The following is a 144,179-nucleotide window of genomic DNA, read 5'->3' as shown; positions in this document are numbered from 1 at the left end:
ATATAATAAAAATTTCTCTTCTTATTTAGCATTAATAAGAAGCCTTTATATAATCAAATTCATATGTAAATAAAAAAAAAAATCAAATAGAAAATATATATAATGACAGATACAAATAAAAATGTAAAGCATAAAGTTAATAAGTCACCCCAGGTGACTAACAGCAATCTACAAACATCAAGTAACAATAGCAGTGATGCGACATCAGGTATGGTAATAAAAACTATAATTAAGTCACATGAAACAAGTATTCAGAAATAGAAAAGTAAATGTCAAGAGCATGTGTATAAATTCACAACATAATTATCATCATATGACACACATCACTTATATGTCACTTCAATAAAATATATATATATAGATTATGTTACATGAGAGATAAAAGTAATGTATATTAATAAAGATCCACAATTTCACTTAACATAGAATTATTATTATGTACAATGGTAGATTTTTATGTATAATAATAAAAAATACAAATATTAGTTCATAATTTTTATTTTATTTTTAATATTATCAATTTTAAATACTTCTTATTTTACATATATGTATGTCAACAGAAAGAATAATAATAAAAACAGTAGTATACTGTCACCCAGCAGTAGTTACCATTAGATAAAAATTAATAAACAAAAGCTCTGACCAGATTTCCTTTACATCAAAACTTTTGCATGACAATGATAGTTTGATTCCCAAATCGATTTTACCATACTGGTAAAATTTAATATTTTATAATGGAAATCGTTCATCATATCTGACAAGATATTAGTAATATTATTTGATAAATCATAATATCCAATCAAAACTAAAAGCAATTTTTCAATTCACTTAACAATAAATTTAAACATAAGTTAAAATCAATATTAAAATAGCAGGTTAGTTACCAAATCAAGCTTAACAAAAATTTCTCATAAAAAAAAACTTGTATCATTAAAATAAACTACTAAAAAATCAGTTCACCTGCATTAGCAGCAACATGGGAAACTTAAAAGTGTAAGAATAAGCAGATTAGAATCAAAATGTATAATATACTTCTATTTGATTAGGAAATAATAAAAAAATAAATATTTATTACGATTAAATTCAAATTAAGTTAAATAATTAATCAAAATATAATTTCCCTTTTTTGAAAAGGGCTAAAATTTAACTGCCTCGATTGATAATTGAGATACAATCAGTTTATTAATTTATTCTAAACATAAACAAAAATTTTATTAATGACAGGTTTTTGAGTCATGCATACAACTCTAAACTGTAATCTACACAACCCATGGTTGATCTTACATTGTCTGTAATTTCTTAGAGTAGAATTCTGGAAATGAAAGGGGTGTGCAATAATAATAAATGCCAACAGCTTAATCCATGTTTAATAAAACCAGTTTCCAAAAAAGTTAAGAATGCTAGCTCACCAAAGTTTACTGCTGTTAATATTATTCAGAGGCTAATAAACACAACAGTTAATATAAAAATCTCATCTCCAACAGACACTAAAGAAAGATATATACATACACAAGCACCCATGCTCACGCACATGCAGTGAGAGAGACAGAAGGGATGGATAGGGAGGGAGAAAGAGATAAAACAAATAATATTACAAATTTTTACAAAAATTACATTTTGTTATTAATAAATTGTTAACAACTTACAAATTAACAGAACCTGTCCATCGAAATCCATTTTGGATTTAACAAACAACCTAAGTTGTAATAATTAATATAGTTTCTATTAATGGTACCCATCTTAAAAATATTAGAAATTTTTTTTTTAAATGTAAAGTTATAAATCCATTCAATGTAAATTAAAGTAGTGAACTTTTAGTATTATAGGAAACATTACAGATAATATAAAAAATTAAACTTCTTAGCAATCCAGCCGAATATAGTTGTTTACAAAAATTTATTTTTTTATTTTTTATTAATTTTGCTTATCATTATTAACTGCCCCTCTTTTCTCTATCATGAGAACTTTTCACAAAAAATATATTTATTATTATAATATTTTATGAAAATACTGAGGAATGAGTCTTGTCTTTCTTTGTCTTCAAAATACTGAACAAGAAAGGAATGCTGCTGTAATGTTTCAACAAGATGGTACGCCCCAACACCATTAGATGGTTCCCTAATCGTTGAATTGGAAGGGCCAGTTCTGTGCTTTGGCCTCTGAGAAGTCCAGCTTTGACACGCCTAGACTTTTTACTATGGGGATATGTTAAAAGCATTGTCTACAGAGGTAAAATCAGGGATGTACAATTTAAAATAACGGATCACAGCTTCTATTCCCACAGTTACACTTGAGATGAACCAGCGGATTTGGACAGAAGTCGATTATCAGCTGGATGTTTGTAGAACGACAAACTGAGCACATGTTGAAACATTCTAAGGTACATAAAAAAATTTTTTGAATCGGTGAATTTAAAAAAAAAAATGCTCGTCTGATTATCTCTAGTAGTTTCTGAGATACGATTTTTTTAAACCGCTGCAACCTTTATCGGGCAGTGCTGTATACAGTGTGAAGGAGAGAATTTCAAACAATTACAAACATTAATTAATGTTTGTTATTCTGTTACCACTTAACATTTCATCTATTTCATTCTTGTTGTTTTGCTATAGTAAGAATAATATTTATTTGGTAACGAGAGAATAATATGATTTTATGTTTATTTTTCATCTGTTTTGCTTCAATAAAAAACCGATTCAAAGTTTTTATTTACTTTTTATTGCCTGTATTTACATTAATTTCTCAGAATTAAATTCCCTACAAGTTTTGTTACTAAATCTTCCGCATTTATTAGTCATTAAACAAAGCTACTGTACTACAAACCTAAAAAAAAAAAACTTATTTTTAGATACGAATTTTATGTTTTACATCGGATATCATAAAAACTACTGAAGTTACAATTCTTGGACTTGTTTTATCCTACTTCCCAGCTCAAATTAAAGCAAGAAACCACCAACTTTACAATTTAATTTGGGTCATTTTATTAGAAGAGCTGAAATCCAGATAAAATCTTTCGCTTGCTGTAACTCGAAAACAAAGTGTTTCCAGACCTATGTTAATATAAACTTTTTTCATTATTTTCACCAGTATAACATGTCCTGAAAGTTTCTCAGTTTTTTCATGGTACATGTAATATGATCGTGGATCATGTATTATTTCTTCTTACCTAACTGGTTTCTTATACTTAAATTACTTTTTCTTCTTAACAGTTACTCTTTCTCTTAAACAAGATATCATCCCTGTTAATTAAAATGTAATCTTTAATGAGTAAAATTAACAAGTAATATAACAATTTTAAAATGTATATATTTATAAAACGTTACATAGACTTTACTTTACATTCAACTTAAATTATTATGTAATGTAGAAAATTAAATAGTAATAAAACAGTAAGCTAAATATTAAAATAAACATTATCTAATTATGTAAACATATGAACATTTATTTAATGAATCTGACACATCTACGGTGCGATGAATTAGCCGCTCAATATATTGAGAGGCAAGATTGGCAGAACCACTATAAAAAAATTGCATCACTTAGCTAAATATAAAAATTGTTAAATAATAAAACATTTTACTTAATTTCTTATGTCTTAAGACAGCTTATTAGATTTTTATAAATTAAATATTAAAATTAAATTTAATATATTTAATCATTTTCAATCATGAGACTAAACAGCTTTCACCTACAAAAAGAAGAATGATTGATTCAGTAGGAAACTCAAAACATTTTTACATAAAACAAAGAGTTTGGTAAAATGAAAAGTACATGCTACCACTTTAAACCTTACTGCTTACCAAGTAATATGAAAGAAAGTTATATAGATTTATACCTAAATCCTTTTCAAAAAAGTTTAATAAATATAGTTGTAAACCTAGTAATAAATGCAATACTGACCTATACAGGTCAAATCAGAAAAATTTTAAGTGAACATTGGTGTACATAAACTTACAAACATTCTATATTTATTTCATTTTGATAATCAAATAAAAAATTGTTCTGTAGTATTACGTGAATTATTTGCTATTAAATTACGAAAATGCTTCAATAAATTTCAGATACAACTTCGTTACTAGTTCAAGGGTTAAATAAAAATTAGATCATTTTGAAAAACCATATTTTACCACCATTTTTGATGGGAAATGAATAACGCAACAGTTAACAAATTTATATAACCTATCTTACATCTTTCTCTTAGGTAGATTTCATAAGAAAGCTACCTACTGTGGATACCATGATTTGACATCTGGAAAATTTCCGCATATCTTCAGGTTTCACATCTCCCAGCCTCAAATCCACCGTCAGTTCAAAAATGTATATATATATACTTCACTTTCTTCTGGGCACTATAACTGCCGTAATTTTGCGCCAAATACTTTAAAATTGATACATAAAATATAACGACCCAAAATCTCGGTCGAGTTTGTTAATGGGAAAAATCAGACCATGGGGGTGGAGATTGGGTAGCTTTTTAGAAAAAACAAAATATCGCTATAACCTTCTTATCAAGTAAAATATGAATTCGTTTGAAGTTCCTACTATTCTTTGGATAAGGGCCTAAAACTTATCTAAGTAAAGTTTTTTGATATCACCAACCATTGGCCCAGGGGTGGAAAAAATGGGTTTTGAAGACAAAAAAAATCATACCTCCCTTAATAAGCACAATATCGAATCTCTTTAAAGTGGTCATTAGTCCTCTAAACATTACCTACAACTTTTGTCTGTAACAATTTTTGATATGAAAAAAACATTTTTTCCATCAACATTTTGGATGACCAAAATGTTGATGGATATGTTGTAAGAAGATGGGGCTTGTCGTATGCTAAACATGTGAAACTTTTTCAAATGAAACCACTGTCGTATTGAGTAAATTTGAAGTTTTTCTTAACTTTAAAGTGAACACTTTTTTATCCCCTACTTAGCACCGGTGAAATCTACCTCCGCCTTCCAGCGTGCCAAAAGGGATTTTTTATTAATGTTATTTTTAATTTTTATGTAATAATCATAATACACTTATTATTATTTTTAATTACATATTTTAACTTAGTATTTCTGTTCTCGTACTGCGTCGCTTCACTTATTACTTAGCCTCAGTAATTTAATACAGTATACATTCCATGCAACATAATAACCCTGGAAATTAAGTTACTCTCATGTCACCGCACTTAAATATCTAATAAAATTACTGATATAACTTTAAAACAGATTTCCTTTCATTAATAACTTCATCGAACTTCCAATATAATTTTACCGCTACAACTCTATATAACCAATATACATTTAGTAACATTACTAAAAGGTATAATTAATTCTAAAAGCCAATCTAATGGAGAATCTTATACAAATTATAACAGTATACCTAATTAAATTATTTTATGGAAATGGAACGCAACAATACTATAAAACAGAAAAATCTAAATGCGATATGACAAATCATTTCAAATATCGGTAAATCCCTTCAAAAATATTTTTTATTTAAATTCCGTTAAGCGTATTTCTTTAAAAAATACTTATAAAATCGGATTAAAATACTTATAAAAATACTACAAAGAATTTTTTTTTTTTTTAAATATTCACCCTTTGAAAAAATGCATTACAGCAGATTTCTACGACTGAAATCATATGTTGTCAGTCGATTGTCAAGATGACCGTCGACCAGGAAGACCTTTGAGTTCAACTGATAACACCCTCGTTCAGAAAATCAACGATCTGGCGCGTGCAAATCCTCGGCTGACTGTCAGAGAACTTGCAGAAGAGCTAAGAATCTCGATTGGATCGTGCCGTGATATTCTGACTGAAAGATTGAACATGCGTCAAGTCGCAGCAAAGTTTGTTCCTCGTTTGATGACCGAACAACAGAAAGAACATCGAGTAGACGTTTGTCGCCAACTTCTTGAAGAAGCCGATGACGATGAAACACTCACGCAAACGATCACAACGGAAGACGAAAACTGGATTTACGGCTACGACATCGAGACAAAAGTTCAATCATCTCCACGTCTCAACCAAAGTAGAAGTGATGCTCTCTGTTTTTCAGATTTTAATTGAACTGTGCATTTTTAATTCTTGCCTTAAGGTGAAACAGTGAACCGTGCGTACTATCAAAGCGTTTTACAACGGTTTCGTGAAAAAATCCGCAAAAAGAGACCAGAGTTGTGACAATGCAACTCATGATGTTCACCACGACAATGCGCTCGCACAGTCAGCTTTGTCAATTCGTCAGTTTTGTGCCAAAAATCAGATGACTGTCATCCCTCAGCCTCTCTACTCGCCAGACCTGGCTCCTTGCGAATTTTTCTTATTATCGAGATTAAAATCAGTAATGAAAGGACGCCGTTTTGAGACTATTCATGACATTAAAGCAAATTCGTTACCGAACTTAAAAGGCCAATTCAAATTAAGCCATCCAGGACTACTTCGCGAAGTGGAAACACCACTGGGAAAAGTATGTGAATTAGGGAGGGGGAGTATTTTGAAAGGGACAAGGACCAATAGTCTGTAAAATTTTAATAAAAATTAAAAAATAAAGTTCGGTTATTTTCTGAACAGACCTCATATATGAACTTTCAGGTTTTTTTGTTTTTCATCCCCATTTCCCATACTTCTAGCACAAGAATAATGTTAAAAAAATACTATTAATAAAAAAAATAAGTGGAAAGGAAAATAGGAAAAAAAGGAAAACATCGAAAGAGTAACTGTTGTACATGAAACATATTTTCTTTTTACTATAACAATGTTAATAAAATGAAGCTGTATGTTAACAGCCATTACAAATTCGATAACCCTGAATACCCGTACGGTGAATCACTCTAAGATCAACGTTACTTCTATTTATACAAAGACTACCTACTGTTTATATGAGTACTATAATTCTATTTTTGATATAATTTACATAATTTTTTATCAATTGAGAATAGTTTATTTACAACGTAAATACAACAGCATCTTAGTATTCCCTAAATAACAAGATTTTACAATCTGTGGTGCACTATATTCTCCTAACATAACTGTTAAATTCTCACTATCCTCCTTTCTACCGTATTCACATTTACCTTAGTCTTATTTATTTAAAACTGGTTAGAACCAGGCAACAAATTCACAGCTCTCATGTTTGTTTTATTTTTTCTTCAAATGAACAATGTTTACAAGATTACTTTTCTCTCCTTGGTTCTCTAATTGTATAATCACTGAACCTTGTTTTTAGATGCGTTAACATAGGAAGCATACTCAACTCCATAAGAATAGCGCAACTGGCAGAAAGTGAGAAGATATGGGTCAAAGAATTTTGTAATGTTAGAAGTAGAGTAATTAAAAGATGGCAGCACCTGGTGCTTTGTGAAAATTCTGTTTTCCATTACGTTTCAGTATACAATACCTTTCAGCTGCTCTTTTGCATATTCCTTCTGCTGGAGAAAAATTTTTTATGTAATTATCATAATTTATGGCCTAACTACACAGTAATAATGAATTATTATTAGGAGTATTCATGATATAAGTCAATATAATTACGGTACTAAATACTCATACATCTTCCTTTATAATTAATACCAGTTTAATTTACATCTAAGAAATTGTTCATCTTATTATGAAAAGATTTAATTTGTACAAATATATAGTTTTTATATTTTATAAGAACATCCTTAATTTGAATAATTTATATTTTTTTTAATAAATAACACATAAAAATACATTATCAATAATTTTTATGAATTACATAAAAATGGAAGATAACATTAACAAAATTATTCATAAAATATTCAAAAAAATAACTGCGAGGTTTTGATAACAATTCCTCACACTAATGAGAAATCCTTTATCTAATTTTCCGATTATCATGAACTGAACTAAATAATATTAGTCACAATAGTCGTTAATGTTTTAAAAAAAGTCGATCATGTAATGCACTATCGAGAATTAAAAAAAAAATTACAACCATTGATGGTTGAAGTGAAGTACTTTTACATACATACTTTATATTTGTTCAACTGTACGCAATATTTATATGACATTCTTTCGTTTATCCAGTGATGATTATACTACAAATATATTATATACTACAAGTAACAAAATTAATTTAGATTAATGAATTAAATTATTCATATTGAATAAAAACATAACAAAAAAAAAATTGATTGCAATTTGAATAAAATAAAAATCTGAAGTATATGATAAACAGTGATAAAAATAAAACCATAATTACCAAGATAGATTAAACAAAATAAAAAATATTATGATACATCTTTGAATTTAATAACAGGTTCTGATCAGGCAAACCATTTTTTCACATATCCTTCCTAATCTTTGTTACACAGATTAGGCAAGGCTGCCTATTTCTAATATTCTTTGTGGCCGACCTATATCTTTATAATTAGCAGGTCTACAACTGAAGCATGAGCTAATTTATAGTTATCCATTCTTTCCAAATATTGACACCAATTAATTTTAAATTTCATTTCCCAAACCAAAAATTTTCAAATTTTTACAGATATCTTCATTTGTTATTCTCTATTAATATACAGCCACTCACAGATCTTCATTCTGCCATTGTTAATTTTACTTTTGGTTAATTTTAATTTCTTTTTTGTCTCTTTTTTTAGAAAAGAACCCAAGTCTTACTGCCATATGTTAACACAAGTATTGCCATCATTTTACAAAATTTAAGTCTTGTTCTTTCCTCATTTTATTTTTAAAGTTCTATGAATTGTTTTGTAGATGTAACTTTATTTTATTTATCGCATCATTGTAAATTCCAGAATATATATGTTACAGCCCAAATATTTAATATTTATTCCACGATCTTTCTATTTAATCCAATTTTAGATCGCTTGTTATTTTCCTCTGAAAGCTATAAATTTATTTTTCTTGGCATATATCTTTATAATATTCTCAAAAGTTTGTATGGTATATTAACTTGCTACCTAATACTATCTATCCCGATCATTCTTATAGATATAATACATGTAAAATACCTGAGGTACAAAACGTACTAGCCAAAGTAACTTTCTGTGAGAAAAATGATGTTCATTATATATTTCAGTCCTTATAGTAATGTTTTGCTTGAAGTTGTGAAATCAATTGAATTTTAGTGGACTTGGCATGCTTATATGCAACAGGTACACATTAATATTTTCAATTAATTTCCTTGAAAAATTACACCACCTACATATGAAGTATAATAACAGAAACCTTATGATTTAGCTGTACTCCTGAATCGAACATTCATTCCATCTGAGCATTGCACCATTTAAATTTTTTTTTGTCTGATACAGCTCTCCAAGCTTCTGTATCTAGTGCTAGTTGTTTCATTTTGATATACCCCCACATCCTACAATCCTAAAAATTTATTTTCCATATTGCAAATATAGCCTGCTGGTACAATGTTTCCCATCTACCTGTACCTCCAATATCAAAGCGAATAGTCCAGGATTCCGCAAGATTTTATCATGTGCAACTATGATAAATACACCATTTAAACAGATACTTTAAACACAGTGTTGGAGAAATACAAAGCCCTTCCTTAAACCTTTATTTGTAACTAACTTTTCTGTAAACTAAATCTACCATGACTGATGCATTTTGATACAAACTTCTTAAAGCTTAACTAAATTTAGAGAGGTCCTTACAAACTAAAAATCCCATAACCTTTTTTTATCCACACTAACAAAGACTTTTTCAAAATCTACAAATCTTAAAATGAGTTTCTAAATTGAAATATCTTTGTTTTCATTGACTTGCTTTATTGTAAAAATAGCATCCACAATTGAACAGCAATTCCTAAAGGTTATCTGTCATCTCCCTAAATATGTCAAGCAGCTGCCTCAGTCTAATGAAAAAAAATTAAGGAATGAATTTTGTGTCTCCTGTCTTAACAAATTAATGGTTCTATAACTATCACAATTCAGTTATTTTTAATATTATGCATTTATTTATATGTTTACTCTATATAATAAGATAATAGCATCTATATAATAGCATCAATGCAATTTCAACTGGACTGTTTTGCCACAAGTTAATAAAACTGTCAACATCATATTAAAAAAATCCTTAATTTAACTAACTTCAAATTGTCACAATTTATTATTATTATCATAATCATTTGTAATGATGTTAGTTTGCCATTCATCACATTCATGCCAATAAATGCAACAGCAATAAATCATGTTCCTTGATTTATTTACATGTCAACCGAGTTTACTTCTATCTCAACAGACAGCATATTTCTAATAAAATACACTAAAAAATCTTATTTTATCTTTTCATAGAGTACATGATAGTTTAGGTTTATTTTCTATTGATCTTATAAATAAGAAAATCCATCATACAAAAGGTAAACTTCAATGTATTCCATTCATCATTTCGCACATATAAATTATGAACTTTTATGTGAAACTAAAATGTATAATAAAAGTTAGTTTTAGATTACTGTTGAAATGTAAATTAGAACAATTTAGTTAGTGCTTTATTTTAGTATTTTTTAATACATGGATATATAAATAACACTATCCACTGTTATAAATATAATTTCAAACATTACTGTTAAATTTACGCACATATATTAAAAATAATAAAACATATTTCAAAAGTAAACAATACTCTACATGCTCAAATAATAAAAACACACCAATTGCAAAAAGGCAGATTTATACCAACAAATGAAATAACCCTGCTACACAGCATTTAACAAGTGCTGGGTTCAATACTGTAGCATTTAAGTATTCTCAAACAGTATTGTAATAATATTATTATTTAGCAGTAGATATTGGAATGAAGTCAGATCAGTGTAACATGCTTTTGCTCAAAAATCCTTTTACAAAAATGATGAGTTTTAGACCACTCAGTGTGAATTTCTGTTTCAAAAAAATTCTCTTGCTTTGTCAATCTATGCTTCAAGGCAATTTCAACATTTTAAAGCTACTATAAAAACAGTATGTATATCCAAGAATGTAATAGCCGTGAAAAAATCACTGATCAGAGTCCATGCCGTTCTGTGTACTCAGACTACCTGAAGCCAGTATTCTGCAGATTTTACATACAGATATGTACTTCCACCATTAACAAAAAAAGATCCAGTTTACTCAGTAAACAGCCAAAATAACTAAATCACTCAATTTTTAATGCACTGTCCTAGATTTGGAAATCAAGAACTGGTAAACAACTAATTAACTATTTGAACAACTAAGTTTAAAATAGATTCTCTTACAGAAATCACAGTTCATAAAAGATCACTTTGTAATTTCACAGTTACTCCATCATTTACAGTTTCAACCTTTAGAATTATTTTACCTTAAGTTTTGGAAGGTCATAGAGGAAGGGTTGTGGCCGTCAGTTACATCCATTATTAGATAACTTTTTAATTCTTGAGCACAATACATCAGCCACATAATAAAAAAACATTTCCTTCAAGCTAAGAGCCACACCACAGAATTTTCTAAGGCAGTTTTACATAATTGTTTCTAAACCATGTTATCTCCTGAATGAAAATATCAAATAGACAGTCAGGTCACATGACTTTTCAGCATGTATTTTCTTCTGGAGGATATTACAAAACTCAATTATTCAGTGCATCAACAAACTAAACAATTCAGAGTTGAAATGTTAAATTCAACTACAAATTAATCAACAAATAATTGAGGTCCCTCAAAAAACATGAGTGAATTATCAACAGTTTAAGTCTATAATAAAACGGTGGTAATCTGAAAATATTTTTCAAAAATAGTATGTTAACATATATATATATATTGACAAAACTGTTAGCACATATAAATGAATAAATTTTTTCATTTGTTTAAAAGTTAATTAAAGAATTTACTGTTCATTATATGTTCTAAATATAAAAGAAATAATACAAAATTTAATGAATTTGAAAATTTGATTTAAAAAATAATACTTTTTTTAGTGCAAACTCTCAAATAATCAAAAATATATTTGTAAAATCACACTTGCTGTTAGTTTGTATTTAAAATTACTTTCAGATTTTTAAATAACGAATATCTACCGTAAAAACAATTTTACGGGTGGGGAAACTCATAGTTTAGTCCCTCCTGATCCCCAGTGTTTTATGAACTTTTGTTTAGTTCATAAACTAAACTTGTGTTTTTATCTTTTGTTTAGTTTATATTTCTGTACAGTTTTATATGTTTTTTGTACTCTTTCTTTCTTTGATTTAAATTCTGCCTGACATAAGGAACTTTTTCTTCTTTTTTTTTGTTCAAGAAATTTTCTCATGAAATTTGTTTTTGAAATTTAGCTTTTTGTTTTTACACTGTAAACATTTTGCTGATTCCTTTGTAGGTTTCTTTTTAACTTTTTTTGTTCATTTTAAAACTTAAGACTTTTTAAATTTAATTAATTTTTAATTTAAAATAAAATAAGAAAACATGATTAACGTATGTAATAAAAATAAATATAAAAAAGCATATAGATGAAACAATCACATTAAAAAATATTTAAAAAATAGTGATAAAAATAATAGAGAAGAATAAACAAAATTAAGTGTAATAAATAATATTTATATTGGTAAAACCATTAAATCTTTTAATAAAATATTTACAGAACATTATATAGCATACAGAAACAAAAAAAATAGATATATCTGATGTAGCTAATCATTTTTTAGAATGCAAACATAGTATTACTGATTGTAAAAATAATTTAAAGATTTTGGAAGTATGTAATAATGAAAAACAAATGAATATATTCGAGAAATATTACATTTATAAATGTAAACAAAAATATAAAATGATGAACTACCATCCATCCATTAATGATTTAATTAAAAACATAATAAAAATACAATCTAACTGTTGGCAATAATCACAATAAAACAAAGTAAAATACTACATTTTAAATTAATTAATTTTAAATTAAATCATTCGAGTACTAGACAGCAATATTTACATATACGTTCATAATACAACTCAAAACTTCAAAACGGACAACAATATAAAATAAACTGACAAATTAATAAAAGGATATAATTTAATGTAGTTATAGAATTCAACACTAACTGAAGTTGCAGTATACTGTGAAAATTGATTACTGGAAATTAATATGCTAAGTTTAACTTTGATATATATAAAGACCAAAGTATAACAGTTTTCCACCAACAATACAGAATTCAATAATGCCTCTTACCTTATGCTTAACGTTTTTCCATTTTAAGAGCGCTTTCAGAGGGTTTCCCTCATTATCAGTTAATACAAACCATTTAAAATCGCACATTAAACTCAAAAGCATTAAATTGTCACATATTATAAAAATATGTAGTCAAAAAATTAAATATTTCATGTGGGGCCAGCCACACATACAGTACTGTACTAACATTATTTAAAAATTTTATTTAATAAATTATACGAATGTGCTATCTATGGCAATTTTGATAAAAAAAAGTCATTATCAAACTCTGTCAGTACATTAATCTAGTTAAACTTTTGTCTATACTTGTATATATAATTTTTTTTTGTCTTCAGTCATTTGATTGGTTTGATGCAGCTCTCCAAGATTCCCTATCTAATGCTAGTCGTTTCATTTCAGTATATCCTCTATATCCCTAACAATTGTTTTATATATTCCAAACATTGCCTGCCTGCACAATTTTTTCCTTCTACCTGTCCCTCCAATATTAATGCGACTATTCCAGGATGCCTTAATATGTGGCCTATAAGTCTGTCTCTTCTCTTAACTATGTTTTTCCAACTATAACTAGATTTTTCTTTCTTTATCAATTTGCCGCAAGGCACCTCTTCATTTATCACTTTATTCACCCATCTGATTTTTAACATTCTCCTATAGCACCACATTTCAAAAGCTTCTAATCTTTTCTTCTCAGGTATTCCGATCATCCAAGTTTCACTTCCATATAAAGCTATGCTCCAAAAATATACTTTCAAAAACATTTTTCTGACAATTAATTAATTTTTGATGCATACAAATTATATTTCTGAATGAAGGTTCGTTTCACCTTTGCTATTTGGCATTTTTTATCACTTCTGCTTCACCCATCTTTAGTAATTCTACTTCCCAAATAACAAATTTCTTCTACCTCCATAATCTTTTCTCTTCCTATTTTTTCATTCAGCGGTCCATCATTATATATACGTGTAGAAATATTTTTCTAAAATATTTAATTCTTTATTATTATTATATCCTTTTACAATTTCGATTATTTTTAAATTTGTATCCATGTCGGTGATTGAACGTTTATTGATTATTAAATGGTCTGCAAGATTGGAGAAACCTAATTTATTGTTTTTATAAGATCTGAAGTGTTGTGCAAACCTTGCCCTAAATGATGTATTAGTTTTCCCAATATAAATTTTGTTGCAATCATTGCATGTTATTTTATAGATACCACACAAATTATTATGATAATTATTATTATTACAGATTTTCAAATGTTTTATTATATGAATGTATGGTCTATATGCTGGTCTATATTTTTTATCAATATAAACATTGACAAAGTTTTCAATAATGTTGTTAGTATAGGAGGAGTATTTTATAAAAATATTTTCATCACCACATTTATTATTTATAGGTATCATCAAACAGTTGTTGCATTATTAGATTTCAATTTCTGTTTTTTATAAATATTATCAATTAATGATGTTATATTCATTTTTACCACAATACATTTTATAATATCTACTTCTGCATCTAGTTTTTCTTTATTATTCTGTGTAATGTATCATTTTATTTAACATATTTGTAAATGTACTAATTTTGTGTGCCCAAGGATGATTTGATTTATTAAATAAAAAGTTTAAATAATGTTAGTACAGTACTGTATATGTGGCTGGTCACATGAAATTTTTTATTTTAATTTTTTGACTACATATTTTTGTAATATGCGACAGTTTTATTGTTTTTTAGTTTAATATGTGATTTTAAAAAGTTTTTATTAATTGATGATTAGGGAAATCCTCAAAAGCGCTCTTAAAATGGAAAAACAATAAGCATCAGATAAGAATAAAGAGGCATTGAATTCTGAACTGTTGGTGGAAAACTGTGTTATACATTTTTCTTTGACATCATTGGTATAGAGGGGAATATGGACAAATACAATAACAAAAAAGAACTGAATTGAATTGAACTGAATTGAATATATATACATATACATACACATACACAAATCTTCAAATTATTTATTTTTTAAAAGACTTTTTAAAGACCTACTGACATAATCTGAAAAAAATTTACCACTAAAAAAAATTTCTCTCTTTAATATTAGGTGAACCAGAAAAACAGAAAATTTTGAAATATCCGTCACAAAATGTTAAAAAATGTTTTTGCAAGTTCTATTGTTAAAAATTGCACTATGCTATGCCATTAAGGGTTCACATATCCAACAATTCCATTAACAATGAAATGCACTTTGAAATCCACAGGTTTTCGATGAAACCGAGGTAGTCATTGACCTTTTCGATCATTTTTTGACAGTATTGCCACCGCCGTTGGTTTTAACTGCTGTACAATTGTACTTTGTATAGCTTGAACTGTAAATCTTGCTGAGTATTCATCGAGCCGTTGTTAAGATGTCTGCTGTTAAGATGACAAAGCTGATTCTAATTATGAATAGAACATCTAGATGTCCTATTCACAAGAAGCTCTAGAGCTTCTTATGAACAAAGCTTGTACAGGTTCTCTGGGGTTCGCTGAGTTCGTAGAGTTTCTAATGGTTTTTTCTTTAGAGCTGAACCCATCTCCTCAAAATTCTCAACTGATGTTTTAAGCGCATGGAAAAATTGAATATGAATATGACGTCTTAAATTGCAGTGATGCTGAAATTCCCTGCAAGCAGCAGTCATACTGTTACTGTTTTTGTAATACACCTTTACAGCAAGCACACACTTTGAACAGGTCCACTGATACATTGTTATTAAATGGCAAGGTTGTTCCTGCCTTAACAGCATAGTCATGAAGTGTTGCCACTACACAATTCAAAATTTCCTGTTCCTGGTCTACCTTTATACATATTTTTATATAAATATATTTTAATTATATTAATATAAACCATCTAGTACAGAATATTGAGATGGCATATCTTACCTTAATTTTATTATGAAATTTGCAGTTTAATTAGTTCAATCTTGACTGAAGATGCAGGATCCCGCATAAGTACTTTCATGATAAATTTAAGGTAAGATATGTCTTATCTCAATATTCTGTGTTGTTGGTTTACGTTAATAAAATTGAAAATATAATTTAACAGTAAAGAAGAATAATACAAATCTTAAAAAGTTTATTTTCAGTAAAAAAAAAAATATATATATATATATATATATATAAAATTTTCTTTAAATTCAAATAATTCATCAGCATATTGATTGTACTAAAAAATTTAATATTAAATGAAAACTCAAACCACCAAAACACAATAAACACATTAAGTTAAACTTACAAAATAACACCAAGAATTAATTTTCACAGGATCCTGCATCTTCAGTTGGCATTTAAGTCTGTAATAACAGTAAAAACAAATGTTTTTTAAAAATTTAGAAATTGTACTGTTTAAGTTTGAATTTTTTTGTGTATAAATATGCAACTTTGCTGTCCAGCACTGAAATCTCAGCGACTTTGTGCCCAGCACAGTACAATTTCGGCATCTTTTATTTTAATATCAATTCAGTATTTAGTATCAATAATCAATTTGGATTATCAGAATTAATTTGGTAAGTTTTACTATCATTTACTGTGTTTTAATGGTTTATGGCTTCATTTATATATATATATATATATAGTATTATATTAAAAAGAGTTCGGTTCATTTTAAGAATAACTAACTTGTCTGAAATTAAAACAGAAATATATTCATACTACATTTTAATAAATAGTAAATCCTCTGTTATTTGAAACTGAGACAAACCTCAATTCAAAAATATTAAATTTTTGGATAATTCAGAAATCATAAAAAAAAATTCTTCTCATTTCTTTCTTCTTCTTCTGTTAGGTGTCTACCTCCTTCTACAATTTCTTAAATTTTATTCTACCTGGGCATCCTATTATCTTAATCTTATTCAAATTCTTTCCCCTTCTCTTTGCTATATTATCCCCACGATTTACCATTTAATCTTTCATTTAATTTTTCTTCCATTTAATCTTCCCCTATTTCACTTTCCTGCTGGTCTTGCTTCGTGACAAATCTTAGCCTTCTTCCCTGATTCTTACTTTTAACATGGCTGAATATACCTGGTACCTTTGTTTGAAGTATTTACCCCTCCTAATTTTACCTATAACTATTCTTAGGTACATCCGGATTTAAGATAACTTTCTTTTATATGTTTTCTAAAAGCATCATAAAAAATTCAGTGTAATGTACAGAAATATAACAATGAGATAATAAATGTATACAAGTAAAAAGTAAACATATTGAAATGTATTCAATAACAAAAATATTTAATATATTAATTTAAATAATAATTTATTTTTCAGATTAGTCAATTTTCATTTGAACTTTTCTTTTAAACTTCTAGTGAGTATTACTACTTGCTTTCTTCAACAAATCTTGAAAATAGAAACAAATTAATGATGAAGGTTGCTCACATAATGTAGACAAAATACTGTCCTTTTTATAAGAAAAACAATAAATAGTTATAATATTGTATTAAAAATAAGTTTCATTAATAAATATATTTAAAAAAAAAAAAAAATCAGCATTTACAAACAATTTCAATTCATTTCAAAATTTAAGAAAACTGTATTCCAAAAGATCTGTTTAAATGTAGGCCCTTCTTGAAAGGAGTTACCGATAGCACTATTATTAATAGCATCCATTTAAATCTGTTAGGAAACCTTTTTAATACAGTAAATAGTTGAATAATATATTTTGAGCTATTATTGATGTTTGTTCATTCAATATATTTTATTAGAAAAACTATGTGTTTGTAAATTTCATACACTACAACCTTGTTAATCTCATATGTAAAATTTTCATTCCTTTTTATTTGTACATTGTTTCTATGTAGTAATCTACGAGGGTTATTTTTTTTTTCAAGATCCGATCGGTTGCGAAATAAAAACCAGTGCAAAAATCGGATGAACCTTTGCACATATGTGTTGCACAGCGTCTATAGTATGGCCTTGAATCACGCCGCATCACTTCGTTTAATTCTGAACACGCAGCTAGCACATAAACATGTCTACAACAATAGCATCTTCTGCAAACTGTGAAGTGCGTGCGGTAATTCGATTTCTTCAGGCTGAGGGGTGTAATGCAGCTGAAATTCATCGACGAATAAGTAATGTGTACGGTAAAACTTTAATGAGTGACAGCAAAGTGCGACAATGGTGGAGGAACTTTAAAGCAGGACGTACAGATGTTCATGATGTAGGCGGTCAGGGAAGGAAGCTAGTGTCAACCGATGATCGCGTTGAGCGAGTGGATGAGGCAATTCCAGAAAATCGTCGGTTCACAATTTCTGTATCGAGTGATTCGTTTCCTGAAATTTCAAGGTCAGCTCTCTACACCATTGTGAGTGAGATACTTCAGTACCGCAAACTGTGTACGAAATGGGTTCCCAAGATGCTCTCCGACCATCACAAAACAATGAGAATGGATGCCTCCCTAACGTTTTTCCAGCGTTACCAAAATGAAGGAGAAGATTTTTTGAACAAAATTGTCACAGGGAACGAGACATGGGTCTATTTCGAAACTGAAGAAACAAAAGAACAATCCAAACAGTGGATGCATTCTCATTCTCCCAGTAAACCAAAGAAGTTCAAGCAAACCTTCTCCAACAGAAAGTGTATGGTTACTGTGTTCTGGGACCGGAATGGAGTTCTCTTGGTGGAATTCATAGAACGTGGCACGACCATCACTGCAGTCTCATACTGCATGACTCTTACGAAAGGCAATTCAGAATAAGCGGAGAGAAATGTTGTCATCAGGCATTGTTTTTCTCCATGACAATGCTCGGCCGCACACTGCAGCTGTAACAAAGAAGCTCCTGCAGCGTTTTCGTTGGGAAGTGTTTGATCACCCACCATACAGCCCGGACTTCGCTCCATCCGATTTTCACCTCTTTGCTCACATGAAATGCTGGCTAGGAGGACAACATTTTGGCACAGATATTGAGCTGCAGACCAGCGTAGAAACATGACTGAAAACACAGGCAGCTCCGTTCTATGACGAGAGTATTGGAAAGTTGGTACCACACTATGACAAATGTCTAAATTGGAGTGGCAACTTTGTAGAGAAATAGTGTAACTATGTATGACTTGTTACAAATAAAAAAATTTTTTTATTTTCACTGTGGTTTTAATTTTGTGACCGATCGAACCTTGAAAAAAGTAACCCTCGTACAAAAGTTGATTCAGTTATTACAAATAGGATGTCATCATAGTATGTCCGATGTAGTATTTAGGGAATTACTGCAGTTTAATTTATATGCTTCTGGTGTTCTGTCTTCATAAGCATATGTTTTGTTAGTTTTCTGTTTGACCTTGTTTATTTTGATTTGTTGAAGCACTGGACAAAACAGTAAAATATAACCCTTAAAACCTGATGGTTTTTTAACACTCAATTATTTCAGGAATTAGCTCCTAGTATTATAAGCATATACATAACAAATTAATACTTCTTTCTTACAACCACAGTCTTTCATCCAAAGCCTAAAAAGCAATGGAAAGAAAAAAGCACCTCTAGCAAAAAAAAAAGAGAAAATTAATATATTTCCACTATCTACTGACTAATTTATTAAGCAGTATACACTTAAAAAAGAAAAAGATAAGGTGCATAACAAAGTCCCATTTAATATACATTAGTTCTCCGATGTCAAATAATGTTAAATATAGCTTAAATATCTAGATAACTTCAAATTAGTGTCTTTCATGTTGTAACTAAATAGCGATGATCTCAAAAACCTTTAATAAATATTTCAAAAAACATGGGACTAAAAAAAAAATTTAAATAAAAGTACACATTGTAAAATGTTACTTTAGAATAAAATATTAATCTTAACATATATATATATATATATATAACTATAAATAAATATATATAATATAAATATATATAATAACTAAATTATTTTATTTAAAATAGATTAATGTAGTCAACATTTGTTTTATTAACATGACAGAATGCAGTTTTAATTTTTTTTAAATGACGCCTTTTCTAAATAAAGAAAAAAAGTGAAATAAAGTGTTTTAGAGGTCTTTTCAGAAATATTAAATGGATTCTTTTTAATTAATAGTGTACAGCACTAGTCAAAAATCAATACATTAAAAAACTAAACATAAAATAGATCAAATACACCATTCAATTACATATTAAACATCATTCTTCTAGTCACCTTCAAAATATTAATAAAAATACCACTACATCACCACTAAAAAAGAAACTTCATGTTATATCACAGAAAACATCCTTCTAGAGGTACAAATATTCACTCAATTACTGTACACAAAATATTAACATTTATTACTGGGCATTTCAATTGTTAATTAATCATCAGCACAGGGATGGTAATTTTTCACGTTATTTGAGTATAACATATTGCTCTCAAATAACAATAACATGAAGATTAAATCGAGATACCAAAAATCCAAGAACATGTAGTTACAGAGGAGGTTATGCAGAATACAATGCTGCCAACTACACGTCACTAAATATCTCCATTACCTCGTAATTAAAAATGTTTGGTTATTTTCTGAACAGACCTCATATATCTTTTTACACAGTAAGAATACAGTCCACTTTGATAAAGAGGTTGAAAACCTACACGGCAAAGTGGCAGCATCTCCATCCTTTTCATTCAGAAGGTTTTGGATTGAATCCTGGTCAGGCTTAGGAATTTCACAGTCTACAAAATTTAACTCAACCATCTTAATATAGATATAGATAGATAGATATATATATACGAATGTAGTTGGGCATAAGCCCATTATTAATAGTCACATAAATAACAGTTACATACTACCTATGACACCTAGCAGTCACTTTTAAATATAGTGTGATGTAATACAAAACTAAAACAGAAAGAACACAAATTACTGCAGTAGTTATAGATATTGGTTGTATATTATCAAATATTATTAGTTATTTGTTACATATATAACATAAAGTTATGTAAATAGAGTACTTGAATTTAAAATTTACTTACATAGTATCTGTGTTATATGTTATATTGTATAAAATTAACAATTTTTGCAACAAAAAACTGAACCAAACCTAACAAATGTTTTCAAAACGCATGCTATAATGCCTTCACTTTTGCAACCACCTTCAATGACTGGTGTTGCCATTATCATCGTCTTTTACTGGCGTAACTGCAGACAATTTTTTTCTTTTTTTTTTTTTTTTTAGTTAAAACCTATATTTTGAATGTGATCAAAAAGTGTGCTGAATCTGAATTGTCTGTTTATTTAGAATATCATTATTGTCTGTGTATTTATAATGTTCGAGTATGCTAAGAAGTGGTACTTTTTTTATGAATGTGTGATGAATCGATGTTATATTAATAATTTGATGGTTTTGTGATTTGCATCTATGAAAAATCCTCGGTTTCTGTTAAAAACATTTAACTTTCTAAAACACTATGGCTTATAAGCATTGAAAATGTTAAAAATCAATCAAATAAGAACTTACATCAAAATACAGTCCTTTAAACTTCTGAGTGTATGAAACACTACTGAAATGACACAGTCAATTTTACATAAACTGTGAGATCCAACAGGAAAATCAGAATCATCTAGCAAGTTCATGGAAGTCTTCACATATAAATTTATGCAAATCTATGTAATAAATAAATTTAGATAGGCTATTTTTTTTGTACTCTAGCAACTCTTTCCTTGTCTTCTAATACTACAAATATTGCAACCCTGTTTGGATAAGTATTAAAATATAGATGTTATAGATTTTATTAATCGGAAGTAAAATGGAAAATGTAAAAAGTAAAATCGGAAGTAATCATTAACATATGGTAACGAGGAAGTAGCAGCTCTGTAAATAGACAAGGAAAGATATGCTTCCTCATTAAGTTTATTTAAAAAATAATTAAAAAATTGTTTAATTCAAGAATACATCAGAATATATGAATAATTTATAAACTTTACAGTGACAGAATTCTACATGCTGTAATGAGAAATGACGACCAACTCAACTGAACATAGAAAATAAACTTAAAGCAAAATATATTAATACATGCATTCTTTAAAATAAAAAAAGTCTAGTTTTCATATTATTTTATATTCATGCCTTGTTAGTTATTTTTAAATTAAGTATTTTTCCAAGTGTTTTTCACTCTCACCATTTAAATGTATAGAATGGGAGAATCATATAACAGGAGCGTACGAACAGCATAGATGTATTAACAAGAAAACTCTGTATGAAATATTCAAACTCGATAAAATGTCACTATTACAGTTAAAAACTTAAATTAACAAGATTATTGCAAAATCAATAAATTTATAACACATTTGGATTGTTTCAAGTGATTTTTAACACTAATTACCAAAATTACGAACTTGCAGGACAGTGTATCGCACATATAAGTAATTTTAAAATTTTATGCATTTATAGCTAAAGAATTATCTAATTTTAATATATTGCATAACAAATAATGTTATTATACTTAAAAAAAACTTTTAGAACAATCTGACAGTCGAGTCAGAGATTAGTGAATGTCAACTGCCAGTAAATTTCGTAAACATTCCGTATCAATACTGCAATATTATCTGTATGTATATATAAATGCTGCAATATAGTGCAATAAGCATAACAGCTGTATATGAATTAACATTAATCACAAATCACTCTAAAAATATCATAGCGTTCTCAAAAATAACAAACATCCTACACCAAGCTTACTAAGGAATGTGATAAATTAAGTAGATTCTTGTTGTCTTCTTTACTGAATCAAACATACCGTGCATATCACCAAACCAAACCCACCAAGATACAAGTGATATTCTGCCATAAAAATGATTGGGTCACAAATTTTAAATTGTTCCCTCTATTCCCAAATTTTAACTCCCCCTCATAATGACAAATTCAAAGATTACTCTCTTATAATCTTCCTAATTAAGCAAATTCATCTAGCTGTTTTTCTGTCTTTTAATACTTATTTTTCCCAGTTTCTGAGGTCAGGCAAGCAGGATTTGCCAGAATTTTTATGGCTGGTTGCCATTCCAGTCCGCAACCAACAAATCAGGTGTAGTATAAAAATTTATAGAAAGCAATTCCTGACAGTATTCTGAATTTGAAACCCTAGATGAAAGATAAAGGTGATAAGTCTGATAATGGATCAGCTTTGCTAAACCATAAAAATTTCTTACAAATTCAATCATACCCTAAGGTACTCAGACCCAAAACATAAAATAAAACTGTGTTGTTATAAAAATTTTATATTTTTAATTTTTCTATAAAGGACTGTACAAAAAATAAAAAAAAGATTGTAAGAAAATTTTTTTAACGGTGGTTCTTGAGCAGGTTATGAAGAATTTCAAATTGCTGAGGGTTCTGATTATCATCACCACTCTGTATATCAAATTAAGATAATACAGGATGTCCAGGCTAAAGATATCCAAAAGTAATAGCCTATAATTAGAAAACCAGTAATAGTAATCTCTTAAATCTAGGCTCAATCAACAATAATATCTCAAAGATTTGTTCCGTATACTCTCAAGGTCAGCGGAATGTGCATTCACAGGCAAGCCTACTTACAATACAATTGTAGTCAGTCAAGATGTAGACCCCACAACAGATGGTTCAGTGCATGCTTTGGTTAGCAGTTTCAGTCAGTTACCGCTTGTTCAATGGCATATACAAACTGAATGGAATATCAATCTTCCTACATCCAAGTCTTTTCATCAGTGGGATACAACTTTAAGAGAAACTGGAAGCTTGGTATCACAAACTGGAAATCATCCAAAAGTTTCCGTTAATGACGAGACTATAGTTTGTGTATGCGATGTATTCACCGTCAGTCGTGGAAAGTCAATTAGGCAGGCTAGTTAAAAAATGCAAATTCCTTGTTCTACTATTCACAGCATTATTCATAAACGTCTTCGTTTGTGAGCGTACAAGTACAACTCTTTCATTACATTAAACCAAATGATCACCGCCTATGATATCAGTTTGCTGTTGAGGTAATACACAGAATCAAAAAAAATCCTAATTATTTTGATACTTGTTATTTAGTGGCGAGGCAACCTTTCATACATGCGGGAAAGTTAACAGACATAATTGTTGAATTTGGGGTTTGAAAACCCCCATACAGTAGTAACTGGAAATAAAAGGGACACACCAAAGTCAATGTCTGTTTAGGAGTGTACAAAAATGGCATCATTGGTTTTTTTCATGGAGCCCACTGTGATAGGATACACATACTTCAACATACTTGAGAACTTTGCTGTTCCTTAGATTCCTGCAGAGTTTAGTTTTCAACAAGATGGTGCACCACCACACTTTCATTGAGATGTTACAATATTCTTGAACAACACTTTTCCGGGAAGTTTAATCAGACAAGGAGGTCCAACTGCATATCCACCTAGATCTCCAGATATCAGTACTTTGGACTTTTTTTCTTGGGGATTTATTAAAAGTTACTGTACTAAAGAAAAGTTTGAGAATTGGAAGATTTAAAAAAAAGCACTGTAGTTGTTGGTCTAATAATGACACAGATGCTTCTAACCACCTGGCAAGCGTTAGATTATCATCTAGATGTGTGCCAACCTACAAAAGGTGCACACATTGAACTTGGCTAACCTACATTAAAACTTGGTGACTTAATGTGTTTATTAAAAAAAAAATTATTAAATTATATTAACTGGTTCTCTTAATATAAGCTTTTGGATACTTTTAGCCTGGACACCCTGTATATTTGTTATTATTATGAAAGGAAATTAAGTTAATTAAAAGAATATAAACATTGACAACAAAAATATTGAGAAGAAACTCTGTTACTTTTTATTATATTTTTATATATAACAGCTTTTATATAATAAAACTGTTTCATGACAATGACATAAATATGAAGGAAAATTATTAATTTTATTAATATAGAATTTTGGAACTTTTTCAATGCATAACAAAAATATTTTCCTTATATTTATAGTACAAAAGTCAAGTAAGTGACGTTAGACATCTGCACATATCAGTGCCAAGAAACACCTGCATAGACTTCTCCATGCACTTCATATACTTTTGGCTATGAAGTGCATACAAAGTTAAAAAATGAAAAGTATTTTTTGATTCCTTCATAAAAGAATAGAAAACAACTATTGAGAAAACTTCAATTTTCTTAAGAATAATTCCTTTTCTTTAAGTTCAGTAAAAAATTAGAAAAATTTTATTATGAGAATGTTTTTTGCATTAAATATGCACAAAGTATTTATCTTTAAAGTCTCAAAAATTTAGCCCCCTGTTCTATGGTGCTATAAGCATATTGGAAAAATTTGCTCCAGGATGTTACAGGACCTAGTTTCATTTCTTCCACTGACAAATAAAATTACTTAATTAGGTTGCAATGGCTGCGATATTTTAACCATGCTTGGATCTACTCAGAACTGTCTCCACACTCATCCTGAGGTTATTAACAAAATTAATCTATTAATTTTGTTAAAATTCAGAATTTATTCATTCATAATTTGTTGTTTTTGTTCATTTACAATGTTTAGTAAAGAAGTATAATCTTGAAATAAATTTAAGAAGTCATTAAAAATAAAAAATTAAAATCAATTTGATTCTAAACAAAAATATTAATAACATAAGTATTGTACCAGTAAACGTATTATACCCAGTATTTATTTAGTTATAATTCAAATCTGATGACATATGCAACACATCTGGTAATTTAAGAAATCTATAATAGAAGTACAGTGCAAGATAAATCCAATAAATAAAATAATAATAACAATATGGTTTTATCATCATATCATACCATATCAAAGAAATTATCAGATTTATTGAACTGTATCATCAAAAAGGTTATTCATGTGAAAAAATTAACAACCTGTAATACAAGCTGTATATTCCTTTATATCGATGTAATAAAACCAAAGTAGACTAAAAAAGAACACATCAGAAAATATAATATAAGAGTATATTATATGTGAACAGAAAACCTACCCACAAAGAAAAGTAATGTTTACGCCCACTGTTGACAACAATCTCATCTTTCTATACCATGGTGATTATTCAGATGGTTACAGTTATTGTAACATATTTTTTATAATATACAATGAGAGGAGTCAGTTTATTCTATAAAGAACAACATATTTTATTTTATTTTAAAAAAGATTTAGTTTTATGTGAGGATTATGCTTCAAGATTATACGAGGGTTATTTTTTTTTAAGGTCCGATTGGTCACGAAATTAAAATCACAGTGAAAATAAAAAATGTTTTATTTGTAACAAGTAGTTACACAGTTACACTATTTCTCTACATAGTCGTCACTCCGATTTAGACATTTGTCGCAGCGTGGTACCAACTTTCCAATCCCCTCGTTATAGAACGAAGCTGCCTGTGTTTTCAGTTATGTTTCTACACTGGTCTGCAGCTTGATGTCTGTGCCAAAATGTTGTCCTCCTAGCCAGAGTTTCATGTGAGCAAAGAGGTGAAAATCGGATGCAGGTAAGTTCGGACTGTATTGTGGGTGATCAAACACTTCCCAACAAAAACGCTGCAGGAGCTTCTTTGTTACAGCTGCAGTGTGCGGCTGAGCATTGTCATGGAGAAAGACAATGCCTGATGACAACATTCCTCTCCGCTTATTCTGAATTGCCCTTCGTAGACGTTGAAGAGTCATGCAGTATGAGGCTGCAGTGATGGTCATGCCACGTTCCATGAATTCCACCAAGAGCTGCAGACCAGCATAGAAACATGGCTGAAAACACAGGCGGCTCCGTTCTATGACGAGGGTATTGGAAAGTTGGTACCACACTACGACAAATGCCTAAATCGGAGTGGCGACTATGTAGAGAAATATCGTACCTATGTAAGTACTTGTTACAAATAAAAAATTTTTTATTTTCACTGTGGTTTTAATTTTGTGACCGATCAGACCTTGAAAAAAAATAATAACCCTCATAATAGACTTTCTAATTATTTTCTTTTTTATACTAGTATTGGAATAACATAATATTTGAAGGAAACAGCAACATCTTTATAGTTTACTGTCCAATATTACTTCCAAAAATGTACATCCTGGTTTAGTATTTACATAAATGTTATGGGTCAATGTGTATTTACTAACCCAATGTTTATTAAATTATTACTCTATATTTTTTGACTACTCATCAACTTGTGGATATTTTCACTCAATGACAGAGAAACTACAGAAATACAGAGCGAAATGTAAATGTAAAATGTAGGAAGAAGATATATAGTAAAAATAATTCGGTATTACCTAAGTAAAAATTACCATTTAAATAAGAATTGAAAACTATAATTTTTTATGCATTTTCAAAATTCTTTTACTATTTATAAAACATGCATAGTCTACAAAACGAAGCAAGGTCCTATTTTAAATTAATCTTTGGGGACTTCGACTGTTCATTTGTATATTTATGATGCAGTTACAGCCAAACAGATTTTCCAATTTCAAGAAACTTTATAATAGTAAGAATTAGGTGAAACTATGCATTTTTTTTTTCAAAAAATTTTCCATTTTGAAATGGCAGCTTTCTTTCTTAAATAGGGGTTAAAATGAGGACTACTAATGAAGACATTTCTGTTACTAAGTCATCATTAAATGTCATCATTAAGTGTGATCTACCTTCACTTTCTACATAACCTACTTTTTTTGCAGATGCATGCAAGATATTTCACTCTTTCACACTATTCTCCATTTTTAAATCGTTTACCTCAGACCATATTTTTATAGTCTGGTGTCACAGTCAGTACACCATTAAATTAATTAATCTTAATTAGTTTTAAAAATAATTATTAAGATACACAAATATGGGGGGTTGTAGTGTAGATGACTTACTGCTAAAAGTAATCTCTGGAAATATAATGTAACTTCCCCCTGGGGAAATAATCCTTGTAATAGTGCTAACAGTAAGTTTGTTTTTTCTACTCGCTAAACTTTCCACAATTAGTAATTCAGATTTCAACCTTATTTTAATTTTCTTTTTAGTAATTCAATTTTGTTGTAGGGCTAAAATTCAGTACAAAGTAAACAAGTTTTACTGGCCTAGAACTAATAGCGATTATTTTAAAACTTTTCTTTTGAATTATTTTTATTTATATTGACAAGCAATCATGTGCAATAATTACTATTACTTTTTTTATACCATGCCTTAGCAATTCAATACTAAGTATGACGGTCAGTGAAATATAAACCGGGCTTCTTTCTTCATGGCTCATGTACAAACCCAAGTGGGCTGTCATTGAAGGGATATTAACAATGGAGATGTGGTGAGGAGATGGATACTCCAGTTGCCAAGGCATACATGTCTTTGATGAACAGTGTCAAGTCAGAACAAGACATTCCTGCATCAGGTAGCACAAATTATTATCATTAAGTTTCTCAGGAATAAGGATGTCAAACTTTCCAAAATGTTTTACTAAAATACATACACAGTTTGGGAATGTGACGTCACATCCCCAACTCCATGACCGGGCCAGTAAATTTAGAGGAAGTGAACCTGCAGAAAATGAAAATCACAACAGGTATTTAAAGACAAGTGCGACAGAAATATTCGATCAATCTGTAACTTGAAGATAAATCAGCACCTTACAGTTGTTGAAATTGCTTCAAAAAGGTATCAGACATGGAAGTGACTGATTATACAAAGAATCTTATGTTCCATAAAATTTGCAGGGTCGGTTCCAAGAACTGACTGAAAAAATGCAAAGGCTCTTGAATCAATTTCAATAAGAAAAAAATAATCTTCTGCATCGAATAGTCATATGTGGGTCCATCACTATACTCGTGAATCAAAATCGGTGGATATGAAGTGTGTAGGGTGGAGAACCTTAGCCAGTAAAGGCAAAAACACATCTTTAAGCTGGAAAAGTCCTTGCAACCATCTTTTGAGACAGGAAAGGTGTATTTCTTATAGATATTTTTCACAAACATTGCATTGTGAATCCTGCATACTACTGACAGCAAAGTGAAAGCTGCCTGCAGGAAAAAAAGGCAGTCAGCACTTTGGTTAAATGGATTTACTAGCAAACCTTAGAACATCCCTTTGTCCAGATTTATCCCCCTGCAATTTCTTTGGGCCAATAAAAATGGTTATCAATGGGAGGATATCAATTCCAGCGAGACAACAAAATAGAGGAGGAGTTTGTGTGCAATTGGTTCATGATACATCCTCAAACGTTTTATGAAAAAGGGATCCAAAGTTCTCCACATGTTGGAAAAATTGTGTAAAACTTCAGCAGGCCTACATAGAAAAACAATAAATATGTTCTGTATTTTATTCTGTATTAATAATAGTTAAAAACAAAAACCTGGTTTATATTTGACTGATGTAAGTATAAGATTAGTTAGAAATTTAACTTAATTAAAATCTAGCCTTAAACTTTTTGAAACTAATCCTACATCTATAACTGCAAAATATTTATTCTTAGGTGGGAATGGAATTCTTCAAGGGAGTCAAAACATTATTCAATTAAAAATTGCTCTGGCCTTGTTATAAACACAACCAAAGACCTTGTTTATAGAAGTAATCTATACCTATAATAATGTTACATCATAATTTCTCCATGGATTTCAGCTCTTAATAAGCCAATATAGTTCAGTGGATCTTCACAAAACTAGCTTTTCCAATTAAATTCACCAATTATTTCTTTTAATGTATTCTAATTTATGTTTTCCTTAATGGTTTTTAATCTTTACGCTTTTGTAATAAACCAAATTCAATGACCTTATGTGTAATAATACAAGCCCCATCAATAAGCAAATCCTTCTTTTTGTAAGATTGTCGCAGATTTCTCTCTTCCATAATTGTGATTGGTGGCAAGATAAGGGTCCTGAATTCAAGCATTAATCGTACTAGGTCAAAAAAATTCTTACTCAACTTTTTGTTTCTCCTTTCATCCTACAGAAAGATTTCTAGGATAAAAATAGTTCAATATTTTTATATTAGACGGCAAAACAACAATTTTTTTGAATTTATACATCATGCTACAAAAAGAACCTAAAATCAGCTTTAGAAACTTAACAACGCCAAGTTTACTTTCTTACAAAGAATAAATTTTAAATAAAACAAACAAGTATGTATAAGATTTTTTCTGATTAAACAGAGAAAAATATGTTATACTATATTTTACAATATAATTATTTATTTATTAATTAATCATTAATATTTTCAGTTGCTGGTTAACTAGTTTTGTGTAAGAGTTAAGAGCTGTATATTTCCCAAACAAATTTTAGTTTTTCTTTTTTTTAATTTTTAATTTATTTTATTTAATAAAATGAACACAGTGCTCTGCAGATATCATATTTAATAAAAAAATTACTGTTTCACATATTTAGGCAGTAGGCAAATGATGTAATTTTTCACAGCAAATAGCACCTATAAATAATTAGAAAGTTATACTTAAATTATATTAAGTAAACCATATAGTACAAAATATTGAGATAAAACCTTAATTTTTCACTAAAATAGTTTTGCAAAAAATATTTTCAGGATCCCTCGAAAATATTTTCATGAAAAATTAAGAAATATCTTACCTTTATATTCTGTACGAAGTGGTTTAACAGTACAGAGGAATAATATGAATCTTAAAAAGATTAATTTCAGTAAAATAAAAAGAAAATTATATCTGTGAATTTGTAAAATTTGTGTTATTTTCTTATTATATTTATGTTTTATACAAAACTAACTCAAGAGCCCATTATTTCAATTTGTGTCTTCTGTTCGTACAGGATTACATATTTTACAAGAAGTGGTTTAAATGAAACAAAAAAAAAATCTTAGTATCTTTTCTTGAAATATTTACCAATGAGCTACCTATTCATGATAAAAGATAATAGATAATAAATTATTAGTGTCTACTGTCTAGGACACACTTCACAAAAAAAAGAAATCTAGCAAAAAAAAAATTAGTCAAACCACCTCCCCATCTGACGAAACCCTTTTTTTAAATATACATGTTCTGAATGCATTTTAGACAAATTGTTATCCAATGAAAAAAAAATTGAAATGACTCAGATGTTTTATTTTTAATAAATAATTTACTTATTACTCCATTTGACAAAACTATTTCTTATATTTATATTAGAATGTATTTTAGCAAAATTTTCAAGCTATAAAAATTACAACAGATTTCAATCTTTTTAAAATTTTAAATCGAGGTTCCTTTTTCCAACAGTAGTTTTTTTTTATGATTTACTCATAGGAGATACATTTTAGTAAAAACCTCAGGGAGACAACAATTAAAACAAAGAAAATTTGAAATAATTTCCAAACATACATGTGTTGGGATTCAGACTGACAATTACTTTCCAGTATTTAATAGTGCTAACTGAAGGAATTCCAGGTAATTTGGCTTGTTTTATACATTTAAAAAAAAAAATTTTTTTAAATGATGTAATGTATGTCAATATTTTTAATACAATTGTTTATTTTTCCATTTTAAGCGGTTTTCATCAGTTAAATTAAGCAATTTCATTTAATATTAATACATGAATATATGTATAGTTACCTGTTTGTTATGTATTGTTTTAGGTTACAGAAGAAGAATGCCAGAGCAAAGTAACGATTATCGTGTTGTGGTTTTTGGAGCAGGAGGTGTTGGAAAGAGTTCACTAGTGCTGAGGTTCGTCAAAGGAACGTTCCGAGAATCGTATATTCCAACAATAGAGGACACCTACAGACAGGTTAAACATTAACATAACAGAAACATTAACATTAAAGAAAAAACATAAAACAACACCTTAAAAATAATATAATGTATATTTTATATTATCAATACATCTTTAAATACTTTAATTCAAGAATACATTAATATATAATAGATAAAGAAATACAGATTATTTACAGGATAATTTTTAATGTAACATTGTATCCTAATCAATAAACTCTGTATAGTAACAGTTTCATAATTTGTCACAAAAATATATTCGAATACTGTACATAATCGCTCCACCTCTCACAAAGCAACAACATACAACATTCAATCTCATAACTTCACTACACCCAAAAAGAATGTGAGAGGAGAAAAGAAGGACAAATCACTAACTTTTATTCATCAGAGGACATGAAAGCGCAACCTTTCATGAATATATATTTTAGAATATATCTTTCCGTAACAATGTGAAAACAAAATTGGGATCTACATTTATTTCTACACAAAACATAGTTATTATGTCATTTTAATTATAACTACCATCATGAAAATCACATAACTTTATAGTGGTTTTTTTAAGAAGGTAAATCTTAAATATCTACCAATTTTATAAATTCACTGATCCAAATTCTTTCTCCAGTTTCATCTAAGTTTTATCTAAATATTACTTTTTTAAATATACAAAATTGTATATCATCAAACCTAGTTTAAATTTAACATTTTAAATACTTTTTTATAGCAATATTAAATAGTGTGGAATATTTATTTGTAAAGTTTAAACTACATTTAAGAGAGCTCATCAAGTAGACAACTGTAAAGACTAATACAAAACCATAATTTTTGTATGAGAGAGATCTTGCATAACTGTAAACAGATATAACTACAGCACAATATTTCTAGAACTTACAAGTTTTATCTTTAATGCTTACAAATACTTCTGAGTTTTTAAACGCAAAACGATAATACGATTCAAATTCTTATGCAAAACTAAACACAGAATTTTCTTCGTCCTACTGACTACCCTGGATCGGATGATGAATCACACGCTACCATCTCATCTATCTCTCTGCCTTCTTACTTCCAAGCCATATTTATCACTACCTCCTACTTATACTGTCGTCCGCTTTATCTAGTCACCTTTTCCTTGGTCTTCCTTTCATCTACTCCCATTTACCTCCAAATTCAACATTTTCAATACTGTTCTAACCTCCTTATTCACATTAATTGCCTTAGTCTTTCTCTCCACAACTTCTCTTTCAACACTTTATTTGTAAGATAGCCTTTGCCTTTACATTCCTCATGCAATCCCTCTTTGTCATGCCTATCATTTCCATAGCTGTAGTTTATTTTCTCATACCCTTTTGTAACCTAACTACATCATACATCATACATCTAAACAGTGTGAAACATATATGTTAATTTCTATACATTTTCTTAACACCATACTAATCCTCTCACAATCAGATTAAAATTTCTTGAGCTCTGTACTGTAACATAACTCTCCACCAATCTTCCCATGCTCAAGTCATTAACCAAATACTTAAAACATTTTACTATAACAAGAACTTAACCCTGCAGTTTTATGTTTTCTACACATTTTTTTTTCCTTTTCTGGTTACCCTACCAACATCTTTCTCTTTCATTTTATTTTCTTTCATATTATCCTTCATCTTGTGCATTCATTGTCTTTCATTTTTACTTTCACTCAACATAAAAAATCATCACCAAACAGCCATGCTTTCCTTCCTTCCATTTTCATTATTCTTTCTTGACTTCACCTCTTTACTTGACCACTACTATAAAAAAAAAACTGATGATAATAACTTCTCCCTACTCATACTCTCCATACTCATTTTTTAACAACTTTAATATACAAATTTGAAACTTTTGGAGTGATTTTTGCATCAAGTGTAAAATCAGAGTTTATAATTTTACAACTAACAGTAGAGCATTAATTAACCATAATATTCTGCAAATAGTGAGGTATAGCGTTCTACTTTAATAATAGAATTTAAGAGAGATGGATTTATTAACAGAAAAATTAAGTTAATAAATAATTTGAAAATAAATAATCATAATACAAAACAACAGTAAAAGATTTAAAAAGATTTGACAATCAAATATGAAATCGTAGAAACTGGATCAATAAAATTACAAAGGAAGGACAATTTATAAAAAGATACTAGAAGCAAGTTAGCATAAGGAAAAAACTTCATGGAGAAATTATTATGAAACATAGATTTATGAATTAAAGAACAATTTTTGTTTATTTTTTTATGGAATGTAACAACTTAGCGGAAGTAAACATGGAAAATTAGGAAACCTTTAAGGCTTTTCACCTTTCTGGTTTTCATAATACCACTGTTTCACTGCTGTAAATTACTACATTCCATACAAATATTTAAGTTTATATTAATACATCAAACAATTTACAAATTAATTTACAGTAACAGTAAATGTACTTCAATTATAGATAAATTAGAATAAAATATTTCTACTTTTTGTGTTTTTTTTTCTTTTTTAGGTGATATCATGTAATAAAAATATATGTACATTGCAAATAACAGATACTACTGGATCCCATCAATTTCCAGCAATGCAACGACTTTCTATATCAAAAGGACACGCATTTATACTTGTATATTCATGCACATCAAGACAGTCACTCGAAGAACTTAGGCCAATCTGGGAGGTAAACGAATAAACAATTTTAAAATTAATAATGTTTCATTTTTTAATGTACTCCTCAAGCACAGCAATAGAAATCAACACGTACTTCATCATTAAGAAATTAACTATACAGCATAGCTAAGTTTACGACGATCGTCAAATTCTGATAAAATTTAACAGTTTATGGGAAAATCCAACTAAGAACAAAATATTTCAAAAATTTTAGTTCCACATGCCATTAGTTGAGTAACTGAACAACAATAATATAGATGAAGCTACCCCAAACCCCAAACTCCAACTTTATTAATAATTAATAACATTAAAAAAAATCTGATATGGACACCTTCCTTGGGAGCCTATTAAATTACATATACATATTTTTTGCCGCAGTTCATTTAAATTTATTTTATTTGAAAGTGAGATACAATCCACCAATTCTTTAATAAAGTGGACAGTAACACAATTGCTAAAAAATTAGTTTTTATTAACATCAGATATTTATAGTTATTAATTCAACAATCATACATGGATAGAGTAAAGTCCCTTTATTACTCATATTACTAGATCAGTGTTATTCGTATCTTTGTGAGTTGCTGATTAACAAAAGTTTCAGATTTCTGGTGTGTCGTATAAATAAAAGTTAATAATAATTAAACTACTCCATTCAGTGGTCCTGTATACTGGTTACAAATGTTAATTTCAATCTTACGGTGTAAAATACTCAGTTTTTATTATTGGATTATTTGGTGAATAATCAAATACGAAAAAGAAACAATCATACAGGAAAAAGAAAGATAACATGAAGAAATGTATTTCAAAAAACCCACAAGAACATAAATATGAAGAGGAAGAAAATGTTAAAACCAAAGAAAGAATAAAAACATTAAGAGAAGATGATAAATATAAAGAGGAAGAAAATGTTAGGACCAATAAAGAGATTAAGAGAGGATGACGAATATAAAGAGAGAAAATTTGAAAACTATAGAACGTCTATACAAATTTTTATCAGAAGAACTATATCAAACCAAAAAGCGATTAAATGATTGGCAACAAAAAACAAACGAAATGATGATTAACTCCGATTTAGGGAGAATATTGTTCAACAATATCAGAGGAGTAATGAACTTAAAAGATAAGAATTTTTTGCAGTTTATTAAAGATTGGGCAAGTATGCCTCAGTGTATATGTTGTTCTTGTGAGGGTCTATTTTTCATTCATTCTGTAGCCAACTTTAATGTTGATAAGATTAAAAGAAATTTCAGAATAATTAAATAAAATTAACTGATATTAAACTAGAAAAGCTAAAAATAATACGATTCTAAATAATAATTTTCAATTAATATTAAATAATCAGATCTATTACATATACACATATGTATTAATGCCTATTAAATTACATATACACATATGTATTAATGCCTATTAAATTACATATACACATTTTTAAAAGTACATAAAATTTTATTTCACAAATAGCTTCTGATTTTTTTTTTCATATTTTATTTTTACTTTTATTACTGAATTATTATTTATTGTAATTTTTTTTGCGATCTTAAGTTAATAATTATTAATAAATCAATATATTTGTTAAAAGAAAGAAGATGAAGTCTGATTCGAACTGATGTGCCTTCTCTCCTTGTAAGATCCAGATATTTCATTAATTAACATTTTATTTGGCTATAACTCTGGAACCAATGAAAATAAGTACCACTTACTTATATCGCTGAAAAGCTCTCTCAATGATGGCTTATTACTACTGCAGTTAAGAAAAAGTCCAAAATCCAAAGTTTTGAGGATTTTGGGCTTTATTGAACACTTTTGGTTCAATTGATTGCAATCAAAAGGAAAGATGCATAACTACATGTTACAACAGTCCTAAATACAAAATTTCAACAACTAACGACTAATCGTTTTTGAGTTATGCGAGATTCGTACATACATGTGTATGTACGAGTATCTACGTTTCGGCGTGTCGTCACGCCGAAACTAGTTAAAATGGATTCAGAGATGGTCAAAATGGGTATTTCCAATGAAATCTGAAAATCGAAATTTTTCGCAATCACAATACTTCCTTTATTTCGTACAAGGAAGTAAAAAAAAGAACCAAATAAACAAATCAAAAAGTATCATTCTTGGATACAGTTTGAGACCGCTTTATATCCAATTTTTTATAATAAAATAAATGTATTTTTTACAGTTTTACACAATTATTTTTTTTTTAATAAACGATCACTTATTCACTTATCTTTTGATTATTCTTTCTTTATATTTCAAAAAGACAGCTGACCATTTAAAAATTTTGATGTTTAATAGGTAACATCAAGATATAAAACTGTAGTTTCAATATTTTTATTTTTTATTTTATTAATTCAACATTACTCTATGAGCCTAATAACAATTCAGCAGTTGGCTTTGTTTAGTCTCCCGCAGGTGGTGGGAGACTAGTAGAACAATGTTCATTAGTAGTTCATTTGGATCTCATGCCACAAACCCAGGAATGGGCAAGTGTATCCTTTACCTACTACCAATGATTACATGTTCTTGGGCGGCTCTTTAGTTTCTGGAGGAAAATAAATTGTTACAGAACAATGTATTTAAAGTAGTCAACAGAAAATTATTGATCAATAACTGTAAATACAGTAGTGAAATAATCATGTGTGGTACCTTTTTGGGATTTTCAGTTGCATCCTACTTAGTCAACCAGCTGGTAAAGCAAAACAGAATTTACTCACCCGTGGGCAACATAAATATATTAAGACTTGATCACGCCGTAAATATAGGTTGAACTATCTGTTATAATTCGTACAAACTGTTTAATTCCACTGTTAGCAACAAAGAAAACAAAAATGGTTTGGTACTTACGTATTAACGCCACCGCAGCTACAGCTAACCTAACCTAACCAAACCAGTTGTCTTTTCTAAGTCCCACTTGCTGATCACACTGTCTTAAATTACATTTCCAAAACTTACGTTTACCAAAATAAAGTTTGGTTTTTTGGTAAAATATTTCGCTCCTGAAAAAATAAAATTGCATCTTGTTCTGTTTTTGGCAAATTCCAAATACGCATCTTCGTAGCACTAAAAAATGGCGCATTAGCGCAACTTCTGCTGCGGTGGCGTTAATACGTGAGTACCAATGGTTTTAATGATTTTATACTTATCTACTTTCCCACCAACTTTGTATATTATTTTTAATACAGTTGAATCCGTGAATAACGATCTCGCTTGTAACGAGCAAAATTCCGAGATTTGTTTGGTTTTCTCTCACATTAATGATAAATTAACTTGCTTTTAGCGAGGTATCGACGCATCATAAACTTTGTTATGAGCATTTTCATTTTTTTAAATACTGTAATTCAAAAAAAGTTCATTAACAACCAAATAATCTCAACGCAATTTTTTCATTTACGATTTATACGTAAAAATTGTGACATTTTATTTAAGGCTTGTTCAGATCAAGTGTGAAGGGTGAACATAAGGTTTGTAACAATTACAGTGTGTACGATTCAATTAAGTACAGTACAAGTTCCATTGCGTTATTACAAAGGTCGGTAGTTATTTTAATTACTCGAGTTTTTCTGTACGCATAATTCCAGGAAAGACCGGGGTCAAAACCACCCGAGGTTTATCGAACTCTATAGCGCATTTTAAACGATTTAAGAAGTGAAAGTCTGAAGAGGGGCGTGGTTAACGATAAATTTTACCTGGCCTATCATCACTGGTAAATTTAGTAGTCATAATTTTCAGTTTAAAAATACACTACTGTATCATAGAATCATTTAAACAAACAGTATTGCGTAAAAACAATCGATTGGATACCCAGTAGCCAAATACAGAACAGAAATACTGTAGTCGCGTCAGCGAATGAGTTTTCATTTTAGTTCTTCTTAAAAAAAAACTGTACAGTATATTTTAAAAAAAGTGTAAACTATTAACTCCGGGTCGTTTGTAATGAACGATGTCGGATGTCAAAAGGAAACAACTGTCCGTGAGTGATAAGATCAAAATTATCCAAGAACTGGAACGAGACCTATCGAATTCAAATGTTTGTAAAAAGACAAGCACTTTCTTCATTCCCAGTTTTGACACTATAGAAGAGTCGCGAGTGCTTTTGAAAAAAAATTACACGCAAAAAAAAAAAAACTCAAGCTATGTAACAAAGACGACTTAGATAGCGCCCTCCTATACTGCACACTTAAAACCTTTTTTTTTTCTTTTTTTTGCCAATTCATTGAATACTAACAATTTTGGTTAAAAGCAAAACGTATTAGCGTCAATAAATTACATCTAAATTTCATTTGTTAGTCTATAATGCAAAACACTTCGATATTATATTTTAAAACAGCTTCATCTTAGGTATACAGTATATTTTTTTGTACTATACTAGATAATGACTGACGTAAAAATTTACGGTCCGAGGTGGTAACTAGCAAGTAACGAACACTCAGCTGTAACGAGCATATTTGATCGGCCACTTGAATCTCGTTGTAACCAAGTTTTTACTGTATTTAGTGACTTACTTTACTTTATTTAATTGTTCATTTCAATCAATCACTTTGGGTTTACAAGGTTTAATTTTGTCAAAATAGCATTCAAGAATAACTTATTTCATATTTAAATTATTATTTTGTCCTATTTCAATATTTACATCTACCACTTTGGATTTTCCATCTTATGTTCAAAAACGTATATTAAAAAAATCAAGTGGGTTAATCAGTTCAGGAGTGACTACATCAAACATCTTGAAACTTGGCGTAGTTCCTTCTGTATACGGTATACTAATGCTTTTAGAGTTTGGAGTTAACAATATCAAAAGGATGAATGATAAAGGAGGCAAGAGTCAGGAATACCCTACATGCGACTGAACTTAATAAAAATTTTACTTTTATCAGTTTTGAGCTCTTTTATAACTATACAAATTTTGTCTAATTAAAAAAAGGATACTAGTTGATTTTTTTTCTTCCAGATCTTGTTTATATTTATATTTTAAAAATAATTTTATAGAAAATTTTTTTTTTTTTTAGTTTATTTTTAAACCCTGATACATGAAAATGTTAAGTAGGTTAACTTTGAAAATCATGATATATTACAAAAGATTTTCTTCGAATCACTACAGAAATCTACTTTTTAATTGTAATTTAATAGAGCTAAATAATATATTAACAAGTAAGTAGTAAAATCTCTTAATTTTATACCTAACTACTGTCCTGGTTAAGATGAGAAATTAACATGATCACATGACCAAAAGTGGGACTTTCTTTCCCCTTTTTGTTCCCTTTTTTTCCTTTTTCCTAAGATAAATGCTATGGAAACTGGATCGACCACTATCTGAATACCAATTGTGATTTTATACTGGCCAGAAACCAGCAAAGAGTTGCACCTTTATTGAAGATAAGCAAGACAGTGAAACTGTCCCAGGGCTGTCTCCTAGTCAGGGATCAAATAAAAAGCTAAATTAGCGATTAAAATCTCCGATGGGTAAAGCCAGACATCCTGTTCTTCATAAAAACTAATCTAAACTCTAACTGTTATCTTTTCACAGGTTATTAGGGAAACAAAAGGTCCGAATGAATTAGCTTCAATTCCGGTCATGCTAGTCGGCAATAAATGTGATGAAAATGAAAACAGAGAAGTAACAGCGGCAGAAGGTGAAGCTGAAGCGCAAAGGTGGGGTTGTCATTTTATGGAAACATCAGCGAAAACAAACCATAATGTAAAGGAATTATTCCAGGAGTTGCTCAATTTAGAAAAGAACAGAAATATTTCATTACAACTTGAGAAGAAATCACAGTTAAAAGGGACTAAGAAAATCAGAGAGAAATGTTCAGTTATGTAATTAATATTTATCAACTGATATTTATGTATTATACGCATTATAATTATAAAATATTACATAATAAAGCTGTTAATGAAAATTTACAGATTAAACGATAATTATATATTTTACATATTATGTATAAAATGATTATATATGTAATTATGTAAAATAAATGTTAAACGTATTTTACATCAGCAGTTTAAAGATAATGTGAGCAGTTTATATAAATTTACACGTACATTTAAAATACAGTAAAAACTTATCCATTACAAACTTATCAAGAAACTAAACGGCAAAGCCAACAAGAAAATAGCTGTCTGCGAAGTACAGTATCTTACGAACTAATAGGCAACCACAGAATTTCTTTTTATTAAATTGATAATTAAATTAATACAAAACAAAATATATTTGGTTCAAGACAAACCTAAAAAAAAAATTAACTTTAAATGATGCTTTTTTTTGTTTTGCATGTTCATGAAGCTATATTTCAAATTAAATATTTTCTAATAATTAATTTGATTGTTTCTAATCTGATACATATGAAAAACCACATTTAATTTTTTTTATTTCATTATTTTAATTTAAAGGAGTTTAAAAACTGTGAACGCATAATTTTTCTTTTTTTTTTTAATAATAATTCATAATTTGGTTTTTTAACAGTAACATTTGGTTGCATATTTAAATTACTCCCCTCTACAGAATATTTTTTTATAAAAAATTGTTTCCTGAAGAAAGGGTTACATTATTTTTACTTTATATTATTAATAATAGTGTTTGTTCAACAGGTACTAGTCTGAGTTATTGATATAAATGACGTTTATTATATATAATCATTTCCTGTATTGAATAGAATAATGTCATCATTCATACCTGAATTTTGGTAAGTTCAGCATGCAAAAAATGGAAAACTACTTCACTTCTCAGTTTTCTTATTAACGATGGCACAGGCTGTTTGTTGTTTTTGGGAACGGGTATACTGCCTACAAGAGCAACGTGTACCTTGTTTCAGGTTGCCTACAGCCACCAGGTTTTGCCAACAAAAATACATAATTATATCTCGTGTAACGAGATATAATTACTTACTATACTAGTAAGTAAATGATACACAAATGAGGATATTATTTTCGTTAAAATTATAAGATATCTTTCTGCTGATGTAGTCATAATATCAATATCATACAAATAAACCAAAAATTATTTTACTTATATAACTCTTTGTTAATTTATACTTATTTAGTAAAATTTATTAATATACTATATAATCAAATTTTTAATCTATCAGTACATACAAAAAAAAGTCATGATATTTTATAATTATAAATTATATTAAAATTATCATATCATCCTTATATACTACAATTTTAAATAAATATTACATTTTTATTATTTTGAATAAAATAATAAATAAAAATATATGTCATTGGCGTACTATATTATATACATATATTTAAAAAAAAACTAGTCAAAGTATTTATGCGTAATACAGCATTACATAGAGTATTATTTTAATAGATTAATTATGCCAGTCCCTATTTTCCTATGTAACAAATAAAATAAAAGGTAAAATAAAAATTGTCCACCTTAATAGTTTCAAGTATTTTTCCAAACAGTGCTACGGTAATTATTACTTATACAATTAAATATTTGTAATATTTAATAAAGAAAATCAACCTAAAAATATCATAGTTTTTTTTTATCATTTTTAATGTTTTACTATTAATTGATCTCTCATTCATATTGTAATCAGTACCAGTTTTAGAGTAAATCAAAAATAGTTTCAATAGATAAACTTATAAGTATATATACATAAACTGAAACTAAATCATCAAAACACAGTAAACAGATAAGTAAACTTACCAAATTAACACCAACAATTGATTTTCGCAGAATCTCACATCATCAGTTGGTGTCCAATTCTATAATTACATCAAAATAATTATTTTTAAAACTTTTTAATTTTTTAAATTGTAAATATTCTGGAATCTAGTGATTCCAGTATGGACAGTGGAGTTGTGTGTTCATTCATAATAAAGTTTAAGTTTTATAAAACATTGATAAATTTAGGCAATTCTAAATTTTTAATTTTTAAAAAATAATTGATTTGATGTAATTATAGAACTGATTGCTAACTGATAATGTGGGATACCACAAAAATCGATCATTGGTGTTAATTTGGTAAGTTTACTTATCTGTTTACTGTGTTTTGGTGGCTAAGTTTCAATTAATAATGAATTTAATTAGCACCGTGGTCAATATATATATATAAAATATTACCAAATGAATTCTAATAGAGTAATAAAACTAACTTAACAATTTAGAGATGTCTTTCAATCTCTAGATTATTCAGTTTTGGTTACCAAATGATTAGCCAGTCTTGGTTCAGTCGTGGTTATATTTGTATAAAAAATAAGTTAAATTATTAATATAGTAATGATATGTAACAAAGGAAAAAACAGAAAACGTTAGTAAAATTATTAGGAAGAATATCAAATGTTACACTGGGCTACAATTATTTTAAAACCTTAGATTATTACCACAAAATATATAATTGACAATTTTAGTATATTTTCTTTTAAATTTTTTTACATTAGATATTACTATAAAAATGCTTGTATTAACCTTTAAAAAGCTTAGCTTTGAAAAGAATCGTGCCATTATCACTGACGTTAATAAAAGATAAAGAAGCTTAATACAAAATAAATGTAAATATTTTTTAATGATTAATTTTTTGCTAAACCTTCAAGTGTTACTAATAAGTATTACCTAATAAGACCTAAAACATTTCTTTGTTGCATATATTGATGACACCTTTTTCCAAAATTAGACGACTGCATCAGAAAACCAAATTTCAATTCAAATTATTTTTTTGTTTAATTTGAAATGTAATTGAAATATGCGCTCCTTATCATTATTATTTTTCCATTAACTAAAAGCTTACTGCCCAATAATAGTTAATTTAAAGATTAATTTTTTGTCGTTCAAAAATGCCAAGCCTGATCAAGATTTGAACCCAGAACATTCCGGATGAAAAGCAGAAATGATACTACTCCACCATGATAGTCAGGAAAAACAATATTATTTATTATAAAAATATTAACTGTTTTAGAAAAGTAATTTTATTTATTATTAATAAAGTCACTTTTTCACGCTGGATTAAACTGAACATTAATATAAGCTATAATAGGAAATCAAGACTGAAGATTGTCTAGGGACTAAGTAATGTTTCCTCAGATGACAGTATTTTACTCCGTTAGATGATTCATTCATTCAAAATTGATACTGTCTAATCAAAGACGTAAAACAAGCATAATATAATCAACAAAAACAATAACCCATGCAAATTTTATATACCTTCATATTTTGAGATACCTGAATCCAAAAATACAAAAGATCCATTTTAAAATTTCAATCGTTCATCTAGAAGGCTCTAGATTCGAATACCAGTCGATTAGGCATACATTATTCATTCACAATGTTACAATGTTATCCATCATTATGCAATTGTAATTAGGTGTTTAACTTGTTACTTTAGGTAAAAAAGATAATATAAATGATAATACTCAGAGCTATTACTCAAATAAAGTCTAATATTTTGTAAAAATATATAATTTTAATCCATAAGCCTGTAATAAGAATTGATCTTTCCAGCAAATATCCATTACAGTATAAGAACTAGGATTTATTTTTACTTTCATGTCAGGAAAAACAACTTTTTTTAAATTTAGATCACAAAGTCTGATTAGAGAACTAATCAGAATATTTTTTTTTAATTGGCTGCAGGGGTAAGGAGACAGTATATCAAGAAATGCTATATTTTGAAAAACCCTGTTAATTTTATGTACATACTTTTTTTTATGAATAAATTACATACCAGTCTGACGAACCAGTCTTGGATTCAAGTCTAACAAATTGACAAATTGATATTTTAAAAAATTTTCTCTGAATAAAGCAATGAGAATAATTTTCAAGACTTATAGAGGATAAATTTTTATATTTTTACATTTTTTCAATTCACTCAGATTACTATCATTTGTTTTTAATAATTTTTATAACACTATCTTTACTTGGGAATGAATATATATATATATATATATATATATATATATGTTATTGTAATTTTTAGTGATTAAATAAAAATTTTTTAAATGATAAAAAATTGTTTTTTTATTATTCTTTAAATAATAGGTAATTAATTATAATAAAAATATATTCAACTTATAATTGGGGAGATAAGTGAAATAAAATAATAACAAAAATGGAATCTGTGTCTACACACTAATCACTCTGAGACCATACAAAGAAGCTTACATATAACATGTTCAATATAATCAACTAAAAAAATAGATTTAATGATGCTTATAAAATGATCTGGAAGATGCCGTCACACAATACTTAGCAAAGCCAATTAATTAACACCAGCTCTTTGACAACCAAAAACTTGTTTATATGAATTTAACATCACTAGTAAAATTATTTTTGTGTGATAAATAGAATTAGGATTTTTTATACAACAGTTTTCAATATTGTTCAATCCTGTGTAATTTAATTATTTATTGCCGACAATTATTGCCATTTTTGAAAACATCAATAACAATTAAATATGATATCTGTTTTAAAAATCACTGTATTCATATAAAATGTACTATTATTTTTATTGAACCAATATTTTGTTCATGTTAAATGATTTCACATAAGTTAAAATTTATTAATAAATTGCCGATGTCCATGGCAGAGTGATAGCGTCTCAACCTTTCATCCAGAAGTACTGTGTTCAAATCCCATTCAGGTATGGCATTTTTCACACGCTACAAATTTCCATTTTCATATTCCCAAAATCAAGCTTTTTTGTAAGCTTTGTGATAAATTCAACAGTCAAAAAAAGGCAATTAAACCAAATAAAAATTAACATGAGAGTGGAATATAATTAAATAAAAATATATATATATATATATATATATATATATAAATGTATTTTACAAAACAAATAGAGAGATTTTGTTTTCAATAATTTTGATAATAAATAAAGTATTATATCAATTAAAGCATAACTTAATTATAAATGTGTAGAAAAATCATTTGTATCACTTTTTATAATACTGTGTCTCTCTCTACTATGAAGTAAACAGAACAAGTGCTACTGCCTTATTCATGTAAACTGTTGGCTTTATCATGTTACAATCAGAGGAGGTGATTATATTTATATTTCTTAAACAGGATATAATAAAATACATTAAACAATTTTTTTTTTGTTTCAAAACAACTTCTGTATTTCTTCTATGTTCAGATTCTATAAGTAAATGACGGGAATAATTGAAATAGATAAATGAATTGTACAACAGTTTTAAATTTAGATTACCTTCCTTAAGCATCAAATTATGAGTATAAATATATATTATGTTGCACAGTGTTAACATATAATAAAATTCAGTACTAACTACAAAAAAAATGATAGCAGTAAATTATCAAAACATAATTAAATTATTTTATACTATTAAAATATAGATTACATCATTATTATAGTTTACCGTATAATGAATTCAAAAATAGAGAAATAAGAAGCTTTAATGTATAATAATAAAGTGTATTATTACGTATAATTAGAACTATTATTAGAAAGCTTTTAACAATTTTACAAAGTACTATTATATCATTAATTAATACTTAAAAGATATTAAGTAAATTATAACTATTATTATTACTACTGTTGTGAATATTATTCCAATCATAACATTACTGTTATTATAATTATTATTATTACTATTACCAATTTACTTATTTTGTAGTAAAAACCATAATAATTTTATGTAAAATAGCTTGTAACTTTAAAAAAAATATATTATTATATTACGTACAATTAATTTAAATACATTTTTTTAATATACATGAGTAAAACACCAATCAAATTATTAATTATATTAATAAAAATCGTAAATAGATTCTCAATCAATTTCTTTTTTATTAATTCAAAAACTTTTATAATGCTGTAATAAATTTTTGGTATTAGTTGTGTTTTTAAATTCTTTGTAAATTATAGACTACTTAATATTAATAATAATAAAAAAAATAAAAATAAAAATGTAGAAGTTAGTATAATTAATTGATTATATACAAAACCTTGAATATTTTTTTATAATTGAAAAATTTTATTAAAAATTATTAATATATATAAAAAAAAAATAAAAAAATAGGTGCTGTATTCTTGTAAGTATTATTAAATAAAATACATTATGATTAGTTGTAGAGTATGTAAAGCATAACTGGAAGCATGAACTTGAAATTTAATAACATTGTCAACTATTACTTTATGTAGTTGCTGTGGTTAATAACTTCAAGTCGAGCTACGTTCAATATTTTACGTGTTACAATGTAAGTTGCTCACCGAAATTCTCATTAATGAGAAAGCGTTCAACTTTTTATCTGTTTGACAATAAATGCCAAATTTTTTTTCTCAGCAAATGCTATGTATATAATTCTGAGATTATTAGATCATTACATCGATTTATTTCATATGAATCGTTTGATAACTGGAATTCAAATCAACTGAATAGGTTTTTTTTTAAAAGGATATATATATATATATATATATATATATATATATACACACACACACACGAGTATATGATACAATGTAGTATTAGGAAAAGAGAATGTGACCATAAATAGTTAAGCAGAACTTACTGCTAAATGCATGCTTTTCTTTTACCATATCAGCATTTATTATTAAAAGTATAAACCAAACTTGAAAAACTGATAAATATATAAAATAATTCAGTATTAGATAAGTGAATTTATCTAATATGAAGACATTTATCAGAATAATATTAATATTAGAAGGAAACATGTAGAATTAAATTCTTCCTTTTTTCTGAGTCTAATCTTTTTTGGATCTACTGAACCATAGACAAATATTTAGCTAAAAGAAAATGTTCTTCCCAATGCTGCAATAAAATAAATCTTTAATCTTATACTGAAACAAAATAAAATTAGTAATATACTGTGTAGTATAATTTGAGAATCCAAACTGTAACTTTAGGTATGCGATATTAAATAAGATATTTTTATTTTCATTTTTTTAAACTAATTTTTGAGTTGATATAATGTACTTTATAATAGGCTATTAACCTGTTTGGTAATCACACGGGTTGAACACTCGGACTGAACATTTATCTTGTCTAGACTGAACTGAACATTTTCAAGAATGTATAACTAACTGTGATCGGGACAAAACAAAAAACATATAAATTCAAATAAAAATAACTATGCTGATAAGTGGATTCAAGCCTACGTCTTAAATTATAGAAAATCGGCTACAATATATTATTACAGATGAATTAATTAATTACTAAATAAAATTAAAAAACGCTAAATCATTTTTGATTTCAACAACTTTTCTTAGGGAAAATAAATTCCATTATTCACACATTAATAGCTCCCAGTAAAGTTTAAAAAAGTAGGCATTTAATAATTGATAAACTGATATCTAAAATGCTGCCTTAATCAGTATACAATATCGGAGACTACCAACCAATCCCCTATTTTAATTCCATCTGGAATTTAGTAACAAAGAACTGCCTACTCTATTGTTATCAACAAAAACTACTCTTTCTGAGCAAGCAGTGATAGAATGAATTCACCGGTTGGCTTTTGCGGCTGATAATGGTACGGTTGCTATCTATCTGAGTCTTCAAGATGCAGGTTTGTATTTTAGGATTTTCTCCTCTTGATTCTTACAAACTCTTTCGCACTGCAAAAGCGTTTCACTTCCACCTTTGGAACCATTATCAAATTTCTGCCAACGTTCAGTATCCTCCGGCCCAACTAATCATGAAAGGTAAAAAGGATGAATAAGGAAAAAGAATTCAGATAAGATGAACTTCAGAAACTTAAGGCTTGTCATAATTTTCTACCCTACCTGTAACTGCAGCGGGGAAAGAAAATGTTTGCACAGCCAAACCATTAGGTCTCTGAAATATGTCTTTTCTCACCTGGGATTGGTACTACCTGTTTCCTACTGCATTCTATTTTCAAAGATATTTTTCAATTTTTTTTTATCTTCAGAATGAATTCATACTACAGTATAAGATGCCTACAGCTAAAAAATTACATTTGAATGAAACGAACACAAATTTCTATTGAAAACTTATAACACAGAATTCAACCATAACTGATTACGTCACTTCAAACATATACGCATTGTTTCATGAAAACGTCCACTAATCTGTTACTTTATACTAACTGCCCTGTTACTAATCCTCTGTATGGTAAAGCACAAGTAAAACATATAAGAAGAACTAATCAGAACTGCATTCTCTGAGAATAAAGATGTTCTCTAAACATCAAATCCTTAGGTAGGTTGATATATTGACATGCAACAGCAAATGTATTCATCACTTTCTTATTATGCGTGGCAAAGATAATTATAGATTGTTCTTGGAAATAGAACAATGTTACCTTCATTACATATTCATAACAAAGACATTTTAAAAATATTAAATTTATGACACCTAAGTCATGACTGAAATTAACAAATAATTACATAATTTACATTATTTTCAATAAGATTTGACACCTGAAAACTTCATTACAAGTTGACCTGATACAAAATATAAATAAATATTTGGGTATATAAAAAAAAAAATTGAGAAAAGGAATAATAAAATGTAATGTAATCTGTTTTACTAGAAAAACATGCTTTAAATCAGAACGCTATTCACATTTTATTAATTAGACATGAATTTCAATGTACTGTGACATATGAAACGACTGGAAAGAACCTTCATTAATAATAATAAATAAGTTATTGTTATAAATAAAATAAGGAATTTTTTAGCCTTACAAGTCTTAATTTACTTTCAAATAGGAATAAAATTAGTATTAGTAGTAATAAGCAGAGAATTTTGTTACTTATTGGGTTTTTTTCAAAGTTACCTTTTCATTTTGACTGCAGTATGTAAACATAACCTTAGGTGCTACTACTAGTGACTTATTTCATAATTTTAAGTAAATCTCCAACGAATGTTTTAAAAAATGATGAGAACTTAATACTAAAAAAATTTCAATATTATACAGTGCTAAAAACGACACCATTAACAAACGCTGATGCCTTAATAGCATTGTCTTTTTATCAAATCAGATTGAAAATGAACCTCTTAACTTTTATAGTTAAAAAAAAATAAACAAATCAGGAACACTCATTTTTTTATCTCAATTTTTACAATATATTTCATAAGTTTTACATATTTGTTAAATAATTTAAAAAATATTTTTCTGGGCATGAAACCTTTAAAATATATGCTTTTTATTTTATTTTAAATACTTTTTATTGATATTACTTAACCTTTTGTCACACATCCTCAATTCTTCAACTTCATTTCGCATATATTGATAATTCCATATTAGATAACTAACATTTTTGGTATGATGATCTTAAAACTGACAATTGCCATAACATACTTCAATGAAGTTTTAAAGAAATAAAGTACTTAGTATGTTAATTTACTAAATTTTAAATAAGTATGTCTTACCAAACTACACTATTCATATAACTGTTTTTTTACAACAATGTGTAAAAACTAATAAAAAAACCATTGGATGTTTTTTTCTTTTTTACTATTTTGTTGTTACACAGCTTGACCACATCCCTTCAATCTCTTGAGGTTTAGTTCTTTGTTCATGAAAAAACTGTCATTCATTCAACTAATTATTCAACTGCAATTTACACAGTTATATTTTTTATACTTCCTGTTAAGCATGAAAAATAACAGCTACAACACCACAGCAACAGTATAAATTTTTACTCTTTCTGAAAATACCAGTAAAAATACTATTTTATAAAAACTTTAAAAACTGATCTCCTTTTCATCTCGCACAGTAAATGTAGTTATACAAAAATAAACTAGCCCCATCACACATCCATTACAAACACAAGTGAATGAAATTTACCCCAGATTCTCCATTGCATATTTAAATCAAAAGATAATAGTAAAATGAAACAAATATGTTGTATGTGACAACAGTTCAATTTGCAGCTACGCAAAAGGTTTTTTTTTCTAGACAGCTAAAACGTAGCTGTTAATACCAATAAGATGAAAAGAAAAAAGCGTATAGTTAAGACCACACAGATCAAACACAAAAAAACTGGAAAAGTATTATGTTTTCTGATGAATCACACATACTTTTATGTTCAGAGGTACAGAGTTACGTACATCAGAAAGGTATCAAAATAAAAAAAATTGAAAATATTTTTTTGGATTTGTTTCACATTTCACTCTCCTGACTTAAAGCTGGCTTCTTTTATATGCATTATATTTACAAATACACAGCTTTTTTCTTTGAGGTGTTCAAACTCTTTAATTAATAAAAAAATTTCATTTACTATAAATAATTACAAAAATAAAAATAATTTTGAATTTCTACAAATTACATTATGTCCCAATCTTTCTTTTGATTGCAACTAACAAAAAGCATCTGAGGTACAAAGTTTAGTACTCAGAAATGCTTTCTTTGAGAGTAATCATATTCAATTTATGGCCATTCATTCTGATGAGCAGAAAAAATTATTTTTATTGCTGAAGATCAACTGTATTTTGATGGATTTTACATATGACAGTATGTTTGACTTCAGGAAAGCAACAGGAAGCTATTTCTCTTCTCACTTTTCCCAGTAAGAATGATATGGAACACTTGCAGTTCCTAGGAATAGCTACAGCACTTTTGGGATGACTTATGTCTCATGCCAAATTTTCTATAACCATTAAAGTTGAAACACTTAGCACACATCCAGATTTGGAAAAACTAAAAAAGAAGATATATTTTATGTAATCATGAAACCAATATAACTATTTCTGGTGTAGAGAATATTGCCGTAAAACATCATATATTTTTTCTTCCTCTTCTTTCATACTAGATTTCCATTTCCTGTATTTATTTCAATAAAACTGAATAAAGAGATGGTATAGTTTTAAACATATCTTTAGTGCCTAATTATATTTATTTACATTACGAAAATAATCATAAATCTAAAAAAATATTAACACCAAAATTACCTTAATATATTTCAATTAATTTGTTTCAACAGGCGGATCAAATTAATTTAAAATACACAAGTATTCAAATCTAAATTCCAATCAAAAAGATTTTGTATGAGTAAATGAACCAGTAATATTAAAACTAAAATGACAAAGCAAACTACTAGAAATATTTTTTTATAGAAATATAAATCAGGGGGAAGTGAAGTCTTAAAAGATCAGTGAGTTAGGCAATTCTGCTAATATTACAAAGAAGAACAAAAAAATACTTAAAGAAGAAGGTAAGAGCAGAGAATATTACTCACAATGAACCACATAACAGTTGAAGGAATTTACAAAAATAAAGTTTGATTGGAAATCCCCAAGGTTGTGTGTGTGAGACAAAGGGTTAAATTAGATATCTGTAATGAAAACTGCTCAAATTAATTAATAAATCAATATTAACAGCATAATATATACTATAACCAAACCTTACCACAGTAGCTTAACTTATTAAAAAATAAATAAAAAGAGTCAGCATCTATGTTCTTTAAGAATAAAAAATATAAATTTAAGCAGATAAATTTTGAAATTCACTCTAATAATTACAAACGTAAATTCAAATGCATTATAAAATGCCTTCACAAGGTTTTGTAATATAATTAAATCGATTCAAGTTTTTTAATAGAAGAATTTTTTAATTAGATAGATTACATTTAAGCCAATTTACCAGGTCTTAAAAATATTTACTTAAATATAAGTAATCTCAATACAACGATTTTATGTTACTTAGATAAAAATAAATAAAATAAAAAATAAGTAATATAAAATACTATTTATTATAAGAATTTTATAAGTAGCTAAAAAAAAGGAGATTTAACTACTCTTAAAGTAAAAATCTTTCATTTAACAATTATGATACACTTAAAAAATTTACGAATATAATATTAATAAACTGATCGTCTAATAGAGTAATAAAACATATTTATCAATTTAAAAAAATATATTTTTGATCTTCAGACCATCTTTATTCCTGGTTATAATTTTACATTAAAAAATAAAAAATTTTAATATTAAATAATAATGAATAATACAAAAAGTAAAAACAAATTTGATAAAAAGGAAAAATTACATCTGATTTTATACTAATATTGTGTAATACAGTAAAATACAAAAATAATGAAAAAAAGATTTTTAAATGCTTGGAATTATCACTGATAAATTATAAGTTTTCTTTTAAACTAACAGAGAAGAACTATTAGAAAATAACATTTATATACATATTTAAATCTTAAGATAAAATGATAAACTGCCAAAAAAAATCTAACAGGATTCTACATAAGTTTGTAAAATATTATGAGAAATAATGTTGCGTTGTCTACAGTCAATTTACTAACAGATTCCAGCATTTCAAATCATCTAAACTTTGTTTACAATTTTGTAGAAGGAATCAAAAGACAATTTTTCCTTTATCATTTTTTTTATTACATTTAATTAATACGACAATAAATTCAATTATTAATTGTAAAGAATTTAAATTATAAATCGATATCAGGAACAAAGATGATAAATGGACTAAAACAAACCTCTCATTGCATGAATTATGTTTTATTAATCTGTTAAATGTTTCATTTATTAAAATGGATATTGGTTATGAAAAAAGCTTAATTACTATGATTTAAAATATATATAAATTAAAAAATAATTATTTTATCATATTGAAAATAGTTGAAGAAAGATTTAAAAATTTATATTTTTTTATAGAATAATATTCAAAAAATAAATGAAACTAATAAATAAAAGTATACAATTTAACAAGATTTGTCAATACTACAAAAATACTATTCATAAAATGAACACTTGTTTCATTTTTATGTGGCATAAAGTATTACCACAATTAGCAAATTACCCACTACATAATACTATGTACTGACATTTCACCCAATAGTGTGAACAAGTTCATAAAAATATTTTCAGCCATTAATTAGTATTTTATTTTTATATATATAATTTTAATTCTTAATTTATAGAATGTTACATCCTAGGCATTACAAATCACATACATGGAAAACACTACACACAACAGAATTAACTTTCATAAACCACCTTAAAGAAATAAGAAACACATACAAAGATAATAACCACAGTATGAAAAAATTTTACAAATAACACATAAAAACCAAGACACTTAAACAATATGAGATTTAAAAACACTAAATTTGACAAAAACAACATAGCAGATGGACAAACATAACAAAAATCAAATATGTTATTACAATATAAACTAAAAGAGATTTCCTAACCTTCTTACAATGGGTATCATTAACAACAATACTACTAGTAACTGACCGAAGAAGGTGCTGTTAATTAGCTCTAAAATGCCTTGTGGAAGAACAATAATTACAAGGTAATTTGAAATTAAAAATAATTTTAAATTGTTTCAAATTTTCTCATACTGAAATAATATTATAATTTAAGAAATTAAAGAGACTTCAAACAAGTTTGAAGACATAAAAAAATGAAATAAAACGTAATTAAAAAGTAAAACTTAATAATGGATAATATAAAAATATTTTTGTGACAGCAAGATGAGCTGGAAAGCCTGATAGGGTAGTACTGTAGTTAAGTCGTATACAGATGCTGGCTGACCACTCTTTAGCAGTATAGATGATTGAATCAAAGAATGCTTTAAAATTTATATATTAGGAAAAAGAGCTTTACTCAATCACCAAATCCAGATATGACTATTGTAAAAGCCTCAACATACTTAAAAATTGACAAACCAAAACTACAGATAGAACTGAACCTATTACAAACAAAATAAACACCAAAGATGCAATTAACTCAAATAGGTTCTCACATCTGCATATATATCAAGGACGAAAGTATAACACAGTTTTTCAACAGTACAGAATTCAATAATGCCTCTTAGCTTATGCTTATTGTTTTTCCATTTTAAGAGCACTTCCAAGGATTTGGAAGTGCTCCAAATCCTGTGTGTCTGCATGCCACATATGCAGACAATACTGCATGCGTGAATGAAACTAGCCTCATGAAACACTTTATTTTAATTTTTTGACTACATATTTTTATAATATGCAACAATTTTAATGTTTTTAAGTCTAATGTGTGTTTTTAAAAAGTTTTTATTAACTGATAATGAGGGAAACCCTTGAAAACGCTCTTAAAATGTTAAAATAATAAGCATAAGATAAAATAATAAGAGGCACTATTGAATTCAGCACTGTTTGTGGAAAACTGTGTTATACTTTTGTCTTTGACATAATAGGTACAGAGGAAAATATGACTAATACAATAACAAAAAAAGTATTGATTTGACTAAGTTAAATATATATATATATATATATATATATATATACATAAAACCTGTCGGGTTAGTCTAGTGGTTAAACTCGTCATCACAAAATCAGTAGATTTTCAAAGTCGACAATTCTAAGGTTCAAGTCCTGGTAAAGGCAGTTGCTTTTATATGGATTTGAATGCTTGACTGTGGATACCGGTCTTCTTTGATGGGTGGGTTTCAATTAACCACGTATCTTAGTAGTGGTCAGCCTGAGTCTGTTCAAGACAACACATTTACGGTACATTTATAATTACATGCCAGACAGCACACAGATGCCTTGGCATTTCTGCAGAGTACTGTTGACATCATGTCACTGTGCTGTTACTCTGTTACCTGGTATACATAATTAAATATACAAAATGTTAATCTTTCATTATTTCATATATTTTGCATTTTTTTATTAAAAGATAATAAATTTTATCATATTTACACTTTCCAATGGAACTTGGACTGCAGATATAACTTAGTGTTTCTGGTCTTAAGATGAGAAATTATTAAAATCAGTAAAAATCAAAAAACATTTATTGATTACATTCTCTAATTTTTTGAAAAGTTATTATTATACAGCAGCTACAAGCAGTTCATTTAAATGTTAAATTGTATTTATTTCTAAGTTAGAAACAAAATAATCAAATACTCAAAATATTTGTAATTTGTAATTTACTATCCTTTAAGATGTACTTCTTTTTTTCTTTTATAAAAAACAAGATATTAAAATATTTGGCGAAACAAAAGGTAACTTCCCAAAAGAAGAAATTCTACAATGAAAAAGTAGATAGCTATTCGCAATGTTGTTTTTAGTGCATACTCATCATAAATTTTAAATTATAACTATAAAACATAATAAAGTAAATAAGTTATTTTATTACACGATCTCATTTATTTATTTTCTTTTAAGAAATACAAGATGTTTTTTATCCACAAGTCAGTACAAACATCAGGCAGAATTATTAGTAGAAGATAAACACATTGAATAAATGTAACAAATAGAATTTTAACATAATTATTTTTCCACATAAAGGAATGTCTAGCTGAAAAAATTAGTTTCCTCTTCTTTTTCTGGTGCTGATAACCCTTTGTTTCCATTAAAATAAACCTCCTTACAACATCTATCTGTTAATTATGCTCTACATTCTCTCTCACTCTGATTTATACTATTTGAAATTACAATAACATTAATAAGTTTTAGTAACATACATGTTCCAATAAACAAATCCTTATTTCTCTGTTTTTTCCATTTTTATTAATCTGAAAATCCCCTATTCATATGTTTGGTTGTGTACCTCTATTTTTTTACAGCACTGGATTTTTGCCTTAATACCCAACACCACAACTAAATAGGTCCTATCAACAATTTCCTTCCATTAACTAGAAGTCCTGTTTTCAGGAGCTGAACACTTACCCTTATACAAAAGAATAGGAATAATAATGACAATTGTGTAATAATAGATCTTTTTTCATATTTATTACTAGCAGTCATTATTGGCATCAATGCACCTCCAGATTCCAAACCAAGCATTTTCTATAATTTGGAGCCTCAGATGTTATAGACTATTAGGTACTTACATATTAACGCCACCGCAGCTACAGTTTTATTTAAAAACAAAGTAGTCAATCGGATTTCGGTGGAAAATGGGCCGATATTGAGTTTAACATAGATTCAAAACAGTCTCTTTATTAATTTTAATAAATGGTTATTTATATTTATTTATTTTATAAATATAATTTAACCAAACTTACCAACGAGTAAGTTGGTACCAAACTTACCTACGCTCGCTTCGCTCGCTAACCTTGACTAATTAACAGGAGTGTTTTGATTATTTAAATAATAAATAATTGCAATAATTACTGAATTTATTAAATAAATACTCAAAAAATTACGGTGTTAATTAGTCAAGGTTAGCGAGCGAAGCGAGCGTAGGTTAAGTTTGGTTAAATTATATTTATAAAATAAATAATCATAAATAACCATTTATTAAAATTAATAAAGAGACTGTTAATTTTCCACCGAAATCCGATTGACAACTTTGTTTTTAAATAAAGCTGTAGCTGCGGTGGCGTTAATACGTAAGTACCGATTATTACTTTCAGATACATTACAGAGTGTTAAGAAACCATCAGGTTGTAAGGATCCAGTTTACTGGGGAAGAAGTTGAAATTTCACTGGAAAAATTATGAGGATAGTTGTGAATTTTCCTATACAAACCCCAAGTCCTGTTATTGGATGGTACTGTAGTGCCTGAATAAAGGAAAAGTTATTTCAAATTTTCATTTAATTTAGACATTGTAAATCATTGATTAGTAACATACTGTTGTTTCCATCCTAGAACAACCCATACCAATCAACCAATGAACTCTGAATAGCTAGTGCATATTGTTTAGATTCATCTCAAAGAAATACATTCAGTTTGAAATTTTTGTTCCTTTTTTTTGTAAATAATTTTTATTCATAATCTGTACTTTTTTGTTTACATATCATTTAGAGCCATGCCAGGATGTAATTATGTTGTTAGATGCAGCTTGTTGTGGATCACTCTGCCCATTAACTGTCATAATTAGTAGCATGTATCATAAACTTAATCTTTGTAACAGAAATCAGTAAGATAGTTGATATAAATCAAGCATTCATTTCAACTCATCACTAGTAACCAAAAATTACAATGATATGGTGCTAACTGGTTGTGACACATACAAAGCCCTACATCCTAATTTCCATAGAAGCCTTTTAAAATTATCATCCGCATTAGTATTTCAAAAACGTTAATGATAAAAAATATTTCAATAAATAATAAAAAAAAGAATTTCTAAATACTTGGAACAGGTAAATCTTCTGAATTATATATTGTTTTATTTTTTATACATAATTAAAAAATTTATAATCTTATAATTAATATTTTTCTGGATTTATCATATTTTATTTTGTATAAAATAAGTCTTGGAAGTATTAAAGAAGCAACAATAAACAAAAAAAAATTAAAAAGTAACAATTGTATTTAGTATGTTAAATAACTGTAGACATTGTTATTTGTTTTAAGTGAAAACATTCTATATTCATATTATATAAAACAATACACAATAATTAATTCAGAACTGGATGAAAAAAAAATTATGAATGTATATGTATATGTAATTTCTTTTTTTTATATATATATATCCAAAACCAGATAGATAGTTTTTTAATTGAATTATCTCATAAGTTTTGTTAGGTGTTAATAGAATAGAATTACTTCCAAAATATGTGTTCATAAAAAATTCACATATACAAATGTATGAGAAGTCTTATATTGCATATGAGACCTCTGCACTCTTTATACGCAGTAATTTTTTCTTTCATTTAATTATCATCAATAACTATTGTTTGTAACACTCTAAATGGATGCTCCATAAATTTATATTATAATAATAGATCAAATGGTAACAATTTCAAAATAAGTTGCTCAAAATATTATTACTATTAAGTAGACTGTTACAAAACTAATTTCTATTAATTTTATCTGTTATCAAATGTTATAAATTAGTTATATTAAAATCCCATTAATTTTAACTTTTCCAGTAATGGAATATATGACAGAGTGTCATGGATGGCTTGCACTTGCCTTCCTGTGTAGAAAGTAGACAGTTAAGGCAATTTGAGTTCAAGCCAGTCTGGTTATATTTTAACACTAACAGTTTTTCAATACAGTCTCCTGATCACCATTCTGTTATCAGTTTACTTTAACATCATTCTGGTTCAGCGATTCGGGCATATAACAAGATACAGACACTCTCAATATATGAACAAGAAACACAGCAGTTTATTTATTTATTTTTACTTCAAGTTACATCAACCTCTACTGACATTAGCCAAAAAAAATTTCAACAGAATTTTTTTTTTAAATTTCAAGTTTTTCTTATTCTGAAAACTGCACAGAGCTTATTTTACTTCAGTGATCTAAGAACTGAATCAGTGAAATTGACTTTGGTTGTTAATATCTTACATTACTTCATTACACTGTTAATTTCCACGATGCTATTCTGAGATATTCCAAATGCTGCAGAATATTATCAGAATGTAAAGAGTACAGTTTATCATCTTACACAGAATTCAGTAATTAATTCACATTTATTTAATCATTTCACAACTACAATCTAAAACTTCATTAAATACCTTTTTAGTATGACAAAAGAGAAATTAATTCCAAAATACAAAAAAAAACCAAACTTGACGGGAATTATGAACTAGAAATCTTCTGAATGGATTGTAAATTTGGTAATATGCTGCAATAAGATTTACAGAATGATTAATATTTTATAGAATAATTGTTAATATTATTTCCTATTAAAAAAATGGATTTATTTCTTTTATTAAAAAATATGTAGACTGGCGAAAACAAAATTTAATTACAATAAAAAAGAAAAATATAGGATATTAACTGATGTGAAGAAGAAAATTACAAAGTTGTTTAAAGAATCTTTCAGGATACAGAATGACGCCAATCAACTTTCAGTAAGATTTGACTCATTCTAACAGATTCTCATTGCTGATTATGAACAGAGGATCCATTTTGGGAAAAAAAATAAAATTATGAAATTAAAGGAGACTGAATTTTAAACAACTTTCATAAAGACTTTTTTCAAATTTCAAAGGATTTTTATCTCCAACTTGCATGACATAATTTAGTAATTTACTTTGCTGGGGATGTATTTTAGTAAAATGTCAGAGAGTAAGAATCAAAACAAATAACAAACAAAAAAATTGTCTTGCAATAAATTTTTTTTTTTATTGACTGAGGTTTCCCTCCAAATAATAAAAAATCATATATCATGCAGAACAGTGGGTATTTCAGCTTGTTTATGTACAATTTAAGTGACACCATCAACAACATGAAATTTTTAAATCTTTGTAAAACTTCAATTTTCTGGGTCGACCCTCATTAAAAATTCCAAATTACTTATTTTTATCGGGTCGTTTAGATTATGAATATTTGCTAAAATCCTAAAAATTTATATTTAGCACATAGGTTTATGTACCAGATATCAATTTTTGGACTTAAGTTTTTTATAACATCATGAATGGTACATTTATCACAGCCATAGAGTAGAACAATAGGCAATTATATATTACTCAACAACTACAATTTATAGTATAAACAACTTAACACAGTTAAAATTCTATGAAAAAATAATAATAAAATATACATACTGTAATATATTAATTATATTAATACATTACATACTACTATAAATATTAACAAAAATACAAATACTACTCAGCTATTTAAATTTTTTCAATGTAATTTTTTTTAAATATTAAATTAACTAATCTGAGTTACATTTAAGTTAAGATTAATGGGATTCAAAACTTACAACGTTAAAAGTTCAGTGCAACTAATAATTATTGTTACATCAACGATAATAAAACATGTTATACAAAATACGCATTACATATGGTATCATGATGTTAATACTATATGAAGATATCTACCATAAAGTGTATTATAATTATTATTATAATTGATCGTTGTTATATTTTTGTTACAATTAACAGGAATTGAATTGTATTTACAATTAAAATATTTATAGCATTTATTTAATTACTTATAAATCATAAGTTTACTTTCAATAAAATAATGTAAAACATTTAACATTTTATATTTTATCACGCTAATAAATAAAAATAAAAGAAAGACAAAACGTTCACCTTAACATCTCACTCGTATTAATGCGAATGAAAATAAAAAAAGAATATAAACTCTTAATAACTAACACCCATTCTATTCCTAATAACCTATATCTATTCTATTTCTATTTTATTTTATACCTGTAACTAATAACTTTTACAATATTTCTTCACAATAATATTTTTTAGTAAAATATTCCAATAAATAAAATAAAGACTATACTAATCAGAAAAATATTGGATCACAACTAATAATAAAAACAAAGAATAATTTATCAATCATTAAGAATCCTTGAATTCAAATTCATTCAAATAAACATTATTTTTATTAGTCCAAAAATAGAATCGAAATCAGAGTACTTTTCACACTGGCATTAAAACTTAATTGTATTAAAAATGCAAAAATATTTTAAAATAACATAAAAGAATGTTAAAGAAATATTTAATCAGAATTATGTTAATAATAATTCTTAAGCGCATGTTAAGAACAATATAATATAAAAAAATGAGTTAGTTAATGGTGTTAACTAATACTATACTGTGCAAATTAAATGAGACAAAGTATAAAAAAGAAAACAGTCTTTTTAAAAAAAACTATGCTTTTATTCATTCTATGCCTTTATATACACTCATAAATACATTTATTAATATGAAGTATGATCTCTTTTGGCAGAAATGGCTTCTTGAAGACCTTTTGGCACTGACTCCACTAGATTAGTGCCTATCTTCTTAACTTCATCATCATGGAATTTTTACAGCATTAGTTATGCGTTATTTTGTCGTAGTCAATCTTACCAAAACATCTTTTCAAAATATTTCACAAGTTCTCAATGGAATTTAAGTCTGGTGAATTTCCAGGCCAATCATGCACATTGATTTGATTTCCCAGTATGAAAGTCTTGACCAAATTTGAATTATGACAAGGAGCCAAATCATATTAAAATCTCCCATCAAAAGTTTGCATAAATGAAACAATCCTATGTCATAATATTTTTATGTACTTGGTTGAAATCATCATACCTTGAACAGGCTAAGTTTCCAGTACCATTTAACGTGAAAAAACCACAATACATCTGTTTCAAAGTGTTTTGCAGTTTGCTGGACACAATCGGGTTTCAAAGGTTCACTGTCACCTCGTCTCACATTTGCTTTGTAACCCAGCACAAATAAATGAGTTTCATCACTAAAAATCACCTTCTTCCAGTCATCAGCAGTTCATGATTTATATTTTTTGGGTCCATGCTAAACATTTTTTCTTTATTTTAGTAACTAAAAATTGTTCTTTCGTTGGTCTTCTTGCCTTTCAGCCAGCTTCCAGAAGCATACGGCATACAGTTGAACTACTAACAACAAAGCCAGTAGCCAATAAACCTATTTTAAGATCTGAGCTTGTTTACCTTGGATTAATTTTACTATTTCTTATTAGAATTTTATCAGTTCTTGGAGAAGTTTTCTATTTGCGCCCACATTTTTCTCTTCTTTTTGGAGACGATGATCCAGATTCTTTGAATGTTGTCAGAATTTTTGATACATTTGTTTGCCTAAACTGACTGCAGAAGCGATATCTCTCATTGTCATAGAAGTGTGATCTGTAAGAGCAATAATGTTTGCACGCTTCCTCGGAGTAATATCCATTTTTAAACGCATGAAAGCAACACATATTACACAGAGCACAAAAACTAACATCCACTTGCCACACTCAAAGGCTCACCACTGAAGCTAAGGTGACTACTTCCACTTTAAAACCAGTTACACTGCTTTCTTATTGTCAAGATCAAACAGTCACACCACCTCAAGGCAGATAAAGCCGGGAAGCCAGTTTCAGATATAATTGGAAATTGCATAACAATTTAGAGAAAAAAATAGCTTTTCACAATTAATTTGCACAGCATAGTATATAATTATGTTACTGCAGATGAAGGCGATTGCAAGATTACATAACTGATATAAATAGTAGTGCTAAACGTGCATTTGAAGAATACCTTTGATAAAACACCAAAAAATGTGGTTTCAATTTAACCTCAAGAGGGAAGTTTTCCTAATGGTTTACAGTTTACTTACACACTTTTGTAAGCTGCAAGATCCTAGGAATAGCGAAGATATTCCTTTAAGTAACCTTAGTCAATGGTTCTTTAATTTCTTAAGGAAGCACAATTTCTCTTACTATAAATCGGCTAATAAAAATTTGGACAGTGAATATTAATTAAGTTTTTTAAATAAAAAATTATTTTTTATTTTCTTTTTTAATAGATTATTAATTAATAATCAGTTAAAACACTTTTTGTTTATTCTCACCTATAAGCAATTTAGTTTGTGTAATTTGTTGTTTTTTAATTGATAAACATTGTTTGTTTCTATCCTACCTCCAGAGGAAGAAATCATTAGGGAATAAACATTCAGACTTCTTATAGAAATCTTATCTTCTAAAAATGCATTATAATGAGACAGTAAACCATCTAGCTTGAAATAAATGCTCTCTTTTTATTTTTAAGTTCATTCAGTTAAGAAAAATGTGTTATTTACCATATAAAGACACATTTTTTCATAGTAAAGAATTCATATCCAAATATAAAACTTTTCATTAAACCCCAGCAAAATATTTAAGATTATTTGGAAAACTACATCAAATTTGAACGTGAGCTTTTAGTTCCTTGTGTTTGTAAATTAAACATTTATTTTTATCAGTTAGATTTGTATTTGTAATAAAGCATATGACTAACTAGACCAACAACAGGTTGTACAAAAAAAAACTTCTTACATCATAGACTAACTTAATTTTTTTTTTAATTTACAAGTATATTTTAAATTACAAATTATTTCAGTAATAAGTAAAAAAAAAGTGTAATTAATCAAATTATTGTTAAAAATGTTCATAATTATGTTGTTATGCTCTTTTCAAGAGACTTGTGTCTTAGGTGAAGTCATCTACAAACTTTTTTTTTCACTTAACATACATAATCACATGATAAATACTAACCCAAGATATTAAAAAAAAACAATAATAATAATAAATTAGTACAATAAAAATATTTTTAGTTAATTAAAAATTTCTTAATAGGATTTCACTGTAAAACCGTTCAAAAAAGTTCATTTCAACACCTGTACAAAGTAAAATCTATTTCAGATACAACGTAATGTAAAAAAATTATGTACAATTTCTTAATATGATAACCCGACATTCTGAAATAAGAAGAAAATCTGGTTGATAATTTCAATAAAATTATTTGTTATACTTTACAGTTAAAAATCAATGTTCAAGTAACAACATATCTTACATTACACACATACATAAAATACAGTGAATAAACATAAATATACATATACGTAAGGATTAAGGATTATGCTTCAAAACAATAAAAATTATATGTAAACCATTTAAAAATTAAGCTTACAAATAATTATTAAAATTATATTATGCATAAGTTGTTTGCTTTATTCGTATTAAATGGAATTTTTTTATTAGTTAATATTTCTAAGAAGATTTATGCAACATGTAAAAACTAAAAAAGATTTTTATATCTGTCATTACTGCGCAGATTTTTCAACCACTACACTTAATTATGGTCGTGAAAAAAAAATAGATTTTTGTTCTGATTTGAAAATAAACAAAAGACTATCTGTTGGACAACAAATTCTTATCATAAAACTATATTACTTCAATAACAGTAAAATGTAAAGTAGGAACATACTTTGGATTCAATAGTCAAGAAAAAATTTCTACATACACTATTTATCCAGTCATTAAAAAATAAAATTGTCAAATAGTTTATAAAATCAATTCCATTGGAACCTTACCCTCATATTTATACTTATTATCTTAATAAGTAAAAATATGGGTAGTAGGTAACCCTGAACAAAAATTGAGCTCTTGGATAATAAAGTAAAACATAGAGATTCCTATGTTTTTTTTTCAACAAAGAACTGTTTAGAGTGACAGGACATCCACATTTTACCTTATGATAAAAGGAATATTCCCTCTAAAATTGTCACCTCTTAAAGTCTCTTTGCATCCATATGGGTTCCCACTCATAAACCAGAGGACAAATGACCAACAGAAGGATCACATGGTATAAACCCCTCCAAAATGCATTGCTCAGAAGTATGTATAAATGAAAAACACTCTTTCCAGAAAAGGTCCAAAGCCAGAACAAATTCGCTCGCATGGAAAAATTTGTGTACTGGAGCAACAGGATATTAGTAGCTGTACAATTTTTATTTTAACGGCTAATAAATTTGTTCAAACCTTTTTTATCACATGTTTTTTTTCATTTTCAAGTAAATGATATTTTTTTTTTATTTGAGAGTTCATTATTCTATAGAAAAATCACCGAGCCATCTTTTCAAACTAAATATAAAATGAAGGTTTCCAAAACAAAGCGAGCAACAGCCTACATAAAACAACAATCTACACGCAAAAGTTTCATTAAAATCAGTTCACATTTAATAAAGTTCTGTATTTTACATTTATTATAATATAAGCAAAACAAAGGGATTTATAGTCAAATGATAAAATTATAAAATTAAATTAAAACTAAAAATTAAACAAACTATTAACTTACATATTTTCTTTAGGTGTAATACCATGTAAATACTCTCCAAGCTATTCAGCTATTCTATATTGCATTTTACGTCTTACACTTCACCAGATATCAGTTTCATTCTCATCCTCTAGTGTATGTTCTATGAATCATAATTTGTAAACCTTTACATGACTACTCTGACAGATATAACTAAATTTTGAAAGAATAATTCTAGGGAGAAAAGCCATAAATATTGTTTTCTTTTCAGTAAAAGAAACTTCAAGAGGTCCAAAGATCCTACACCTGGAGGAACTCCCATAAAATCCAACTAAATAGTTGCGGACCCGCTTAAAAATAATTAAGACACTAAACTCAAAGGCTAGTTCCTGAGAAGGTGCGAAAACTACATTTTCCTATCTGAAGAACAATAACCTAATCCAGCTCCCTAACGTAAACCTGAAGAAACTCCCTCTGCCCTAAAAAAATTTCTTCATTGACCCAGCTAACTGTTGGATTGATTTAGCTTAGCAGATTAGTCTTGGATTTGGAATAAAAAAACTAAGAGACATTTGATACCACCAATTCTTTATTATACTGATGTTGGTAAACACCATCAACCCAACAGTTCCATTTCCTCATTCAAAACTCTCATTCGATTAATTCCCAGGCTTACATATATATTAAAGAAATGTTTTCATAATTCTTTGAAATACAAAAATTTGCTTACAAAAGGTAAAGTATTCATAAAAAAATCATTAAGAACTCATTATATTTGTAATACGTATTTAAAGATTTTACAATATATTGTTTTTATGCAGTATTTTATTATTGTTAATTAATTATAATCTTTTACAATAATCAAAATAAAAAGTTTTTATTACTGTATTACATTATAGAATGGTGTAATTATAAAAATAATTACTATGAATCAACAGTTGTTAATTTAGATATGTTTATTGCTATAATTATTATTACTATTATTATTATTAAGAATGTAAATAACATATTATTAAATGGGCAAAAATAAACTTTAAATGTTAAAATTTTTCATTATAAATTTAACAGTTATCTTGTTGTTAGGTCCAGTAAAATAATTTTATTATTTATATATATGTAAGTATAATTATTTATAAATAATAATATGAATAATTATATATAAATAACATAAAAATGCATCAATATATTGTATATATGAATTAATATTTATATATTTTGCTATAATTATAAGTAAAAATTAATTTATAGAGATTTTAGGTTTTAAATAATATGCAATTTATCAGCTTTAAATAAATATTAAATAAAATAATATACATATATTATAAATACGTATTTAAAATTTTTATGTATTCTATTAAATCAATTTTTTCTTTATAAAAATAATAATTTTTAAAAAGAATTTGTTTTTTAATATTATGTAAATATAGAACATTGTTCAGTAGTGTAATTTTTTTCTCACCCTTTAAAAATCAAGTAAGCTATGTTAACCTTAATATCGAGTCCAGAGTAATTAATTTGGAAATATCTGAAAGAGAATTAAACTTTAATTAGAGTAGGTAGATAGTTCACGATCTGACTAGACCAGTTATAGTTTTAATACCTATGCTTTGAACTATCATCCAGCACTGTATTCTAATTGGCCTAAGGGTTCAAAAGATGCAGTGTGACTACATCAACAAGGGGTACAGCTGCCTTCAGTCTCCAAATCAACAAAGCTACACTGGAATATGTAGGGACTACTAGAATATCATTTTAAACCATCAATTTAAAAAAGAATTCTGCAGTGATTATTAGCATGCTAATACTTCACCTAGCACTTCATTTTCCTTACTATTTTGGATATGTAGCACACCTGAGGTCACAACAATAAAAAAATTTAACTTTTTAGATAATTTTAATGAAGGATTAACATTATTTAATTAGAATAAAAGTGGTACGTGAAGGTAGGAGTACATGTGGAGGGCTGGATCGCTACCAACAAAGTGCATGCTTTGATTTGTGATGTGTCACAAATTAAAATAAAAAATAAAATTAATTTGAAAAAATTGTATATTACTAAACAGTACTTCAAAACAACATCTCACGTTCACTGTATGAATGAATTTTCACCCCAATAATATCAATAAAAAGCATTACAGAGCAATTGTTAAAAAAATTCTGCAATATGAATTACATATTTTGCTAGCGACCGATGTAATGAATAAAACTTATGAGCCGATTATTATGCTACATCTTAAAAACTCTCAAGAAATTTAAAGCATCAATATTTTTTTGGATTAGGTCGATGATGTGTTCAAGAAGTTAGGGTCATGAGTGATATTTCAAATTTTTTAACTCTGACAGCTATTAAGAACTTCTATAAAAATTTTCTACACATCACGATCAAGTTTTACATGAACTGAATAAAAGTAATTATGTAAAGCTGACCTGTGGTTGTTAAACTCACCTCAAAAATTGGATATGTTTATCATAATGGCAATTCCTGAGATATAGCCACCTAAGATCCCATATCTCAGATTTTACTAAAAGAGTGAAAAATTATTTTTTACATAACATTTTACTTGGATATAAACTTACTTTAGTATTAACTTAATTTTCCTCTAAAATAGCAACAGTCAGAGTTGCATAACTTTTCTGGTTGAGCCGGGAGTACTTTTTTCTAATTATTAAAGAGAAAAATCATGTTTCCACAGATACCATTAACATGTATAATTCAATTCTCTGAAACTGATTATAGCCTACCATACAAGAGAGCCCTAATTAATGATTTTTAAGTGTTATTTTCAAAAATTTCAATTGTACAACCTAACACAATTCACAAACTTTTGTCATATTCCTTCAATATACTAAATCTGGATTCAAGGCTGTTAACCCTCTCAATTCACTATGATCGTGGTGTGTTATAACAATATTTGCTTCAGCTTTGAGAATAAAGCAATAAATCAATGAATTTGTCAGATTTTCTAGAAGCAGTTCCTTTACTATTTTCTTCCACATATTTATTCTAAATTTTTCTTCACATTTCTATACGCAACCATTATTTTTCTTTTTTTATATCTTTTAATTAAGCTAACGAAAGAAGAATTTTTTATAAATATAACTGAAATATATTGCACTTGGTCAAAATAAAACTTTTAAGAACAGCTGGACTAAAAATACAGTAAATTTTCCTTGTATGTACACAAGACATAAATATGGCCAATCACCAATTTAGTAAATTATCAAAATTAATTATTTATTACATTACGAAATTACGTTTTCGTGTGTAGGAGATACACTGAACAAAGTACAATAGCACTTGTGAAAAAATACATTAACCAACAAAATGCATTAGAGTAAACAGAAAAATAATGTACTTTACACATAAGAATTAATTAACAATTAAAAAAAACAACTCACATTTTTCATATTTTACCACAAACTGAATATGATAGGTTACACTTACTTTGATTTCTACAAGGAAGCTCAGTTTTCCATTGTTTCTGTCGTTTGATTCTCTCACAGATCTGAAATCATCAGATACTTCTAAAATAAATAAAATTCCTGAATTTCAGATAAATCATTAGCTTCAGAGTAAAGTAAATACACAATATATCATTTCGATACAGAAGGATTACGCTGGAATGGTTTGGTGAAGCCGCGCGCAAACATGTGTTTTCATTAAAACTAATTTAAAAATAACGTAATAGATTGCAGCACTTACGATAAATAACTGGCAGATTATACAAGAGCACAAAAAATATTTTAATCAATATTATAATAAAAATCTTACGTCTAAATCATTAATTTTAATTGCCGAAACAGTGGATTACTGAAAACCGAAGTTTCTTATATTCATCTCCAACCTATGGCTCAATCAGTCGCCGCAAAGAAAAGGCGAGCATGGAAGGCAACTATTACTACTCATCGTAAAAAATGTTCTTCGCTCTTAATAACCCCCCTTATCAAATAAATAACTGTTCAATTTTTAACAAATGAATGTAACAATTTTGAAATAAAATACAGTCGGCTAATTCTGAACTATACATTGTAAAATGTAATAACGGATGACAAAATATTATCTATTACTAATTATACGGTAAATATTGCGAAAGATTATTATTATTGCAACTTTAATTATTTACTGGAAATTGAATTATCCGTTTAATTCCTCATCTAGAACGCTCTCCTCGCAGTCATCACTACGTTCAGTGTAATTATCACAATTTTTACTGACACTACATAAAAAGACAATGAAAAAATCTGTCAGAGAATCTATTAACGATTCCTGGCTCCAATATTCACCTTCGATTTTTTAACCTTTTCACAGTAAAATTTACAGTGTCCGTCGCTCATCGAATTCATTTTATCTTCATACAATCTATGGACTTCTGACATCTTAAAAGTTGTGTTGTGGCTCGCAACATGTCGTCTTACCTCTAACCATACTATCACGATTGGATTTAAATCAGGATGGTAAGGTGGAAGCCACAGAATTGATACCCACTTCTTTCCAACAATTTGTCAAATCGGTATCGTTTTCTGTTACTTTTGTTCAACGTAATTTGTTCATAAAATTGGGTTTAAGCATTTGAGATGTAAATGGAATATTATGTTTTTTGCAGCCAAACAGTCATGTCTTGCTTTTTGCCTGATAACACTGGAAGTTTTTCAAAAAGGTATTATGATACAGAGCATTGTCATTAACTACTACAAACTCAGGAGGAAGGTTAGGAACTAATTTTTCTTTACCGAATTTCAAATAGTTTTTAGTATTTATGCTATCATGGAAATCGCCACTTTTTTATTTGTCCAAGTTAACATTGTGTTTAGAATAAAGACCTCCGGCGTGAATTATAATTAAGCGTTCACCTTTATTTATTGGTAAATGAAGTCCTGCACCGCTGTCGTCAGCCCATGATTTTGCCATTGAATGAGATGATAAAACGTAGGATTCATCTAAGTCTACGATCGCCTGGTTACATTTTCTAAAATCACCGATTGCCTGCAAACATGAAATCATTTTCTGCCTAATATCATGTTTTTCAACTAAAATTCTCCTTTCGTTTCTTGTTTTGCAGAACACCGGTATCTACGATCAAGTATTCAAATCCGTGTAAAGATAACTTTACTAGGGCTTGAACGCTGGAACTCTCGACTTCCAAATCATCTGATTTGGAAGATGCGTTCACCACTATACCATCCCGGTGGGTTTGACGGGCTTTACTGGAGGTCATCTTCAAAAGAGATCTCTGAGCCTTGTTCTTGCCACAGTTGAGATGTCACATTTCCATCAGTGTACTACTAATCATTCGATGTTATCCACACAAAAAGAAACCTATTGAACTCTTAATAAAACGAACTAAACCCTAATGAGGAAGATTGAGTTCAACACACACCAGCATGAATAAAACAAAAACATAACAAAACATAGTAAAACATAAATAAAGAACAACAAAAACACTTATACCTTAACAAGAATACTAATATCATTACAAGAACATAACAAAACAACAAATGAAAACCCCAAGCGAGACCCTACCCTACACAATCATAGCAATCCTTTCTTTTACAAGAAATTCTATATATTCTTCAATGATAGTCCATTCGGTCTGGTTTTTCCAATTTTAGCGGAGGTCAAACGTCGACCCGATAACATCAAGCCGACAAATCACCTCCGTACGCTTCATATCATACCGCTAACATTCGTAGAAGACATGAAAGGCATCGTCCAGCACTCCTCATTGCGGAAATAGTCCGGAATCAACCAGACTGAATCAAGCCAATCTGCCCCTAAAGGCGCCATACCCCAAAAGAAATTGAGTCACATATTTGTTTGGTCGTACCTAAGAGGCACCCAGCAAATCAACAACATCAGGAAACAGATCATGCTTATAACACCCATGTACTGTCTTATCCCATTTCGCCTGCCATAAAGCGTAGCTCTGCTGCTCAATATCCCGAACTTTTTCTGAAGTCAACTCTCCTGACTTCTTAGCAACATATCTCTTCTGTTGCCTCTCTGACGCAAGTATGTCAATCGGCTTCACTCCGGCAACAACCAAGACTCCCTCACGTGAAATCGTACGGTAGTCTCCCGTCACTGTTAACAGCAAGAGACGTTGGATGTTGGGGGCCTCAATAATATATACCATTAACTTTTTAATTTCATCCTATCCGTCCAAACAGGCGCTGCATATGCACAATTGCCTCACACACGCCCTTACACAGGATCCCTTACACGCCCTTATACTCATGGTCTTAAAATTAAACCCCAATCAGGATTGACCACTCGTCGAATATCAAAGAAGGTACTGCAGGCCTTCTTTGCGATATAAGTGCTCCTTGAAAACACCACGAGGTACTTATGAACCTGAACATATTTGATTCGCTGGCTTGACATCGAAACACGCGCTTGCCGCCTCGCGGCCAAACGGCGCTTAAAGAGCATCATAGTGGTCTTCTCCGGGCTGAACGTCATCTTATGTTGATGACCCCACAGCTCAAGCATCCTACAAGCCATAGTGAATTCAATCTCCTTCCTCTACCGTCCTTCGACCATCAAGAGGCCATCGTCAGCATAAGCCACTACACGACACCCTCTGAGCAATCTCAGCTGCAGAAGAAAATCAAACTCTACCACCTACAACAGACACTGCTCTGAGGACAGCCCTTAGACAGCGTCTTGCTAACCTCATGGCTGGTTTCGCGAAGCAGCACATCTCGATGACTTAAATAACTTTGCAGAACTCTACCAACTCATTTTCAACTCAATTTCAGTACAACCCCTCCTTCGTAACTGATAAATGACAGAGGGCCACCACAGGCTATTAAAGGCTCCAGCGATATCTAAAAGATACCCAATATATACTCCACCTCGCTGGCCAACACAACACTTCACGTCTGCACCAATAATAATACCACTGAAACCACAGAATCATAGGATTTTATCCCAGACGTAAAAATAATGATCAGCAGATCTCAATATTGAAAATATGACTTACAACATGCTAGCTCCATCTTGAAGATGGAGCTTGGATGGCTTGCAAAGATGCAAATTCATTCCAAGATCCGCACAACAACAACATGATTATCCAAAAGCTGTAGCAAGAAGACACAATCTAGCTCCCTTCTGCACATAACAGCAGACATGCTATCAGAACCATTATAGAAGTGTTTCCATCCAGCAAAACCTGGCAGATCCCCAGAGACAACATAAGAATGTTGCAACAAAACAAGATTCAAATGCAGTCACAACCTTACCTCACCCAATTTCACCTGAGCTATATAAGCACCCTGTGCGTTTTAACTGTTCGAACCTAACTGTCCAATGAATTGAGGTACATATCGACAGCCCTCAGATAACAACCACAATCCCAACTATCTACAGAGTGCTTATGAGCTTTCCTTAAACACTTACAATTAATGCAAGTTGGGCCTTCAGACTTCTTTGAACAATCAACATGTTTATGCCCCCTCAACACCATAGTGTGAACAGATTGCCGGCCGATCACAGAACTTAGTCCTATGACCGAACTGACAACTCTTAAAACATCGTTCCACATCGATGAATTCTTTTACTCTGCACGACAAAAAATCCAAGAATAATGTGCCCTCACTAGCAAAGCTCTTCAGTAGAGCAGCACTTACTTCAAACACCCCGTTATCTGCCTTGTGCCTACCCGATTTGAATAAAAATTGACAATCAGACTTAAAAGTCCCTTCATCCATCTGAGCGTTTTTTCCCTCATAAGAGTCATTGCTTCCTCCTCAGAAAGCAGCCGATCAATATCATACACTATAATTCACAGATGCCTGTTTCTCCCAGGATCCACTTTCATGTTAGACTTACTGACCTTTAGAGAATCAATAATCACTTTGATAATATCCTTATCTCTAACTACCACAAGACTCATTTTTGTTTCTCTTTCACTTGAATCTTCAGGTTCGACCTCTCACTGCAAAGGATTACCTGAAATTCATCTATCTCTCTACTAGTTTAGTAAAACTAGTACACACCTAGTAAGATGTCCCTTCTTTCACATTGATAAACATCACTTCTGGCTGCTGTCGGGCAGACTAGCTTCACATTTCTCTTTTAAAACCTCAGTGTAGCATTTACGCTGAGCTGCACCGGCTGCAGGATAGAAACAGGGGCAGAAAATATCTCCTTTACCACCGTCTCTCTTACCTTGACAGGCTTAGCAGCCAATGTCTCATATCCCTCAGTGATGGCTCTCTCTCTTCCTTGCTTTATTAATATACATAATGACTAATATTACATATATAATTCCTGTTGTGAGACAAAAGTCTCCAGGGTAAGCAGTAAGACAGTAAAAACTTTCAATTCAGTTTGGTCTCATTGAATGGAGTGTCATTCTGGAGTTCATTCTATCATCCTTCTCTTGCCGGGTCAAGCCATGTTTCAATCGTCGATCTTCCAACTGCCTACACCAACTGTTCTTCGGTCTTCCTCGTTTCCTGACTGGCGGGATATCAAGAGCCATTATCTTTTTTGTAACACTTGAAGGGTGCTGAGAATCAATCTTTTCGAACCAATGGTTTCGCTCTCGAGAGATTTTCTCCGCCACTGACTCTTTTATTTGAAGGAAGCCTCGTATTCGTTCGCTTCTGATGCGGTCCAACTTAGTCAACCAAGAGACATTCGACACATTTTCATCTCTGCGGTCGTGAGATCTCGATCAAACTGCTCGTATCGTATCCAACACTTTGCTCCATATGTAAGTGCGGGTCTAACTACTGTAGTATACATTCGGCCCGTAAGTTTTGGAGGCATACGCTTGTCGCAAAGAATAGCCGAAATCTGCTGCCACTTCAACCATGCCACGGTGATTCGATGGTTCACATCTTGCTCACAGCCGCCTCTTTGATTCAATATAGATCCAAGATACTTAAAACTTGTACACTTCGGCATAACTCGACCGTTGATCATAATGTCAGGCGATGGTGCTTGTGCATCCCTGAATGGCAAGAACATATATTCCGTTTTGGATTCACTGATCTTCAGACCGTGACTTTCAAGTGCACATTTCCAGCGATTGAAAACATCCTGCAGCACCGCAACACTTTCACTCGCGAGACCCACATCGTCAGCAAAAAGTACGCTCAGCAGCAATTCATCTATGATGTGCATTGTCAGATAATTAATAGCAATGTTAAAGAGCAGTGGGCTCAGCACGCTGCCTTGGTATACCCCCATGTTCACATGAAAAGCCGTTGATGTTCCTGCCATGCATCTCACCCTTGTGGTCGCATCGCGATACATATTCACAATGGTTTCAACATATCGTTCTGGAACACCGTGACTTCTCAATGCCGTCCATATCAAATCTCGCGGCACTCGATCGAAAGCTTTCTCAAGGTTTATGAATATCATATGCAAATTCCTAGCAGCGTCTCTAAACTTTTCCACCAGTATACGCATAGCTTGAATTGCATCCACTGTTGATCTGCCAGGCACGAAACCACATTGATTAACGTGAATTTTTGACAGTACAATTTTCATCAGGCGGTTGTTAATGACTCTTTCCCAAAGCTTCATAGTGTGCGACAATAGTTTTATACCTCTGTAATTGCCGCATTTTCTGGAGTCTCCTTTGCCTTTGAAGAACGGCAAGAGGAAGCTTTGATGAAAAGCCGCAGGCATCGAGCTTCCATTTTTAATTTTGTTGAACAAAATACAGAGAAAGAGGGTGCCGATTGCTCCAACACACTTCCACAGCTCTATGGGCACTTCGTCCGGTCCCACTGCTTTACCTCTTTTCATTTCTTTCAGTGCAGCTTCGACCTCCAATTCGGTTATGTCTTCCACTCTTCGCCTAAGACGGGTTCACAGGATGGGTATTCGGTTCATGGGAACTCCTCGTTCAACAGATTATCCAAGTAGTCTCTCCATCCCTGCGTTATGTCGTGGTCGTCAGTAAGCAGCCTGCCATTTGCATCCTCAATAAACTTAGGTGAAGTTATTGCTTTTGCATTGTTTCGACGCTGTGCCGCCACTTTAAAGATCATCCCACCGCCGTCCGGAGATTCGAGATCTTCATAGAACGTTTGACACGCAGCAGCTTTGGCTTTAGCTACTTCTTTTGCTGCGGCTTTCTTCGTTTCAACTTTTTGTTGTCGTAGCCGCTCTTTTTCTATTGTTAGTAGTGGATCACACTTCGACCACGCCCTGAATGCTGCCCTCTTGGCCGCCACTGCCTTCTTGACAGAGTAGCCCTTCCAAAACCAGGCTTCTCTTCTGTTTCTCAATCGACCTTTCGATACTCCAACCAGTTCTTTAGCTTTCAACAAACAGACATCTCTGTTGTCTGTTTTAAATCAATTGTGGCAGCCATCACTGAAGGATGCCACAATTGATTTAAAATCCCTCACCTTAGGAAGAATCCTATCCCGCACACTTTTGGAGGCGCTCCTTGGAGTTTACAGAACCTGAACAATTAAATCATAATTCTCCTCAAAGGCTCGCAACAAGGTAGCAAAGCAAACCTACCTTTTCAAAGCTTTTCCTAAATTCCTGACCAAAGCACTGTCCTATCCAGCCCGACCCGGGCTGGGATGGCCCAGCTTGCGACTAATCCTCCCCAAAAGAGGAGGAGGAGGCTTCAAACTGCAACACCTCACCAGGTTTAACTCGTTTGGGCTTACTCTGTTTCATTTGTGTCATTACATACATACATGCACCAATACATTGACATACCCTCAGTCAACAGCCCACTATATAGTGAACTAAACAGGCACACCCACACGTACAAGAAACTCGCATGAAAATTGTTCATAAAATCTTAGATTACAGTCTAATAGACCGACCAACAGTCATTACCTTCACTAAAAAACTCGGGTGCACACTAACACACACAATAAAAATAAAAACTATCAACACAAAACATAAACAAACAAACCGTTGCCAATGTTTCAACAGCTGTTCAAAATACACAACTATGTATGACATTTTGACAAACGAAATTGACTGACCACAAATTATTAAAATTAACAAAAACCAATACCAATAAATATAAACTGAAGAACAAACAGTCCCTGTGACAGTAGAGTAATTCAAAGAAAATAAACCACCCACCCCAACAGATAGCCTAGATAACCTACGTAACAAAAAATTATATTAACTAACAAAATAAAACACCCAAGGATAGAAATCAAAAACAAATACCAAACCCTTACAAACAACCTTAGTATAATTTGAATATTTTCTGAAATATCGCAAGTAGTAACCAAATAGGCAGAGCCCACACGAACCCTACTGTTTCCACTGGCGTTGAACTAAAATGTTTGTAATTATTAACAAATAAGGAAAAGAAAAAATGGCAAGTCAAATGGTTCTTTTAAAAATCAATTCAAGTTCACAGTTCCATTGTTGCTGTAGCCAACTTAGGAGTTCACAAACCTACTTTAATTGATTCGGCTCTAGAAAGAGTCGAATCAATTAAAGTTGCATCAGCAGTCAATTTAATAATGATGCTTTTCAGGGCCACCATTATTTAAGATGTCTCTTTATCACCTGCTGTTGATAATGAAATTATTGGGGACTTCACCTTTACTGCCTACTATTTGTTGATCAACATTAATTAACAGATATGCAAGGCACTGATATATATATTCCAGAACTTTTTTCTCAAACCTAAATGTTTTACACTCAAACACTAAGTAAAATCAGTCTTGTTCAACTTTACAATAACAATTGATTACTAGAGCTGCTAAAGTGCTTTTTGTATTCAAATACCAACAGTTCTTACAGTCAATAAAATTGAGAAACATAAAGGATGACTTAATAAACTGGACAGCCAGTTACATTTTTTATTGTTCACATCAGATCATAAATGTTTCTGCTTGAATACAAAGCAAACAAGAATTATTAGAAAAATGCCTATAACATGATGTCAACCACCCAAATAACAATTGCACTGCTCACATTGCATCTTGATTGTTACCTACTCCTTAGTGTTAAGATGGACTAGTCAGAGGAAAAATCATTGTCATATAACTTCTGTTAAAATTGTTAGACGTCCATAACATAAAAAAAAATTATAATATAATGTATAAATATTCATGTAAATTTTACAGATACTAATTATTATTAAATTGTTATTTTCACAAGATAAATGTCTTTTTATCAACTTCTTTTTAGTTATTCCAGTGAACTGACATTATAAAGTCCATTTATAATAATACACAATAACCTAGTTAGCTGCAGTGAAGCGTTTAATGTTTGACTCTGAAATTAATTAAAATATAAATTTATATAATATTTACATAAAATAAATATTTATATCCTTCAATTGTAGTTAACATCAAATGTTAGCAAATTATTCAATTAAGGATCTTCAGATGGTATTTGATTGAGAAATCATTACATATGTAATTTAATCTTTTTTAAAATAAATTTTGAAAATCCGAAAATTTTTGTAACTCAGAATAACAGTAAATCTGACTAGTTTCCAAAATAATCCAATTGTAATAGAGTGATCAGGTTAAACATGAACAGATTTAAAATTTTACAAACAAAGCACATCTATCAGTAATGTCAGAAAATAAAGAACACAAATTCCTTAACATTTTATTAAAATATGTATATAAAAATCTTTTATTTTCAACTACTTACATGCATTCATCTTCACTTTTTAAAGCAAGTGATTGCCATTACCCAAACACTTATTAGGTCTGGAAACCAGCTTTCATATTCTCAAATCTTAAAATCTTAAGCCAATCTTTGAACATCATTATAATCTATTCATTAATCTCATTATCATCAAATTTTTCCCACTATAATTTTTCTTCAAATGAAATAAAAATCACTGAAAGCGAGTTCTGAGCTACATGGCAGATAATTTAAACATTCTATTTTTAGCTGTTGAGTAGTCTATTTGTAATATGACAAAGCATTATCATGAAACAGACAGACAATATGTATCAGCATTTTCCTTCTTTGAATAGCAGCTTAAGGCATACAAATGTTTCATACTATGCATCAGTTGCAGCGGTTCTGATGTATGATCCTGTCCATAAACTGATTCTGTCGCTTCCCGGCAGGGTCAGTTCGGGGGCGAGGAAAACTATTCTCCCTCGACTACGTAAGTTGAGGGAAGCTTTTACGGCGGTAAGTGAGGGTTTCGAGGCCTTGACCTCCAAGCCCCAAGAGGTCAAGGCTCCCAAGGTGGTTGTTCAGGCCCCAGTGCAGCCCAGGCGCTACGCTGAGGTCCTGAAAACCAAACGAGAGGCCAGCAAAGCGGTGAAGAAGCCGGAGGTAATCTTCGTAAACAAAGCAGAGGGCTCTAAGACCACGAGTCAGGAATTGAAGCGCGATTTCCGGGAAGCCCTTCGTGGTAGGATTCGAGATATATGGGAGACCAGCAAAGGTCTGGTCGTCGTTGAGGACAATAAGGAGACGGTCCAAGTCATCAAGGACTCTCCAGCGGTGCAGAAGCTTGAGGTTAAGGTGGACCCCAAGCGGTTGAGAAAGCCCCGAGTCATAATATATGACATCGAACGGAGTCTCTCTGATAAGGAAGTTCTGTCTCTCATTCGGGAGCAGAGCACTGATTTGGATGCGGCCACGTTCAAAGAGCAGTGTAGGCTAGTCTTCAAGACTGGAAAGCGTGTTGCCTCTCGGTATCGCGGAGTTTTCGAATTAGGTGCTGGTCTCCACCAGAAGTTTTTGTCCGAGGGTAGGGTCTTCGTTGATTTTGCCTCTTATCGCGTCAAGGAATACCTTGACGTGCAGAGGTGCTTCAAATGTTGTAGGTTTGGCCACAGGGCCAAGTTTTGTAAGTATGCGTCGGTCTGTGCGCATTGTGGTGAGGAGGGCCACAATAGTGACGATTGTCCGCAAAAGAAGGAGGCTCCGACTTGCGTTAACTGCAAGCGGTTACACAAGAATCATAGGCACACCATCAATAGTAGGGAGTGTGGTAGTTATTTGAGAGCGGTTGAGGTCTACTTCAACTCGCTCGATGGTTAGGTTCGGTCAACTCAATGCCCAGGGTGCCTACGCGGTCCAAGTAGAGTTAGGTAACGTCGTTGAAAAGCGGAGCCTCGATGTTTTACTTCTGCAACACCCATACGTTGTCAAGGGTGACCTGCCAGGTTTTTCAGGCTGGAATAAGTTTTATGTTGGTGAAAGTAAATCCGCCGTACTGTGCAGGAAGTCTATAGATAGTGTCTTTATACGGCAAGCCTCTGACACGCATCACGTCGTTGTTAAGCTTGTTGTGGATGGTTTCGACCTAGTTGTGGTTAGTTCGTACTTTCAGTACAGAGATTCCACTGACTTACACTTGGAAAGATGGGATAGAATTATCAGGCTGATAGCAGGTCGTCCTATTCTTGGGTAGGAGTTGATGCGAACGCCAAATCGCTTCTTTGGCACAGTGGGATCACAGATGACGGCAGTAAACTGCTAGAAGGCTTCATCGCACCGTTTTGAGGTGTTCAATGTCGCCGGCGAGTTGGCTACCTTCGCCAGCGCGGTGGACCTTCCTTGGTACCAACATTGATGTTACCATAGGTAAGGATATCCTTGGTAGGATTCTGAACTGGTCTGTAGTCGATGATTGCGAAAGCGATCATCGGCTCATAGTTTTTGATTGGATAGGTGGGCTGCGCGATGTCTTTAGGGCGGACGCCCCTGTTCAGCAGGGGCGCTTCTTGCACAGGCGGGCGGATTGGCCCAAGTTTTCTAACATTCTTGCGGCCAGGATGCGGGTGTTCCCTCGTACCCTGGACGAGGTCCCTCTAGATAACATGGCAGAGAATTTCTCTTCTGCGGTGGTTGAAGCCGCAGAACTCTCAATCCCTCGGAGTACGGGTCGAGAGAGAGTAGCTGGTTGGTGATTTCGGGACTTGACTGCGATAAAGCAGGCCGTGGGCCGACTCAGGAGAGTCGCACAGCGTGCGCGTGATCCTGACCGGTGCGAGACCTTGTTTGCGGAGTATCGTCAGAAAAGGAACGAGTATTTTCATAGAATTAGGACTTCTAAACGAGATTCCTGGCCTTCTTTTGTTCAAGAGCAAGGGAATAAGGACCCTTGGGGTGTTGTTTATCGAGTACTTGGTCACAAGCGGAAAAAGGACAGTCTTCTGTCGGCTCTCTCGACCCAAGACGGCGTTGTAGTTGAGAAAGATCGTGTTCTATCTCTTCTGATGGACGATCTGCTCCCCGATGATATCGAGGTTGGTGAGACCTCGTATCACCGGAGAGTTCGAGCGGCGGTTGTGGATTTCAACACAGACTCTGTGTCTTCGGAGATTACTGAGGCGGAAGTCCGCCAAGTAATCTGTAGCCTGGCTAGGAACAAAGTACCCGGATATGATGGTATTACGGTGGAGCTCCTTGTTCGCACCCTGCCTGTAATTCTTGGCCCATTGACTTGGGTGTTCAATAGGTGTTTATTCGCCGGGTATTTCCCGGCTTGCTGGAAGCGTGGTATTTTGAAGTTATTGTTCAAAGGTGGCGACAAGGACCCCACCGTCAGTTCTTCTTACCGTCCTCTGACGCTCTTGCCAGTTGTTGGAAAGGTTTTCGAGAAGGTACTTTACCTCCGCATCAATAGTAGGCTGACTTCGAATCACATGCTGATGGACGACCAGTATGGCTTTAGACCCGGTAAGAGTACAGAGGACGCGATTCTTAGGGTCCTGGATCTGGCTTCAGGCAGTGAGAACAAATATGTACTCGGTGTCTTTTTGGACATATCCGGGGCATTTAATAACTTGTGGTGGCCCTCTGCCTTGTTTCAATTGCAGAAGCGTGGTTGCACGCGGGATGAAATTAGGACACTCTCGAGTTACTTCAGCGACACAACTGTTGTCCTTCGTGACGGCAGTTCGCAAGTAGGAAAGATCCTGTCAAAAGGAAGTCCACAGGGCTGTGTATTAGGTCCACTCGTCTGGACCATCGAGTTTGACTCTCTCATGCGGCTACGTTTGCCCGGTGGCTGTCGTGTTGTGGCTTATGCCGACGACGGGCTGCTGCTGGTTGAGGGTGGTTCGCGTGCTGAGATTGAGCTCAGAGCGGCACAGGCATGTAGGGTTTTGCGGTTGTGGAGTCTTCAACACAAGATGGTTTTCAGTGCGGAGAAAACCACTATGATGTTTTTGAAGGGTCGTCTAGCTGCAACTCGCCATCCGCGGGTTGTGATGGACGGTCGTTCAATTAGGTATGTCACTCTTCAAAAGTATCTGGGTGTTATCCTTGATGAGAGGCTTCTCTTCAAGGAGCACCTGCAGTATGTGGCGAAGAAGGCAGTTGATGCTTTCTTCGGCGTCCGTAGAGTAGTCCATCCCAATTGGGGGTTGAATTTCCGTACCATGCGGATTCTTTACAAAGGTGTTTGCGAGGCCATTATGTTGTACGCTGCGCCCGTCTGGGCTCATCGTTTGCGGTACCAATGTTATAGGGACATTCTATTACGAGCCCAGCGTCTTCTTTTATTAGCGGTTGTCGGCAGTTACAGGACTGTCTCGCGAGAGGCAGTAACTATGATCGCGGGCATCAAACCTGTGGATATTTCGGCTACGGAACGTAGCCAGCGGTATGTTGTAAAGAAGGGAGGCCTCTCACTTCTGGGCGTGTGCGTGAGATCGAAGACCAAGGTTTTGACTCTTGGCAAGATAGGTGGAACACTTCTTTAACAGGTCGTTATACGCATGGTATATTCCCCAATGTTAGAGAGTTGCGAGCGGTTAGCTGGGTATCCCCCAATCGGCACACGACACAGTTCATCTCTGGACATGGTGCCTTTAGGGATAAATTGGCTAGGTTCAGGTTGGTTGATTCCGGCTTCTGTCCGGACTGTAGGGTCGATGACACCGTGAAACATGTCCTTCACATATGTCCCCGGTACGAAGCTGAGCGTACCAGAGTTACTAGGGAACTCGATAGAGTAAACTCTGTTTTGGATCTACGAGTCAATTGGAGGACTCGTAGAGAGTGGACTATAGTTGCTGGCTTCCTTCGCTTCCTCGCCCTGAGCAGGACTGCCGAAGGGATTTAGTAGGTGATAGGGACCGCCTGGGCAGTTCACTGGCCGAAGGTAGGCGCTTAAGGCAGCGTGCCTCGGTTAGAAAAATTGGTGTTATTTTGTTGGAGTAAAGCTGTCGGCGGAGTTGTGGCCGCTGCCAACGGGCATGGTTATCCTTGTCCCGGGGGGTTCGGTCGCGCTTCGACGAGGGCATTTTGTGAGCTAACGACATAGTCGGCGGGGCGTCTCTGGGTGCCGCTTCGGCGGTATGCAGCGGCGTTTCGGCGGCGGCAACGAAAGATGGTGAATGTCACGCGGGACTCCGCGATGGAGCTGTGTAGGAGTAGGCGTTAATTCTCCTCTCTCGGGCAGACTGGAGCGGAGTCAGTATTAAACTCATTTCGAGTAATAAGCGGGGTTCTTAAGGGAACAAGGTCTAAATTTCGCTGTGTTAAACTTTAGTGGGAAAGTTTGTTATAGTGGTAGTTTGCTCGGATCTGAGACATTCGATAATTGGCTCAATAAAGTTAGTGCTAGGCGCGGGGTCTTCATTCCGCGGTTAGGCTTCTAGCTTAGTTCCTGAGGGCGACGTGGTAGCTGCAGGTGTCCGTTGTCTTCTTTCTGAAGGCATAAACACAAAAACTATCTCGGGGTGAACTTTACCAATGCAGATGTCCCTTGGGGCATCTGCATCGGTGGCATCTCTGCGGGGCCTGAACTGAAAGCTGTGGTGCGCAATCAGTTTGAGGGCGAGAAGATGTCCTCCATTAAAGCCACTACTGGCTAGGAACGGAGGGGGTGGTGTAGCGACCAGACACGCTACGAGGTGGGATCTTCTCCCCTCGGGGGGGGGGGGGGGGGGAATCGAGATGTCCATAAACTGAAGCAATGATTTATTAGATTCAGGCAATGTTTTGAATTTCTTGATTTTAGAAAATTATTTGTTGTCAACATCGCTGCTTTAATTCATGAGATACTGATTAACAGAAGTTTCATCCTGTCACAAGGCCCAAGAAGTTATATCCTACCTCTGTATCAGATGAAAAAAAGAGCACAGAACCTGCACATTTTATCTTGTGTATTAATATTTTGGGTACATAATTCATTTTTAATAGTCATTTTTGATTTTTTTTCATAACTTTATCAAGTAGTCATTCAATTCTGTCATCATCAAAAGCAAAACTGTACAAATACTCTCTTCAATTTTATGAAGTTCGTAAAAAATCCAACTTGGTTGCATCTCATGAACATCAGTTTTTCCTTCCAATTATACATAGTACAACCTTTAAGAAATTTTGTTGATTCATAAATAGTTTTTTTATCCCATAAATAGTTGATGTTTATGAATTCTTGTCAGGCATTTACCTTTTTACACTTATAAATAACAAAGAGTGTGCCAAAAGTCATTACCCACTGTAAAGGTCATTATTTAAATACAAAACAAAAACGAAGTGAATTCATAACTAATACTTTATTGACGCTACAGGATTATTAACATTGTTCCTCGAATTGTTTTCCATCTTTGCCAATTCATTTCTGTAGACAACCTGGAACACATAAGCATACTTGTGTATTGGATTTTACACGACTTAAGCACAGTCGTGTATTGGAAAATATTTCTTCAAAAGCATTTTGAATAGCATCTTTCAAGCCCTCAATTGCTTCTGGTTTTGTTACCCAGACTGTAATAATCCCCCCCAAAAAAAAATCTATGGGTGTAAGGTCTGGAGATCTGGGTGGCATTTCTACTGCTCCTAACTTTCCCACAAAATAACTCATCAATGTAGTTTTGCGCAGCTGTTGCATAACAGGGTGGGGCTCAATCATGTTGTACGTAAAGTAAGTTGAAGTCGTCCTAGTTCATTTGTAGCCCAGGAACAGCATAGGTTGCCAACATTTCCAGCTACTTCTCTCCAGTTACTACTCTTCCATAAAAAAACCAAGGCCCAATTACTCCATGACATGAGATACCACACGAAACGGAAACACCAAGTTGAAAGTTTGAAAACACCAAGCTGCCTCTAAAATACATTTCTATGGTTCTCTGAATACCAATAGATACAGTCGTGTCTGTTGACGTGACCAGTTAATTTGAAAGTTGCCTCATCACTCCAAATCATTTTAGAAAACAACTCATTATCACCTTCTCTTACTTCATTTAAGTCTTGCAAAATGAAGCCCATGATTGGGATCATCTTCCAATAGGCCACGTATGAGATTAGGTATGTAATATTTGAATTTAGCCTTATGTAAAATTCAACAAACAGAAGTTCTAGAAATATTCTGTTCAACAGAATAGCCTATGAGTAAACTTTTTAGGGCTCCGCATAACCACTTGTAAAACTTTAAGCTTAGTTTCATCACTTAATGATGGCCTACCTGACCTGGACCAGTCCACTGCAGATGCATTTCTTTCAAAACGTTTTTGTAAATTGTAGACAGCCTTCCATGTCCATATAACAGAGTTAAAACGATTATTCCACATATTTATTATTAAATTAAGAGGTCTGTAAATAAAGTAATGAGACTAGTTCTTGTTACTAGTAAACATACGGTTATATGAATAGCGGATTTATATTAGGTAATATTTTTAGTCTATTATTGCCACGTAAGATGTAAACAAACTTTTCGTGAAACAAGTTTTTGTTGTGTGTTACAAAAATGAGATACTAATTGTGAGCAACGTTGTGTAATCAAGTTTTGCGTTAAACTTTCAATTTTGAAAAAGTTTCAAAATTGAAAAGTGTATATAAAGATGATGTTCTGTCACGAGCTCAAGTATTTAGATGGTTTAAAGCATTTTCAGATGGCCAAGAATCAGTTGTGGATGATCTATGCTCTGGAAGACTGTTAATGTCAAAAAATAACGACAATGTTGAGCAAATTAGACTTGATGTGGTACAACCAGCGATTACCTGTCAGAATGATTGCAGAACAATTGAATTTGAACCGTACCACAGTCCATCAAATTTTGACAAATGAATTAGACATGAAAAAGGTTTGTACAAAATTGGTCCCAAAAAATGTCACTGTTGAGCAGAAAAACAACAGGGTGGAAATGTGCCACGATCTTCTAGGGTGAACTGAAACTTATCTTGATTTTCTAAAAAAATGTATTAATGGTGATGAATCTTTGATATTTGAGTACAACCCAGAAACAAAATGTCAGAGCAAGGAGTGGCACACTTCAAACTCACCACATCCCAAAAAAGCAAAAATGAACAAATCAAAACCATGCTAATTTGTTTCTTCAATAGTAATGGCATTGTCCATAAGGGGTTTTTGCCTACAGGACAAACTGTAAATCAATATGTTTATAGAGAAATTCTTGAAAGACTGGGGAAAAGAGTTGTCTGCCTGAGACCAGCCATCAAAGACAACTGGATGCTGCATCATGACAATGCACCTTGTCACACTGTACTTCCAATTAATGAGTTTTTGTTAAAGAAAAACATTCCTATAATCAGCAGTGACTTCTGGCCCACTGGTATATCACAAAACTTCAAAAAAGAAAGGATTTTGGATTGACAATGCAATTTTAAAAATCTTTCACATATGAACATTAATTCTCTCAGTCAATACATCAGAACAGACAAATAATAAAAAGTGTTACCATTATGATTAATTAATTCTCTCATGGTTTATCTACCATATATCTTTAATGTCTGGACATATCTTATATATTTTTTATTTGCATCTACTGATGCAGCTGTATATTTTTTTAATAAAAAATAACAATCAACAATTTAATTAATATATATATATATTTAATAGCTTGTATATACATAATAAATAATAGATTAAAAATAAATAACTATTAAATCAATAACAAATATACAATTCATCTAAGTCTATAATAAATAATCTTTTTTTTTTTTATATCACAAAAACAAAAAAATATATAATATATAACTAACATAAAACAAAATGTACTGTTGCCATAATATATACAAATTAATAACAAATTATATATAGGTACGATCACAATCAACATCTTAACAATGGTAGAAATAAAAAAATTACACTCTTAAAAACAATAATACATTTATATTCAATAAACTATACTTAAATGTACTTCCACATACACAAAGTAAAAAAAAACAGTGAAATAATTGTACCACTTCATGTAATTTTAATATAAACACACATATTTTAAAAAATACAAATACAACATCCTTTAAACTGTAGTGATCAGACAAACATAAATCAGAATCTACAAATTTTACTTTCACTCATAACTACATCAGCCATATTAAATCTTTACGATGCATTTCTAATGACAGAATTTAAACTGAATTTTTCAAAAACCTAATTATTTAGATTTCTTCACAAAGCGTTTATTTTTCTGAAATGTAGACTATTTATTAAAAAAGTTATTATAACCATAAAAACAATTCTGTAAAAACTCCAATCTGTAAAACCTTTTTAAATGTAAATTTATAATTGCATTTAAACATATTGTAGCTTGGTAATGACTGGATCCATTTATACCTGGAGTTAATACTACATTTTTCTAATCATCCTGCAAGAAATTTTAGAATGAAAACAATAGAAAGAGAGAATTAAAGTAATATAACACAAAAAAGAAAGGTATATTCATTAAACGCAAAAGAAAAAATATAAAAAATCAATGTTAATTCTTTTTAACTTAATTTTAATATATCATACAAATTTAGTATTGCACAGCATGAACCAAAAGTAGTATAAAGAGATATTGAGTGAGCTTAGATAATGAAATCCTGTTAAATCCCATCTACAATCCCAGAAATTACTATTTAAAGTAACATCTTCAGTAACAATTTGAAGTTTGTTGTCTTCTAGCATATTTAAGAACTTAAAAAAATTATCTCAACAATGTGCAATGAAATTACTAAGAAAATATTCTAACAAGTTTAGTAATCATGCTCTTTAAAAATTGAAATGATTAAAAGAACATTTCAAATACAAAAAAAATAAAAATAAAAATGTTTATGTTTAGCACGGCTTACACCTTTCTTAGTTTCATTCTTTTATCAATTTTGATAATGGAGTGATTCTGAAACACACCAAGAGATAAAAGAATGGCACTGAGAAAGGTAAGCAGAACTAAACACAGAAACTATAGTGATCTTAGAAAAAAATATTAATAGTAACTATTATCTTAACAACAACTTTAAAGCAAAAATTTTTCTTACTTTTACATATTCTCTTATCTATTGATTTTCTATATTTCTTTTCTGAACAACTTCTGGTACATTAGTAACAACAAGCACAATTTACTGCAGTTCTCATACTTTCCTTTTATTAATTTTACATGAAGCAAATAAAAGTAACTATGTATGATCCTACATAAATATCTTTGCATATCTAATCAATTACAAGATTTGGAAAATTATACAGAAAATAGCAAAAGAAAAAAGTAGCACTAGATATAATAATAAGCAGAGTTCAAAAAAACAATAAATAAACATGAAAAGAATATTAGAAATTAATAAACATAAATAGAATGAATGTTATCTTTTTTATACAACTTAACCGGTGCATCACATATAATTGCTAAATATTTTATCTAAAGTTTATTTTATCCCCAAATATCTTATCCTACCCACAATAAAATACCTACCAACTTTTAAGATAATGTTAGATTTTGTTTTTAAATAAAAATACAAGTTTTATAAAGATTTAAACAGTTTAAAGCCATACCATAATTTTCTGTAATATGATTTAGTGCGCAAGTCTTAATTACTTTAAAAAACAGAGAACCACAAACGATTTAAAAAAAGTTTTTTAAAATCTCATTTATGATTGTTAAATATTCAAATAAAATTTTACCAAAAAAAAATGTAATTCTACATTGAATGCAATGATACTTATACAGCATACTAGACCTTCTCTAGTTTTCTGGTTTTTTTCTAAAGCAATATCTACAAGTCAGTAAAGATTTATTATATCTTCATTTTTATCTAATTCACAATTTAGTTTCATTTTATTACTTTGTGATTAACTTAGCTAAAGAGTGTAAATTAAGACAGCCTGGCTTTCTAAGTATGTAAATGTTTTATACAGTTTTGTTATAGATTTAGGAGGCAAAAGAACAAAACTATAGCTATGATATTAGAACATGTATTTTTGTTTGCTTATGAAACGTGTTCAGAACAGCGAGTTAAGTGTAAAAACTGTTCAGATGATAAAAATTATATAAGTTATATATGTATACAGAATAATATTTTTCTACAACTGTATTATAGTTTGAATAATGCAGCTGGAACTGTATCATAATGAGGGCCATTATGAAACATTTGATATTAAAGCCACTAAACCAACTGATATTAAAGAAACTTATTATATTAACTTATTGATATTAAGAACTTATGATTAATTAAAGAAACTTATTATATTAACTTATTAATATTAGAACTTATGATTAATAACCTATTGCCACAGAAATGTATTGTTTAAAATATTTAAATTTATAAACAATCTATTCTCTATCATTGATTTAAAACAATAATCCCAATATTTTCTCACCTGTAGAAAAAACAGAGTATGCAACTCTCTATAATCGCCATTAATGCACTATTATGAACTTTACGACACCAGCCTTGGTGGTGTTGTAACTTATTTTGCACTCATACATTAATGGCTATGATTACAGGATTGTTGTATAATGTAATATTACATAATTTCAATTTGAAATGGTTAAGTTAAACTTTATGAAACATCTAAATGTTTGCTTTTCTTTTTTAATAATTTTTTTTAACTTTTCAGCTTGAAAAAACTGATAACAATAAAATAAGTTATTTAATTGTTTCTAACAAATTTAATTACAAACGAATTGTTTACTAATATCACTAATTTATATCTAAGAAAAGAATTAATTATTTTTTATTATATTACATACATCTGAAGATCAAAATGTTTGTTAACTATCGTCTTAAATTTAGCAACTTGATGAAACACGCTTATTGTTTCCATTATCTCACAGAAAATAAGTGCAAATTATGGTATATAATACCACACAGGTGTGGTGTATTCCACTCAAGGATGTATGTGGTATATGGTGGATGTATGTGGTTAATGACAAAAAATTAGACAAATATTAACAGAGTTTAGAAACTGTAAAAAAAAAACAGTTACAAAATAAAATAAATAAAAGTCAAAAAACTTATTATTTCCAAAAAAGTACATGGCCAAAAAGGAATTTTTATTTTGTTTTGTCTTATTTAAAATATACATATATTCTTAGTGTATAACATTGAACGTGTTATTATACATGTACTTCACAAGAATTATAAGTATGGAAGCATAAAAATATGCTACCACTTGAAAGGTATTGAACAAGACCTTGAAAGAAATACTACTACATAGAATAATTTTATGGTTATGCATAATCAATTTTTATAATACTACAAACATCTTAAGCAAAAAAATATTATTTCTTCATAGTTTATTTCTGTTAAAGTATCCTTTAATTTCATAAACAATGTGTATTATCATCCAACCCTACATTTTTCTACCTCATCATTTGCAGTCATTCTCTTATTTCTATAATATCCTCTCACAACTGTTTTTACCCACGACATTCTAATGGTTTTTAACTCTTAACCATTCAAATCCAACTTTTTTCTCCATCTGCCCTATTTACTTATTCTGTAAATTCCCATGAGGGATTAGACACTGCATTCAACAGATTAAAATAAACAAAAAAAATTTCATATAAGTGTAAATTCAAAAACTCTTTGTTTTTAAGTACAGTAAAAAAAAATTATATCCTAATTTCAGTTTCAAAAGTAAAATTATATAACACAAAAATTCTTGAGACACAAATTATCAGGCAAACTCATTAATAATATTTTATTATTTTAAAAAGTTAGTTCCAGAATTATGTCTTCAGCAGTTTGATTTGTTATAAGTCGAAAAAAAAAAATTTGGTTTAAATTAGATTTTGTTAAATTGACAAAAAATCTAACAAAATTAGTAGGTAATTTATTACTGAGAAAACTAATGTAAAGATAATAAAAAACAATGAAAGTTTAACAAATTTAAGTTTTATTTAAAACAAGATAACCACAGCAGAAAATCCTGATTCCAAACCGAACCAAAAATTATCATTACTAAAACTTAACTAATAACAAATTTCAACTGATTTAACTTATAGATACTATTTAGATTATCTCCTTAATTGTGTATAGAAAGAGTAGTGTTTTCTTTCACATGACTATTTTCAGTAACACAATTTTTCTTAATAAGTATACAATTGTTAAATTCAATTAAATTTATTTTGGTAAGTTTTTTATTTACTTTATTAAATCATAACAAAGAAAATTTCCTTAAAAAAACTTAAAAGTTGGCAGGCAGGTAGTATTAGTATACTCAAAATAGATTAAATTACAACCCATCAATGTGGAATGATGTATTCTAAATAGCATGCCATATATAAAGATAACAAATCATGGACACTCTTTTGATTTCAATACTGAAACAACTGACAGGAAAAGATACAAGAGTCCCTAATCAATCTACAGAATGCTCTTCACCACACCACACTAAGAATACATTAGCTTTACACTTCCTGGCTTCCTCAGTACGTAACAAACCCATACCCAAAGAACCCAAAATGACAAAGAAGAGATCAAGTTTAAGGGAAAAGGAGGATGTGGTAGAAAAGATGGTCTATCCATGAAGGAAATGTAATACAGGATAAGTAACTCGACTAAAACAAACGCTCCTTCCAGATAGCAAGCACTGGATTGCAATCTCTAGCAAGATTAAGGAATCTTTACAAAGAATATGAGCAGCAAATTACTACTTACAAAAAAAAAACTGTGTTTCTTCCAGAAATTAAAGAACCACCCAAGGAAAGGTACAGAGTTTCTAAAGGAACAGTTTCCAACCTCTAAATTACATGTATACAAACATGAAAATTATCTAAGTTTTATCATACAGATATTTATAAAAAAAAAAATCAATATATTTTGATTTCATTAATGTTTACTTTAAAATCAATTAGTATTGTTCTGTGTTTTATACTTTAGGAATCCCAGCTTTGTCTGATAGACACTTTTTGTGTAGCCACTACACAAAAAAAAGAATAGACAGAAATATAGGGCACCTGACTTCTAAATCACAACAAAGATGCAACGGGGCTGTAAAATTGTTGGCTTCTTGTGGATCTAGTAGGGTCAAATATACAACCAGAATACCCAAAATGAGGAAGAAGACACCAAGGACAAAGAAAAACAGAAAATGGTGAAAAAGAAAAATCTATCCTCTAAGGTATCAAGGTAAAACCAAAATAACTTCTTTTTTAATTCAGTTTAAGGCCCGTCAATCCAGAGGTTATCCATCCTGTCCAATCTTTAAGACAGACTTTAAGACAACACAACACAAAAGTTTTGTGTTGACCAACTTATACGTGTGGTGAACAAAAAATGTGCTTTTCTTCCAGAAATTAAACAACCACTTATGAACTGGTCAAGACCTAAAAAGAACACAATTAGCCAACCAGGAATGCTGTGGCATGAGGAAACATCCTACTAAACATTTCCCCTGACTGGAAGGTAAATGATATAGAAATCCAACAAAATAGGTTAAGTCTATAGGTTAAGTATTCACAAGAAAGCAATTTTTTTAAAAACAGGCTATAATGTTTATTATACTAACGATCACAAACATTATTTTTACAACTTTGCATCTGTATTATACAATTATTTAGTGTTATTTATCAGTAAAAATAAAAATATTTGTAAAGATTCACTGATAAATGAATGACATACAAAAAAAAAATTTTGGTTGTTTATCTACAACATTCCTTCAGTTATTCCTACAGTTGGAGAAACCGATTACCGATGACTAGGTCCCACTTTGAAAGGTTAAAATAGGTATATAAAACATATTTTGAACACTTTAAATGCCAAATATATAATCCCCAAGTTTAATCCCCAAAATCACACTTTAATCTTAATTTAAGAAATATATTTACAATAAAAAATAAACAAACTTTTAAAACACTTCCATTATCATTGGAAATAATACTATTAATTAACTATATATATATATATTAATACTATATATATATTTATTTGTGTGTGTGCGTGTGTGTGTAAAATAATACAATGGAATGTATGTAAATGAATAAATTATATATATAAAAAACTACAATAATAATTATAAAATGTACACATTTAATACTTTAAATACCATATTATATCAACAACAACAACAACAATAACAATATAATCAGCAAAATATTATCAAAATAACCCAAAATGTAATCCTAATTTATAAAATAATAAATTAGAATACAAAAATAATAATACTTATTGTAAACTAGTACAATATACAACAATAATTTATTTTAATTATAATAATATGTAAATTTTCAACATCAATTTAAACAACATGCAGGAAAAAATATTATAAGAAATACCTTTTTGCAGAACAGAAACGTATTTTTAAAATTATAATTATACTTTTAATATAATAATAGATTTTATGTATACTGTATATAATGATAAAAATATAAAACATTATATATATATATAATATATATATGTACTACAGATAATTATGATATTGCTTTATTAACAAATATATTCTACATTATGTATAACTATTTATATTAAATGGTTTTAACTTTTTTCATTTAAAATTAACAAATAAAATTAGTTAAAATTACTATCTATTTAATCAAAAATATTAAATATTCATAAAATTAGTGTGTTATATCAAATAGCTGTATTAATGAAATGAAACCTGGAATAAACAGCATTAAAAGGAAAGGGAATAATAATGAAGGTGGTTAATAAATGTATAATTGTTTTTTTTCCAAAAGTAAAATTAAATGTTAAGCAATACAAGTATAAACATAACCTCTATTAACATTTTAAGGGTTGGTGTCATAAATATGTGACAGCTGTCAAAGTACAAGTACAGTTACATATTTTTGTTTTTAAACTTTGATGTGAGATACTACTCAAAAATCTACTGCCTTAAAAACTATTTATACTATTTACTGATAACTTAAATTTAACACCAATGAATACAGTAAAGAAAAACATGTCACCAATAATCTTATCTAGCTTCAACAAGGGCCAAAAGTTAACAAACATGGTAGATTGATTGCAAGGATTATGTAGATGAACCAGGAAGTTAAAATAAAATTTTATTAAATACTAAATCAGACTATGGATATAAGCGATAATGATCATTCAACATAAAATTATGATAATTAAGACAGGAATAAGATTACCTTCACAGTTTAAGTTCATAAAATTATGAGCTCTAATGCAAACTGATATTGTACTAGGATTTCAAGTTATCAAGCAGATTACCGAAAGAGATTATTAGTGAACTATTAAAATTAAAAAAATAGCCCTTGTAACAAAACCTTATTTATTGCATGCATTTTATTTTATAAAAAAAAATCAATACAAGTTTAACCACATTAAATGTAAGGTTTTGTGAAATACACATTATGTTCAAGGTAAATGTATGAAAACAAGAGAGATCAAGTGACTGGAATCATACCTGCACAACATTATAAGATACTAGGTTAGTACTTCAATGTTGAAATTACAACTTATCTAGAAGCAAAATTTCATTAGTTGAATTACTAATGGAAAGGAAAATCACAAAATAGCTAAATATATAATATAATATAATATAATGTTTAAAAAAAAAAACAATATTGATATTATTTCAAAAACCTATGAACATTAAACAAACTTTATAGAGTTAGTACAATTAAAATGAAATTGCACGTAATACTTTTATCAGTGAATAAATTTATTTCTATAAATATATTTATGCTAAAAATCGGATCATTTAACTAAAAACAATAAAGGAAGTAAATAATATTTATAGGAAATATCTCAACAAACTAAATTACTGGGTATCATGAAATTTTTTCCTCTCAATTACCAGAAATAATCGAAGTTCCATTATAATGTAATCTGTTTGAAAAAAGTCAATGAATAAGATCATAACTTGCACTAATAAGGAAAAACCACGGGAAATTATAGAAAATAAAACTGATAAACTATTCCATAAGTTACAAGAGGAATATTTTAATGAACAGAGACAACAAACAAAAATTGTAAAATAACATTTCATAAATTCTCAAGTAAAACAAAAAAAAGAAATTGTATATACATTATTGACTATGTAATCCAGGTATTAAAAACTATCAAAGTCGCGCAATCATTCTCCAGCATGGATTCTGCCTAAGCAGGAGGAATTTGCCCACACAGTCAGCACTATATCCTACAAACCTCATCCTGCTTTGTTGCAAGTTTGTTTTCACAGTGAAAATTTGCGCCTTGTTGAGTATCCCAAAAGAAGGCTAGAAGCAATATTCATTAAATCTTATATCACAGTAAAATATTATATAAAAATGGTGTCAAACTCTCAATACGACAACAAATTACATAAATCCTTTATTACAAATGTTACTTATGACTGAAATTACTGATTAAGATATTTATCAAAAACCAATGTAATATATAATAAAAGTTATGATTTGACATAAGATATTTAAAAAATATTCTTAAACTTACAACCACATAATGTATTCATCAGGTTTCACAACACTAATATTAGCCACCTGAAAAACCCTCTTTCTACGAACCAACACATAAGACATCAAAATATGCAATTCTAAATTTGAGGAAACATTTAAAATAAAAACAGTACAGAAATTTTTCATTTAAAAAAAAATTGTTGGATATATTAAGAAAAGAAGTAAATTAACCCAAAAATTTTAACAAATTCGATCACTCATTGGAACTTAAAAAAATAAATAGTTTATCAGTTAAAAATCATAAATATATAATATTAGTTATTAAAATTTTATTAAAAATATAAGGAAGCTAAAAGATTATTAAAAACTGAAATATGGAAGCAATTTATTTTTTTAATTTTCCTGAGCAGAATTCAAGGTAGGTACATCACAGTAAAAAAAAATAATTATAATTATAAATAAATACTAAGAATAAATTAAGAACTAGAAAAAATTAAAAATATTATAAAAATGACAGTTTGATTCACAAGTAATAACTGACTATATTATTTAATAGTGAAATTTATATTTTAGGAAATTTAAGAACTGTAGGGCTATATCTGAGGGACACCTAACTCACTAATTTGTCTTGTCTTTTCAAGCAACTCTTGAACAGCGAACGACAGTAGGATAGTCCAGCAGGCAGAATCACCACCTTACTGAGCTCCAATAAAAAAGCAGTTACTTCATCGACTTTTAAATGGTGCCAACGTGGTACCCTGGATAAACCCCAGGAAGCAACTGACAATTCCAAATGGTGTATATATATATATATATATATATAAAAAGAATCCCTTCTTAAAGGAATGCAGAAACAGAAGGAATAGAAAAATAAAACAATCAACTCGGAGACAGATTTCAATCGGGATGGTTTCCATCGTGCCCAAGACCAATATTTAATAATAATAGTTAAGGAAAGGAATTAACAGGAAATAATATTAATACATAATAATAAACATTATGATTAAATATTATGTATTAAAATTTAATGAAAATTACATTATTTACCATAAGCTGGATATCATATTATTTCTATAATCTAGGCAGTTAAGTAATTGCTATCAATAGAATGTTGGAGTCCAATACGTGAATTGACCTAAGAAAAAAAGAAGAAAAACATGTTAATAAAAACAAAATATTTTTTGAAATAAATAATACATCACAGCAGTGTTACGACTACCCAAGATTAAAAATATTCCCAATCAATATTATTAAGATACAAGTTCTGATACAATACTTAAAGATTTGAATTAAAGTCTATCAGATCTATTTAACAGTACAAGAAACAACTTTTCTTAGAAAAAAAATCCATGCTTTTAACTTTTATATGTACAATTCATATAGACTTGTGTTAGTGATTGCCAAATATTAAAAAATTAAATAATTTTACAAAAAAATGTTACCAAATTAAATTAACAAACATCTCTTTTATTGCAGGTGGTAGTGCAAAGATTAAAAAAAAATTGCTTCTCATATTATATTCATCAAACTTAAATTAATACAAACAAACAAATTATTAATACATGAGTGGAAGAAATCAGTGTAAGAGAAATTAATACGAGGGTGTATCAAATAAAAACAAAACTTTATTTTTTTTAATTTTTATTTGGCGTAATCAAATAGCCATAACACATCACTCTTCAACATAACCTCCTGCTTAGGAAATGAATTTTTCCCAGTGAATTGGGAGGTTTTTGATCCTGGCATTGTAAAACGAAGAGTTGTATCAGAAGCCAATTGTGCACAAAGGCCTCCACCGACGCATCATCTTGGAATTGTTGTCCTAGTGCTTCTTTAAACTTCAAACTTATGTACTCAGAATGAAAAGTCTTGCTTTATATTTGATCCACCCTCGCATAAACTTTTCTGTAGTCCAATTGTTACTGTATTAGTCTAATCACAGACAAAAAATTTAAAATAAAATTACTGACATATTACAGAAAACACTTTTATAAAAATCATTGACCTTTTTCAAATCTTACTTGATTTAAGTTTTTTTTTAGGGACTATAACTCATAAAATAGCCTTATTCTTACAAACACATGCTGATCAGTCACCAATTTCTATTATAACTGATTCTTTTGATGATATTGATTATTAATACCATTAAATTACAATTTATGCTGTTGTTTCACAGATTTACAACTGTGTTTTTCCACAATACTTATAGTTTTGTTTTTGAAAATCTAATCATGTTTTGAACAGTTTTTCTCATCAGAAGAGAGAAAATAAATGAATGTTAAAATTGCCTTACAACAACTGTCAAGAAACAGGATCTGATATGAAAATAAGTATTGATGCCAAGTGTGATCCCAGACACATCACTTATTAATAGTCATGCCTCACTGAAATCAAAACTACTTGACTGCATTTTTACTGTGTATTTTAGTTAATTAAGTATACTGAATTTTATAATTACCAACGTAACTTCTAGTCATTTTTTTTATATTTTTTTTATATTTTTAAATTTATTTTCTTTAATATGACAACAGTACAAAATTATATTCTTTCAACTCTAGATCCATTAATTTCATTGACTTATCACAAAACTGTTAATTTTTTTTTTAAATTCATATATATATATATAAACAAAATATCAATTAAGTTCCAGAGATTTGTTATATTCTAAACATTTTATTTCATTTTTAATATTATATTTAAAAGAAAAATTACTTTGTAAGCCCTATTTCATAGAAATGGTGATATAATTTAATTCAATGGAGTGCTCGCTTTTTACTTCGTAAACTTAAATTACATTTGACGTACATAAATTCAACTTATGCAAACAGTTTGAGATCAAAACCCATTATCATTAACATCTCATAAATTAGGACACAAATAAAATTGTTGTTGGTAAATTTTGTGGTCTATTTATAGATAAAGGATTTTGTTTTTGTTTTTTCTCTTAGTAATTATACTTAAAGACTTTAAGACATGTTGCAATCATAAAAATGTGGTTCTTAATGTTCAAGAACTTGTTTATGATCTTCAGAGTAGAAAAGTGATCCAAGATTCATGAATCAAATTTTTCTATTTCATTTTTTCTATTAAATATATTAAAATAAAAAAACATTTCTGTAAGTACTTCATGAGTTCCTTTTTATAAGTAATAATAAAGTTTAAAAATTATAAGAATCAAAAATAAAAGTTAAAGTAAATAAAAAAAAAATGCAACTGCCAAGTTCTTACATGTGACTTAAGTATTTACTATTATTTTTTATTTACTGTAGTCAATATATTTGTACATTCATAATGCATGATTAATTTTAAAAAAAAAGTTAATGAATTCACATACAGATTACAAGAGAAAGATTTTATTTAAATTAGCAGAGACGCAATAATAAAAGTTTCATACTAGCTATAATGTTCATATCAAATACTGTTAGATATAATTCAACTTAACAGAAAGAATTTGACAAAGTAAACATAAATTTTTATTATTTTAAATTTCATGACACAGTAGATGTCATTCATAGCTCTAGAATTATTTATAAAAACCAGAATGTGGTGGAGATACCTCCAAAAATTGATTATTCATTTGAATAAAATATACTTAAAAACAAATAACAGAACTGGCTTACAAAAAAAAAACACTCTAAATACTAAAACATAATGCTTTTAATTCTTTTTAAATTTTATTTTTTGAAGTCAGCAAGACATTAAAAGTAATCACCAATTTACTAACTCTTAGTTTGATGTCAACCTCATAATCAAAATTAAAGAAAGAATTGAAAAAATACTGTTTTGTAATTTTAGTGCATTTTTAAGTGATTCTATTTTTTTATTTTTTTTCAAAAAAATTTTACATTTCAGTTTTAAATGTACTTAAATTAAGGAGAGGCTGACAAAAAATAAAATAAATATTTCGCAAAAAATCAAAAGTTAAGAAATCATTGTCAAAACAAAAAAAAAAAATGCAGAGAAACCAATAATAAGGAAACTGCTGCAAGGCATGAGCTAAAAAAATCCCTGAAATTTGGGATTACAGTTTTTTTTTATCCACAGCTTTATACCTAATTTTCTATAATTTTGCATGTATAGACTTTTAGAATACTGGAATGAAATCATGCTGTGTATCATTACACTATATCAATCCCACAACAACAAAAAAATAATGAAAATGAAATATACAGTCAAATAGTTTTTATCGGTAAGTATCTTCAAGACCTATTTAATAAAAGAAAAATGATCAAGTAAATAAATAAATATTTACAAAAAATATATTCTTGTTCTTGCTCTTGATTTTATTCAACCACATAAAAATCAACAAAATCAGTCTATTAAAAAGCATAACAGCTTGAACACAATAAAAATACGTATGAATCAAATTGAGAATCTCCTATTTTTTTAAATCTCTTAAAAATAATGAATACGTACACAATAGATTGAAATAAAATACACTTACATGTCTAATGTATTGAAGTGCCTGTGTCTAATGCTCCTTCTTCTTCCAGTCGGCTCAAAAATTTAACCACTCTATATGATTCCTCAGTCTGTCTAGCCATATCAATTAGAGCCAGTAACTTTTTTATACCAATAAACACTCTGAAAATATAATAAATACAATCAAAAAAAAAAAAAAAAATAATAACTTTTGAAAAATTATTACAAGGGTCATTCAAACATAAACCAGAATCTGTTTACATAGCTTTATATTAAACAAAATTACAAATAAATCACCTTATCTTCATCAGAAATACATTTTCTCCACCAAATAGCTAGCTTCCAGATCAACTCATAAAAAAAAACAAGATGGCTGACCCAACAATCAACTGCACACATAATACTCAACAATGGCATCTCTGAATTTTTTCTCTCCTAAAGCTTCTTTCAGCACATCATACAGAGGAAATCACATGGTGACAAATCTGGATTGTACAGTGGGCATTCAAGAAATGACCAATGAATTTTAACCAGTTTGAGCTGCAGTATATGACCATACATTGCCAACAGGTTGCCAGTGTCATTTTTTTGCGATAAGCAGCCCTGATGATGTCATCCAACAACTGGCAGTGGTGTGCCGCATTTGCCATTCATTCTTCATTTGTGCAGGAAATCAATCAGCAGCACACCATTGAGTCTCAAAACACAATTGCCAGAACTTTTCCAGCTGACAAGCGCTTGCCTTGATCAGTGTCCGCTCCCCACTTTTCCACCATTCCATATTTAACCTCTTGCTTTCCGAGGTGTAGTGGTGGACCCATGTTTCATTGCAGGTCACAATACAGTCCAAAAATGCTTCTCCTTCTTTCTCAAAGTAATTCAGAAGCCACTTCTGGACATTTATGGGTGGGTGCTTCAGTGAAAAGACGTGAAACCCACCTCACAGACACTTTGCTGTATCCAAAAATGTCTGAACATCGTATGCACATTCCCAAAACTTATACTCACTTCTGATGCAATTTCAGTGACAGTTATGCGGCAGTCACCTTCCACATGTTCACCTAACCTGAATGTTGTCATCATTAACACTGGTCTGAGGAAGACGTTTGTAACATGTTCTACACACATTATGATGCGTGTCATCATGATGATGGATGATAGAGATGATGGTTTCTCCTGCTCAGACATTCTGCTACTGATGTGGGAATGTAACCTAGGGGAGTGGTTGACCGGTAGCTCCCCTCCACACACATCTAACTGACTATCTGCCATGCCCCACCACATTTACTGCTCTTTCTCAGTCCACATGGTAAAATTCCGACATATTTGAATGAACCTAATAAAATAGACAATACAGAATATAAAAACAAAGAATCAGAAAATAAATTAGAAAACATCTGCCTATGGCAGGCAGAATGACAGCATCTCTCTTTCTTCCAGAGGTTTTGAGTTCAAGTCCCAGTTAGACAAGAATTTGCTGCAAACATTCATTTCCATATATCATAGTAACTGTTATAAAGTATGAACCTGTTCCTGTTATTGCTTAACACTATATATATATATATATATATATACACATATAAAATGCATTTTCAGTATACATTAGTAAATACAAAATAGATATAAAACAATATAAAGAACTTACTTATGTCCATGAATCTGTTTTTGGATTGAACTTAATTCTTTTTTTGAGAAGACATCGGATTCTTCTAAAACATTTAATAAATGTTCAGGTTTACTTAAGTTTGGTACATGTAATACTGCTGTAAATGCGGATAACATTTCCATATCTTCCAGTACTTGCCTATAAAAATAAAGGAAATTAATTATGCTAAACAGATCATACATTTTTCAATAAATAACACGTAAATGTATATTAAAAACCATATAACAAAATACCCCAGGTCAGAACATCATATGCAAACAAAAATTCTGAAAATCCAAATTAGAACAACAGCACGTATGCCATAAATCTTCCAATATATTGTGTAAAGCTGAGAATGTATTTTAAAGACATTTTCTTTTACACAACTAGTAAGTAGTAAATGGTAACTGATAAAACAAGTTAAATAAAAGAATTATCAACCAAAAAGTCAACATTTAATGCTTCCAAACACACAAAATAAATGGATACACTAACTTTAAATATGGAAGAATTATTTTCCGCAGGTAGACGATTGCTGATCATGTGGGTAGAATTCCCAATAATAATAATGATAGTATTTCTATTTCACACAAAGCAAAATTTCTGTGTGTATTATTAGATGACAATTTCTTATGGGATGATCAAATTGAATTCATCTTTAACAAAATCAAGCCATAATGTTTTGTTCTGAAATGCCTAAATAAAATGTTAAGCTTGTTATCATTACTATAAGAACTAATTTTATTGATTGAATGAGAAGGAGGTGATCCTCAATTTGTTTTTAGAAAAAGGGAGGATTAATTTTAAAAAGGCAAGGTGAAAAAACTCTTTTTCTGTTTAGCCTCCATAATGACCATAAGGTATTACTTCAGAGAATGAATGAATACGATATGTAAGAATATAAATGAAGTGTAGTCTTGTACAGTCTCAGGTTGGCCATTTTTGAGATGTAAGGTTAATTGAAACACAATCACCAAAGAACACCAGTATTCATGATCTAGTATTCAAATCCACTTAAAAATAACTGCCTTTACTAGGATATTTAAACCTTAGAACTCTCGACTTTGAAATCAGCTGATTTGTGATGACAAGTTCACCATTAGACCAACCCAATCAGTTAAGGTGAAGAAAACTAAAAACTACAAACATGACATTTTAGATCACTTGATAATGGATTGATTACAGGTGGATTGGAATTGAGCAGTCAAGATTTAAAACAAAAGTAAGATTAAAATATAAACAGTTATGAACTGTTTATAGCAGAAGCTAACCATTTCATCCAAAAAGTCCCTGATGAAGTTACAAGTTTTTATATAAAACTACAAAATATATTACAAGTAAATCAAATATAAATGGGATTTTTGTTCATGGGCGTCTACGGTTGGTAGGACTGGGCTAGTATGCTTGGGTGGGGTCATTAGGAGTGTGGAGAGGGCCGAACATTCTACACTCCCAACCAATTCATCAGTAACACTCATGATGTCGGAAAACACTTGTGATGGAAATTTTCCGGAGATTGACTGCACAGTTCAGTGACCAAATATTCTTAAGGACTCAAGTGTTGCCTGGCATACAGTTCAAGGAAGAATGAGAATGAGTAGAAAATCAAGAACACGATTGCCATCTTCGGACCAGCATTACCCTTGATCGACGGGTGAGAGTATCCAGAATTTCACAACAGGTTGGAAGTTATGTCAAGCGATCATCACAAACGATCTACAGTTCCGTAAAGTCTGTTCCAGATGAGTCCCTCGCCTTTTGACCGCAGATCAGAAGTTGAGACATTTGGAGGTTGTAAATCTTACCTACAGCAAGGTTTGAAAAAAGAAGATGATGCATTTTTGGATCATTACCTGCGATGAAACATGGGTCTCCACTACACTCTCCAGTCGAAACAAGTCAGTATGTAGTGGTGGAGGAAAGGGGAGGCAGCCTCAGTAAAGCAAAGACTCAACTGTCAGCTGGCAAGGTTCTTTCAACCATTTTTTTCAACCATTCATTTTCAACCAGCGAGGCATTTTGCTCATTGAAGTTTTGCATGAGTGATGCACAATCAATGCTGCTTACTACTGCAAGCTGTTGAATGAGGTACGGGCTGCATATCCCCACAAAAGAAGAGACCAACTGATTTGAGAGGCCATCCTCCTCCACGACAATGCCAGGCCCCATACTGCAGCTCTAATGGTCTCAAAATTAGAAGAAATACTCAACTTTATCATCCTCCCTGCAGCCCAGACCTATCGCCTAGCGATTTTCATTTGTTTGGGCCACTAAAAGAAGCTCTAGGAGGGCAATGATTTAAAGATGAGAGCGTGGGATTCATGGGCAACTGGCTCCTGACACAAACAGCTTCATTCTATAATTCTGCAATAAAAAACCTTCCTTCTCGCTGGTGGAAAAAATGTATTTCTAAAGCAGGAAACTATGTAGAAAAATAAATTATATTTGCCTTTTATTTTTCAGTAAATAAATTTTAAAAAAATAATAAAATCCTGTTTATATTTGATTTACCCTCGTACATCACAGCAACACAGTAATACCTCTTCTGTAATGAAATAATACATTATGCACACTGCTTCAACTCAATAGGAGAGTAGCTTAAAATAAGCGTAAAGTGAAAAAAGACAAACTCGAGGCAAAATTGTCACATGACGATCTGTCTTTTTAATCTTTTTCAGCATCGATTTTTAATTAAACAATGTACATACATAACAGACAATATTTTTATCAAATATTGTTATTACTGTAGCCTGATTGAAGATGGTGTAAGAACCAACAGACATCTCTTATTTTAGAAATGTTATACTTATTACTTTATTCAGCAGTTCTTAATATATATTTTAAAAATATGTTAATTAAAAATAAAAAGTACCTGCGACTACTTGTACAAAATATGAGAAGTTTACGTCCACGAGGTGGTTCTTTCTTAAGCAATACAAGTAATGCTTGTAATGTTAAATTTGAATATCTTGGACCAATTGGGCCATAGTCAAGTAAACGTTCAATGTTATCAACTAATACACAACTCAATTGCGAACGGTAAGCATCATCAAATACCTGCAATGTAAATAATAAAAATTAATGAAGTATATATATATATATAAATATTTCTTGATAAAAAAAATATATTTCTATATTTTAAATTCTATTATTATAAACCATCTAGTGCAGAGTATTGAGATAAGACATATCTTACCTTAATTTTATCATGAACCTAATTTCATGGGATCCCACATCCTCAGGAATGAAAAAAATATTTAATTAAACTGCATATTAAAAAAATCAAAATAAACCATGTATATTATGTAATGTTTGTTACATTACTGTAATATTATAATGATTAATTAATTCATCATAACTGAGGATTCAGGATCCCGTGACAGTAATTTCATAATAGAATTAAGGTAAGACATGGCTTACTATAAATTTACTAATTGTACAGGCATGATTTTTTTTCTAAATAAAGTTACTTTTTATCAAATAACATCTGTGTTCAGATTAATTTGCAAACTACTGAAAATATATAATACTATTGAATTCTCTAAATTTAACTAACTGAGTTCAACATTAATTTAAAATACAATAAAAACTAATCAACTCTTAGTTTGTTGCACATTCAAAAATTTGAAATTTAAATGACCAAATAGTGTTATTTTTTATTTTCAATATTTTTTTAAGTTTGTTATATAATTTTTTCATGTTTATTAATTTAATTTTTTTTTTAAATATGAGTAGGTGAAATAAAATGTATACAAATTTAAAAAAGGCTTCACAAAATTGAAAAATCAATGTTTTAATACAAATAAATGAAGGAGTAGTGAGAAATTATATAAATAATTACTAAGTGTAGTGTAAACTGAGGCTATTTGAATTCAGAAATATATGTATACTTTCACAACAAATTTTCTAACTGATTTCTTTTGAGTTGATCAGATAAACATCACAGTATAACAAAAAATTTTAAACAATATGATTAAGTTGTGTTATGTGATCCTGTATAAATATTTAGTTAAAAAAATTTTCCACAAACATTATCAGAAGGAAATTTATCACATGGAATTTCCTTGGCCATGAGTAAGTCTTACATGTAATAAAAGCTGAAAACACAATTGTAGGATTTTCCTACCATGCGGCTAAAGCCGTGTTCCAGTAAAGTCCTATAACTGGGGTTGTTTCTGATGCACGGCTCATACACACATACAACTTAATTTAAAACTTATCATTTTATTTAAATACAATATTTTTTAATTTATTTAATTCACAATTCTAACTAAAAAGTGTGCATGCATACTATATTTAATTTGCGCAGGTGTCACAGTACTAATGGAAATGGTCAGAACTAACTAAATTAATGTAATTTCACAACTTACACAGAAAAATTTAGGTTGCACAGTCAGCAGACTGGTGTAGCCATGAGGCTTAACGTACCAAGTACTGAGTCAACTGGGCGATCGAGTTCAAGACCCAACCAGACCAAGTTACTTTTTTACACTTTAAATATTATTAATTTATTTAAGTCTACCGCTCACCCGTGACATCACAATATAGCAGTAGTTTATAGCATTTTTTGGGGTGGATATGACATTTTGAAAAAATTCATTGTAGATATTTTTTAATTTTTAAAAAATGTGCCTAAGAAAAATATGACGTTAATTAGGCAAAATCTGGAGATACTGAGGGTGACACCTGCTCTACAGCCTCACCCCCTTGACCTTTTAAGTTGAAAATTTAATGGCACCAATGCCCTTTATATAAAAGCATTCTGTCCTAGCTTGGCCAAAATGGGTTCAGCAGTTCTGGAGATATAAGGTGATTTAGAGGCTAACACACATGCATGTGCATGCGCGTGTAATATTAACATTAACATCTGGAAAATCTCTATCCATTTTTTAGGTTCCTTAGTTGTCAAAAAGTCAAGATTTGGTAAAAACCGCATATGCCTGAATTTGACTGATTGACTTTCCCTTCTAGAGCTATAGTGCTATCTAGACAGGAAAGTATTTTTTTTAGTCACTTATAAAGCAAAACTTGATACCGATTAATGAAAGATAAAAATGTGCACAAATGTTACAAGGATGTAATAATAAAAAATCAACAGACTATTCAAATAAAAGGTTAATTTTAATTTTATTTGGGGGGTGGTGAAAAATGCTTTCATGTTATCATCGCCTGGGTCAAAAAGCTCGGATAATAAAATAAGGTTAAAACTAAGACAATAAGATTAAAATTAAGATAATAAAATAAAATTAATAATTAGGATAAGATATGCAAAACGAATAACAAAATAAAATTCATGGTTGATTATCATAAAATCTTATTAAGTATACTGATTCTTCTTAGAAGTAACACCCAGTCTAATAGTATATTCTTATTTATAGTTTCCTAGGATGTGCCAAATGTCCCTTGGTAATTTAAATTTGCGAATAAAATAATTATTAACTTTAAACATTTCTACCCATTTAATAGTAATTGATTTTAAAATATTTATACAACAAAAAAATTGCACATGAAACAGTATACAATCATTGCTTGGCATCTTACACATTTTAATTGCAACAACGAAGTTAAGCACAAACTGCTTAATTTACTATTACAGTGGATATTGGATAACAAAAAATACTATCGAAATAAAAATGTTGTATAAGAACAGTTAAAGATCAGGAATCTAATCCTTTTCAAACACCTAAAACGTAGTGAGACTTATCTACTTTTAAGTATTCCTCTGCTAAGGTGATGCAATGGTCTCAACACTGCTACCTCTCCTGGAAACAATCCTGTTAATTTGTATGCAGTCTATAAATTCTTCTTTAATAATTTTAATCATCTCAATTTGTGTAATTAATTTTAATCATTTCAATTTAACGCTCTTACTTTCAGTCTAAAATTCATGAAACAAGGGCAATGTATGAACGGGCACTTACATTTCATGGCACAACTTCATAGAAGTGCTAAATTTTTTCAAATTTCAAGATAAGATCTCATAAATGTGTTCCACTCTCCTCATACTTCCTGAGCTGTCAAATGAAAACTCTTAACACAGTTTTATAAACATTTGGACCATGACAACATTTAATGAAAATTGTGTTAACATTTTATAAAAATTACAATAGCATTTGAATGATCTTGAGGGCTGTACCAAATTTGAGAACTTCTCTTTACTTCCTGAACTATCAAATAACTACTGGAACGCACAACTTAATGAACATGTGCAACAATTATGTTAACACCTGTACATGATAACAGCTACCCAATACTGATTGTACTGAAGCATTAACTTACATCAGTTCATAACAAAGTATATAGCTCATGTACTAATCACCATAAATTTGTTTCATCAATTCATGAATATATAAAGGTTTTCGTAAATTTTAACCAAAATTTAATATTGAATCACTGTTCATGAATATCAGTAATCACAAAGCAAATAACATACATGAGAACAAATAGATATCCTTTCATAAATAACCACTGTAGGATGATATAAAAGTTGACAGATCCCAAATGATGCTACTGCACAGCACCATTTTTCTAGAAAGTACAATCTTAGAAATTTTTGAACATCTCATAATTTAATAAAAAAATAAATGAGTGCACAGTATACAATGAAATATATATTTTATATAAATGAATAATAAACTCTAAGCAGATTAAATTTACTTCTTATCAAAGAGATATTGAAGAGAATGTAGCAAAAAATTTCATTAATGATTAGATGACTTTCAAGAATTATTATTTAAACTGATGAAAAATAGACAAATGGATACAGTCACTGACTAATGTAATCCAATTAAAATAAATGATAGATCGAATAAAACTCTGATATTTAATTCTCAGTTTTGAATTCAATTGATAATAAATTTTTCTTTTATGTTAAATGCAAAATAGATTTAAACTTTTCACTAATTTAGTAATATATTATTTTGACAATTAAAAAATAAGCGGCTTAATATTTTTAAAGTATACATACCTTACGTATTTGTAAACATTTTGATGTTTCATTGAAGCCAACCATATCCTCTGGTGAACAAACTTTTACAAAAGGAAAATCAGAGTTTTTAGCTAACTGTGCTGCAAGTGCTGTTTTACCGGAATTTGGTGGGCCTGAAAAAATGTTTTTAGGTCATATTCATTCTTTTTAAATATAATATAGTTTAATGTCTAATACTATTAAATTTTGAAGTGAAAACTTCTTTAGGCGCGTTGTGTAAGAATTTTTTGTACGTACAAATTACATGGGGAAAAAAAAATCGCTGACTCGTAATCAAAATCTGTTAACATAACGCAAGACACTAAGCATATATATATGAAAGAGAAAAAGGCAAAGAGCGAGAATATATATATGAATATATGTGTGTATAGTACAATATGTAGTAGCAGAGGATGGGAGGTGGGAGAAAAACTGCCGGTGATTCACAATAATTCTTCCTCTCTATTGCTTTCTGTCTCTCTTTCAATATACATGCGTATATGTATAGATTAGTATACAGTAAAGATAGAGTGCGAATTATACTTAGCCATACCACGTTGCTTCTCGGTTGTGCTTGTATACATATATACATTGAATTGTTTGTTTATATGAAATATTTCAATAAGTACTCATAATAATAAAAAAAATAACTGTTTAAATTCAGTGTAAGTGAAACATATTATAATGTTTGTGTAGAGTACTGAATAAAAAAGTGAGTACATCAAAAATGTATTTTATGTTTATATTTTATATTTTTTATAACATGTGCACATGACACTTACATTCAAAAAGCATATACGGCATAATATTGTGTATATGTATTATATAATATATATATACATTTTTTCCCCCATGTTCCCATGTAATTCGTATGTACAAGTTTTCACTTCAAAAATATATTTGGATATGTAATATATTTTTTTTAATAAAGAAATTATTTTAACCAATAATTATAATTTTATTCTGAAAAAGAATAATTGTAGCGCTTACTTACCACTAATCCTGCAATTATTACCAAGTTTATGATCACTGTCCATTAACAATGGAAACATTAAAACATTTTGGTAAAAAAGCTTAAGTCAACATTAATTTGGTCCAAAAGAATTAAGTCTGTACATTAGTAATGAAAAATTACATTAAAATTAAAAACTGATAACAGGTGAATATGCAGATTGAAGAGAAAAAAATTATTAACAAAATCAACTATTTTTAAAAATTCAATCAATCATTTTCTGCAGAATTTTTGAATTTTGTTTTTGCTCTCCTGAAAAATCATTATGTTTTTTACAACTTCCTAGTGGCACCAAACATGTTAAAAAAGAAACTACTAAGCAATCTTGAATCCAACTTGTATAAAAAATTTTATAACATTATCCCACCTATATAAGCCATCATACTATGAACAGAAGCCAATTAAAAGTTAACACCATTTAAGTATGTCAATTACTTAAGACTAATACATTTGCAACAATAATGACTATAGATAGACGACAACTATATAAATCAATGACTGCAATGATGAGATGCCATTAACTAGTCATTAACACTGAATCTAATAATAAAAAATAATAATACCTTCAAGAAGTACAGAAACAAGTCCAGAAGAATCAGTAGCTCTTGCTTGTTGAATAAAAAGATTGCCATCTTCCAATATGTTTTTAACAGGAGTACCCCAAGTTATAATACCACGAACCAGGAAATGTTCAAGGGCTTCTGCACTTGTGCCAAATGCCTAAAAAATAAAAATATACATAAACTTTTTACACAATTTAAAAATAAATAATACATCTTAATATTAATACAATATAGTGAATCATACATATCTCAATTTTCATGCCCTACACCTAAGCAACACAATCTGTAAACATTAAAGAAAAGGTTGCAGGTATAGTTTCTGGTCTACATTCTTTGTAATAGATTGGGCTGTCCTTTAAAAGCTTCTCTCATCAATTAACTATCTTAAACCAGTCCACAGGGCTTTATACTGTGACAAAATTGCAACCCGGAACCGACTGTGGAATATTTTGAAGTACGTTTCGTAGATGAAAACGTACATGTTTTAAACTCGCAACCAGATGTAACAATTGTTTGAACAAAGATTTTGTGCAAAAAAAGGTTTTTCATTTTCACTTTTTGTATATAAAATGAAAACCGTTGGAGCAGTTTTAAAAAAGATCATAGCACATACAGTTTCATTGAAAGTATGTATTACCAAAACTTTTTGTAAAATATGTTTTACTACTTTTTTTTTATTTTAAATATTAATCTAATTATTTTGCATTGTTTGCCTGTATTAATGTTACAATTTAAAAAATAATATTTATTATACAATAACATTTCAAAATAATTAGCTTAATATTTGATGTATACTTAAATGTTACTGTAGTTTTGATGAAAGTTTATTAAACGCATTAGATTTAATAGTGCGTAATAGTACAAAAAAAAAGCTGAAAATATATCCAAAAATCCTATTTCCACGCTAACGTTCATATCCAGAAGCATGGTGCATTAGTTTATTTGCTGTATGTGCTCACATTTTTATTCTGAATGAAATGCTTCTTGACAAAATACAACAAAGTAGCAAACTGTAATTACCTAAATGCATCAGGAGAAACCATGAACCTTGATAAGAGCAGCACCGTTAAGTATATCTTCCCTATATAAAATGGTAAGAAAAATGTTGAAAACTGCAATAATTCAAGACCTAATTGATCTAATACTGAAATTTAAAAAAAATATTGGTAAGAAAAACACTGAAATGCTGGCCATGAAGCAGCCAGGGGCACAGCACCCTAGTTTTAATAAAAAAATTTACTATTTGGCATGGTTGGTCAGTTGCAGCTGTGCCAGAACAGAAGAAAGTAACTTTACATTACATAAATGTGAGGGCAAATCCTACAACTAATTTGAAACTTTTTTTTTTAATTATAGAACCTTCTTCAAATCTACATTTACGTGTGTATATTACTTGAAATTTTTCTAATGTTTGTATCTCAATGGCCATGAAACAGAAAAACAGATAAATGCAGAAATAAATTCATGTGATGTGGAGAGTTGAACAAGTTATTGTAGCAATAACATAAATAATTTGAAAATACAATTTTTTTAAAACATCAATAAAAAGAAAATAAAGAAAGATGTTCATGAAAAAATAAATATTACTATATAATATCTTTAAAAAAAACTAATAGATATGTTCCTTGAGTATACTACAACGACTGGAGAGATTTACCTTTCCAGTCACTGTAGTATAAAAGGTTTCACTATTATAATAATATAATAAACAAGAGTTAAATTATAACTAACAATTTTAGCTTACAGGCTTAATATCATGTTCAAGAGCATGTAAAAAGTCAGATCTATTGACTAGTAATTTTTCCATTGCTTGAGGATCGACTTCCACTTTACTAGAAGCTTTAATTAGACGATTCATTGCAGTTGACTGAGCAGCACGGACTAATCCTTCTAATTCAGCACCACTAAAATTCTTTGTCAATGTTGCCAGTTCCTAAAAAAAATACCAACAAGTATAATTACTAATTTATTCATAAAGTTTATAAAAATAATTGCACCACAATATAAAGACAGAAATGGTATTATTGTGAACTGATCTCAGTAGCCTAATACAATTAACATTGTTATATTTATATTCATTAAAAAAATTATTTTAAAGTCATCTGTTTTGACAGAGTTTTTAGAGCAGAGGAAGGAAGCATCAAAATATTCAAACAGCTGCTTAGTGAACAAATGTCTCTCTGTCTAATTTCTTTAATTAAGAAATTTCATTTGTCAATAATGTAATTCTCCAAGATATACAAAATGTATATACATATGTATTTTGGTTAAAAAAAACACAAAATAGCATACTTTTAGATGTATACACTTTTAATAAAAAAAGAAGAGTTTACTAAACTGGTTCTATAAATTATAAAGCACTTTTTAAGAAAGATAAATTAAGTACACTTTCTTTAAGATTAAATAAATAAAAAAAAATATGAGCATGTTTTTCATAAAGAAATTAATTTGTTTTTTATCAAGCAAAAATTGATTGTCTTTTACTTGATCCATCACTGATAATGCAATCACATTACTACAGGAACATTGCATTTTTGCAAAATTCATTTAGAGCTAATATAAAGCCCATAAATTATAAAGAGTAAATATACTCTATAGTTACCACACATAACTACAAAGTTACTGCATAAATAGTAACTAAATTTAATATTATAGAGAATATTAACCTATCTGTTTATGCTATGTCCAGAAGGAAGCATCCAAACTGAGCATAAACTATTAATTTTTTTTAAAGTACAGCAAGTTCAATGGTAACAAACTCATGATTATAGCACTAATAGAAAGATTTTAAATGTAACACATTTTTAAACTATAGAACCCAGAGATTTGACATTAGACATTAGGATCAACCTTTTTCTTTTTTCTGTTTAGCCTCTGGAAATTACCATTGAGGTATTACTCCAGAAGATGTATGAGTGTAAATGAAATGTAGTCTTGTACAGTCTCAGTTCGACCATTCCTGCCATGTGCTGTTAATTAAAACCCAACCACCAAAAGAACACTGGTATCCACAATCTAGTATTCAGATCCGCATAAAAATAACTGCCTTTACCCGGTGGGTATTAGGATCAACCTAGCCTGAGGATTTTCCACTTCCAATAGATTGGCTGATCAGAATCCCACCGACAAGAATCAGCTGATAGTCAATTACTTAATAAAGATTAGAAATTAATATGACAGAATGTAAGATGAAATTATATAGGTTAAATTGTACATACAATAAATGAAGAGTCAAAAAAATAAAAGAAATGAAAAATAATTTTTCATAATAAATTTTTAAACAATGCAAAATAAAAAAATTCTGTCAAAAAAACCCCCAAAAAAATAGTAAGTTTTTTTTAACTGGGGTCTAGAACAATTATATTTCCTAAGCGATTTAACTCTGTCTTCTGTGACATTTAGTTAAAGGCCATAATGAGGTACAATATGACATCAAATTGCTAAACACATATTTAGGCGAGTTCATACAGTGCCAGCAGTACTAAAATTATGTGTTCCAATAAATACTTGCAGATGTAGCAAAAAACTACTGGTCTCCAAAACAACCATAGTTATTATGGATGACGATAAGCCATGCTATTAAATTATATAAATATAATGTATAGTTGTTAATAAAATATTCAAAAATGAGAAAAATGAAATCTTGACACTCAATAGAGGACAAGATTCCATTTCATTACTGAATAAAAAAAAATTTTTACCTTGATATCAACATCGGTACTTATCTTCTTATATTCTCGCATTCTGCTAGTATGAATATTTAATATTTGGCAACGACCATTTTCATCCGGAAGACTTATTTCCATTTGTACCTATAAAAATATATCATAAAATTTACATTATGTCTGTCAAGACAAATAGATGATGATAGTTTCGACAGAATAAATAATAGGAAACCAATTCATGACAACTTTAAAAATTAATATTACTTTTTTTAAATTCACTTAATGTTACTTGAATTATTATGAAGAAAAACTGTCATAGGATGACATCAATGAGGAGGAAAAAAGCATTCATTCTAGTCATTCTGACTGATCTTTTTTGTTATAGACACAATTTTTCCAATCTCTTTGTAAATTAAATTAAAATTTTATAATAAAACTTTTTAAAAACTTACTTTGTTTTTTAAAGACATTTCAATCATCTTTGACACAGTCTTCAGTAACTGGTGAATTAGGTACATAAGAAAATGAGTTACGTTGAACTAAGTACATTGAATTACAACATACTAAGATCATGTGTTTGAATGAGATTGAAAATTGCATCGGATATGAATTGTACCAGTTCACTTAGTAGAGGGGTGTGTTTGTGACTCAAACAACAATCACCTAACCCCCACACAAATTATCTGTTTTTAGATTCATCATTATTCAACTCTACACAATACCTAACATACACAAACATTTATACATAAACTTTTTATAAATGTTACATGCTTTTAACACTCCTGTCTTCAAAATAGCCAATACACAATATAAATCAATAAACATAAAACACAATTAATAACTGACACAGTGTCCCTGAAAATAAAAACTGCTCTGTTAATATCAATCAAATGGGGCACAGTTATACAATACCCAACACAGAAACATTTTAATATTTGCCAACCATCTAGCTGACATATATCAAAAATCCATTAACACTAATGAAAATAATCATATCTATACATATGCAATAAAAGACCACATTTGAACATTACGGGATAAACAAAAAAAAAAAACAGAACATACTAAACAAATAGACAAAACTCAAATTCAAAATACTTTTTGAACACATTCTAAGTACACACCTGTGTAACTCACAATAACTACTAGCAGGGAAATGAAGTGATGTTAGTATGAGAATCAAGTGTCACTGAGGATGTTCAAAAAGCAACTGAAACCATTTGAAGTTTTGAAAAACGTAACAATTTTGGTTAGTTTGTCATTCTTTGCAAAAGTTTATATTATTTCATTAAAATAATCACAGACTGTAGAGAATAAAAGCAGAGGAGACTTTATCATATTATTGTAATTGGTTTTAGATCATGTTATGCAACTATACAGTTACAGCATCTTATAGTTTATACAGATCAGGAAATAATTATACATTGTACAGATTGTCAGGAACAGATAGGAGGTATGCTATTTCACGAATAATAAAAAGAACTACATATGCAATTTCCTGGACAGATCAATAAAAATGTCATTAATCGTGTAAAAAGAAAATTAGAAGGCATTAATAGACTAAAATTTAATATTTATAGCATACAGAGAACTTTCAAGCTAGTGAAGATTTATTAAATAAACAAACTTTTCCTTAAGTTTGTTTAAGCTAATAAACAGTAAAACATATTAATCAACATATTAATACATTCATTAAAAGACAACGCTCTACTAAACAATAGGCACTTTATAAAGACATCTGTATATTTTCTCTATTTAATATATAAACATAATATTCACTAGTAATAGAAGAAGCTAGATAGATTAATAGATTTTATCAATAATTCCAGCTTATCTAAATACATTTAATGTTTACAATGATAAGAAAATATTAATGAAATACAGAGGTAAAATAATTATTTAAAATGTTTGGAAGAATCACATAGGTATAAGATTAAAAAGTGAGGTAAGCCAAAGCAGTATATAGATGAGGATTTAAACTCTTCCACTTATTTTTTATCTGTACATGAAAAAAGAAGTACAAGAAATAAAATAAAACATTGAAAGTAGAATAAAAGTCCAGGAACAAAATATAAAATATTAATATGATAAAATGAGAGAATTGAAATTTTTTAAATGTAACTTGAAGGAAAATGGAAAAAATAAAATGGACAGGCAAAATAAAAATTAAATTAAGTTCTTCAAAGGGTGAATATCAAGGCAAATTCCATTCTACACTACGCTGAAATTACAAATAGAAGGAGAAAAGAAAAGAGAAGGAAAAGAACTTTACTATATGATTTTAAAAATCACACAGGATGCTTAAAAAAAAAGAAGGGTAACATAAAAAGAGAAACGGAAAAATGTGATGTGTACTACAGATTTCTTTAGGGCAATTACATCTGTTTTCCCAATTTTCTGGAGTTAGTTGTGTGGGATATTACGGACTTTTTTTCGGCGAGACCGCCTCCTGATAATCAATCTTAACAGGGAGTGATAAATTTAAATTTGTTTACAGCAAAGTGCCATGTATGTGTAGAATTCCAACGTATAACTCTGGATGAAAGATATTAATTAGGTGTCTTTCATCCAGGAAGACAGTAGTGATTAACTGGACAGATACTCTCAGTCCACAGATATCTGTGAAGAAAAAAACATCTATAAGTGAAAAAAATCACTTCTAAAATTTAATAATCCATCCTTTAAATTACAAATCTAACATTCACCAACATTGTCACATAATCAATACTTTTATTTTTTAATTTATAACATTAATAACTTTATTTTTATGCAAAAACAAGTATAATATTACAATACACACCTCTAATCGTCCAGGTCGTAAAAGTGCTTCATCAATCATATCTCTTCTGTTAGTCATGCCGATAACAAGTATATTATTTAATTGTTCAACACCATCAATCTTAGCAAGAAGCTGATTTACAACAGTGTCATGTACACCTGTATTTGAACCAACTGATCCTCTTGCTTTACATATAGCATCTATTTCATCAAATATAATTATATGAAGACCAGAATTTGGACCCATCTATGAAAAAAGAAAAAAAGATTCAACTATAAGCTCACTTTTGTAACGCACAACAAATAACCACTGTTTTACACAGTCTGTACAGATGGTATAGTTATATTTTAACTAAGTTAATTCAAAGCTTAACAATGGGAATATCACAAATAATATTGGTAAGTATGAGAAATTTAGGGCTTATTCGGATTCAAGCCATAATCATTCAGCAGAAAGGCAACACATTATTAATCTGCCATCAATGATGGCCATACTGATGATTCGTTACTTATAATTACTTCATCGATTATTTCAATTACATGATGATGTATAATTGCATATTACTTTACATTATAAACATAATTTTTACTCGCATTAATAGCAAATTCATACCTCTATACACATAAATTCTGATACTTTTAACTACATTAAATTAAATCTTATAAAAATAACCTTTTTTTCTTCTTCCTCAGCTTCAGCAAATAAACGTCGAACATTTGCCTCAGATTCACCAACGTATTTATCAAGAATCTGAGGTCCATTAACAATTTTTGGTTCACGAGCGTTTAACATTTGGCCAATCTGTCGAGCCATTAATGTTTTTCCAGTACCTGGTGGTCCATACAGCAATATACCTTTTACGTGTTTACATCCTAAAAAAAAAATACAAAAATTATCTCAATATTAATATCAACTTAAAAACAAAAATTATCAAAAAACCAATATAATTCTTTGTAAATCTGATATTAAACATCACACTGGAATAAATATATACAAAAAATAAAATAATTGACTTCTCTTAAACCAGTGATGACCAGTAAAATAATTAGATAAGCGGCACTACTAATTTCTTGAGAATATCTTACAAACTTATCATTCTTAAACACAATATAAGTTAGATCCAAATGTATTGAGGAAATCTGCTATTTAGATATATCTACTGTTTTTCAGGACTAAAAATTCTGATTAAGGGTCATAAAATCAATAAAATGAGATGGTTTCCTTGTTAAGCCCATACTTTGCAAATTACAATTAATGTACTAATCAGAACGTCAAATACAAAAATATAAACAACAAAATATTAAACATTTCTGAACAGACTTCAAAATTCCAAGACCAAAACACATCTTTCAAAGAAGAAATAATGATAAATTTAATAAATTCAACATGAAAAGAAATTTTATACAGTAATCCAAACTAATTAGGACTGATACTTCTTCGGATTACATAGGCTCAATTTATAAGCTAGAATAATTAGAAATTTTACTTATATTTATATACTACAAACACTTTTTCCACATGCTATAATTTCCACTTATCCATATTATAGGCAAATTTACCTTGCCAGCATGTTAAATGTATGATTACAAACAAATTCGAAAAGATGCAACTTCCTCCCAAATGATTGATCATTTAACAAAGGATTTCACTGGTTTCTTTTAATTGTTTATTGTCATGGGATATATATAAAATGTATGAAAAATTTTAATTTAACATGATCAAAAAATACATATAAAACTAACCTAAATAAAAACTAAATATATATGTATAACATAATTAAAAGACTACCCTAATATTGAGTTATGGTTATTTATTAAGTTGTTTGTTAATCAATTACTACATTCAGGTATATATGCTGATAAGATAAATAAAACACACTTTCAAATTGTACTGTTTTTGGAAAAATAATAATTAAATTCATCAACATTCATACTTTAAAGGTCTTGAATTATTCCTAGTTTGACATTTTTTTCATTGTTAATTTCTGATGTTACTGTTAAATAACTTCAATCAATGTTAGTTTTATTTACGGCATGAAAGACAATGGTATTCACAGAATTTTCAATAATACAAATCAGGTGTTATACTAGACCTAATAATAGTATGTGGACATAGACTAGTGATTCATGTCTATATGTACACACTTCTGGTACTCCACTTTACACATGAGAAATTAAAGCGAAGATAAAAACAGAAATGATAATAAACTTTTGATTATAATCCACAAATTGTACTTTATCTTGTAGCAGTTTACTAAAACGTGTCTTTTGGCTACTCAATGTTAAACTAACATTTTTTTATGAAATTGAACTTTACTTGGCTTTGCAACAGATACGAGATCTATTCAGAAAATAACTAAACATTTTTAATTACGTGCCAACAGAGATATTTAGTGAAAAACGGTTGGCAGCACTGTTTTCTGCATAATCTCCTCTGTAACCCCATCGTCTTGGATTGTTGATATCTTTTTTAGTTTTTGTGTTAGTAGCAATTTTTGTAATGCACAATTTTTGGGAGCAATGATACAATATAAAATTATGTGTGAATCTGGAGAAAACATTCACAGAAATATTTCAACTTTTGAAACAAATTTACAATGAGCTTTTGATGATGCTCAGGTTATACGCAATGTTATGAAGGGTTTTCACGGTTTAAAAGTTGTCGTCAGTCAATTGAAGATGATCCTGCAGCAGGATGGCCTTCAAATTCAGCTGATGACACTCACGATCTGAAAATCAATGATCTGGTTTGTACAAATCACCGATTGACTATCAGAGAACAACTTGTGGAGGTTAACATCTAAATTGGATCATGCCATGACATTTTGATCAAAAAATTTAACATGCATCGAGTTGCAGCAAAGTTTGTTCCTTGTTTGACGACCGAACAGCGGAAAGAACACTTCGAGTGGACGTTTGTTGGCAACTTCTTGAACAAGCCAATGGCAATGAAACATTCATGCATAGGATCATAACGAGAGACGAAAGTTGGGTTTACGGCTACAACATTGGGACAACGGTCAATCATTACAATGGAATGGTAACGGATCTCCACACCCCAAGAAAGCACGTCAGTCTCAATCCAATGTCAAACTGATGCTTTTTTTTTTTTCAATTTTAATGGAATTGCGCATTTTGAATTCTTGTCTCCAGGTCAAACAGTGAAGCGTGAATACTACAAGGGCAGTACAGAAAGTAAATTATGTTTGTGCCTAGCATGGAGATGGGTGGGGATAGAGCTGCCATCTTGGCGTAAAAACGTTTCTTCTACAGTCAGTCCACATTGTGAATTATTGAAATGTGCGCTTCAATAGAAAATCCCACGAGTTGTGACGTGCGTTCAGTGATTAGGTTTTTACTGGCAAAAAACCTCAAACCAATTGAAATTCATTAGCAACTTTGTGAGATGTATGGAGAGGAATAATGAGTGATGGTGGAGTGAGGCAGGGGTGCATTCAGTTTAAAAATGGCTGCACCAATGCTCATGATGAGGACTACAGTGGTCGGCCCAGCCTTAAGACTGATGATGAAAATCAACAATAAAATTCAAGAAAATCGCCACATTATGATTACGGAACTCCTGCTTTGTTTCCCCCAAATTTCACAAAATTTACTGCATGAAATTATAGCGGGGAAGCTTGGTTATCACAAGTTTGTATACGATAAGTGCAAAAAATCTAAGGTAGCAGATTTCTACAGAGAAGGAATTGAAAAGTTTGTGCATCATTATGATAAGTGCCTCAATTTAAATGGCAACTATGGAGAAAAATAGTTTATTGTCTCTTTCAAATGTATATAATAAAATTTTTTTTTTTTTTAATTGGTAGGTTTTTTATTTCAAAACTAACATTACTTTCAGGACAGCCCTCGTATCAAGGCGTTTTACAATGGAATGTGAAAAAATCAGCAAAGAGACCAAAGTTATGACGAGACAACTCATGGTACCTTCACCACAACAATGAACCCACACACTTAGCTTCGTCAATTCATCAGTTTTATGCCAAAAATCAAATGACTGACCTCTCTCAGTCTCAGTACTCACCAGACCTGGCTCCTAGCAATTTTTTCTTATTTCTGAAATTAAAATCAATGATGAAAGGACACTGTTTATTGATGACATTAAAGCAAATTTGTTATAGGCTATTGTTAAAGGCTATTTTAAATGAAGCTATCTAGACTGCTTTGCAAAGTAGAAGAAACCACTGGGAAAAGTGTATGAATACACGGAACGGGAGTACTCTGAAGGGGACAAGGACCAATAATCTGTAAAATTAATAATAAAGATAAAAAAAAAATAAAGTTCAGTTATTTTCTAAACAGACCTTGTACAGTGGGCTGAAAGTTAGTTTTTCCTGCATACAGATTTTAATTCTGTAAAAAAGTGGGAAATTTTGGTTTCAGTTGCAATTAATCAGTTGATATTTAAGTGTTATTCAATTCATTTGTATACTGAAAATAATGACATTTAAGCACACAAACAAGAGCAAAGTTCTACGGATAAATATTAGTTGTACTACTGTCATCAATGAAAAATTCTGTAAAAGAAGTCTAATTCTTCAACTACTAATCCAGTCTACATATGGCAAAGATAAAAATAAATTTGAGAATAATGGAGATTCAGAGATAAAATTAATTTCACTTTAGAAAAGCAAACAACTTCTTGTTTTAAGACATTATTTTATGACATATTTAATGAGACATTATTAAAGAGCTTCAGTGTCTTAAGCTAAAAATACCCTAAAAAGAGAACAGGTTAGTTAGATTCTAAATGAAATGAAGTTTAAATGTTATCAGCCAATATTTCTTCATGAAAATTTTGATAAAAAGGATGTTATTTTGTGCAGCAGATCCTAATTTCCCTCGTTCAGGTATATGGTCAGATGAAGTATGCATCAAACTGAATGGCATACAAAATCATAACTGATTTATTGGTGTGATGAAAATTTTTAGATAATTATGGAAAAAGAACTTAAATTTACCTGAATTTCGTGTTTGATATCTATATTATATAAATAAAAGACAATCTTCGTTTTGTGTGTGCCATAATAACTCAAAAACTACTTAACCGATTGAAAATTTTACAATTTACTATTATTTTTCCCAGAAGTTTTTACATCTTATTAGCTCCATATATTTGTTAGCCAGGCATGAGACGTTTGTTATGTATAGGAATGGTTATACACTCAAATTTAGCAATAATAAGCATTGCCAGGTCCACTAATAGGATAAAAAAAAAATTTTTCCAACCAGAAAAATAACAGATGAAAAATAAAACATATATTGAGATGTTATTTCTGAACAATTAAATAATCCTATGTTTTATATCATCCACCTTAATGTTTGGCAATAAGATGTAGCATGCTCTTACTTCACTACTCAAGCTAAGATATTAATTCAAACAAACTTTTCCTGAAAGTTAGGAAATCAAGGAGCTAATGAATGGTCAGCATCATGTTCATGTGATTTGATGCCTTGCATTTTTCATTCTGGGAAATCATCAAAAGATGTGACATTTACTTCAAATTGTAATGATCTGACTACCTTAAACAGTTGATTTTATAAATTAGGAAAAAGCTTCATTGGAAACATGTATAAAGCAATACAGACAGTGCTATATAAGCATAAGTCAGGAAGACAACACTGAATACTTCATTCAATTTATACTCAACATACAAAAATAAATAACATTTTATAGAATATATGTGCACTTTTGTATTTTTTTTAATACACATTCCTGCATGCACACGCACATGTATATATATATATATATATATATATAAATGTGTGTGTGAGTGGGGGGGGGGGGGTATGTGCGTGCACACACAATGCAGATTCTTTTTCAGAGATGTGTAAACAGGCTATAAATTAAAATACTATGTTACTAACCTAACTGCTGAATAACTTCAGGAGGGAAGACACGAGAAGCAAATGCTCTTCTAAATATGGCACTAAATTCTTTATCCAATCCACCAATTCCCATTTTTTGAAAATCCCAATCTGGATTTATAATTGATGTTCTTGACTGCATACTATAAACAGAAAAATATACCATTTAGAAAAAAAATTAACATGTTTTATTGTGTTAAATTTACCCAAATAATAAACATACAAAACTAATTAGAAAAAAAAGATAGCATAAAAAGATAATACTAACTTCACAGCTTTTCCAACTAGGTTAAGTGAAGAATCCTCAGCCTTTTCTAATACAACAGATGTGTTAGCAACACAACGACCAATTCTAATTTTACGAGGTTTAGCATCTGACTTCATATCACCGATATCCAAACCTGAAATTGTATTAATAAAATATGAATATCAAAACTATACAAACAATCTCAAAATTTCAGAATAAAAATATTACATGATCATGTACAGGATACAATTAAGAGAACGCCAACAAGATACTTTAAATATGTTCAAGGAAACATAATATCAAATATTTAACAACACCACAGATCTTTCCTGTGATGTAGAAAAATGGTCACTGATTTAATCAGATCATTAGATCAAACCAATTGATGAGTAGATGTTTCATCTATGCCTCCTATCATAACAGTTGAAATTATACTACTTTTGCAGGTAAATAAGATCCCTCTTTTCCTTATTTTATCTGAAACCAATCTGTATGCTTATTTTGAAGTACAATTGAACATATTTTATAGATCCCCACACCACTGCAGTGTTTTCTTTTGCCTCTGATTAACTTTTCTCACTTTATTTATATATAAGTCAAGCTGTAGTAATCATCTTCAGAAGTTCATCTCCCATTATACATACTTTCTCCATCCTCAGAGTGACTGCTCACGGCTTTAGTTTCTCATAACTCAACTTTTATCATTGTCTTAAAAATCTATCTGTTTTGTCTGAGATATATGTTTCACAATATATATTTACACAAATCTTTTGATATCAAACGATGGCCAAACTCCTGTAACATATCCAGTGTTTCAACAGCAGAATGACACTGCGTTATCCTGCTGGAATCAACAATCTCATTCATGTAAATCTAACATGGTAATAAATTGTTCGATTAAGTTACAATAAACCACATCATCTACAGATGTCTCAAAATAAAGGCCCTATTACACGATGCCGGGAGATTGCACACCAAACATCAATTTTACGTGCGGGAAATAGTCGTTCACGAAAAGCATGAGGATTTTCAGCGCTCCATATTTGGCAGTTTTGGCTGTTAAAGTAGCCATCCAAGTGAAACCATGCCTATTCACTGAAATAAACATGATCCAAAATTTCAATAGTGTTGTCATCAACAAGAAAATGAAACCAATGACAATACTGTAAACGATTTCCATGGTCTACTTCTTTCAGTTCTTGAGCGACACCAATGCAAGCAAGCAATTTTAATTTTATAGTAGCTCTGAAAGCTGTAGATAGTGAAAGTCCAGCCTGTGAAAATAACTTTAAGTGATTTTTTTCAGGTCAGCAAGTCAAACATTTTTTCATATCCTCCAGAAGTTCTACTGTTAACAGTGATGACTGTGCTTTTCCAATCATGTACACTTCCAGTCTCACAATATTTATTAGTCAAACACAATATTGTCGACTTATTAGGAGGAACTGAAGAATTGCGAAATTTTATCCAAAACGTCTCACTTGTTTAATAAACTCACGTTCGTCTTTGGAAAACAACATAGTTGACACAACAGAAACAATTGATTTTACACTGGTATAGCTCTAGTGCATAAGTACATTTCAACTGTTACAGACTGCTAACCTTGAGTACAATGTTGCAAACTAACAAGTAGGAAGAAATAAAATGTACCTGTGCATTACTTCTACCTTCTTAATCTTGGGTTACATCCTTTTTTAAACACCCATTATTTATCTTCAGTGAAAAGCATCTGCTAGTCAGCAATTCAATGTAATGATTATCCACTTCCAACACAAAACTTAAATTGTAAAATTCTATCAAAATGAATGCTATATTCTATAATGGTGACTTTTACATAACAACCACAATATAATTTATGATTTATAAGGCACTGTTCTTTAAATAATACTATATAGTAGAGTAACTCGGTTTTTAATCCTGATAATCTTAAGTATTTTTTTTTTCTTCATCTTGTTGCATGAATACACATTTATTTCTTTGATTTTGTAGGCATATATATACTTCTTTTTCTTTAATTAGAAATGTAGATCTACTTTATGGTAACAAAAAATAACAAACAAAATAGTTTTACAGTTTCTACATTGATAAAACAAAAAGTTAAAATAAGTAATAATGCATTTAAATAAGGATTATGAAACAAAATTTATCCATAGAAAAAACATAAGAAAAGCAGTTAAAATTTGTTATATAAAATGGTATCTAAATAATTTAAGAAACAGAGCCCCTAAATAAAAAAATAAAAAAACCATGTAAATTATTAATTTTTATTCAAGCAGTTATGTATTTTATTTATTTTTGGAAACATTCAGATTTAATAAGATAGTCAGAAGAAACTTATGTAAAACTGTTGATGGAGTTTGAATAGTTAAATATATAACCATAAAACTAAATAAAGATAAAGATTATTATAAAATATTAAATACCCTCTAGACTCTTAACAACAAGAAGAAATATTTTATCATTTGCCTTAAGGGATAACATCTGGCCAACAGTTAGTGCAATACCAGTACAATTGGTCAGGAATTCTTGCACCATATTATCTGAATTCATCATGTTCGTTGTTGCACTGAAAAAAAAAGAAACAAAAACATTAAATGAAATAGACCAAAATAATAATACAAAGTGGCATGCAAATTAATGTGAAAAAGGAGAATTTTTCATTTATTTGTATGTTGTAGATACACAGCTTGATCACACCCATTTTGTAAGTTGTCTTTTTAATGTGAGGTTGTTGTTCTTTGGCTATTTAGTAATTTACATGTTATAAATAGTGTTTTGTGAAAGTTTATTTCATTTTTTATTGCAAAATCATATTTTCGAATTTTTTATTCTGTGTGTCTTTGAATGTATAAGAATGGACATAACTCCAAGAAAGCGTTCGAGAATTGTTTCTCTTTCTGGTATGACACAATAACAAATAGTTTCTAAGTATGGTGTTGAATTAGGGTCAATGAATGCTATTTTAAAACAATTTAGACAAACTGATTCCTTTTCACCTCAAAGAAAAGAGCAAATGTGGTCTTAAAAGAAAATAAAATCCAACAAAGGATCAGTTATTTGAGAAAAAGTAAACTAGACGCAAAGTTGTCTGCTGTGGAATTAAATCAAGAATTAGCAGCCAGTGGAACAGAATTACATAAGACAACTGTTAGATGCCGACTTCTTGCAGCTGGAGAGAAAGTTTGTTGGCCATCTAAAAAGCAGCTTTTAACAAAAACAATGTGCAAAAAAAGGCTCTTGTGAGCCAAAGCACATGCTAAGTGGACATGTTAAGAAGAAGAAGTGGACTGGAAAAATGTTGTTTTCTGACAAGTAAAATTTTAATGTTAAGGGACAAAAGGGTTCAGTATGTTAGAAAAGCATCACATGAAAATAATGTTTTGGGATTGTTTCACATTTGATGGCCCTTGATTATTACTTCCAATAGAGGTGGTGAAAAGTGATGAATATATCAAGGTTCTAAAGAAAAGGGTCGTGACACAACTTTAACACAAATTCCTACAAGGCAACGGAGAATTCCAACAAGATTTAGCATGGTGCCATAAGCAAAAAAGTAGAAAAATGTTTTGAAGGAAAAAACATTAGTGCTTATTTTTCTTTACTTCACAATAATCACGAATTAATAGCGAAGTCTTAATAGTGAAGACGAATTACTGATTTGTCCAGTGAAGACAAATTAATAGTCTGTCTAAACACAAGCATTATAAAGTGCAAAATCCAAAAATTGTTTGACCCTATTTATATTGTTCTTAAGATTGCCTTACATAAACAGCATAAAACTCTTAAGCAATAATACATGGTGTCCAGATTAAAGATATCCAAAAGTAATGACCTATATTTAGAAAACCTGTCGTCATAATCTATTAAATGTAGGCTCAAACGACAAGAAAATTTTAAAGATTTTTTTCTGTGTACTTTCAAGGTCAGCAAAATATGCATCCATAGGCAAGCCTACTTGTAATGCAATTATAAACTGAAATCAATAGTGGATCCCACAACAGAAGGTTCAGTGCACGCTTTGGTTAACAGAGTTTCAATCAGTTACGCATGTTCAATGGCGTGTACGAACTGAATAGAATATCAATCTTCCTGCATCCAACTCTATTCGTCATTGGGATAAGACTTAAAGAAAAACTGGAAGCTTGGTAACACAAACTGGAAATCATCCAAAAATTTCAGTTAATGAGTGGTACTAGTTTGTGTGTATGGCATTCACTGCCAGTCCTGGAAAGTTAATTAATTGGGCAGACTAGTTACAAAATGCAAATTCTTCATTCACTATTCACAACATTGTTCATGAGCAGCTCCACTTGCAAGAATTTTCAAGTTTAATAGATTGTGAAAAAATAAAATTTAATAAAGAAAAGTAAGACAGCATAAATTTTTTGGCAATATACTACCATAAAATTGTTATTGTTATAAAAGTACCTATCTATTAAAGACAATTATGCTGTTAAATTAAACTGTTCATCTCAGTGTATATATACAAATAGCTACAGAGGATCTCTCTTTAATCTTCTAAACATACTTAAAAATGAATTTTGGCTTACAAAGCAGATCTCTTTATACAAAGAATTGCACACAAAGTAGACATACTTTTTCTATGATGAATATATTTATTAAGTGAAATATATTCCAGATGTACACTCAACATTAATCTGGCTCCTCATTCAAATGATCCTGGGTTCAAGGGTCTAGAATTTTTTTAATTTTATTATAAAAATATATAAATTCTTTATAATTGAGTTTGATCACTGAAAAAGCATAAATAAATATTTTTTGAAGATATCAACACCAAGTTATACCAAATAACCAGCAATAATTTAATCTCTAAAAGATTTCTTGATGACCTACAGAATCTTTCTCACAGTTTATAACAATTATATGATATCCTTTTCAATGTATGTATATGAGCATAGTTTCTCAGATTTTGATTTCAGATTTAGATTAACCATAGTTAAGAGAATTACAAAAAAAAAAACTTGAATGGCCGCTATCGGCCATTAAGTTCACCTCAAAATGGCCACCAAAATTAAAATTTTGTAATAATCATTACACAATAATGGTGTAAGCTATCAAGCTGATTTAAATGCACTAATTTAAGTTTTACTAGATTGCATAAAATATACAAATATCAATTTTGAAAATCAAGTCTAAGACCTCAAAAATGGCAGAAAAACTAACTTTTTAATAATTGAAAAAATAAATATGCTATAAAACCATCAAACACGAGATAAATAAATTATATTAAATTGTATTAAATATATACAATACATATATTAAATATGTATCGTAAGTAGAAGTTAGAGATAATAACTTTGTTGGAAATTAATTAATAATTGAGAGTAGAGTAAGAATAATAAGAATGTTTGTTCAGGAAAGTCTTACTAGACTTTTTATTGATAACTGGTTTTACGCTTACTTTTCCCAGTTATTCTGGAGTCAGGCAGAAAAGATTTGTTGTAATTTTTACAGCTGGCCCATTCAGGTGTGCATATATGCAAGGTTCTGACCTTGCATTTAAAGAATAGTTTCTAGTTCTGAAAGGAGGAATGCAATACAGCTTCTTAAAGACTAAATACACCATTTTGCCAAGCATTTACTTAATGTCCCTTATTCAAGACTGGTGGGAAGCAACCCAATTAAACCATACTTTTTCACCATTCTACTGCTCACTTACTACAACTAATATTTTTAAAAAAATGGGAACAAACTACTTACTGTTTCTTTTGTAGAAAATCAATAGTAAATATAACTTGTGAGATACATTCAGTAGAGCTGGTTGGATTAAAACGATATGGTTTCACTTCAATTTCTTGATTTAAGGATATCTGAGCCCATTTTCGTTGTAAGGAATTAAAACAGATAGTGTTTCTAGCCACTTGTGAATCAAACATAACGGTGAAAACATAATGTAAATTGGGTCCTGTTGTAATCTCTAAATGCCTGCAAATAAAATAAGATTTTTATGAAAAAATATTACAAACCATACTCAGCATAGTATTCTAAATCCTTTTAGCAACTTTGTTGACTTAAGTTCATTCATACTGCAATCTAAATGCACATTATACTATTTCAAAGTAATAGTTCTTTTATATAATATTTAATTTCCTTTTAGAAAGCATAATTTAAAAAGAATTTATAGAAAGCATAATCTGATTTACTATTAAAAAAATCTGTTAGAAGACTACAGGAAAACCAGTTCACTCCATATTTTATTAATAAGTCTGGTATAAAATCTTTTAACTCCAGAGAATGACTACACTATTTTCAGAAGTAAACCAAAATATCTTAACAGCACCACACCAAACTAACTAAAAAACCATTACCCTCACAAAAATAATTGCAATAAACATATTAAAACACATTACTAAAATTTAATAATTAACAAAAAATGTTCATTACAATACAGCATACTATTAACCAATCAAGTCAACAGCACTAAATGTGTTTATATTATTATGGAGATTGATAGTCTTATAAAGAGTTACATAAGGATATTTATACCAGTTTAAAAGTGATGAGTAAAGTGGTTTCCCATTGCCTTCTTCACTGAACCAAATGTACTGCAAAATATCAGCATGCCAAGCCTACTTAACAGTAGATGATATTCAGTCCAAGTGAAAATGTCACCGTTAACCACAAGGATTGACTGAACAGTGAACACTATTAATCTCAGAGAAAGCAACTCTGACTGTTGTGCAAACTCTTATCCCCTCAAGCACTCTACAAGTTCTACATGTGTAACAACCATAAAAAACGCTGGTGCAGATAATGTAAAACAACAAATTTATGTGAAAGACTATGTTACATACATTGCATATATACTCAGCAGAGGGAAACTCAGTCCACCAAATCAGTAAAAAATTTGAATATCTTACTTTATTCTCCAATAAAGTCCTGTTAACTATGCAGTTTTATTTCATTATTTAAATTTATTTTCAAAAAAATGAAGAAAACTAAATAAAAATACTATTTGTTAATTTTTAAACCTACTTTCACTTAAAAAAGGTTTAAAGTCAAAACAAATGTAAAAATACTCCCAATTAACTGGATTAATAATTAAATATTTCTAATGCTACATCCTCAATTAACATGTTTTAGACCAAAAATTTCCACTTGTTTAAAAATTTCCAAATAATAGCAATTTCAGTTGGGAATGGTTTCTTTTAAATGAGAAAAAAGTGGTGATTAAAAAATACACAGAATTTTATTTTTCTCAAAAAAATCTTTATTTATTCATCAATACTGATTTTGTCAGCTTTAAAGGTACTACATCTTTAAAGGCACAAATGTATTATATCTGAAGGGGAGTAAATACATTTGTGCCAGTACTATTTCCAATCTTCGAAGCACCTCAGGAACATAATTTTCAGTATGGTGTTCAGCTCCTTCAGAGATTCTGTATCTCCTTAATGTTGGCAAAAGTCATCTTTCATGGTTCTTTTCAGCTTTGGGAATAGGAACAAATCACAGGAGGTCATTTCCAGCAAATACAGAGGCTGTTGTTTTTGGCCAAAAATTCAAGAACAAGCAATGAAGTGTGAACAGGTGCATTATCATGGTGCAATTGCCATGAATTGTTTCATCACAAATTTGAGCATTTTCTTCGGATTGTCAAAACAATCCTTATTGACTCTCTGATAGTGATTCGATGATTGTACATAATTATTTTCTTCACTTTTACAGGGTTCCTACCAAATTATAAGATTCATTTTTTTCTGAACAATTTAGTAAAAATGTCTTCACTCTCATAATGTTATGCTACTGCTGCTCACTCTGCTAAATATAAACATTTTATTTTTTGTAGCCTCCACCAACCCCATAGCTGCCAAACTCACGCCCTTTTTTATTACTATATTCATTTTTTAAATTTATTTTTTACAATATACATTTAAAATCAGGCTATTTTTTGTGATTATTTTAGTAAATTACATTGCAAAGTATTAAAAAAAAATAATAATATTTAATAAATTACTTGCATAAAAAAGAACATCATAGTAAAAATAACACATAAATAAAAACTAACTAAAGTAATTTTTAAAAATAATTGGCTCACACCTAAAACTGCTTAAAAATTTTTCACAAAAACTAGCTTACATTTTTTTGTAAAGTAAACAAATATCAATATTTAAGAACTTGGTTTGTATAAAAATGCTACAAAATAATTTAAAAAGAATGTATATATGGTCAGAACTTAAAAGAAAATTAAAATCACTGAGGCTTAAAGTAATACAGATAAGAAAACTAGAACAGAACAGCTTATTTTGTACAGAAAACAAACATTATTAATATTTAAAAATAATAATGTGAGATCTCATTACATATAAAACACAGGGCAATTTTTCTTCAATATCTTTAGGTTTCTAATGGTTTCACTTTTTCTAAAACTTTAATTTTGGCAGCTACCTGTTCTTCTTCTACTAAGATTGTAGCTCTCAAAATTTTCCTTTCTTCCTCCAGTTTTTTTTTAATTTCTGCTCGCATTTTCCTTTTCAAGGCTCTATTTTGTTTTTCTTGAGAGAATTTTTTTCTTTTTCTACAAGATGTTCTTCATATTATCTTCTACAGCTTCTCATTGCAGCAACCATTTTTTTGATAATGAAAGCATACTCCTTGTCCCCAGCATCTACAATTGCACAAAAATCACCACCTTCATGCAAATTCTCCATAAGGAGAGATTTCTTAATGGAAAAGCCACCTCTGAAAATACAATTCTCTGAAATTTTTTGCCATTGTCCTAAGTTTATATTTCTTGATATTTTCTGCCTGTAGGAACCATGCTTTTACAACGTTGTCATTTTGTTGATTGCTGAGATGTCCATTCTCATCATCTTCAACATCTTTACAGCCCTCTTGGAAATGTCTGTACCACTTGCAAAAGCTTGTTTTATTCATGGAAAAATCACCAAATGCAACACTGAACACTTCCAATGTGGGGCTGCACTTTATTCTAATCTTAATGTAAATTCTTAATTCCATTTTTTCACAAGTTAAAAATCACTGACCATACAAAAACATACACCATTTTCAAAAATAATAAACAAAACATCCAATATTGTTTACCAATGTATCCAATAGGATAGGGGCAAGTGTACCAACCCAACAAAAAAAAAATTGCCACAACTGGACTTATACTACCTGGGAATTTGAAAAATTCTGAGTATTTTTTTATCAAACCTAATACTGATAATTTAAGTAAGAAAAATGTTTAAATAATGATAAAAACTTTATTACATCGAAGATGATAAGTCAATATGTAAATAGAAGTACAATTTAACCACTTTTCACCCTAACACAAGTGATGTACATAATAGCTCATGCACGACACTATTATTGGTTTATTAAGTACAATCAACAGTCCTTAATGCTGACTGGATTATATACAACCAATAAGGTTTTTACTCTGAGAAAAAGATTACCATTAATTATTTTATTATTATAAAGCTAGTTAAGCTTCAAACTCATTACTAAAGGTAGGGCCCAATTAGAAAATGTTATTCTTAAATTTTGATTTTCATGCAAATTCTGGATTAATATGCTGTACTCACATATTGATTTTTATTAGCTGAACTGACGTTTAGTAAATGGAAACTATTATTTCATAATAAAAAGTATTTTGGAACCAAAAAGTACACATTTTACTAATATAACAATTTCATCAACTGTGATAAACATTGCATAATAAATTTAAATTAGAAATTATTAAACAGAACTGAAAGTCAGTACATACAAAAGATTTTGCAGTGGTTATTTGTTTATAATGAAAGATATTGTACTAAACAATACAGTAAATGTCTTCAGATTCATACAAACAAGCAGTTCACCAAACAACCATCTCAGTTACATATCCAGTAATAACTTACCAAAATTTGTGAAACAATTTCTAAGAACTTACCCATAAATAATTCACAGAATTTTATAATCCATAGATACAATATAATCGTATCAAACTTGCTAAAGGTTGATCAGTTTAAAATCTGTCTAATATTCAAACTACTTGACTATTCGTAAACTGAAGAGTAGTCAAGTAGTTTGATTTGTGTAAAGAAACTACAATAAAAATGATAAGATTAATATTGAAAGCTATATTTAGTACAAAATATGAATATAATTGATCAACCAAAACAAACAAGGTTCTTTTTTAAGTTGACCTGTGATGTAATCATGATCAAAAGGCATTTTCTAATTTTTATGAAATTTTGCAAGGTTCTTACCATTCAACCAAAACATAATAACGTTTAAGAACTTTTGATTAAATGTTCAATTTCCAAATGGCAACTATTATCTTTCTTATGGGAGATAATGAAGGTGAGGAGCAATAGAGAGGAAGTTCCTATCATCAAGCCATCAGCCCATAGAATAAACACATATTCTCCTCCAATCTCACCATCAGGAGCTATATGTTGGACACTTCATTCTTTCACATTCTATTTTGTTAATTATATACAATTAGGGACTCGCCTCAGATTTTGATGAAATTTGGAATATATCTTATTTAGGACCTAACTTACTCATTACAACTGAAATTATTAACCAGAAATGTTTTCAACTGAGATATGTCCTTTGTACTTTGTAAGTTACACAGTACCGTCAACAAAAAGTTTGTAATTCAGCATTGCACAAGTGTAATATACATTATTTTCTATCTAAATAAATTGGTTATTGTAAACAATTATGATATCAGCCATTTTAATACTTAAGGTTAATTAGATGAGGTTAGTGAGTGAAGCAAGCATTAGATTATGTTTGCTTAAGTACAAAGATCGGTACACAGAATCATTAGTTACTTAACCTAACCGTAACTTACCTAAATCTAACTAAACCCTATTAAATTTCACTTAAACTAAGTTATTTACTCTGTAAATTTATAATACACTGCACATTTACCAAAACTCACATCATAACCTTACGTGCACCTAACTTAATTTAGTCTATACTTAATTATACAATCGCATTAGTCCTAACTTTATTAAGTGAATCTATTTTCATTCCTAATATAACATATTCAACCAAATTATTTAGTACAAAAATAATGTACATTACACTTTTACAGTGTTCAATTAAAAACCTTTTGGTTAGAGTACTATTAAAGACTAATAGGGTCTTACTGAGTAAATTATTACTGAATAATTTCAATTGTACGCAATAACTAAGGTCCTAAATAAGGTATATTCCAAATTTTATCAAAATCGGAGGCGAGTCCTTTATTGTACATATAAGTTAAGTTTATTCCTATAATAATTTTATAAATAGATATACAAAATTCCATTCTCTGGAATACCTAGAGCAACATAAAAATTCCAGTGTCACAGGTAATAATACATAAATGACTCTTAAAATATAACCTCATCTAAATATAATTAATCTAAAGATTTGTAACATCAAATCTAGTTCGTATTATTTATCATTACACATAAGGTGATGTGTGGTTCAATTCACAACAATAGTACAAAACCGTGTTCATACTGTAAAATTTTGAAATTTTATTCATTCTAATTTAGAAAACAAAACACTAGTTTATATTGGCAACCCATTTCTTCACCTCTTTAATGAAAACTTTTTCAAGTTATATGCTTTATGCTATTGTCAAACATACCATAAATTTTAGGTCGTAAATAGACAAATGATTTTCAAAACCACTCCTTATATACAGCCAGAATTTGTGTATATTCTGCATCCATTCTTCCTGTACTGTTCACATTATTTATTTTATGAGCTTTATAACTATTGGAAAATATTCTTAATACTTTGTATATGTATAAATTATTTATGGGTAAAATATTCAATTTTTTGAAAACCTCAAGAGATGGGTTGAAATTGCTTTTAAAATCCATAATTTTAATTTTAATTATGAATAATTCTTTGTACTATTTCCACACTTAAGTGAGATTTAAAGTGCCAGCCCAACAGTCGATTCCAAATTAAAGTCTAGATTTATTTAATAAGTGCATTATACATACAAACCAACCATTTTTGATTGCAATAATGTCATAACTTGTACAATTTATATAAGTATAATAATAAGTCACTTATTATTATATAAGAATATAAGCGCCACTTAACCTCAATAAGTGGCGCTTCCAACTTAATTCAAAATCTATTATTAGGCCTATATATTTAATGGAATTAGTTTTTTTTATACATTCACATACACAAATAGTGTTACATGAGAAAAAGTGTTGATATTTTACGGAAAAGGTCGCTTCCTTCCAATGCAGTAAATTAACAAAATTAGATTTACTTGTGCTAATAAATAATTTATTATTGTAGAACCAATCTCTGATAATAATGAGATCTTCCTCCACCTGCATTTTTATATCTTCCCACTTATCGCAGCTGTATTCTACAGCAAGTATCACCCACAGATAGATTTCATTTCATTTTCCTCTGAAAGTTTCATTACACAAGTCATTAATGAATATTAAAAACAAAACAATGGAGAGGACAGTACCCAGTGGAATACCACAAGATATTACAATCCAATCACTTAAACTGTCACCAACTCTGACACAGACGATTTGAAAGATAAGATTCAAACCAGGTTAACATAACACACCTAAGCCCTAACCCATTCTAGCTAGGAGGATTTTGTAATTAACTGTATCAAATGTTTTTTGTACATCTTAAGGCAAAACTGGGAATCTTTTCCCTATATTTGAGCTGCTGTATACATCTAAATAGTTCACTTAGTACCGTTCCAGCACTTTTATTATTTATGAATCCAAATTAACTCTTATTAAAAAAATTGTTTTTACAGAGAAAATAAATAAATATTTTTTCATGACTTGTTATATTATTTTGTATTGGGCAGGGCCCAAAGCTATCAGTCAATAGTTTTCCACCTCTCATGAATCAACTTTTCTGAGCACTTGTTACTACCTCTACTTCATCTAATATTCATCTCTGGGGCTGTTCTGGTGCTGCTGCTGTACAGCATCGTACCTTTTCTCTGTACAGTGCATTAATTCTCTATAAAATTATTTATTGATTTCCTACTCAGATTACAAAATAAGTATAAATAACAACATGGAGATATAGTGGAAGTACAAACTTGGCAGTTAACAGTTAGTGTTTTCTGGTCTCCTTTGAAGTAGTACTTAATATAATGCTAACACGGTAAGGCATTTTTGCTAATGGTTGAACAAAATTCATTCATCGCCACCAATTCCATTTTTTTCTTTATTTAAATTTTCATTTTATAAATCCAATTCTAAATTTTGTTATAAAGCTCAATTTGTTAAATTTGGTACAAAATATGTAAATTCTACCATTACCAAAACTTCTAGTCCTAATACAAATATAAATAATAACTAGATTAAACTAAAATATATTTGATACTGTGATAGAAAGAAAATTTTAAATAGAATATAATCATTAAGTACCATTACAGAAAATGGCACCTTCTAGTTAAGATAACATTGTAAATAAACGTTCGTGTACCTAACCTAAAGTAAAATGTCAACCGGTCCATACTCACTTGACTTCATCAGTAAAATCATCACGGCAAGCACAAACACAATTTGAGAGTGATAACTCATCGGATGGACACTTTCCCGCTCGCATCCGCTGAAATAAAAATATTATATTGCATAAAACAAAGCAACGGAACACGTTAAGGTTATGTCATAAAAAAACTTAAGAAAACAGAAATACTTCTTTAAATTATAATCAAACAAAGAGAACTGAGCTCAAAATAATAATTGACATAAATAAAATTTAAAAACTATACCACGAAAATATTAAGACATGAAATTACACATATACGACTCCATTACATGAAGAATTTAATGATCATTTATTAGGAATAGAAAAATGAAGTGGAATAATTTCACTTCTTACGTAATTTTTCTTAAGAATCTGGGAGATTTTTATTTTCTCATTTATTAAACAAACTTATATGTATTACTCACCATAACTTTCATTTCAGGTGGACCCTTCACAGTGTAAAATACAACCCGCAATGCAGGAAGAGATGGAGGCGTGTTGCAAAATCAATGTATCCCAATGCTTAATTTATATTGGAAAAATAATATTTAATTAAATATTCCTTTAGAATAGAAGACCCACTCATACATTTATTATTTTTTGACCCTTTAGGTTTAATGAAGTAAGAAGTTAATAAATAAATTAATTATTTTTTTTACGATTATATAACGACGCTTCAACTAATGATATGGAATAATCAACGCAAAATATATCTTTAAAAATATTTCTGTCTTACCCTAATTCTTTCATCTTATATTTATTGTTTTTCTTTTCAAAACATTTTATACTTACTTATCTATAACATTCCTAAGTTTTAATTACTGAGTTGCCAAAACTGTAAAAGTAGATTACAGATATTTTCTGAACGTTGCTGTATTGATAATATCTATTTACGTACACATAAATGTCAGCCTGCATGAATAATTTCTGACATTTCCTCATAATTGAATTGATTAAAATTTCACATATAAACAAACATTCTTCAGTTATATTCTCTGCTGGTTTTAGTTGTCTTGGTAAAATAAAATGATGAGTCCCAAAATTTCCTATAAACTTCAGATTTGTTTACATAGTGATAATGTTGCTATTTAAAAACAGTTTGTCGTAAAAAAAAATATTTAAATCTAAATAACGAAATTTTTAAAGGAACTGTGTAAATATGTTCATGTCAAATGATAAAAGAAAAAATTAAAGCATCATTCCATAGATTCTCCTTTAAAATTTGTATTTAATTAACGACTAGATGAACTGTTTTGAGAGAAAAGTAATGCGACGATCAAGTAATAAATAGAATACTCAGCTGTTGTTACGAACAGAAACTTAAGACAAGTCGCGTTAGTAAATATATTTATTAGCAGATCTGGCCGTTAACAATCATTCCCTACAAAACAGCTCTATTTTTCAGATAAAGAAATAATAACCGGAAAATCATTCTTACATGTTTTGAAAACTGATTATTACTGATATTTTAATTTTAACGGAACTTGATGCATTCCCACGAATATCATCGCATTCATTGTTCTTTTGAAACGTGTTGAGTAGTTTACAGAGTAAAAGTATATTTTAACTACAATTTTTTTTTTAGTTGTAAGTTGTAATCTACAGAAAAATGCCTCAAATTCCCTGAAATAGATGTTTGTTTAGTTACAAATAAAGATTTTATACAAAAGCAGAAAATTTTTCTGGCATGCATAATCTTGATTAGAATATTTGGTACAAATTGTATGCACAAAAATGTTATCTGTTCAAGTAGTTTAAGGAAAAAATAAATAAATATAATACAGAAAGAATGTGCCAGAAGGTATTGGTCAAACTAAAGGTACTGATTTTAAGACATCAAATTAAACAAAAATATTCATATAGAAAACGGCCTATCTCACTTAATCCACCATTTTATGTTTTTTCATTAAAAATTATTATTTCGACAACAGATTGAAATATTTTAATTAAATTTGGTGCTTTTACTCAAACATGTACAAAATAAATAAATGTGAAAATTCCAAACTGGTGGCCATTAAAACATTTTAATCACAAATAGCTCCTTGTTAAAAATGTTAGTTTTATCTAATACTGTAATAGATAAAATTTTAAGTCTTTTATTGTGAACAAAATTATGCATTTGTTTCAGACTGGTTGATCAAAGGCTGAAGTATGGCTAAAATTGAAAAAATGGATCACAAAAATATGTAGTCTGACATGCACCAGAAAAATTAAATTTAGCAACCACAAAACTCTTCATTATGAGACCACAACACTTAAAGCAAACAATGTGTACCCATGAGAATCAACTAAAAAGTTTTAATGTTAGAAGATGGATTGACACACTATTTTACAAGCCAATAAAAACAAAAATTTTGATGCAAAAAGCATCAGACTGAACAATCCTAACTGTAATAATAGCCATTTAATTCACAGCTAATTTCAAAAGTATCTTTCAATAAACTCCAAGCAATGGTCTCTTAAAAAATAAATTCCTTTGAGATAGGAGCATTTTGCTAAATGTTATTTTTTTTGGAATTCATTGGAAGCAATTATACTTAAAAGGTACTTAAGCAATTATTATTCATGAGAAAATATCAGTCAGTATGATATAAAGTGTTTACTAAATAATGAGGCTATATTTCTAACTGTTAAAGAAAGCAATTATAATTGATTGTAAGCTCTTTGGTTCTGACCTAAGACATACTTGAATCTACATGAGAAACATCTACATTATTTGCTGTTCAGTTGATTGTGGGTAATTTTTTAATGCAGTTGTGTTTTCTGTCATGTTATAATGATGCTGTTTAAAAATTGAGTTAACATATCAATTTGGAATTTTTAGTGAAACTGAAAAAAAAATTAATGTTATGTTTCCAAATGTTTACTGAAGCTTATGGGGAAATTCATATGTGTTATTGAGAGTTAAAAACGATTCAGTGAAGTTTAGCAGGACAGGGTAGATGTTAAAACACCTTGAATAACCTCTTCAAAAACTTAAAAAAATATAGAAAAAATTAGCTGGCTTGTTTAAGAAGGTCATCGACTCAATATCAAAATGATAGCTGAAGCCATGAGTATTGACAGACACTGAGTGGAAAATTTTGCATGAGAAATCTCAACATGAAAAAATGTTTGTGCTCTAGAGTATTCACACCAGGGCAAAAAGACTACTGTAAATAAATGTGCGCTGATATCCTGTAGCAACTTGATGATGTTTGAGTTTTTGCAAAAAATCATCACTTGCTATGAAACCTGGATCTTCTGGTATGATCCTGAAACAAAACAACATTCAATGCACTGGAAAACACTCTCTTTTTCTGTTTAGCCTCTGGAACTACTGTAAGGTATTACAGGTATCATCCTTCAGAGGATGATATGTATGTAAATGAAAAGTAGTCTTATACAGTCTCAGGTTGACCATTTCTGAAATGTGTGGTTAATTGAAACCCAACCACTAAAGTACACCAGTATCCACAATCTAGTATTTAAATCCATATAAATCTCCCTTTACTAGGATTTGAACCTTAGAACTTTCCACTTCAAAATCAGCTGACAAGTTAACCCACTAGACCAGCCTGGTGGGCATTTGGAAAACACTGTTATTACCAAAAATGAAAAGAATTTGAAGGAGTTTTCATTGACAGACATATTACTTCAGTGACAAATCCTTGATATTTACAAAATTTAGCACCAAGTAACTTTTTTCTTTTCCTAAATTGAAATCTATTCTTAAAGGAATGCATATTGAGTCAGTTGAAGCAATAAAGAAAACAGCAGAATATTTTTAAAAAACTGCTGACTGAATTTGATCTGTTCCACACCTTTGACTGCAAAACAAGACTACAACAGTATGTAAATGTATATGGGATCAAGCAATTGAAAATACTGAAGCTGACAAGCAATTTTAATTATAATACATGTAAATATAAACAAGTTATTGTATTGGTTTATTTGATAAACATTTTTTATATGCTACTTTACTTATCAATAGTAATTCTAATTCTTTTTGCAAAAATATACACTTAACATTTACCAAGGATTTATTATAGAAAACAATAAAATAAATAAATTTTTTTTATTAATTTTAAATGTTTTTATTTTGTACAAATACATATTACACATTAGAACACATACATAAGTAGTATAGAGAATACATTTTATAATGTATTATATTTAGTAAACTTTATAATTTATACTTATATAAATTAATTACTTGTGAAACTAATTTATAGACTAAAATGATGAAGCCTTATAGAATAGTATGCAAAATATGATGTCATTTGAAAGATAATTAAAAATTGTACATAACAAGAAATAATATTTTTTTTAACCAATACATAAAATATTACATGATTTCATAATTTCAGTTTATTTTTATAAATTAATGCCACAAAATTCTGTACTATAATTACAAGTTAAAAAGATATATATATTTAGAATTATTTTCCAATGTATTAAATTAAAAACAAATACTGTGTTACAGAATGGAACAATTTGTATAAAAAACAAAAAAACAAAATCATAATAAATTAAAAATTTAATAATGATTAAAATAACAATAATGATAAAAAAACTAAAAAAACACCTTTTGGCTACTTTTTTAAAAAAAAAAAATAAAAAATAAATAAATAAATAAACATTCTAAAAATATGGCAGATTGAATTAATTATAAGTAATTTTTTCTATTTTCCTTGCCAAATTTTGGTATTTTGGAACAAAGTTTTCTGGTTACTGTCTATTTTTCAAGTAATAGCTATTTTGATTACTTTTAATTGTAAAAACAGATAAACTGTTGTGCTAGTTTTGACAAACTGAATAAGAAAAATGTGTATAAATTATAACTATTATAAAAGGTGCAAAAGTTAGGGGTAAAAAAAAAAATTGGTTAGGATTAATTGCACAAATTTGTCCAGTTTTTAATGAAAATTTTTACAGACAAATTTTTAATCATCTGACAAATGACATCCAATCTAAATATTTTACATTGGAATATAAATAAGTACTGTAATCTAAAAAAAAAGAAAAAGAAAATGGAATAATAAATCAGTACAGCTTAAAAAAAAAACCAAAATTAATAACGATCAGATAGTCAATAAGAAAAAGGCACCTAATATATAAAAAGACCACTAGATTTAAAGCACAATTCATATTAAAAACATGTAAAATAGATCACAGTGTAATAGTCATGTAATATCTGCTAGTTGCTAATAGTTACTTTAAAATTAACAAAATAAAACTCTAGACCAGAGAAAGAATTCACATCACATCATTCAATCACACCTAAATTACATCAATACATTTATAGAATGAGTAAAATACTTATAAAAAAAATAAAATACAATTTATTTGGTGACAGGATTCTCTGAACCAGAAATGGTAATAGAGCAGCAAGAATATCACAACTTTAGAATTTTTATTTAAATTGACATATACTCAGTACCATTATTGGAACTGAGACAAAGACTTTTTATACCATAATTTAGTAAAATAATAAGGGGTGATGGACAAAGATAAAGCGTATACAGATACTCCAAAAATAATTTCTTGAAATGCCCTAATAATTTTCTGGGTACAGGGAGACTTTTTCTATGAATATAGCAATGTTTGTAACAATGATAAAGAAAATTTAATTATTTGTTCATCTTTTAGGCAGTTTCTATTAAGTAGATAGCAAACAGAAATATCTTTCATGTAATCTCAGAGTGTATATTGTTGAAGTTTTTTTTAGACTGCAATGTCAGTAGTTTTCTCAAGTTTGTTCATAATTTAGAATGCTAAAAAATTCAATATTATATATTTAGTATTTAAATGTCAGTAACATGGAAGTGTTTCTAACCAGATCAAATTTTTTTATTGCTGAAAATGTATAAAAAATCTGGGATTCATTATTGAAACTTCTTGTTTAAACCAAAAAGGAGAATTTTTTTTTAAACAGTGAGGAATATTTTACGTTCAAAAAGTGATAAACTATTAAAGTACATTCCTGTAACAAATAGATTGCAAAAACCAAACAAGGAAAAATGATCGCAATACTGGCAATAGTTAACTCATTTCATTTTTTTTTTGTCTTCAATCATTTGACTGGTTTGATGCAGCTCTCCAAGATTCCCTATCTAGTGCTAGTCGTTTCATTTCAGTATACCCCCTACATCTTACATCCCTAACAATTTTTTTTACATATTCCAAACGCTGTCTGCATACACAATTTTTTCCTTCTACCTGTCCCTCCAATATTAAAGCGACTATTCCAGGATGCCTTAATATGTGGCCTATAAGTCTGTCTCTTCTTTTAGCTATATTTTTCCAAATGCTTCTTTCTTCATCTATTTGCTGCAACACCTCTTCATTTGTCACTTTATCCACCCGTCTGATTTTTAACATTCTTCTATAGCACCACATTTCAAAAGCTTCTAATCTTTTCTTCTCAGATACTCCGATCGTCCAAGTTTCACTTCCATATAAAGCGACACTCCAAACATATACTTTCAAAAATCTTTTCCTGACATTTAAATTAATTTTTGATGTAAACAAATTATATTTCTGACTGAAGGCTCGTTTCACCTGTGCTATTCGGCATTTTATATCGCTCCTGTTTCGTCCATCTTTAGTAATTCTACTTCCCAAATAACAAAATTCTTCTACCTCCATAATCTTTTCTCCTCCTATTTTTACATTCAGTGGTCCATCTTTGTTATTTCTACTAAATTTCATTACTTTCCTTTTGTTCTTGTTTATTTTCAAGCGGTAGTTCTTGCGTAGGACTTTTCATTAGAAAAGTCCTACATTTCATTAGAAACATATAAAAACAAAAAATTTATTTTAATGTTAAAAGTATAGTAGTATAGTTACATCACAGTAAATAGGTAAAAAAAAATTGGGGCATTTAAAGTTCAACAACTCATACATATGCTTTTTGATATACTTATTCAGTCAACACTGCGTGTGTTTTGTAGAATTATATTTGCCCTATTTTTCTCAGGCAGTAACATCAAAGATTAATAATATTAAAGAAGCTGACAAATAGTACTATTAGATGTAACACAACGGTTAACAACCTCCATCCATACAACACACTCAATAATTCAATTGTACAATTATTTTTTGGGATTATATAATCTCTTTCAGTTTCCTTTGTGTTCTCCTCAATCTCTAGACCTTATTACTTCTGACTTATCTGATGTTTATTCAAATAATCCTCACCCACTTTCAACCCAGATGGAGTGAAAAAAATTAAAACTGTAATTCTACCATAAATGTTCATTTGCATTTTTATCGGAAGCAGAACTAAACAATGATTTCAACTAGAGGATAAATAATATTTTTGAACTGATTAAGACTATTATATATCATATGGAAAAAGGTGGAAAAAGGAGATATCATATGAGATATTTAAAGATTTATATATATATATATAATAAAGATACATAGATAAATGTATAGTATATGTATAATAAATGGAAACTTATCGCTTGGATATTTTTTAAGTAATAATATAATATTGTAAAATGGTTGTTTTTATCTGAAAAATTATAATATGAAATATTTGTGATCTGAATATTTTATTTGTATAAAATATTTATTTCTAAATAAATATATTATAGAAATATAATATATTTATATTTCTAAATAAATATATTATAAATAAATATAAATATATTATAGAAATAAATATATTTATATTTAAATAAATATATTATAAAAATAAATATAAATATAGATAGAAATAAATAAATAAATTATAAATTAATATAAATATATATATTTAAATATATTAAATAAATATATTATAGAAATATAATATATTTATTTCTATATTTGCGTAGTGACTTATTTGGTATCCGAATACAAATATATATATATATATATATATATATATATATATATTACATACATTTTTTCAATAATAAAACAATGCACATTTTTTTAAACAAAAATACAAGACTCTATTACTTTTCTAAATTAAGCAATTTATAGAATAGGTAAATTTTAAAACTTAACAGAAAAGAAATAAAACAAAAATTCTATTCAAGAGCAAAATTTATATTGTAATATTTAAAAAGATTTTTATTTTATTTTAAAAAAGTTATGTTAACAGAATAAAGTTTTTATCACAAAATACTGCTTTTGATCAACAATAAGAATAATAATTTAACATAAAGCACTCACTCATACAATATTGATTTGAACTTATATAAAAAACAAAACAAAATTTTTATAAATTATAAAACAAGAATCACAAACAAATCTAGAACTATTTTATGGTATAAAAACTACAAACAAGTTAATAATAATCATATAGAAATTAGTTCATGCATAAACTGTAATGATAATTAATAAACATAAAAATAGAAAGAAGATATAACATCTATTGACTTTTTTTATCAATTTACTTATTAATGTGTGAATGTATATGTATGAGTGTCTCTCATAATGAACACAGATTGCCCATATACAGAATTACAAAATTCACTGAAAATGTAAAAAATGAAAATGACAGAGAATGAGGACAATGAATCTAACAAATTTTTCCTCTTTTTAATCAAGTAATGTTTACAGTTACATTCATTTCTATGGTTCACATACCACATTCTAATTTGTCTATAAATTAATAATAATTTTAAATTTTATACCTTTTTGTAATTTATACAATACGTCAAATCATATCTTATCTTATTATCCAGGTATTTATACCAAAGTTAATAAATTACATTAATATTTCAAATACAAAAATGGTAATCATTAACTGAAGTAGTTTGATTTAGTTATATCTACAGAGATCAATGTCTAAACACAAAACATCTACAAAATACGAAAAGAATAGAAAACTAACACATACTAAAAAATAAGTTTTATGCACAATGATGTACAGAGTACCTTTGGATGTTATATCTTCAATAAATGAATAAAATGTATAATTAAAAAAGGTAACAAAATTTTTTCTTTCAAAAATACAATATAATAATAATAATGTAACAGAAAGCAGAAAATTCAATTTAGTTTTGGTGAGAAGTACAATTTATACAATCTATAAATGTAAACTTTTACAAGTTTGTATTAATATCTTTTACAACAAAGTATAAAGTGAAGCGAATTAAAATAGTTGGTCATCCAGTTTACATCTTGTTTATTCATCTAAAATATAAGAATGCTAAATAGCCAAATTAATAAAGCTTGTAAAATTTATTTATTTTAAACTTGACTGACTCTAACTCAAATAAAAAACCAATTACTTACCAATTAAAAAATGTTATTATTTCATTTACATTAACAAAT

The 144,179-nt window shown here is 29.4% G+C and overlaps 2 protein-coding genes across 4 annotated transcripts in view; one reads left to right on the top strand and one right to left on the bottom strand.

The window, feature by feature from the left end:
* The window catches only part of LOC142333057 (GTP-binding protein Di-Ras2), a 47,295-nt gene extending 5,698 nt beyond the window's left edge, over window positions 1–41,597 (top strand). For 2 of the 3 annotated variants that reach the window (XM_075379867.1, XM_075379866.1), the window contains exons 2-4: window positions 31,625–31,776; window positions 34,270–34,437; window positions 39,958–41,596. In XM_075379867.1, coding sequence (XP_075235982.1) covers window positions 31,639–31,776; window positions 34,270–34,437; window positions 39,958–40,251 — 600 coding nt within the window. In that variant the 5' untranslated portion in view covers window positions 31,625–31,638 and the 3' untranslated portion in view covers window positions 40,252–41,596. Of the gene's footprint in view, window positions 1–29; window positions 209–31,624; window positions 31,777–34,269; window positions 34,438–39,957 lie in introns of all 3 variants that reach the window. The other variant, XM_075379865.1, reaches the window with a different exon arrangement.
* Window positions 41,598–85,503: 43,906 nt separating this feature from the next.
* LOC142333503 (vesicle-fusing ATPase 1-like) lies at window positions 85,504–135,407 on the bottom strand. Its single transcript, XM_075380759.1, has 17 exons — window positions 135,350–135,407; window positions 134,917–135,005; window positions 127,158–127,382; window positions 123,860–124,002; window positions 121,458–121,590; window positions 121,190–121,332; window positions 115,977–116,176; window positions 115,326–115,550; window positions 112,562–112,672; window positions 110,605–110,793; window positions 108,861–109,017; window positions 107,286–107,419; window positions 103,191–103,375; window positions 100,319–100,477; window positions 98,696–98,835; window positions 95,299–95,386; window positions 85,504–86,274 (listed from the first exon to the last, which is right to left on the bottom strand). Exons 1-15 carry the CDS (start codon window positions 135,359–135,361, stop codon window positions 98,700–98,702), a joined length of 2,241 nt encoding a protein of 746 aa, XP_075236874.1. The 5' UTR covers window positions 135,362–135,407; the 3' UTR covers window positions 85,504–86,274; window positions 95,299–95,386; window positions 98,696–98,699.
* Window positions 135,408–144,179: the final 8,772 nt, after the last annotated feature.

The sequence above is a fragment of the Lycorma delicatula genome, chromosome 12, assembly GCF_047948215.1.
Source record: "Lycorma delicatula isolate Av1 chromosome 12, ASM4794821v1, whole genome shotgun sequence".
Lineage (NCBI taxonomy): Eukaryota > Metazoa > Arthropoda > Insecta > Hemiptera > Fulgoridae > Lycorma > Lycorma delicatula.
Note: the sequence above shows the minus strand (reverse complement) of the source record. Positions and strands in the feature narration are given on the sequence as shown.

Coding starts and splice junctions, on each gene's coding strand:
- LOC142333503 (XM_075380759.1), bottom strand. Junction 109,018..110,604: donor TTGAACATGATATTAAGCCT/GTAAGCTAAAAT, acceptor TTTATTTTTTAG/GCATTTGGCACAAGTGCAGA. Junction 107,420..108,860: donor TGTTTCTGTACTTCTTGAAG/GTATTATTATTT, acceptor ACATTTTTTCAG/GCCCACCAAATTCCGGTAAA.